The sequence below is a fragment of the Wyeomyia smithii genome, chromosome 2 (genome assembly GCF_029784165.1).
Source record: "Wyeomyia smithii strain HCP4-BCI-WySm-NY-G18 chromosome 2, ASM2978416v1, whole genome shotgun sequence".
In the NCBI taxonomy this organism is placed as follows: domain Eukaryota; kingdom Metazoa; phylum Arthropoda; class Insecta; order Diptera; family Culicidae; genus Wyeomyia; species Wyeomyia smithii.
In genome coordinates, this window is record NC_073695.1 from 98,710,288 (window position 1) to 98,854,466 (window position 144,179).

The window sequence follows — 144,179 nt, forward strand, 5'->3', positions numbered from 1 at the left end:
TTTAGTAGGTTATATGTAAAAACAGCGAACAACCATACGACTTATAGTTTCTTCACTTTGTTTATTTGAAATTCGAATATAGGCTAAAGAAAAAAAAACCAAAACGCTCAGCGACTAGTATTTAATATGGTCCTTTTTGACGGTTATTCCAGAATTTTTCGGAGTGCGGAAAGTTTTTTTACTAAGTCTTTTACTCGATAAACACTTCTAAGTATTTAGTGTAGCGTTTTTGGTTCCCAACCTGCTTTAATTAGAAAATCTGCGTAGAATATTTTGAATTAGCGCGGTGTCGCGTACAAAAACGCGCCAATTAAAAAATCCGCGTAAAAAAACTAACTGTAAACTCAAAAGCATGGCATAGCATACTAGATCACACGTGTGTGGTTTTGTTCAATGCATGATGCCTGAGACTAGCAAATCAATGACAGTGTCCAACTTCTGATGATCTCGCTTTGTAATTATAATGTAGCTGATCACACCTAACGCAAATTAATTGAGGAAGATGTTACAGGAATGTTAGTTTGACACATTAGATACAAAGGAATCCCCGGATCTTTCACAATCATCATAGGAAAAGGTTAATGTTAATTGGAAGGTACTGATAGATTTATTAAGGTTAGTAATGTAATCTTCATCAACGAATTCACGCATGTTATGGAAAATTTACGGTCTCTTGACATCCGACCCAGGTAGACAACAGATCCTTATCTAAATGCCAGATCCGGTACACAATAATTCAAAATAGGTAATCACTAAGCATGCGTGTCAAGCAGAATAACGAATTTCAACTCTGGCAATTTTTTATTTACATATTGATGATTTGATGATCAGAGCAATTTCGTTAAACGCAATTTCATCCTTGTACAGCCAATAATTTGCTGTTTGTTTAACACGAGAGGAACATGTGCGAATACCATCTTGTAATATAAAAATAAAATGATTTTACAAGTTAAAAGATAAGTTTATTGTTTAATCGAAACAATTGCGCATCCATTTACTTCCGAACAAAATTTTTGTACCCAAAACAATGGCCGAAATATTGTACCGATATAGCCATTAAATTGTTAGAAGCGTTCAAATAAAAGCTCTGCGTTGCGCTCACGAACCTGCAAACATTTTTGTCACAAAGAGCCAGTTCGTTTCGATTCAGACATCGTAGATTTTTCTCATGTCCGTGAAGTGATAGCATCCTGTCCATCCGTAATGTGTTTACAAAGTGTTATCGTTATGGTTATTGGTATCACGATTAAACGGCGTTCCCACAATTTGCATAGTCGCTCGGAATGCCGCCACCAAAGTGTGTGGGTAGATTCTTGTGAAATGTCACGCATGGATAGACAAAAGCGTTGAATAGTGCTTAGTAATCCTGACTGTCGCGGTATCTGTATTAAGTAGATATCTACTGAACGGATGCCTATTGGCTCACTACATTGAAACCAACAGAAACGTGATTATAGTACCAAGTGCCTGTTTGGGACCAGGTAGGTAAAATTTTTTGTTAGTGCCGAATCATAATCTGAAGAACTGGATACAGCTAGTATTATTAATCTGGTATAAAACTAGGGCCATCTAAACACATTTTGTTTGTTTAAGGGAATTTTAAACCCTAAAATTCGAACTCATAGTAATTTTTTTTCTGGCAATCGATAAACTGCCAAATCAAAATTAAAATGATTCAAACACCACTGCAGCTGAAAAACATACAATGATAAAACGAGCAAGTTTTCGCTAAGCTGTGTCATCTGAACAAATCAGGTGCAGGTGCAGCTCGAGGTAATCTAGATTTCTTTCCGGTATCGAACAGGTTTCGACACAACGAATATGATTTTCCCAAACATTTCCATAATTTGCTCAAATTATAGCAAGTTTAGAAGCTTACTGGAAGGTTTACTGTCGTAGGGTCTTCCTATGTAATTTGAATAACAACATGTGTCTGCCAGTTAGTAGAAAAGGCTACCAGGGGATACGCCCCGCAGGGTTTTGTAAGTAAGTAGTATCACAAATGTCAGCAGATTCGGTATTCAGATGTTTGTAATATAGCATGCGGTGGTTAATCTTGAATGCCATGTAAATGCAGCAGATGAATTGAGCCATTGGGGGGTGCGACAAGCATACTATTCATAAGAGTGAATCGTAACCAAAGTCAAACATGAATCTTCGTGCAGAAAGTCTAGTTTAAGTTTGCGACATGGGTTGCATAACGTGTTTTTTTTTTATTGTGATTTGTGTGCTATATTTTCACGGTATTGAAAAAAAAAACAGAAAGTTATAAATCAGTATTTGTTTACCATACTTTGCGTCATGCACTGCTTTAAACTTTTCATGAGCTTTCAAAAAGAATCTATGAAATACAATGTATTTCATCGATTCTTTTTGGCTGCGAGAATGACGTGCAGCTTTTGTTACGTGCTACATAGTACGTAATAAAAACAAATTTGAGTTCTACCCCGAATGATCTCATGACCATTGCATGCGGAATAGTTAACTTGTCAAATCGCAGTTTGGGGATAGGAGATTTTTGTCAATTGATAATTATTTTAACAATTAAACAAATTTCTTCATTGGCCAATTTTGTTGAGTGCCACTCAAGACCCCATTGTGACTTGTCACCTACACTAAAAACGTCCTCTGCCTCAACCTCCTTCTGTTGACCAACGGGGATACGAGGATTTTAAGTATAGATCATATTTCAAACTAGCTGGAAACAGAAAAAGGTTTCCATATTTCCATATTGCAAGATGGCGGCTCCGTTGTGAGACAAGGCCTGTACTTATCATTATCCCAAATAAAATCTGATTCTTTAAATAATTGATTAGGCACATTACGTCCTTTTTTTGCTATTTCGTTTACATTTGCTTCATGCTGTCAAAAAATACTTCGCAGTCGCGAATTGCTAAATCTTCCCACTGTAGTACAGTGGTTTAAATCGTGTAAAACGAGATCGTAACCGTTTTGAGTGTAGAAATGCTATTTAAATGCTATAGTATATTAGATAAAGTTTTTGCATACCTCCAACCTACTAAAAAAAATTTTGATTAATGCACTTAAAAGTGAGATAAAATTTTATTTTTAATAATTTGTCAAACCAATGTTAAGTCTTCAGCAAAGTTGTAAGTAATCTGATGCAGAAAAACTTCGTTGTTTTGATTTATTAATTTCTTTACGGCTTCACCTGTTGTTATCTTAAACATCTTAAAAGTGAACAATAAAAACGATGGGTCCATAGATGAGCCATAATCATCCATTGGGTTGTAAAGTTTTACCCGGTTTGTATTGAATGACAGTTGGTACATGGATGAACTGTTATTTAATACATTTCGGGCAGCTTTTCACTCTTCATTTAAAAAAGGACAACGATAAACTTTTTTTAAAAATCACGTTTTGCTCAGAAAATGTATCTTTTTGCCCACAAGAGATGATCACTGCGAAAAATACAACAGCTTTCTTACTCTAATAACAACTGGCTAGATTTGACTGAAACGTAACTAAACCGTCATATGAATTAATGAAGGGAAACATTAATTTCTTGAGGCACTCCATTTAATAAACATCCGAATTCATAGTCATCTCCGTCATAAAAACCCTGGTTTTCTTACCATATGAGTAAATTTCTTTCCATCTCATGAATTTTATGGCAAATTTGTCCGTGAAAATAATCTTGAATCTGTTAAGAAATTTTATCCCCGGAATTCGTTTGAAATCGGCTTTCACATAGGTTTCGTCGTGGACTTAAACACAACTTTTGCGTTTCATCAACACCTGATCGTACAGTCTACGTACTCGACAGAAATGCTTGGATTAGCTAGTTCACGACCTAATGTTCCACTACGATGCTTTATTTGCAGTTAGAGGATAGTCGTTTGAGTTTTCTGGCACTTTTAAATAACTCACGCCACGGTGCTTTCAAGAATACTTAGCAGTTTTGCCAGCTTCCGAGTTGACGCTGATGGATTCTGGAGGTGACTACATCAATTTGTTTTCTTCCCTCCACTTTCATGCTAATTTTCTCGGTTACATGTATGTTTTATACTGCGAAAAAGAATAGCTGGGTAGATTTGTTCGCAAACAACGAACCGAACAAATGCTGTTGAAAGTTTGCAAACCTCACCGCTGCACAGTGGTCGGAGGCCGGAGAAAAACCTCGATTTTTTATGTCAATATTTTTTTATGTTTTGCGTTTCTCCGAAGATTCTCAAACTGTAAATAACCATTTCCCAAAGTTTTATGACAATCTGTTGAGATATCGATTTTTAATTGCACTTCGAATGTTGCTATATCAGGGGCCATCCACATACCACTTGAACAGCTTTGGTGGGGTATGTGTAATGTCCTCAGTCCATACAAAATGTTTATAATTTATATGATCAGCTGTCCGCGGGGGAGGGGGGGGGTGTCAAAATCGTTTAAAATCTGTCCACGTGGTATGTGGATGGCCCCTCAGGTAATTTCGATGATTTTCATTTTTGAAATCGCAATTTTTACTTATTTTCAAACACCTGTAACTCAGTTTTGATCCGATTTTGATTCAACAAGTTTCATTTTGAAGGAAAATTTATGTTCTTTTTGTTTGATTTTCAAGACTTGCCAAAACTACAACCAATTTCTCAATCGAGGTAAAACATATTGCAGGGAATCCAAAAAAAAAAACATGTATTTCCAATTTCATTTCTACCGTACAGTCTTGTGTAACAGTTCGGAACGATCGGATAGTCAACAATCAATGGGAAATTTATTGTACTTTTCAGGTTTTTGGGTCCCGTTTTGCTAGGCTGACCAGATTTTCTCGGGATGAAAACGGGACAAATGGGTCAAAAAAACGGGACATATGGTAAGATTGATTATTAACAATTTTTATAACCAAAGCATTCAAATGTTGCTTTGATGAAACTACCCGATCCTGTACGATACTTAGCGTTTGATGAAATTTAGCATAGAAGAATGGGGTTTTTGGCAATAATTTCCTGAAATTTGTCATTTGGATGATCGAGATTTTGACTAACAATTATCATAATCTCAACATTCAATCGCGACTATCACGTCATTAATCGTCAGTTCACGATAGGAGATATCTTTTCCAGTGACGCGGTGCTGTCAGGAAGGCACAAAATGTACTCAGTAGTAAAAAAACCCTGGCTCCTTGAAAACTTATTTTCCATATAAAAAAATTTCAATGCAAAGCTTTATTTAAGAATTTTTCAAGGAGTATTCGAAAACGGTACAAAATGGCAAAAAGACGGGACGGTTAATAATAGTCGAAAAAACGGTACTGTCTCGTTCAAAACGGTACGTCTGGTCAGCCTACGTTTTGAACATCGTTGCTCATAGGGTGATATTTTGCGAAATAAAACTTATACAATATTCAGTTATAAAATATTCAGTTTCGTATATGGGTCATTCCATACGAAGTGTACATGCCACTTGGACACGACCATCACAGATTTTTTTCAAAGTTGGGGGAATTATTCATCTACTGTCACTTTGGAAAAATCCCAATTTTGGTGTCGATTGGAATACCCCCCGCTCTCCAGGACCCCCTCTTTATTGCAAAGTCTCGCAATCTTTGTCAAAAATCTCTTTTTTCTTTTTCTTACAATTCATAGACGTAAGACGGCCGAAAAATACTGATAGATGATTTTTGAAGAAAATAAAGTTTCACCAGATAAATTATTTTTGTATTTGAAAACTAAATTTACTTTTATTGGCAAATGCAGCCATTTTTATTTTAAATTTGATAATTTCATCGTGTTCCTTGGAAAATTTCACATGAGAAACAGTTATCATCCCTAGGTAATATGAGCCAATCTCGAGATATAACATTTTTACGAAAAAAGTTGTTAATTTCGTAATTATTTTATTTTATAATTTATAGACGTAAGACACCCGAAAAATAGCGATAGATGAATTTTGAGGAAAATAAACCAAAGAATCTAGAAAAAATATTGTTTTTGCCCGAAAGTGTTGCCAGATAGATTATTTTTGTATATTAAATTTGCATTTTTCGGCCAATGCAGCTAATTTTATTTTAAATTTGATAGTTTCATCGTGTTTCTAAGAAAATTTCACGTAAGAACCACTTACCACTCCGTGGTAATATGAGTCAATCTTGAGATATCAGATTTTTACGAAAAATTGATTACGAAATTCAGAACTATTTTCGTAAAAATGCTAGAGATAGAGACTGGAGAAATCTCGAGATTGGCTCATATTAGCACAGGGTGATAAGTGTTTCTTACGTAGAATTTTTCAAGAAATACGATGAAATCATTAAATTTGAAATAGAATCAGCTGCATTTGCCGAAAAATGCAAATTTAGTTTTAAAATACAAAAATAATCTATCTGGCAACACTTCCGGTCCAAACCTATATTTTTTCTGGATTCCTTGGTTTATTTTCTTCAAAAAACATCCATTAGTATTTTTCGGATATCTTACGTCTATGAATTGTAAGAAAAAGAAAAAAAAAGAGATTTTGAACAAAAAATGCGTGACTTTGCAATAAACAGGGGAGTCCCACAGAGCGGAGGGTATTTCAATCGACACCAAATTTGGGATTTTTTCAAAGTGACAGTAGATGAATAATTCTCCCAACTTTAAGCAAAATCTGTGATGGTCGTGTCCAAGTTTGTGCTTTTTCTTGACCAATGCGTGTGGAATGACCAATTTTTTCAACAAAATGATTGACTGGGTAGTATACATGAATTTTTTTCCACTGGTCTCAAGCATTTTTATATCAGCTTGTAAACCGTTTTCAGTACTACAAGATGTATAAAGAGAGGATATTTCCAATGATTTTGAAATAACTATCGTAAGATCTCATAATTTTCCTTGAAAGACCTGTTACTTGTCGTAGAAAGATCGTAGAATTGGTCAAACGGCTCAAAAGCTAAACAATTTTCAAAATAAAATAAATTGATTTATGACGATTTTTGCACCACCCTAATTCATAAAGGAGTACCCTAAGAACCAAACAAAAAAATACGACTCTAAAGTTTTTCGGTGAAGAACAATTAAGGGAACCACCCCAATATTTATCTTAGCACCTATATTCTTCTCGTCGCTTTTATTTCGCTCTTGACTTCTGACTACTCGGCTGAATCGAGAGGTAAAATAAAATTACTTTTACTTAAAAAAAAGGAAAATTGTACAGTCAATTGGACAAATGAGAGCAATAAGATGCATGAAGGTGTTGAGATGAATATACCAGCGGTTCCCCTATTAAAATTTTAAGCATGATTGGAGCAAAATAAATATCTGATCATGAGAAAGGCCTGACAGCACTTTAGATGCATAAATTGCTATATTCAACATTTTCTGAGATCAGAAATGAGTTCACCACACCAAATTTGTAATAATATGTGATGTTCAATTATTTAAAAAAGACTTTTAGGGTTTTCCCGACTTTTGTTCGCTGGGAGCGCCGCTAGCATCAAAACGAGCTGGCCCGGATCTTAATAATCAGAGCTGTATACATTTACTTTCGACCACGTACGACATCGTAAACTAACCAATCTGAGTTGTGAAACTTTTGGACCACCCAGAGGTTTTATATTTCAGTTTAGTATCTATCAATTGAGGTATGAATCATACTGCAACACAATGTTCCGTTCGTTAGTAATCAACCGATCAAGCATCATTATGTCAAATTAACCTTGCTCAGGACAAATCGTTTTCGAACACCAGATTTTATTGAGAATGTTTAACAGCTTGTTTGTCGTGCCACGCTTTTTGAAAACATAACAGCAAGTTTTCAGTGACATTACCATCAACAAGAATCGAAATCCATTTGCTGTGTATCGCCTAGACTATTGGTAACGTCCGTAAGGATCATTATTCGAAGTTCCTTTTACGGAAACGCTGACAGAAGATGGGCGTTCGAATCCTTTCACAAATTGAGCGATCAATTATTCGCTACTCGATGACCAAATCCGTGACAGAGGAAGAGGAAGTTGACACCAATTTCTGTTAGAAGATGCCGTCTACACAATGCGTCTTTGTATGCATTTGCAGAGTACGCTCTGATCAGGTGAGGATCCAATGGCGACCGATTGACGGGCACTAATTGAAATAACCTAGCTCTGACAGGCTGATCGGGGACAGACACTGAAGCACTGTTTTACACAGCCTCTAGGTCAATATCGAGCACGGCATTCTTCGATGATAATGACCCTCGTGGATGAGTTTGATACATTGAGCGTTTTTTAAAGTCAAGGCAAGTATCCACCAAGGGAAGTCATCAGGGGAGAAACTAATCGAACGTGTAAAGCCAATTCAAAACTAACTCATTGGTTCTCGGCTCGAACTTGGAGACTGATTTGGATAGGCAGGAAGATTAGGTCGTGATTCTAGTGTTTCACAGCTAGTTTTTCCATTTGACGCTAAGTTGATAATAAACGTGTTTTTTAAATTGTGAGTTTGGAATAGGCTTGTTGACAATGACGATAATATCTATATTTGCATAGGTTCACAGTTGATAGCTTTGCGGTATCTGATATGGTTTTCTAATTTATCTAATTTGTCTCCTAACTTGACTCAACACCGTCCTTATTCAATGAGCATGCTAATTAAAATTCATAAAATTGTTGCAGCAACACTAACTGTGTCAAATTCGCAAAATAATATGCATGTTAGAACAGGAACTGTTGGTGACTCCGGTCAAATTTCTACCAAAACACATTTTATCGCTCGGATCGGTCTAACGTGTTCTATAAACCAGTTTAGAAAAAAAAACACCTGTATAAGGTCATAGCACCATAGCTCTTCATTTCGGACAGAAGATCAAGTTGGTTGTTTATGTTAGACTCCTCTAATCGCTGGGTTAGAAAAATTTGTTATTCATTCTCAGCATGTTTACAATTTATTTTATTAATCCCTAAAATGTTTGATGATAGAAATGTTAGATTTTAAGCATTTCGTGATTTTTTATATCAAGTTCCTGCAAATATGCTGCGAGGAATTTTTGGAGTCTGAATGGTTAACTATCGTAGTTCGAGCTTAGACCATATTTATAAATAGCAAGTAGGTACATAATTTTAATTGATGAGGTTAATTTATCAAGTATTCTCAAAAAATTGTTTCCTTTCGTTTTGCCCACAAAGAGATGATGAAGAAAACTTGAATATAATGTTCAATCTCTATTTGCTATCTGCAATAAGATTTTTTTTTGGAATTTGCCTAACTGCCTACACAGTTTTCTTTACCTGTCATGAATTTACACGAAAAAAGCAACTAAAATGTCTATCTAAAAATCCAATTTAAAAAAATTAGATGATCAAAATCCAAAACCAAAAGTTCCAATATCTTCAAATAGAAATTCAGATAATTTTTTACAAGTTTCTTGATAACTTTACTCTATCTCTCGTCATTGTTAAGATATTTCGATTTATGAAAACAAGGTTCAAAAATATATTTCGTGACCGAAACAAAACTAGTATCAAATGAATGAGCTATTTTTCTTAACCGTATCCTAATGAAAAGCATAACAATTGAGTATGTGGTCAAAAGTTACGGGAAGAAACGTGATAAAACAGCCGGTAATTTAAAAAAACACGAATGAATTCACCTAACGGTGGGACCCAGCCTTTCTCATTCGCTCTTTATTATTTGTTAAAACAAATTTGCCAAAATTTTCGAGTTTTCGAAAAAAATACATCTTGATAATTTCATCCACTAGATTCATAGTTTATTGCAAATAATGAAATGGGGTAGCCAACAGCACAATACATATAGGATTGCCAAATACGATCCAATAAAGATATTTCCACTCTTTGCTTTCCAAGAATAGCGATGTTGTATTTCTTGTAAATGAATTTCATAATGATAAAGGCATAATGTATGAAATTTGACGTAATATTTTTGAAATGAGTTGTGCTATAGAGATAGTAAAATGGAAGAAATGATACCCAATTTCGAACAATTTAATTCCTAGCAACGCCGAGAACATTTAACTTAAAAAAAAATTATGTTGTGTGGTCTCAACATTTTATTCTAAGCAGTTGATTTTGAACGGTCTTTGGATTACGTTTCTTTCCCAATTTTTCGAACCACATAATAAATAAATTTGGAGTAAATTACTTGTTAGAAACGACCCGTTCGTATGACACTTGTTTTGTTCAAATAAGTTATGTGCTCTTTGAAATAAGAGACTTCCGTTATTTTTACAATTTGATATATAGTGGTTAAAGAAAAAGTCTGACTGTAATAAAATAATTCAAAATCTTTAGGACAGCTAGACCTTTTATTTGACTCTAAGAACGCTGAAATCGATCTAGCCATCTCCGAGGAAAGTGAGTGAATTTAAAAAGTCTTCGGAGTAAATTACTTTTCATAACTTTTGAACCACATGTCCAATCATTATAAAATTAATTGGTAAAGGGTTTTGAAGGTAGCCCGTTCATTTTGGTTCATAACGAACAAAGTGACAGTCTAATTACAGTGTAATTAAAAAGTGTATTATGAGGTAGCTGGACCTCTCATTTGACACTAATTTTGTGAAAATCGATCCAACAATCTCTGAGAAAAATTGGTGACTTTAAGCAGTCTTTGAAAAATGTTTCTTTTCAGAACGCGATTTCATATTTTCATACAGAACGGACAAAGTTACAGTCCGATTAAAATAAAATTCAATGATATTCTGTGTGGCCTCTATACCTTTCATTCATAACTGATTTCGCGAAAATCGGTTAACCCATCTCTGAGAAAAGTGAAGGAGTTTATGCAGTATTTGGAATATATTTCTTTTTATAACGTGATTTCACATGTTTATAAGTAACAGACAAAGTTATAGTTAGATTACAATGAAATTTAATAGCAACCTATAAGGCGTCTAGACCTTTCATTCCACACTAATTTTGTGGAAATCGGTTCAGCTATCTCTGAGAAAAATGAGTGAGTTTAAACAGCCTCTGGATAACATTTCTTTACATAACTTTTGAACGAAATATTCAATCATTACGAAATTCATTAGTTTAGTTGGAGACGGGCCCGTTAATTTGACACCGATTTTATTAAAATCGGTTGTGTGGTTTCTGAGATATTGATGCTTCGTGATTTTTACATTTTGATACATAACAACATTTTTGCTGAATTCCACGTCAGACTGCATCATATCTCTGGAAAAAAAGCGCAAGTTGACATAATCTATACGAACTTAAAGGCGGCGTTTGATAAAATCGACCATAAAATACTTCTGCACAAGCTGACTCGCCTTGGTGTTTCTTCGCAACTAACGTCTTGATTGGAATCCTATTTAACGGAGCGGGAACTCGCGTCAACATTGACGGTTTTGTTTCAAGACCATTTTCAAACAAATCGGGAGTGCCTCAAGGTAGCAACCTCGGCCCGCAGCCTTTGTTTTGAAAAAAGGTTTTAAGCTGCTATATGCTGACGACTTAAAAATTTATATTGGGGTGCAGACTGAAGAGGATTGTCGGTTTTTACAAGACTCGCTAACCACGTTTGCTGATTGGTGCCGCAGGAATAAACTAACAATTAGCATCAATAAATGTCAGGTCATATCGTTCCACCGGACATCACAGTCGATATTGTTTGATTATAGCATTGAAGGGAAAATCTAAGATTGCCAAGGACTTCTCGGACCCACATTGCTGGAAGTCATTGTATTGTGCTCTCGTCCGCCCAATTTTAAAGAATGCGTTAATCGTGTGGCAACCGCATCAACTTTCGTGGAGCCTTAGAATCGAACGTATCCAGGAGCGGTTCATTCGTCTTGCACTGCGAAATCTGCCTTGGAGGAATCCCGATAGTTTGCCACCCTATCCTGACAGATGCCGACTACTGGCTCTCGATACACTGGAAAAACGAAGGAAACTACAACAAACTTTGTTCGTGGCTAAAATTTTGTACGGTGAAATTGATGCCCCCAAACTACTTGAAAAGATGAACTTTCGCGTACCTTATAGGACTCTTCGGAATACATCGTTATTACAGCCAACCTTTCACCGGACTTTGTTTGGTCAAAACGAGCCGATTTTGGCATGCATTCGAGCGTTTACGGCTGTGGAAGAGCAGTTTGATTTCAATGAGACAATTGGAAGATTCGTAAATAGGATTAGATCTGTGATACATTAGACTAATTTTATTCATTAAGACTTTCTTTGTCAGATGAATTACACAAAATACAAATACAAATACAAATAACCTCTAAACTAAAAATCCGATTACAATGAAATTCAATAGCAACAACCTATGGGGCAGCTAGACCTTTCATTTGCAAATAATTACATGAAAATCGGTTCTGCCATCTCTGAGAAAAGTGAGTGAGAAAAAAAAGTTGCACATACACACACACATACACACATACATACAAACATATAGAAAATGCTCAACTCGTCGAACTGAATCGAGTGGTATATGACATTCAGCCATTAAGACCACTTTTAAATATTTGGTTATTCAGTGATTGCTATACCTTTCCAGGAGAAAGGTAAATAGTTGAAGCTTGCGGTCGTGTCCGCAAGGTTAACCTAGAACTACGACAGCCTGTCTTATATCAATATATTTTACTTGCAGTAGAGGCGGTAAATTTCAATTTTTGTAAGATTTGGACCACTGCGACCATTATTTTGATCTTTTGTGGGGATTTTTTCAGTAATAATTCTCTATCAACTCTCTTTTTCACTCATTGATTGGTACCCTGGAAAAGAAGCGTTGTTCGACTGACTTGAAGTCATTCGAAAATAATGTTGAAGGTTGCTAGAACACAGTTGTAGGTAGAGTCACCGTCAACACAAAACTGTGTAGGTGGAACTGAATCATGTTCGATGAAGATGTTATGTCAAATTTTAAAATTTATACTATTGGAAATATTGAAACATAACTGAGAATACGTGATCGTCCTTAAAATGACGGTTGTTTACACTTTTTATAAAGCTGGGAATTAAACGAATTATGTCATTTTTTCATTTTCTTCAGGAGCAGAATAGCTTAGGTATTCGGCAGAACGCATCCCTAGGCAACAGTGACACCGGATAAAAGCTTGTTCAATTTCTTGTAATTGTGAATTGCCAACTGCAGATGAGGATGATTTCCGTATTATCTCTAGCATTCTTCGCCAATTTCACCATTTCTGCAGCAAGGTACAGCCATCAGATACTCCAGCACCATTGCGCATAATTTGGATTACACAGCAGCCGATGAATTCGATCTACCGGGAATTGAATCCCAGCACGAGATGAATGGGACTTTGTCTTCCCCTTGGCTTTTCTTCCTTTGACCAGATATTATTACTTGCAAATTCGATTGAACGTGATAGCGACAGGACGATGAATAAAACTGTTAATGACTTGTGACAGTTTCTAAAAAAAGCGTTGCTTCAATATAAGGAGGCTGTCAGTGAAATGCAATATAGGGTTCATAGCGGCTAGAAATAAAGATACGGTCCCTTTCCTATCGAGACGCGAAGCGGTTCGGATCGTCAATAAACGCAATAAACAATAAAAACAAAAACCCCGATTCTGCTCTGTTCATCTGGTGCCGTGAACAGGATCGGTTTTCAGCTTTATAAATTGAGTGTCTTATCCCGTGTTATCTATTCGCTGCTGTGATACCGCATTTGCATTTGAAAAAAATCATGTGATTGTCTTAAATACATACACTAACGCGAAAACCAAACGGCACAGCGTAGGTGATGGAGTGAAGGGATGTGAAAAGAGGAACTGTGTTGCACATTGTGCGCGAAGTAAAGGGTGCTACGATCAAAAATTGATCAAACAAAAATGTGTGTGAATCGGTTATTTTTATTAAAAAATCAAATCATGTTCCTTCGCCAAGTTCAATTCGTACAGAATTGAAGGAAAAATATTGACTCAAGCTTCCTTTTAAGCGAATGCGAATTGCTAGTTCTCTCTTGACTCCTTTTAGTTATTTTATGGGAACGCTGAGATTAAGTTAAAAGAAATGCCGCCAAAAATAACAATAAAACGAGAATATTCGCAATTATCAGAAAATTAACAGACTTGCCGAGTGCCATTATTGTGACAACTCCAATGGCCCTTTTAGCGCTCTGAAATCATTCATTTGAAGCTGTAAAACATCGATAGTGTAACTGAATTTAACTTTGAAAAAGGCAATTGATTCAAAAATAACACTTTTGATCATTATTAGCAACGTTTTGGTGACCACTTAAATTGAATAATTTTGAGGCGCTAAAAAGTGCCTCTGGTGTTTTGCAATAATGACACCGGCAAGTTTATTTGATTCATCGTCATTGCGGATTGCCATTTCCTTGTGACACGGGATGATTCTAGTTCCCTAATTATTTCTTCACAGTGCAAGCAAGCAAATAACACATATTACAAGTGAACACATACTACCAGCCCACGCACAACTATCAGCTGTGCCAAAATGGCTGAAAACGAACGCGCGGGAGGTTATCTCATGGAAGGATACAATCGTGAGATCGAGCGTTGCAGCAAAAACCATACAAACATATTATATTTGAAATCACCGCCTGCTCCGCTGGTCTGCTTGCTGCTGGTCGATTCACTTTTCAGGGAATCAGCCTCTAGCACAATGATCGATAACAGAATGAAAACAACATTTGTACATGTGAACATGTGGTAGGGGTACTGGGGGTAAGCCCGTCACCTCTAGGATTTTACTAGAAAACGCTAATTAATTGTGTTTTAGAATATGTGAAGTGTTGGTATTTAATATTTTAGACATTTTAAGACACATCGAAGCCACCGTGAAACGTCAAACGTCAAAATAATAGACAAAACATACGCTACTGCAGCTAATGCGTAAACGGATGTAATTTTTTGTGAGTGGAACTTAAGCTTTATTTCATTTGAAAAGACTAAAATAATTTTTCGTTGCTCTACAATTTATTGCCTGTATTGTTAGCAATCACAGGAATTCGATATAAGGTAAATTGAAGCGATAAATTTGTAGGAATACTCTTTTAAAAAAAATGTGTGCTGTTGGGGTAACATCGTCACTCAGTGAGTGTGGTAAGCCCGACATGGTCTGAGGCTAGTTTGATGTTACTGACACATATTTCTCATCTATTACTGATGTCTCGCTGACAAATAAATTAATTAATCGACTTAGAACCATGCACTAAAGCTCATCTGTGATTTATGAATGATTCCAAGGGTTATTAGAGGTGCCAAATGTACTGATTCAAGTCACAAAACTGACGGCTTTCCCGGTGGTATTTGAAATATGCTCCGGTGTGGTCAGTTTGATCCTGGCTTCAATAAAACTAGTTAATAATATGATTTAAAGTGCCACATGATGCCGAGTATCAAATTCTTTCATTGTTTGATTGCTGATTGCTAAACGTCGTTTTTATCTTAGTTTCAAAACTTCACTATCTCTTGTAAGATAACAGTTTGAAAGTACTGAAAACCTTCATATCTAGTAGTAAACAATCTGGGCAATGACTCTGTGAAAAACCTAAATTAATCCACCTAGCGGTCAGACTCAGCCTTTCTCATTCAAACTTATTATTTGTAAAAATAGATTTACATGAATGCTTAAATCCAAAAAGGTATATTCACTCTTTGGGTTCTAAAATATTGATGTTGTAATTAAAGTATAAAATATGAAATTTGACGTAATGTTAGCGCTTCAGAAATAGCGAAATATAAGAAATGACTCTTAATTTCGAACAATTTAATCACGAGCGACAAACTAGTATATCAAATTTTTATGAAGTTTGTTATTTGTAAGTTTGAGAGATGACTCGTTTGTATGACACTAGTTATGTTCAAATAAGTCGTGTAATACTTGAGATAATAGACTTTCGTTGTTTTACAAATAAAAATATAACGGTTGCTTAAGTTTGATTACAATCAAATGAAAAGGGAACGTAGGGGGGAGCCAAACTTTGAAACCACGTGTTCAATCATAATTCATCAGTTAACCCTTAACTATCCCGTTCATTCGATGTCAATACTGTTCAAATCTGTTGTGTAGTTTCTAAGATAATGAAGTTTAGTGATTTTCACATTTCGATACATTACAGACGAAGTTACATTCCGATTACAGCAAAATTCAATAGGGTGTTATGGGGCAGCTAGACCTTTCATTTGACACTAATTTTGTGGAAATCGGTTCAACCATCTCTGAGAAAAGTGTGTGAGTCCAAGTAGTCTTCGGAATATGTTTCTTATCATAGCTGGATTCCACATTTTTAAACATAACAGGCAAAGTAATAATCCGTTTGCAAAACAAATCATTAGGGTCTTATGAGGCAACAAGACCTTCCATATGACACTGATTTTATGAAAATCGGTCCAGCCATCTCTGAGAAACATGAGTGAGATTAAATAGTCTCCAGAACACGTTTCTTTCCATAACTTCTGAACCACATGTTCAATCTTCATAAGTTCAAAAGTTAAGGGTTTTTTAGGTAGTCCGTTCATTTGAAACCAATTTTTTTCAAATCGGTTGTGTAGTTTCTGAGATATTTCGTGATTTTTACATTTTGATACATAACCTCTAGAATAGAAATCAGATTACAATAAAATTCAATAGGGTCTTATAGGGCAACTAGACCTTTCATTTGCAATTGATTACATTGAAATCGATTCAGCCATCTCTAAGAAAATCGAGTGAGATTGGGAGAGCGTTACACACACACACATGCAGAAAATGCTCAGCTCGTCGAACTGAGTCGAGTGGTATACGACATTCGGCCCTTTTGAGCACTTTTATACCTTTAGTTTTTGCAGTGATTGCTATACCTTTCTAGAAGAAAGGCAAAAAGTGAAATGATAGAAATGACTTTTAATTTCAACTGCAATCCCGAGCAAGGCCGCAAGCATTAAAATAGTACAATATTAAATTTAAATGATGTTGAGGCCACATATTTTGATCGAGGCTACACACTTAAAATTTTTTGCCGGGTCTCGGTAATTTATTGCCGAGAACGGCACCACTGAGTGCTCGGTTAAAAAAATAATGACAGCTGTCACATTTTTTCGTGAATCTCGGTTCACCTAACTGATATTTCGGCTCGTTAATATTTTGTGTCGAAATTTCAGTTAGGTTGAATCGAGATTTTCGAAAAAATGTGACAGCTGTCATTTTTTTTGAGTGAGTTTAAACAACCTCAGGATAACTTTTCTTTACATAACTTTTGAACCATATGCTCAATCATAACGAAATTCAAAAGTTAAGGGCTCTGGGGACAGCCCAATCATTTGAAACCAGTTTTATTGAAATTGGTTGTGTGGTTTCTGAGATATTGATGTTTCGTGATTTTTACATTTTGATACATAACCTCAAAACTAAAAATCCGATTACAATAAAATTCAATAGCATTCTATGGCGCAACTAGACCTTTCATTTGCAATTAATTTTATGAAAATCGGTCCAGCCATCTCTGAGAAAAGTGAGTGAGAAAAAAAAGTTGCACATACACACACACACACATACACACATACATACATACATACAGAAAATGCTCAGTTCGTCGAAAGAAGTCGAGTGGTATATGACATTCGGCCATTGGGACCACTTTTATACCTTCGGTTTTTCCAGTGATTGCTATACCTTTCTAGGAGAAAGGCAAAAAATATAACAATACTCGCCATCAAGTTCTACTAAAAAATCATTTTACTTAGGGGGCCGGGATTACCCCCAGTACCCCTACATTTTCTAATCGATTGCTGTAAGAATAAAAAATATCCGTTGAAAACTGAATGAGTTGTAGACGCGATGTTTTTGTTTTCAAGTTTGCACCATGCCAAACATTGCTCGTTTCTGTCGAAATGATTCAAGCTTATGTATATGAAAATAAATCACAAATCGTTGAAAAACAAAACATAAATTTTAATATTGAGGTTTGCACAAATGTATCATTATACGTGGGTGTCTGTATGTATGTTCGTATGTATGAATGAATGCGCGACGAATGTTCTTATATATGTGAATGTATGTAGAGATCATCAGGCTGTTATTATTTATATGTGCTATTATTTTCTATCAGATAATAAAATTTGTATTGGAAAGGCCAAATCACATGGCCAGGTGGATTAATTTGTATTTTTGGAAACAATCCTTGTTAACGTTCGGTAGAAAAACTTGAAGGGAACTTGAAGGGTAACCATTCTTATTTATTAATGTGTGTTTCTGTGAAAAGGATCCTAGTTAATTTTACATGTTAATTTATTTTGATTATTAATGATTAGTCAACCTCAATTTCAATCACCTATATTTATGACTTCGTCATGTTCATAATTTAAATTGCTCCATCTGTGTTTTGTATCACATTGCATTATTATTTCTTAATCCTCTAAAGTATTAGAATAATAAGCTTTTACCTCTGGGATGTCTGGTACAATGCATATTATTAAAAGTGCTAAGGTTCAGTTGGATTGGAAAGGATAGAACCATCTGATGCCGAACCAAACTAGTATCTCTACCAGTAACATACGTTGTTATTGGCTTGTTTGTTATGCTTCGTACCCTGCCGAGATCGAGTTAATTGCTCATGCGTTTGCATTCCGAAGAAGCATCATCGAACTCGCGGTACTGCTGAGGTGAACTTTAACAGAAAATTATTTCAATTATACAAGGTGAGCTTGTCCATCCGTTTGGGTCATTTCATAAGTGGGCAACTTTTTTGATGCTTCTTACTTTTATCCCAATTCCGAATGTCTAGCAGTGGAAACAAATTGTTGCGATTTTTTTATTGTGATAATTATCTGGTTATTCCAAGAGGTTTTGCAGTTTGTACATATGAAATACACGGACAGTGAGAGGACAGAAAATTGAACGTACGGAATAGTAAATTTATTTTATGGCTTGCAATATTGATTTATTTTATTGTTATGGACCTTTGGAAGTTTCAAATGAACCAAATTTATTTTAGATTTGTGCGAGTCCTTTCATCGCTACTAGTTTCCTATGCGTCTTCTAATTATCGTTATTATTTAAGTAGAAAATATTTCGCTAAGCATCACTAATTATTGACGCTGCAGTAGCTTACACCCACCTGAACAGTAATCAATATTCTACTTTACATATTACGTGACCAGACCAGCCAACCTGTTTGAACCAAACAATATTACGATGATAACTAACGAGGTGTAATCGTTGCAGCCATTTAACATTTGAACTCTCGCTTTTACGACAGTTTTGTCTCTTCTTGTCAATATTTCTCTACTGTACGGTGGATAAGCAACCAGATGACACTGTTGAACTTCAAAATTTGTTATTCCGGTAGCGGGCAGTAAAAGGGTGACGAGACTGGCGCGCGGATGCACCTACTAACCTTGGCGACCTTGGAACAGAAGTAGCATCTTAATTCCCATTCACCGTGACTGGTTATAGCGGGGCTCTATGTTAGTGAAAAGATTTACACATTTCCACGCGTACTTGCTTGTCGTACTGCTCACCAGTGCACCGACGCTCCTCGATCCCAGGTGATCAATGTCGCCCACATAATCAGCTTGACCTATGGTGCACCACTGGTTTCCGAAAGCCGCGATAGCATGCGTGGTTCGTAAAAATGCATTTAACCTTTACCTGTTTGCCTTTTGGCGATTCTCGTCTTTTGTTTTGCCGTCTTACATTTTACATTTCTTCATGTCTTTTTCATTAAAAAATTTAAATGCAATAATGATAATCACTTTGAATTATAAACAATCATTCATTCAATATGTTGAAACAAACTTATCAGTTATACCTAATGCCACGAATCTCGAAACAACACCAACTTCTCCCCACCAATTGGATTTGCATTTGAGTTATAACCATTACCACCGGTGGCGAGTAGAATCAATTCAAACAGAGTCCATCATTATCATCGTCGCCGCCGATTGTCAGCAAAGCGTGCCGCTTTTAAAGTCCCTCATTACCTGGCCGATCATGATCTTCACCCGCGGGCTAGCAGCGAACCACTCGCCAGAGCAACAATAACTACAAAAAAATCTGATCGCGACGCTCTTCTGGCTTCACTCGCCTAGAAACGGCGGGCGGGTGACAATTTCACACTTTTATTCTTTCGCTACCGCTCTGCTCGCTGCCCGAAGCCGCCGATGCCGAAGGAAACCTGATTCCCGCGTGCCGATTCACCCCGCAAGAGATGAGAACGATTTGATAATATCAGTACATCTGTCGGACGGCGCAGCAGCGATAATCGAAAAGGAAACGAGATTTCGCTCTCTCGTTTGAGGTTAAACCTTTAGTGTCGCGCAACATTTTGCGCCTGAAAAAAAAAACATTTTGCGCCTCGAGACAAACACGCGGCCGCTACAAGTAAAGCTCAAATCGGCGGAATGCTTTGTATTGCAAGGTACTTGAGTTTTCTATTTTTGTTTATGCTCGAGAGTTGTGAAGTGTTAATTGGTCAATATGTACTTTCTGTAGTGTGAGCAAATATTGATTATGTAATTTATAATACATTCCAGAATTGATTTTTTTCATTTTATTTGTTTTTATTATCAGTACGAAATGTTTTGGAATTCTAAATTGTCGTATGTTTGAGTCCCGGCTCGGGAAAGACTGTTAGCAATAGCATCGATAGAATCGTAGTGCTAGCCTCGCAATCGTCCTGTACATCAAAATAGTTGACTGCGAAGTCGATCTAAAAAAAAGAAGATTAAGTTCCGAATCGAAATATAGCACCAAGGATTTGCTTGTAAATATTTGCAGAGAGTTTGTCGAATAGTTTTTAGAATGTATAATGTATAATATACGTACTTAAAACTTATTCTCGGGTTCAGCAAAATTAAAAACGAAGCTTTACTTCCACAGAAACACAGAAAATGGTTCAAGAATTACAAATATAAGACTTTTGGCTCTAATTTGAAACTAGCTTTACTACACTGTTGTGGCAACGAACCGTCACCGGTCCAGTGGATCATTCCATCTTAATTGCACAAAAAAGTACAAAGTGTCAACGACCATCTCAGGTTTGACACATTTTTTGTAATTGTTCAAAAATTCCACTTTTTACATAGTGATCTGCATAAACAATTCTCCAAAATTTAAGTTAAATCTTATTTTAACGCACTTGAAAAGGAATGACCCAGTTGTGTTCAGAATTGTCAGTCTTACACAGCTCCAATCATCACGAAATAGCTTAAGTGACATACTGATCACATGTATAGCCAATGCACCACCAGGTATCGAACGCTCCAGGCCGAAGTGTCCCTTGCAGTTCGAAGAAATCGTCTCCATTCAATACGGTCTGCGGAGGCCCCGCAGCGGTCGTTTTCCACTTGACCGGGTTACCTGGCTCAATGCGCGTCTGGTCGCTTTGTTCCAGTCGGGTCGTTATCCGACAACCTTGCGGCATGCCCAGCTCACCGCAGCCACCTGATTTTCATCGTTTGGACGAAGAGTAGTTCTCACAGCTGATGCACTTGTGGTTCATCCGCCTCCGCCATGATCCATCTCCCATCTGCACTCTATCGCAGAATGAGCACCTTCCGTTCGGATACCCCAAATGCGCAATCCTCCACGTGCATGGTCCATGTTTCGTGGCCTTAGAGGACTCTCGTTTCATTTTGCGGTAGCTTTTTTCTGGGATTTGAAGGGACTCGAGAGCGACGTGGCAAAGCGAGCGAAAAGCAAAACCTTTTTCCTCCTTTCTGCTTGAGAACGAAATATATGCTACGCTTCTCAAGTCTTTTGCACACACGCTTTCGAGATACTCTTTATTCTTCATGCTTTCCCCTGAGCAGCAGTAAGCGCGCACCGACACGCAAAATCTCTTTTGTATTGCTACACAGTGACTGTGAAAGCGAAAAAGAACGAGAAATAGCTTGAATGGAGGATTCTCCAGTGTGTGATAGCGGTAGCAACGAGAACATCACATGAAGTGTTGCATGCTTCTTACGAGCGAGACTAACAACACTGCTCGAGAGTGTCCCCAAAACTCGAGCTCGCACATCACCCGATTCATCGTCGACTTGACCAAACGTATCAGTTTATCCAAGAAACCGTAATCGTGCGTAATCTGCTGCAACTGATTTTGATCGATTATGTTGTACACTGATTTTGAGCCGATCAATAGATGGTATGTAGGCATATCCCATTCACGGCATTTCTGCAGAACCTTTCGTACCACGAACATTAGGTCCGTGGTGGCATAGCATCCATAAATTCCTTGTATTGTCCCACGAACTCACTCACAAACGGCGATAGTTGACGGCATAGAATCTTTGTAGTCAGCGTTCAGCAGCATGATTGCACAGTAGTTGCAGCAATCCTGTTTTGACGTGGGACTACGTCTTTCTTCACTATACTAAGGTACATTCTGTGAAAACTGGATTGAACATGTAACGTTTTTGGTTGGAATGGAAGATTTTAGATGCTAATAGCGTTCAAAAAACTATTCCGATTTCAATATTTAATATACCGTTGGATAACTAAAATATACAAGATTTGTATAACATGATAATTTTAGTTACCATTTTCTTATTACTCCGTGAAAATTGCGGAAAAGTTTGAAGGTCGAATATCCACATACATTTTTATACGATTGGTATATTTCCCTAACGCAGACTTCAAAAAAACATAGACGGAATGATTTGACGCATTCAGTCATTGGCTAGCAATGCCAGCCAATTGGCATCGCATTCATCACCCAACGTAAGCGACGAAGAAAGAAAGCAGAGATGCTTCCACGTGATTGGTTCTCCCCCCAATCACCCAAGTTCCCCACACTGAGTGATTGTTTCAGGTTGCCCAAACGTGATTTATGAAAAAATGACTTTTTTAAGCTACAAACCCACTCTTTAGCACTTTTTTCAATTCTTTTTGATTCCTACATTTTTCCATATATTTTTTTTATTTTTGTGGAGTTGTTTCTGAATATTTTTCATGGTTCAGTTCAGCATTGTATTTAGTTTTTTGACTCCCGGAGCCCATTGAACATCACAGAAAAATTTATTTTTCTAACAATTTTTAGATAAAACCCTTCAAAACACAAATAAAAAAAAATTTTGATCAAGAACTGAAATTTTCATTGCAAAACGGGATTTACGACGAAAATTTACATGAAAAAAGATCCTTTATATCTTATCGGGGAGCTGAGATATTGGCATTTTTATATATGATGGAAAACTATGCATTTTAACAAATATATTTGATGATTGTTTTATTTTGGGAGATAAAAAATAACAATGTTTTAGAAAACAAATGTGATTTTGAATGGCATAACTTAGTAGACGGTTTGAAAATTCGGAAAAATCTGTGAAAAACGTTAGAACGAAAATTGTGATTTTTAGTGCCTTTTAATAGAAAACTCAATGTTGCACGTAATATGTTAGAGATAGAAATCTGATGTCTTCGGTAAAGTTTCTTGTTTTATGATAGCCTGAAACTTTGTCGAAGACACCTTGCGTCTATCTTATTCTGTTTAAAAAGGAAGTTTTTTATCTCACTCATTGGTGGATTGATCACCCATCTTTCTACATTAAAAGATGCATTTTTGAATATGCTGATACTTTTACGAACATCCCTTATGGCATACCTTCAAATCAACATTTGAATAACTATTTAGGAAATTATAAGCACAAACGCAAAATAAAACACTGTGCAATGGAGATATTGAGCTTCAGTGGCTTTTTTTAAGAAAATGCATAGTTTTCCATCACATGTAAAAACGCCAATATCTCAGCCCCCCGATAAGATATCAAGGATCTTTTTTCATGTAAATTTTCGTCCTGAGTCCCGATTTGCAGCAAAAATTTCAGTTCTTGATCAAAAAAATTTTTTTATATGTGTTTTGAATGGTTTTATCTAAAAATTTTAAGAAAAATTCACTTTTTTGTGATGTTCAATGGGCTCAGGAAGTCAAATAATTGAATGTGATGCTGAATCAAACCATGCAAAATATTCAAAAAAAATTCCACAAAAATAAAAAAAATATGTGGAAAAACTTAGGAATCGAACAAATTTGAAAATTTTTTTTTTCATAAATCACGTTTGGGCAACCTGAAAACGATTTTTTAGGCAGCCGAAATGTTCTATAAAAATGCTATAAATAACATTATCTTTCAACTTAGGGCTGAGCACCTTGACTTTTTCAACATCGATTTTTTTTGGGACAGCCTACTGTTGACTCTCCTTCTATCAAAAATAAGTTCCTTCTATAATAAAACTGGTGTGAGTAACGTATGAAAGTTCTCTGCAAGGAATTGTAATTAGATATTGTTAGGATGAACAGAGGCTCGGTATAATTGAGCAGTAAGCTTGAAACGGAAAGGTACAATTTACACACAAGCACGGATATGAAAGATAAGCGTATCACTTACTTCAATAGTGATACTGCCAATTATATGAAGTGCGGAGTACAAAAAACACCTGGGCAATATCACAATAGATCTAAGCTCTGGTCGCAGTGATGAGTCCACACAGAGAAAAAAGGAATCAAAAAATTCTTTTGGAGCATGCATAAATGATGAACTTTTTGTCTTTGTTGGGACTTTACAATTAGAACAAATCCAAACTATTTTCGAATACCAAAGCTTAACATGCATTACTCGTCTCGATGAAAATGTTTTAGGCAACACTACATAATCACAATACCTGGCTTTAAGGACCGATGATAGGTCTAAACTAAACAAGGAGAGGAAACACTGTGAACTTTTGTTCAGATGAATCAGAAAATGTAAAGGAGTTACAATCGGAACTCTAACCAGGGAATCCGTATACGGGAAGGTTACCGTAATTTTCAAGCCTGCAAGTTACCAAACAAAACGCTGCACAATAATGGTCGGAAAATTAAGATTTTCATGAGCATGAGCATGAGCATGATTGACCGCCCGCGGTTGCTACTCCGTTATTGCCAGATCAGCTGTAATTACACAGAGAACCAACGGATGATGCTTGGGACTGACATCCATCCTCAATGTGTAAAAACTGGTGACCTTAATCTTTTTTATTAGGCAATACCAGCGCTGGCCGCATCCGTATACAGGTCAATAAGGGAGTGTGTATAGGAAAATGTTGGCGTGATTCTCGCTTTATTGAAAGCCGAGAACACCTCTGCACTTCCACGAGAAATCACTGGGATGTTGGAAAAAAGGGGAAGGATTTGCAGCAGGATTCGTTTTGGTAAACGATGCGCTGAACTTGAGCACTGGGTTTATAATAACATAATAACAAATCGCACGTATGAGTACATATTATCTTCCACGGAAATTATAACGCGATTCGACCTAATTCTGGTTGATGATGAAACACTGCAAAAAAAAAGGAAGGCGAGGATATCGAACCTATGACTCAATTAATACATAATCAAATATTCGGACATCTTTTTATGATGTCATTTATGGCAAATCAGAAGTGTAGTATAGAGAAGATATACCTATTAATTGAAAGCCGGCAAAGCTTCATGCATCCAAAGCCACAAGAATCCAAAAAAATGCAAACGCATATAGGAGCCAAAACACAGTCCCAAATTTGTTATCAAAACACCGAAATTATCACATTCATGATTGCAGGTTCCCGGTCACGTTTTTTCTCACTCGGCACCAGTTTGCAGCTTTTATTTCGAACTGCATAACAATATTCATCACTAAATAGCACACTTTTTTTCTCTGCAGATGAAACTTTACGGTCCAAAAACAATGATAAACGGAAAAGATCCACGCACAACAGCAATGAAAATTATGATTAAAATTCTCTCCAAGTTCTTGAGCACTTCAGCACGATAAACCGGAGACTATTTGCGAATTTTCTAATCAGACACAAAAAATCGCAAGCGAAATCGTTTTTTACATCCACTCGCGGTCCTGGTCGGAAAATTAAGATTTTCGGCCAAAAATTATTTTTTGGTGTCAAATTGTTAGTTTTCTACTGTAGATGATTTTACCATTTAAGAAAACTTTTGTAGTGACAAAGGGTTGTCCATAAACCATGTGAATTGAAGCAAATCTTATTATTTTTCTGAATAATAAACAAATCGTCAGTATGAACAAACGAATAATTTTACGTTTTCTCGATGAGTCTTGTACCAAATTAGTACAATATACGATAAATTTCGTTGATTAATCACACTAAAATTGAAAACTTACATAAAAAAAAAACAAAAATTTTCAATCATCTTTTTCTAAAAAAACGCAAATTTTCCGCGAAGTTTTAACTTTGAGTCTTCAAGAGCACAAGCAGGGCCTTCAGGAACACTATCAGAACAGTGCTTACACGTGCTTACATTTAATGTTTTTGAAGGTCAAAATTAGGAAAATTTCCCATATTTCCTACGTGGCCTGCGGTAATAGGGTTCTGTAGGGTTAAAATCAATTATTCTTTCAGTGTTATGAAGCTTTTAATTGTATGCAAACATACCATAACAGCTTTAGTAGGATTTTATATATTCCAGCATATTCAGAAAAACTTTTTTTCCTTTATTTTCGAGAAAGGTAACTTTGAAGACGTTTTCCAACATGAATCGTGTTATGTATCAAGATTTCATTGTGAAATTATGAAATGATAGATCAAAAACCACAAAATGATGTACTCAGGACATCCCGAATAAGATATTCGTATTTTGGTAGTTTTGGGCGCTCCTTCATATGGGGACCGTCTTAAGTGCGCTAATGCGAAATCTGGTAGCGAAAGAACGCGCTCGAAAGTCGTACAAACTTTTGACCAAATACGAAGGATGCATGCTGACAGATGAAATGTTGTACCCCTCAATCCTCAATCTTTCCAGTCGCCAATACGCCTAATGACTAAAACTTAAGCTTTCGGCAAAATGGTACCACATGAAATCAAAATGAAGTTTTCGATGCTGCTGTAAATTTAATCTGCTGTCAAATTCGATCATAGATGGACATACCAAAGTCTGCCGTACCCAGAGTTGCCAATGTTCCAGTTTAAACTGGATTCTTCCAGTTTTTTTCAGGTGATCCAGTCAAACAGTTTATTCCCAAAATCTTCCAGTTTTTTTGTATATCTGCCAGTTTTATCCAGATTTTCTGGACACTCAAGCTCCGACTAGTTTGGAAATATTTTTAGAACGTAAATGTTGTGGATTGATGAGTCACTGTAGCAACTCTTAACAGTATTTTCAGTATTGTATCTTCTCGCACGAAATATGGCCAAAATAAAAATCGTATTGCATGGTTGAGATGAAAAAGGCAAGTAATCTTAGTTTTATTCAAAACTAACAAATTGGTTTGATAAAAGAAAAATGATGAAGAAAAAAAAATTAACTGCAATGATGGGTTAATGTTATATAAAAATAAAAACAATCCGTCTCAAAGATATTATATAAAGGCGACATTCTCCAAATTAATTTCAGTGACGTAGCAGTTTAAAAATTGTTCGAATAATTAGATACCTAGGGATAGCGATCTCAGAGATAATTGAAATTTAAACTTCACAGATGTAACGTAAGAAAACGTTGCATCAGTTCTTTTGTTCAAAGTTAAAGTAAATGAATAAAGCATCATTTTCTTGATTTTGCGATGAACTGGTTGCGCAATTTGTAATTTTGCTCCTGTAAATGAAGTTTTTCAGTCAATTCAGACAATTTCAAATCTTCCAGTTGGTCTCGAGGTACGATGCTGGCCTAACAAACCAGTCGTCGTAGATTCGAGTCTCGGCTCGGGAGAGACTTTAAGTGTAAATATTATCGTAGCACTAGCCCCGCAATTGTCCTGTACATCCAACAGTTGGCTGCGATGTCTGTGTATAATAAACAGAAGGTCAAGTTCCGATTCGGAATGTAGCACCAAGGCTTTGCTTTTTTAGGTATTTTGCAAATTTATTTGGAATCCAGTTTTTTTCCAGTTTTTTCTTCAGCATTCTTCCAGTTCAATTAAAAATTTTATTGGCAACTCAGGCCGTACCAATACACGAAGCGAATTCTAATCTTTCGCTTTGAGCGCGCTGATCAAATGATAGCGCGTGTGTATCTTCTTGTGTTGACCTTTGTATCGGCCGAGGATTCCAAAAACTAACCTGCTCCAACTATCAATAAATGTTGTCCGCGGATCAGCAACATTTCAGCTAGACCAAGTTTGGCTACCGTCTCTTGCCCGCTACCACCAACCAATCATCCAATCACATACCTGGCGTCTGATCAAATGATACGAGCCCCGGTCAACTGAGGGGATGATGAATCCAGTTTTCCACACACCGCGCAACAACCCCATTGAAAACTTGAACGATTCTCGTGCTCGGTTCTTTCAGCGACAGCAAAAATGTGTGTGAGCTGTCGCGACATCGTTTACAGCGCAGCGGCGTCGTCCGTTGTCGGCGGCGCGAAACTCTGTCCACTGGGGAAGCCTCTTAGTATACAGCACAGCTAGCAGATGAGCACGCGTGCAGTGTCGGGTTGGTGACAAGTAAGGGTATAAATAGGCCTTCCAAATCAGCGTCGCATTTCAGTTCGCTACTATTTTTTTCGTGAATCGGTTCATGCAGTTTCGGTGATTTTTTGTTTTGTTTTCGGGGGAAGCGTGTTCTATTATCCTGTTTTAAACTAGAACAGGATGCACATAAACCAAAAATGAGTGTTTGAAACCAAAAAGTTGCGGTGAAAAAAAACTTATCAGTTTCTAAAAATCCACATCCCAGAAAGGATCCACAGTGGCAAGGTCAAACTATTCTGCATACATTCAATTGTGTGATCTTTGATACCAGTGCCCGAAATGGTGAGTGTGATTATCAGTTTTGGTGACATGCTTTATTCTAGACAAAAATGCTAGTCACGTTGACGGTAACCAAGCAAAAGCACAATAATCCTGAACCTGGCCAACGGATACTGTTCTGGAATACTAATTCCAAAAATGCCAAAATTTGTGATGTTATCTTTTCGCTAAGCCGGTACTGTTGAGAAGAATAGGGATTAGGTAATTTATTTGAAGATTTTGTGCTTACCAATGGAGATTACGGTGACGATTTAAAACTGAGTAGTTCTAAAAAAACAGTTGACGAATCATCTGGACTTGAGTGATCTACAGGAACAGAGAGTGGCGAATGCTGAAACTTTAAAACAGGATGTAGACCTAAGAAGAGAAACGGAAAAATTGTCGCCATAAATAAGTGTGATTTATAAAGATGGACTCTTTATGCTAATGGAGTAGATGATTACGTACATCTCGTGGAGAAAAACAGTTCTAAAGTGATGCGGTTGAGCATTTCATCGTAAGCGGTGTGATTCTGCGCTCTCAGAAGGATTCCCACAGCGTTGATTTGAAACAACTGAGAAATTTCGCTTGTATGGTTTACAGGTTATTGGACGTATTCGTATTTGTAGTGAAAGTAGAACTTTCTTTGGTTAAACGTATTGCTTTCAAGTATTTGGTTGAAGACTCTTTAAAGCGTTTTGACACTCAACAATCGAAAGTTATTATTTCTCATGCATAATATTTATGTAATTTTGGACTTGAAATACTTTTCTCACAAATGTTATTTTATGTATTTGTACTATGTATTCACAAAAGGGTAAAACATGTCATTCGAAATACATAAAAAACATTGTTTTAAGTCTTGGTTGGAACGATAACTTGTTAACTTATAAAATGTTTCTGTTTTTCTTCTGTCCTCTTCTGGATATTCAAAGTTCATTTATTATTAATTTCCATTCAGAGCAAAAAATAAAATTAAAGGGGTCTCCACATGAGCCATGTTTTTTTTCGAGGTGGAAAAAGCGACAGAGAAAAAAAATGTTATGCTTTGATTGAAAGGTAAGCTTGGATGTTAGTAGGAAGAATCTAAAAAAATAAACAAAATAGCGAAGTTATTAAAAATATCGCGCGCTGGATTGGGGGCTTGGTAACAAAAAACTACTTAAGATATTTATACAAAATAACATTCGTTATGAAGATAATTAAAATACGCAACTATTCCATCACAGTTTTCAAAAAAGTTAAATAAATGTTTTTTTCGACGCTTCGTTGGACAAAGTGCATGATTATTTGCGGAAGATCTGTAAATTAAGGCAAAAAAATATTTCTCTGTGTCATCTTTTTCACCTCAAAAACATCAAAAATCACCCTCTTTTGAAGCCACTGATGAGGAAAAGCTTAAATTTAAACCCTCAAACTGACAATGAGTTTATAAGATTTTTTTTTTCTAACAACACGGCAAAATGAATTTGCATATGTCATTTAAAACCCCGCAATAATAATGTATTTTTTAATTAACATCATAACCGGAAATTATGTTATTCAGAGTACTATATTCTCGATGGAAGTTATTACCTAAACATGATGCACGAAGGCTTCAGCAGACTGCATTCAGTAGTTTAAACTGATGGAACACAAATTTCGTTCGTAAACTCGGCAATAATTTATGTCCATCTTTATCGACACCAATTTTTGTTCTGAGATTACAAATTTTCTTTCAGACAAAACCGTTTGTTCGATCAGTATAATGTCTCCGGAAAAAATCGGATAGTATTTTTTTTTCTTCTAGATTTTAACTTTTTTTATTTCTCCAATTTCAACTTTATAACTGTCATAGAAAAACATGAGGTTTTCTTGAGATATTTAGTTTATAAAAATAATTGTTTAATTTTATTTTGTTTTGTCCCGCAGTATATATTTTTTCAGGAAGGACGAAATTACTGTCTTTAACTTTGCCGAAAAAAAATATAAATTTAAAAAAAATTAAATTTTTATTTAAAATTTGTTTCTCTTGACGTACCTGACTACGTCTCTCAGGAAGTTCGGCTACATTGAGATGAAATATATAAATCCGAAAACGGAAAAGGGGACGAGATTTGTCCCTTTTGAAATGTTTTTAAGTCGCTAAATTTTAAACGGAGCTCGTTCGTTCTTGCAGTAATTCGTGGCACATCCACATCCGCCCGAATGCAGAAAATTGTAATTTGTCTATTCCAACTGTTGTACTATTAAAAATTGTCCAGCCTTGTTAAAACGCAGTTTTCGATCTCTCATTGGTTGCTTATTGTTTGCTTTCCATTGCTCGGTCGATAGAATTATATACCTATTAAACTAGGCATGCACTCTTTGGACTTTATAAGGGTTTAAACTAATTTTAGAAACAAATGACCGTTTTTGGGATCAAGCCCCTTTAAAAGTTTAATCAGTTTACGATTGGATGGCCACTAGGACAGTCCAAACTAAGTAGCAGCGGGAATTAGAAGCGGTAGTGGTGGGCATCAGCGGTAGGTGCAGCGGCACAACTTCTTCTAGTAAAAAGCATCAAGTGCAATTTGCCGGCACTTCCTCCAGTGTAAGTGCATTGGCCAGCACTTCCATCAACATCATATTTGACATACAATGAAATAACACATTATTATTTTGAGAACAAATTAAATACCTAATTTGAAATGGTTATACTCTCTCGTTCATTCACTACACTTCATTCAAAATGTCAGAACGCCTTGAAAATGACGGTTGTAAACTCGGCATCATCTCCTTGTCTCAGCACGAACTAAATTTGATTTCATTTTCCTCCAGCAATGTACAACATCCAACAGCAGCGTAATAAAATGTTGCTTAACTGAATGCGGCATCTTCTGTTATCTGCTTCCGTACGACACTAAAACGCATAATCGAACCTTGTGAATTATCAAGCCCTATTTATGCAAACACTGTACCATTGAGAAACCCTTGTTGAAACACAGATTTCGATTGGTCTGATTGGTCGTTTAATGCTCACTTTCACCAACACGATTGACAGAATATTATACCTAGTTAACCGGGAATGAACTGTTTGGGATATATACGATCCTACTTCTGATCAAACCAAACAGTTTACTAGTTGACAATCACTAGGACGATCCTCACTAAACACCGGGTAGCAGCAGTAGAGGCAGCGGCAGTGGGTACCAGTAGCAGCAGCGAGTATAAGCAGCAATAGCGGGCATGCTTGTCTTTTCTCTTCAAAAAACCTCTAGAGTGCAGGAGAACATCTTGCACTGCGGAAACAACTGCCGTCACACTAAAGAGCAAATCAACGTTCATGCTAGAAGAGAGCGACAAACGATTTTTATCTGCTGAGCTACCTGAACGCACTGCGGTGAAATCTGAAATCTCTCTCTTGCGAGACAATGAACTATGGTGTATTTTCTCACATGTGTGAACATCATGCACAATAACTACACTGCAGAGCTATCTGCGGTGCGTTTCACAGTTTGTTTCTTGAGCATAGCAGAAGAGGAAAAGAGATTGGGAGAAAAAAAATAGACTGCGTTGCTCGTGCCGGTCGAATTTACTCTGGTGTAATTCGTTTTCGCAGTGTAGCTACACGAGGACTACATTTTTGCCCGGTAGATTTTTTTTCACCTTCCGGGCTACTCGCCAGTAGACACTGTTGTGTACTTCTGCGTTTTCTCTGTAGAGTGATTCACCCCTCTTGTTTCTATCAGATGTGGGGTGAGCTGGAAGTGTGTTTGTCTCTCTGTAAGCTGATTGAGACACTTTGGAGTGGAGAAAAAAGCAATGTGGTGAAAGCATTTGCTACACGCAGGCACATACTGGAAGGGAAGTGCGCGGTGAATTTTTTCTCCTCTCCTTTCACATACTGAGGACAATGACAAGCATGGTAGCGGGTACCAGTATCGAAAACGGTTACCAGCAGCAGCGTCAGCGGAAGATGCAGCGGCACTACTTCTTCCTCTAGTAAAAGTGGCTAGCCGGCCGCCGAACTTTCAATGTGGAAACTTTTTTCAAGCAGTCTATATTTAAAAAAAAAATTACTATCTACAGAGCCACAAAAAAAACTGTAAGTAGATTACAAATATTTCAATACTCTTTTTACTTTACCAAATGGCTGGGCACGTGTCACTTGAGGCCTATTGTGGTCATCCACCTCTGTCCAGCAACTCCTATTCCAATCTCCACGAGGTGTCGACCGGGATACGAGTAACCTTAGCGGAGATCGGGTAACCAACCCCGGTGGAAACTATGGTCGTATGCTAACTGGGAAGGATCGTACACGGCTGTATCCCCATGTTAGGGGCGGCGTACAACAGCATCTGACTCGAAGCGGGCGGCTGAATCACGAAACGCGGTGCCTCGCCAGCTATATCTAAGACGGCAGCCCCGTCGCGAAATACGGAAACGGAATAATCGGCATGGACCTAGGCGAACGAAACAGGACAACGATTATTGGAAACTCAGTACTTGGAATGTAAGGACGCTACTCGAACCGGCACATGCAGATATCCTGGCTAGAGAGTTGCAGAAGGTGAATGTGGAGGTTGCTGCCATAGGTGAGGTGACCGAAAACGGGAGAACGCGAATTCCGGGCAGTAGATCCTATTGCGGGCACTTGATTTAAGTACCACATCTACTACAGTGGCGGTGTGAAAGCGGAAAGAGGAGTCGGTTTCATGTTCATAGGGAAACAGATGAAGCGTGTCCATTAGATGGAGGTCGATCAGTGACCGTATATGCATGTTGAGAATTAAGAGCAAATTTTTCATCTATAGCCTAATAAATGTGTACGCACCGACCAACGATAAACCCGATGAAGAGAAGGAGGAGCTCTATGAGCTCCTGTAAATGGCGTATAATGAGTTCCCTCAACGAGACATCAAGATCGCCATCTGGGATGCAAAAGCGCAGGTCGGGCAGGAGAACTTGCCTGAGGCTTGTCAATTTCAGATGCTTCAGATGTCTCAGATCGACCATGTTTTAATTGATGGTTGGCAATTTTCAGACGTTACAGACGTGAGGTCGTTTAGAGGACCAAACGTTGACTCGGATCATTATCTCGTGGTATCCAAGATTCGCGCCCGATTGTCCAACGTGTTGAAATCCAGGACGACAAGGAGAATCCAGCGGCTGTCACCTGGAGAAGTGGCTTTTGTAGCCACCTGCAGAAGGTTGATGAGAGCGGATCGAGGATCAAGTTGGAGGTAGCCTGGTTGAACAGAGAAGACACATCCGCAGTAGAATCAGCACCACAGCGAGAGAAGTGTTGTTGATGCCCGCGAAATAAGTTTTAGGGGAGATTGGAGGATAGTAGCCCATGACCGGGTGACATGGTGACGTATTCTGGATTCGGCATTGGATCGAAAATCGGTCTGTCACCGTAAAAGTAAAGTAAGTAAGTTTTAGTTAAAACCTTAAAAATTATTTGTTATTAAAAAAAACTGACAGCACAAAATGGCATTCCTAGCTTACAAGAATATCTGTGCAAAATTTCAGTCAAATTTAAAATGACACATAGGGGTATTTTATAGAATTGATCTTTATATCAGCACAATGTTTTTTTGTTCTAACGGGAAACCTAACTTTGGCTGTATATACTGAGCAGACGGCCCAAGAGAGAGATTAAGCAGAAGCATTTTTAGTATCTCTTCTTTATCAATTGACCTATCTTCTAATTTGAATGAAACACGGCACTCGTATTTGACGAAGCAAACTAAATATTTTGTGCGAGTTATATTTTTTTTAGACTCAACAGTAATTTTCTAGAAGAGTGAATGTGCTTGACCATACACTTTATTTAAAGTATTTTAGCTCAAACATCTAGAAATACTTTCTGGGAACAAGTTTTCTGATATCATGATGCTTTGTCTTAAAAACGCACACTGCTAAAAAGAAAATAATTTTTAGTAGAAAACCACAAAACATTGCTCTTTAATGCAAAATAAGGGCGATATTCGGGTTCAAGAGATCTTTTTTATATGTGTGTGCCTTTGTTTCATTACTAATACTATATTGGAAGAGCTCTTGTCTATCTAAAAGAGCATATTTTGAAAAAATCTTAGATGACTTATTTATTTTTAAATCATAAAAAGATTTTTTTCCGTGTAGTATCCCATATTCATCTTTTCCGATATATTTAAATGAAACTTTTAGAAGTCGTTCTTCACAACTATTCTCAAACTTTTGTTATAATTCAATTATAACGATTTATAAAAAACTTTGACCCTTTTCAAGAGTGAGTCTAGTGAGTTTTTTCATGTTGCAAAGTTATTTAATTCAATAAGGCTTACACACCCACAAAGTTTCATTGAATTCTGAAAGGCTGGTGTCAACATATGATCGAGTTGGTGCGAAATGCGTGAGTGTTTCGATTACAAAGATTAGTTTAGTACTTTTAAAAACGTATAAGGCGCTTTGAAACGCGAGAACCAATTTGCAAGTCATGAAAGAGTTTTGTGTACATATCCAGCCTACAAAATTAGTACTGGATGATTATTTCCTGACATCATTCTTGTCAACACGCGATCAATTTGTATACGCTCAATATTATATAGAGTAGTAAATCAATGAGTTTAACATAATGTTCTCTTCGTATTTGTGTTATCACTTTCATCTTATAAAGATATTCAACAGAATACAAAGTGATTCATTAAGAACAGTATCATTAACCCCCGGTCAACATATTGACATGAGTCCAGTATTTTCAAGACAAATTTAAATAATCAAATTTGCATCCCATAAAACTCAAATTAATTTAATTTCTTCCGATGATAGCAAATCAAAAGATTTCATTTCAATACAAGCGAGGAACCTGCCCCGCAGCGGTAAAATAAAATAAAAAAAAAGCAGGCGATCCATTCTTTCGTCCGCTAGACGCGAAAACTTCGGGTCAAAACACCATTCATTCCGGATGGACAAAAAATGATCGATAGCAATCATAAGTGCGAAACACCGCCTTTTTGCTAGCTGTGTGAAAATTTATAATTCGTCGCACCATCCCGTTCAGATGTTTTAAATTTCTTCTGATGGATGAATGTAGAAAGAATAAATTGTCAAGCACTGGGCCACAGCAAGCCGCAAGCTGACGGTCACGAATTTAGACGGGATTTAGCTACTGATCTGAGCGGAATCTGCGATACAGAAATGGTGAACAATAAATCAAAAAAAAAAAAAAAAAAGATGGCACATTCCAATGTTGTGTCGCGCGATCCAACGACAGCTTCTCTGCGGACCTGTTTGTGTGATAAGTCCGTCTGGTAGCTATAAAAAAATGACAAGTTTTTTACGACTACCTAGGTTAATTGTTTTATAGCACCCTCATACAGCTTGTTTGTGGATCTGGTCATCGTTCGCTGACCCGCGAAAGAAACATTTCGTAAAAAACTTGTTAATATTCCTTTGTTTTTAACAGTGCTCGTGATTTTTCACTAGAGCTTTCATCGGTATCGAGTTCTTAAGAGATCAATCAAAATGACGAAAACAATACACCAGTTGAAATCTGTTTTCTAATTGATAGCGGCAGACACTTACTTAAATTGTCCATCGTTTCAATTTAACAAAAGCTTATCAGTTTGTTATGCCCAAAATCTTCTCACAACAAGTATTGACGCCGCTGCAGCCCACGGGTCAAAAACGCGATACTGCATTTGGAAAATTTAAATGTCTGAGGTTTGCATGGCCAATCAACAACCCAAAGCAAAATTATTAACTTCAAGGCTCGTTAGCTACCGCCAAACTTGTAGTCCATTAGTGAACATAGAGTCAAACCTCCGTCCCCTACAGACCTGCAACCGGCTGCAACAAAAATAGACCACCGAATCCTTTGTAATCCAGTCACCCTCGTCATCGCTTGCTTCTCTACGGCCGCTATCCGAGAGCTCCAATTGCAGCATGCTGTTTTCAAAGAAATCTTCTCATAAATATTTACATGATGCTAGTGATGAATGTTACTGTTTGCTTTGCCAAACAACACTCCACTGGCTGCGCTGGCTTCAGACAATAGGCTGTCAGACGCTCGAGGTGCAGCTCTTTGCACCCACTTCTAGAGTGTGTGACGCTGCCGCCCGATTGCTTTAGGTGAGATGAATCTGAGACAGGTTGTTCGCGACGTCACACGGGTCTACCGCATCGTGGTCCGTCCTTATCGAGTCACGGTGCACCGTGCAGATGATATGGTAAGATGAGGTCACGCGGTTTGTTACATAATAAGTTGCATACTATCAACAGTGCTCTTGACCAGAAACAGCATAAAACATTATCACCGCTTCATCAAAAAGGGGCTCAACTGGTTTTTGGAGTACCTACTGCATTCGGAAATTTTTGGTTTTCTTTTGTTGACGGAGTTGATCAAGGCTCTGTTGCGCCTCGAGTAGGATTGGGCCCATTTTTGATCATCACAGATCGAACCTGAGTCTTTGTACCGATAAATGATAAACGAGGTCATGATGAGGATTCTTTGCAGTTTACTTTTTCAACTGAGAAAATGTTGTAATTGCGCTCCAACATTGTCTTTTCCCGGCTGTGTATATGCGCGAATGTTTTCGAACCTGTGAATGATTTATTCGTGGTTTTACCTGAACACAACAAGTGTGCCCGTTTTGTATAACTTTTAGTAGTTTCCTTATATTGCAGAGGTCTATTTGACCAATTTTCTATACGAATTTTCACTAATAATAGACGACATTGACACGTGACCCAGATAATTTTTTACCTCAGGAATGGTGTCAGCTATGATTCAATTATTTTTCTAAAACCTCTAGAACCCTCGAAAAGCAAGGTAACACGGGTACGAAACCGCTAAGACCAGATTATGCTGCAATTTCACACTCTGTAGACGTTTTTTCACGGGAAAGTTCAACTTTCGAATTGCATCAGGTGAAATGTTGTGCCATTCTTCCATCAAAAGGTTTTATTTCAGTTGATTTGGATTCTGAATCGTATTTTTTCGAGTTTTTCGCCTTTCTCCTAGAAAGGTATAGCAATCACTTGCAAAACCGAAGGTTTAAAAGTGCTCCAAAGGGCCGAATGGCATATGTCACTCAACTAAGCTTGACGAGCTGAGCATTTTCTGTATGTGTATATATCTATATATATATATATATATATATATATATATATATATATATATATATATATATATATATATATATATATATATATATATATATATATATATATATATATATATATATATATATATGTCCGCCGAAAAGTCTGCCGAAGTGGCAGCTACGGGAAACCCTTGGGTTACCGTGGGAGGAAGGAAGCGCCAAAAAGACAGCAAGCGCAACGACGAGAAGGCGACAAATCGTCCAAAAATGGGAAAGAAGGCGCGAAGCAGGGGCGACGCCCTCATACTCAAGACGGATGGGTCCAAGTACTCCGAAGTCTTGAAGAAAATGAGAGGCGAAACCCAGCTCAAGGATCTGGGAGCGGATGTGCGGACCATCCGTCGTTCTCGCACCGGCGAGATGATCCTTGAGCTCCGTAAGGATGCTAAAAACAAGGGCGCTGCCTACAAGACGGTAGCCGAGCAGGTCCTCGGGAAAGATGTGCAAATTCGGGCACTCACCTCAGAGGTGACTCTCCAGCTCAAAAACCTGGATGAAATCACCGAGAGGTGCGACATTGCACAGGCCCTCAAGGAGAAGTGCGGAGTGGAAGTAGCCACTGAGGTAATTTGCCTCCGAAAGGGTCCAGCGGGGACCCAGGTGGCCACTTTCCGGCTTGCATCGGCCGATGCAACTCTGGCCCTGAAGACAGCCAAACTTAAGGTTGGCTGGTCAGTATGTCCCCTGAGCATACTCCAGCAGCCGGACGTTTGCTTCAGGTGTTTCGAGGGAGGACACAAGTCCTGGACCTGCAAGGGGCCCGATAGGAGCCAGTTATGTAGGCGTTGTGGTGGTGCTGGCCATAAAGCTAAAGACTGCGGGGAGCCTCCCAAGTGCTTGGTATGTACTGGAAAACGGGACGCCAAGCACTTTATGGGAGGCCCACGGTGCCCAGCCGGTAAGGCGGCCACGAAACCACGGGCGTGAGGGTGACACAATTGAACCTGAACCATTGCTATGCGGCACAGCAGCTGCTATACCAAGCAGCGTCTGGGTCGCGGTCGGACATCGCAATCGTATCGGACCCCTACTGCATTCCTCCCGGAAACGGTAATTGGGTTGCAGATAAGTCCAGTACGGCGGCCATATGCACGACCAGCAAGTTCCCGGTTCAGGAGGTTGTGTCAACCTCAAATGAAGGATACGCGGTTGCCAAGGTGGACGGAGTGTTCTACTGCAGTTGTTATGCTCCGCCGCGTTGGTCTATCGAAAGGTTCACCCAGATGGTCGATTTGTTATCTATGGAGCTGACGGGACTAACACCCTTAGTAGTGGCGGGCGACTTCAACGCTTGGGCTGTTGAGTGGGGAAGCCGCCGCACGAACCGGAGGGGTCAGATCTTGTTGGAAGCTTTGGCAAAGCTCAACCTAGATCTGGCCAACGTTGGAACCAAGTGTACATTCAGCAGAAATGGTGCGGAGTCGATCATCGACGTGACGTTCTCCAGCCCAGGACTGATCGTGAACTGGAGGGTAGACGATGGCTACACCTATAGTGACCACCAGTCGGTCTGCTATAGCGTAGTCCAGAACGTGAGGCGGCAGGCGACGGGTAGAGCCAATACTCCGACCGTCCGCGGGTGGAAGACATCGCATTTCGATGCCGAGGTATTTGCAGAAGCAATGAGAAGAGAGCGCGAGGGGGGCAGTTGGCTCCGCCCGAGTGCTGACCAATTAGTTGCCACATTATCGCGGGCGTGCGACGCCACCATGCCTAGGACCCGCCAACCTAGGAATGGTAAGTCACCGGTATACTGGTGGACCGACGCGATAGCGGACCTCCGTAGCGCGTGCCTCCGTGCAAGACGGATGTTGCAACGTGCACGTACCGATGCACAGAGGGTAGAGCGCCGTGTAGTATTCGGATCTGCAAGATCGGCGCTTAAAAGTGCGATAAAGGCGAGCAAAAGAGCCTGCTTCGATAGGCTATGCGCGAGTGCCAATACGAATCCGTGGGGCAACGCCTACAGAGTCGTAATGGCGAAGACCAAAGGCGTGTTGGCGCCTGCAGAGCGATCACCAGCGATGCTGGAGCGTATCATCGAGGGACTCTTTCCACGACACGAGCCAAATCCTTGGCCTCCGGTTGCTGAGTCTCACGTCCGACGTTCCAGTATCTCAGACACAGACCAGGGATGGTCGGCCAACCTGCCGGGCATCCAATCCGTGAGAGACGGCAGCCGTGCCGAGGTTGTGGAGGAGGTAAGGGTTACGAATGAGGAACTCATCGTGATCGCCAACTCCCTAAAGGTGAGCAAGGCACCGGGACCGGATGGAATCCCGAACTTGGCCATCAGGACGGCCATGAAAGTGGCCCCCGATCTATTTCGAGCAGTCATGCAGAAGTGCCTGGATGACTGCCTCTTTCCGGACAGGTGGAAGCGACAGAGATTGGTGCTGTTGCCGAAGGCTGGGAAACCGCCAGGGGACCCATCGGCATACAGACCTATCTGTCTGCTGGACACTACGGGCAAGGTGCTTGAGAGGATTATCCTCAACAGACTGGTGAAGTACACAGAGGGTGTAAACGGTCTGGCAAGTAACCAGTTCGGCTTCCGGAAAGGTAGATCCACGCTGGATGCTATTCTCTCTGTCACCAAGACGGCAGAGGTAGCACGCCAGCGTAAGAGTTGGGGCATTCGCTATTGCGCAATCGTCACGCTTGACGTGAAGAATGCATTCAATAGCGCCAGTTGGGACTCCATAGCGCTCGCGCTTAGGAGCATCCACGTACCGGTGTCGTTGTACAAGATTTTGGAAAATTATTTCCAGAATCGGGTACTAGTTTACAACACGGAGGAGGGTCAGAAGTGCGTCCCAATCACCGCAGGGGTACCGCAAGGTTCCATCCTGGGCCCGGTGTTGTGGAATGTCATGTATGACGGGGTGTTGAAACTAAAGTTCCCTGTAGGGGTTGTGATCGTCGGTTTCGCAGACGACATCACGCTAGAGGTCTACGGCGAGTCGATCGAAGAGGTCGAGTTGACGGCCGCGCACTGCATACGCAAGGTCGAAGACTGGATGCACTCTAGGAAACTGGAGTTAGCGCACCATAAAACGGAGGTTACGGTTGTGAACAACCGCAAATTAGAGCAACAGGCAGTGGTCAGAGTCGGTGACTGCACCATTACCTCAAGGCGTTCCTTGAAGCTCTTGGGGGTTATGGTTGACGATAAGCTCACATTTAAGAGTCACGTCGACTATGCCTGTAAGAGGGCTTCAACGGCCGCTGCAGGACTATCTCGAATGATGTCCAATAGCTCAGCGGTATATGGCAGCAAGCGTAAACTTCTTGCCAGCGTGGTTTCGTCCATACTTAGGTATGGTGGGCCAGCGTGGTCCAAAGCGTTAGGTACCAACAGTCATCGTCGTAAACTGGAAAGTACCTACAGGCTCATGTGCCTGAGGGTTGTGAGCGCGTACCGTACAGTGTCATACGACGCAATCTGCGTCCTGTCCGGCATGATGCCTATCAGCATAGCCATTAAGGAGGACGTAGAATGCTTCGATCAACGTGACACAAGGGGTATACGAGGCACCAGAAGGTCATTCTCGATGATCAGATGGCAGCAGGAATGGTCCAATTCCGCAAAGGGTAGATGGACGCATCGACTTATTCCGGACGTATCCGGATGGGTCGGGAGGCGCCATGGAGAAGTTAACTTCCACTTGACACAGATTCTGTCAGGTCATGGTTGCTTCAGGCAGTATCTACACAGATTCGGGCATGCGGGGTCCCCCATGTGTCCCGAGTGCGCGGATGCGGAAGAAACTGCTGAGCATGTCTTCTTCGTGTGCCCTCGTTTTGTGCATGCGCGGAGCGACATGATGGTAGTGAGCGGGCCAGACACCACTCCGGACAACCTAGTTCGGAGGATGTGTAAAGACCCAAACATTTGGAGGGCGGTTTGTACAGCCGCCTCTCAAATAGTTTTAGAATTGCAAAACAGGCGACAGGTTGACCACCGACACGCCAGTGTTAGCTAACGGCCAGTCTCCAGGTTAGTTAGCTAAGTTAGCAAAGAGATCTATAGAACCAAGAGGGTGCACAGAGCACAAAAGCCGCTCCCCGAAGCAATACCTAGCGGTGGTCCCGGGGAGTATTATGGGCTGGAGACTGGAGGGGTTTTAGTGGGTCCGGTTGGTCACCTCAGGGGTTTGGATGCAAATTTCCCCTCCACCTGAAACAAAAAAAAAAAATATATATATATACATATATATATATATATATATATGTGTGTATGTGCAGATTTTTATTCTCACTCACTTTTCTCAGAGATGGCTAGTTGCCTCATAAGACCTTATCAAATTTCATTGTAATCGGATTCTTAGTTTAGAGGTTATGTATCAAATCGTGAAAATCACGAAACATCATTATCTCAGAAACTACAAAACCTATTCGAACAGAATTGATTTTAAATGAACGGGCTACGTGAAAAATCCTTAACTTTTGAATATTATAAAGCTTAAACATGTGGTTCAAAAGTTATGGAAAGAAACGTGTACTGGAGACTGTTTAATCTCACTCATGTTTCTCATAGGTGGCTGGACCGATTTTTATAAAATCAGTATCAAATGGAAGGTCTAGTAACCCATAAAATCCTATTGATTTTTTTGCAATCGGACTTTTACTTTGCCTGTTATGTTTTAAAATGTGGAATTCAGCTATGAAAAGAAACACATTCCGAAGAGCATGAGCATGAGCATTGACGACCGTACATATCGTAGTTGCACCTCCGTGATTGACCTGAGCTAGTGAAGTTGCAGTTATTTGATGCAGAAATGTAAATGTCCCCATTCCGGGTTCCTCCGGGGCATCTGAATCGTTCCGAGAGTGGCCAACGTAATATGTATTTAAAAAATATGTCTTTTGGATGATTCCTGATGAAAAATCCTGAAGATAGAGGTGTCGCATGCTATATTTTGATGCAGAAATGTAAATTCTCCCACTATGGGTTCCTTCGGGGCATCCAGGTTGTTCCGGAAGTGGCCAATGCAGCCTATATTCAGATATCTGTCTTTTAAAAGATTCCTGATAAAAAATCCTGAAGATAGAGGTGTAACACGCTATATTTGGTGCAAAAACGTAAATGTCCCCTACTAAAGATTCCTCTGAGGACTTCCGGATGATAAATAGCCATTTCTCGATGAGTTCTTGGCCGATTCCGGATCTTGATGAACCATTCGCTTCAGAAATGATTTTGTCATCTATGCCAATGATGCAAATGAGCATTTTTATCAGGTAACCCATTACCAAATCCATCCAAAAATTAGCTGGTTTGACATGCCTACCGGAACTCAGGAATATTTCCTATATCCGGTAACCTAGGCCAGATCTGGGGTCAGAAAATGAAACTTCAAAAGTTTTCCAGTTCAATGGTGTTCGATTTATTAAAATCGAATAACGTTGAACAAAGCTATAGCATTTCAAATTTCATCAAAATTTTGCCTATTCTACTTATTTTGACTATCCCCTGTAGATAGTTTTTGGGATGTTATGCCATCTTCGATGTACAACAATTCAGTAACTCTCACTTTAAAAAGATCAATAACGGCGCCGGCTACGTCCTTACAGTCGTTGGGGAAAAATAGGAAAAGGATTGTTAGTTCGACAAACGTTGTTATGAGACTGAGTTCACCTCTGCATCTCTACGGATGTCACAGGAAGGGTATTTGTGTTAGTATGATGGGATAGAAAAGATCAGGATTCGCCGTGGTAGGCAATACGATCAGATATTTTTAAATCCCGCGCGCGAAGAATAATTTTTTGGACCAAATAATGAATCGTCAGACACAAAAGCTAAGCTCGAATCAACGAGCTGATTCGCAGACACCGATTTTATGTCCTGTGAGAGTAAGCTACGCGATACGAATCTCCAGATCACCAATCACAGCAAACCGAACTTAAACGATTAATAACTATACTAAAAACAAAACCTATCTTTCTTTTTTTGTTATTTTAGAATCAATAAAGTTGATATATTTAATAATAAAAAACAATACTGTGAACATTTAATATATATCGCGATAACGTTGTTTGAAGCGGCCACTATACGGTAAAAAGTTGCTACCTTCATCATATTTGACATGTGACTTATATTCGAATGCGAGTTGTGAAAAGTAAATTATTTTCAAACGCGGGTATTGTCGCATCCAGCCTGCTCATGTGTAAGTAAAACTATATGAATATTCGCAATATCGTTAACGCAAGAAATACCTAATAAAAGATAAATTTAGAAAAAAAGGAGACACACACACCTAAACCAAAACGTCCAAAATTAATTGTGTTGCGTCTATGAATATATACACGCAAAAGTTGAAGTCTTGTACAATCATTGTGTCTTCCCGATTCACACAAATGTTACACAGAAATCGCACAATAAATGTGTGAAACGCATAACGCAACAGTTGTACTGCAAACACATTAACATAGAATGAAATCAGAATATGTATCATACACCGACACTTTATTTCTCACGTCGAGTATATTAGTGACTGCACGCGCTTTTTTCTCAAGCGACGAGAGAAATTTCTCTCTTGCTCGTATAATTTTCATGTATGTGCGACAAGTCTAGGACGTACGTCACATACAATTTGCAGGTTGCTCTTTCGCTTCTCTTTCGGTTCGGATTGCGACGCGCAAACTGATATCTCGTTGCTTCACGGAATGAGCGAGACACCCGTGCTATACATACTTGATACCAGTGTTGTTAGTCTCTCACTCATACTGTCGGTGCGTGCTTGCTGCTATTCAGAGGAATGCATGAAGAAGAAAAAGTATCTCGAAAGCGTGAGTGCAAAAGACTTGAAAAGCGTAGCATATGTCTCGTCCTCAAGCAGAAAGGAGGATAATGGTTTTGCTCTCCGCTCGCTTTGCAATACTGTTTGATACCAGCTGAAACTGTTTAGGTGTAGTAGTTTGAAGCTGCCAAATACATTGGAGAAACGCTAGAGCATTAATTGCGTTATGCCCAACACGCAATCATTGTACTGGTTCCGAATTACATCAACAATTGCGCTAAAAACGCACAATTTTGTACTGGTTTCGCACCATCCAACTTTTGCGTGTAGCAAAAATTTAGCTTGGAGCTAAAAATAACCATTCAAAAGCCAGAGAAGTCATTAACAGCAAAGAAAAAACAATGAATATCGAAACAAAGTAATTGGACAAATTTGAAGTTCAAAATTTCAAAACATTTTAACAATTCAAAAATATCGCGAAACAGGCAAACAAGTTGTGCGGTACGTGTCTTTTCTCAGTTAAGAAATATGAATATATCCACAATGAGAAAATATATAAAAACGCTGCACTTTGCGCCGTCTAGCCTCGGCACACAATCAGCCCAAGAATACGTGGGATAAAACACACGCGGATACTAAAAAATAAGTATTTGATTCATGTCGGTGGAAGCCACCAGCAGTTTAAATGAACATGTCTGTAAATGTATGCACTTATCTTAGACACCGAAGCAGCATTCAGTGAGTCAAGCACGCCGCCGCGCTCACACTCGAGCACAAATAAACCATTTCCATGATTACAATTGCCGCTCTCTCGGCTCCTGTCTCTCAGCAGAACTTGCCATCGGCGACAAGCATATGTACAGCGTAGCACTGGAGAAGAGGTTTCACTGCGTTGAACTTTAGACACAATATACTCTTTGCATGAACACGAACGCGTTTAAGAAATGTCACCAACACAACACTGCGCTATTAAGACAGCCATTTGCAGAGCGATAAACTGTACAAGAAAACTGTATTCAAATTCTAATTCCTGAGTTCCTCTCACTCGTAATTCACTTTGAACATACTGTAATCAACAAGGGGTACCCTCAACTACAACTATCACTCGAATTTCACAATTTTTCGCAATATGCACCACAATTAAACGCGATTATTGAAGACGCGATAAACAAAGCGTCCACACACTGCGGCCTTCTTTCACTCGCATCTCAACAGCTAGAGTATTTATTGGAGGAAGTGCCGATTGATGTATCTAGCTGTACGCTGCCCGCTACCGCACAGAGGCAGCTTTTTACTAGAGGTTTTTTCTCAGCACCCGAAGTGGCTTCTGAATGGCTGCAATTTAGGACGATTTGTTTTGAATGGTGATTTCTTTGTGATTAACGGTATTTCTTATATTCGTAAGACAGCTAGACACAAAAAGTTTTCATTTCCATCATTGAAATTTTCGATTTTGATCAAAATCTAGGAGTTTAAGGCCTGTTTTCTACGACTGATTAAAATAGGCGCCACTGCTTAAGCCGTTCCCTACCCTACATGGAAAATCTACGAGCAAGAGAGAAAGAGCAGTCACTAATACACTCGATGTGAGGAATAAAGTGTCGGTATATGATACATATTCTGATTTCAATCTATGTCAATGTGTTCGCAGTACAACTGTTGCGTTATGCGTTTCACACATTTATTGTGCGATTTCTGTGCAACATTTGTGCGAATCGGGAAGACACAATGATTGTACAAGACTTCAACTTTTGCGTGTATGGGGTCGTGTTGCTTATATAATGCATTGCGATGTGGCAGAGAGAGAAAGTTTCTTTGACTTAGTGGCCTTTCCGGAGCATACACATTTAGTTGCTGCAAAATTCTCGGGGCATCAGTTTCACCAGTTAAAATTTTGAAAATAAATACAATCTGTGCTTCGAACCGTCTTTGCTGCAGTGTTTCCATACCTAGAAGTTGGCAGCGATCAGCATACGCCGGTAACTGTTGCGGATCTCGCCATGGGAGGAAACGTAAGGCATAGCGTACAAATTTCCGCTGCACGGTTTCTATTCTTGCAATCCAGTTTGCGTTGTAAGGACACCACACTACACAATTAGTTTCCAGAACTGATCGTACCAGAGAGTAAAACAACGAACGAAGACATAGTGGGTCACAATATTCCGATACTTTGAACATACTGTAATCAACAAGGGGTACCCTCAACTACAACTATCACTCGAATTTCACAATTTTTCGCAATATGCACCACAATTAAACGCGATTATTGAAGACGCGATAAACAAAGCGTCCACACACTGCGGCCTTCTTTCACTCGCATCTCAACAGCTAGAGTATTTATTGGAGGAAGTGCCGATTGATGTATCTAGCTGTACGCTGCCCGCTACCGCACAGAGGCAGCTTTTTACTAGAGGAAGTGCCATTGAATCAGCTGATCACTGCTGGTACCCGCTGCCACTGCTGCTACTGCTAAGTGAGGACTGCTGTTGTCGCTGTTTATACATAATATGAGCAGTTTTGGCTGAAACACGTTCTTTATAGACCCGAGTTTACGTTCAGGGGTAAGAGTGGACAAACTTCACTGAACGAACTTTTACATCAATGTGTTTGCTGAACTTCAACAGGTTAGTCAAAAATTAAACTTTTCTGAAAAGAAACACATTCCGAAGACTACCTTAACTCACTCACTTTTCTCAGGGATGGCTGAACAGATTTTCACAAAATTAGTGTCAAATGAAAGGTCTAGCTGCTTCATAACATCCTATTGAATTTCATTGTAATCAGACTGTAACTTTGTCTGTAATGTATCATAATATCAAAATCACGAAACTTCATTATCTCACAAACTACACAACCGATTTAATCAATATTGGTATCAAATTACCGGGCTAGTTAAGGGTTAACTAAAGAATTTGATAATGATTAGGCATGTGGTTCAGAATAAACATGTTCCGATGACTTTTCAAATTCATTCGTCTTCCCCAAGAAGGCAATTTCATAACAATTTGATACGTGGTGCAAAAGTTATGGAAAGAAACGAAATTGATTGATCAAAATATATTGTACTATTTGAACGTTCCCGGTATTGCTCTTGATTAAAGTGTTTGATATTAGAAGGCATTTTTTTATTTCGATATTTCTTCAGCACAAATAGAACGTCACGTTTTGCTTTAATTATTACTTCAAATACAACATTAATATTGTAGGACCCAAAGAGTGAATATACCTTTATTGGATTGAATTCGGCAATTTAAGGTTGTTTTCCAGAAACTATAAGTCGCAGAATCGGATTTCAGAATAAAGTATGGAGTTGATTCCCGGCATCTATGCATTATTCCGGTTCCTGAAAAACTCACATTGGGTAATTAAACTGGAAGCTACTATCCAAAAATTTAAAATGGCGTCTGAAGTTGATGATACTGTTCCACCAATTCTCATATTGAATGATATTTGGTCTTTTTTGGCTGTTTTTTTCAGAAAATTGAAGTGTTCGTGTGAATCTATTTAAACAAATAATAGGGTTGAATGAGAAAGGCTGGGTCTGACCGTTAGGTTTTTTCTCTTAAAATGGATTCAAAAGTTTTCTACGGAATCGAGGTCCGGCGATTAGGGAGTGTTGCTTCGACGCTGTAGAGCAACCACTCCTTGATGAGCACCACGAATGTTTCAGATCGTTATCCTGAACGGCATGGAAATCCGATCCATGACCCAGTTTCATCGCGCTGTCCTTTAACTTGTGTATCAAAATATCAAGGTATTTGAATCGATCCATGATAGGTTTTATCGACATTAAATTTTCAGTGCCGTTCGCACCGAAGACATCCCAAACCATAACATAGCTGCCTTCGTGCCTTATTGTCAGTAACAAATTTGTTGATTCCAGTCTCACTGATATGATAGTCAGACCCAAAAATATTAAATTCACTCTATTCATCTCCATGACAGTTAACTTAGGGCATATTCTAGTCACTTTTTCTATTTTTTAGCTGATATGCAGGGCTTCTTCCGGGTGACACAACCGCGGTATTTGTGATCATGGAAAACATTACATACGGTGTTTGGAGGTTAACCTATTTGTTACCGAACTGTGACGCTAACTTGAAGCAATAATTTAACGATTCTCTCTAATTTGAATTTCTATGATAAGTTGGTGACGATGAGAAATTCTCGCTCTACCGGGAGTAGTCTCCAATGCTATGCATACTCTAGCTTTTCCGGAACAGAAATGATGCTCAGCAGCCGGAAATCAATTCTAGACGTCATTTTGTTCGTCGAATCGAACTTATCGCAAAATTATTTAAAAACGTATTTTCGAATATACAGTCCCTCTACAATTCTGGGTCAGTCAACGTGTTGTCTGAATGTTCAAAAATGGATATAAAATCGGAAAAATTATCAACTACGAATGTTTTACTATCTATCTCTGTGTTCTGATGTGAACTTTCGATCAACAATTCGTTTCACTGCAGTTGATGCGTGTGAATCGGTTGGGAAAAAAAATACCACTTACATAGCCAGAGACACAATTATGGGTCACTTTTGGCATTCTAAATCATTTAGACTATAATATCGTCAAATTACATAACGCAAGTTATTTTATTGTTATAAAAGCTTGATAATAAGTTACTTTATTCAGTCTTGTCGCATAATCATGTAAAAGTAATAAAAATAGCCAAAATATGGACTGACCCACAATTGTGTACCGCAAGATGTAACATTACTACAATTATGAGTCACTTCACTTACTGCACCGAGCAGAATTATAGTTTTTCGTGACATTCTCAACTTTAAATCATTTTAATCGTATAAATAAGGTTACACGTGAGTTACAAAAAATACCACTGCTAATGAAAATTGTTCAGTTTCGTGAGAATAGACGTATTTGCGAAAAAGTGACCCATAATTGTAGCTGACCCATAACTGTAAAGACACTGTATATCCCAGCCCACCCATTCAACAGATAAACGCTGCTAACGTGAATCTACCGCAATTAAATGTTTCAGTTGATGAGGTTCAAAGAATGCTACTGTATATAGATGGTTTGAAAGGTTCCTGATAATTCAACTAAGCAATTTAACTAAGTTTTTTTTTGTTATTTGTTATTTTTATTGGTATAATCATCTGACACATTGGTGGTCTTAATGATAAAATATCTTAAGGCTTAGGCACTTAGGATTGTCGTCGACGGAGGAGTCGCCTTAACGTTGTTATCGACATGTTGAAGTCAAATAGTGCTGCTACGTCGTTGAAGCTGGCAGACATAGACGTACACGCAAAAGTTGAATGGTGCGAAACCAGTACAAAATTGTGCGTTTTTAGCGCAATTGTTGATGTAATTCGGAACCAGTACAATGATTGCGTGTTGGGCATAACGCAATTAATGCTCTAGCGTTTCTCCAATGTATTTGGCAGCTCCAAACTACTACACTTAAACAGTTTCAACTGGTATCAAGCAGCATTGCAAAGCGAGCGAGAAGCAAAACCATTCTCCTCCTTTCTGCTTGAGGACGAGACATATGCTACGCTTTTCAAGTCTTTTGCACAAACGCTTTCGAGATACTTTTTCTTCTTCATGCATTCCTCTGAATATCAGCAAGCACGCATCGACAGTATGAGTGAGACTAACAACACTGGCATCTAGTATGTACAGCACGGGTGTCTCGCTCATTTCGTAAAGCGACGAGACATCGTCTTGCGCGTCGCAACCCGAACCGAAAAAGAAGCGAAAGAGCAACCTGCAAATTATAAATGACGTATCTAGTCTCGTCGTACGTAGAGTAGGGAACATATTCTAAGCAGCTTCAGGAACCGCCTGTGTATTGAGACGAAATACTCGAAATGTGTTGGGTGAAATCCAAACAGAAGTATATCAATCTGTTCTCTATCTTTTTTTCTGTCAGAACTTGTTTTCACATTGTAGAACTAAGTTAGAAAACTTCAACAATAATCAATTTAAGTTACCAATCGAGGGACACTATTCCAATCACCCCGAACCTATTTTAAGCAGTTTCCATTTGTTTTGCAGGCGTTTTTTCTCAGCACCCGAAGTGGCTTTTGAATGGCTGCAATTTAGGACGATTTATTTTGAATGGTGATTTCTGTGTGATTTCTTCGTGATTAACGGTATTTCTTATATTCGTAAGACAGCTCGACACAAAAAGTTTTCATTTCCATCATTGAAATTTTCGATTTTGATCAAAATCTAGGAGTTTAAGGCCTGTTTTCTACGACTGATTAAAATAGGCGCCACTGCTTAAGCCGTTCCCTACCCTACATGGAAAATCTACGAGCAAGAGAGAAAGAGCAGTCACTAATACACTCGATGTGAGGAATAAAGTGTCGGTATATGATACATATTCTGATTTCAATCTATGTCAATGTGTTCGCAGTACAACTGTTGCGTTATGCGTTTCACACATTTATTGTGCGATTTCTGTGCAACATTTGTGCGAATCGGGAAGACACAATGATTGTACAAGACTTAAACTTTTGCGTGTATGGGGTCGTGTTACTTATATAATGCATTGCGATGTGGCAGAGAGAGAAAGTTTCTTTGACTTAGTGGCCTTTCCGGAGCATACACATTTAGTTGCTGCAAAATTCTCGGGGCATCAGTTTCGCCAGTTAAAATTTTGAAAATAAATACAATCTGTGCTTCGAACCGTCTTTGCTGCAGTGTTTCCATACCTAGAAGTTGGCAGCGATCAGCATACGCCGGTAACTGTTGCGGATCTCGCCATGGGAGGAAACGTAAGGCATAGCGTACAAATTTCCGCTGCACGGTTTCTATTCTTGCAATCCAGTTTGCGTTGTAAGGACACCACACTACACAATTAGTTTCCAGAACTGATCGTACCAGAGAGTAAAACAACGAACGAAGACATAGTGGGTCACAATATTCCGATGCTATCTTGAAGATGAATCCAAGTTGCCGATTTGCCTTCAATATAATTTCATTATAGTGGGGTTTAAACGATAGCGCTGCATCCAGTGTAACACGCAAATCTCGAACTTGATTAACCCTAGTCAAAGTTTGACCAGACATGCTATATCTGTACAGTATCGGGTCATTTTGTCTATTGAATGAGATCACACAACATTTCTGGATACTCACTGTTAGTAAGTTGTTAGAACACCAGTCGTGAAAAATGTCGACTAGTCGCTGGAGCTCTTCACAGTCTGTGATATTATATTATAATCTTTAACAGTTTAACATCATCCGCGAAAAACATGCGGCAATTTTCTGGTAGTACTAGCGATGCGTCATTTATATATAACGAAAAAAGCAGTGGTCCCAAATTGCTGCTTTGCGGGACACCCGATAAATTCGAGAAACATGCAGATTGCTGTGATCCAATCCTAACGCATAACGTTCTATCTACTAAATAGGACCTTAACCATTGTACGATAGCTGAAGCTGCTTCTAATTTTTCCATCTTAGCAAGCCAAATTTTGTGGTCAACGCGATCAAATGCTGCTTTCAAGTCCGTATAAACCGCATCGATTTGTGCACCTTCGGACATATTTTGTAGGCATGTAGCGGTAAATTGAACAAGGTTGGTAGCAGTAGAGCGTTTTGGATAGAAACCGTGTTGATCTATCGAAATGTATTGTTTGCAGCTAGCGAAGAGAGTATCATAAATGATTATCTCAAACACTTTTGAACAAGCGCAAAGAGACGTTATACCTCTGTAGTTTTGTACAACGCGTTTGTCACCTTTTTTATGCACGTGGAACATCACTGACAACTTTCAACTGGTGGGGAAAACACATCGTCCTAGCGACAAGTTAAACAATAATCTTAGCGGGTGTATAAATTCAGCTTTACATTTTTTCAGAACGCAGCAAGGAATGCCATCGGGCCCAGGAGCAAGCGAAGAACACATTTTATCAATTGCAGCTTCCAGTTGCTGGTTGGTTATCAGAAATGAGCTGAAGTCAATGACATCACTGGGGATACTATTTAGAGCTAAGTCAATCTCTGCAGTAGTGGCAGTGGAGCTACGGAAAATCGGCCGAAAGTGTTGAGCAAATGATTCGCACTTCTCAACTGTGTAAACAAACGACCAAAAGAGTCAAGGGTTTCGTCTAAGAGAATTCTGCATCCGAAGAGTATACTGTTTGTACAAAAAGCGATTATAGATCCGATAGGAATTACTAGCATGATTGAATGTTTGTTTCGTCAAAGTGTTTCGCATTCTGGAATATTTGCGCAATGCCGAAGATCACTGTCGCTTCAAATGCCGCAAGCGAGTGGTAGACCAAGGGGGCTTTGATACCGGTCTGCGAGAAGGAACACAACTAACAAATGCATTTTTGATGGCGTTGGTAAAATAAACTATAGCATCATCAAGAGGAGGGTCGCTTTCCAAGAATTGCCAATCAATTTGAGAGATAGTAGTGCTCAGGTTTTCGAAGTCAGCTCTGCGAAATCTAAACTTGGTTCAGTTGGACAATCCTCGAATTGAACAGGTGCCATTTGATGTACCGTTATACCTAGCGCTGGGTGATTGGAGTCGAGAGGTACTAACGGCTCATCTGCTTCGGAAAGCTCACACAAGGTATCGGAATTAGTGAGAACCAAATCCAGTATTGAACTTAATAGGTATGATCTTTGGCAAAAATATGTGTTTTGTGTGCCCTAACAATTCCTCCGAACAACACTTTCGTGTAAAATGCAACTAACAAATGTTAAGTACAAAAAACTAAATTTTAATTATGTTCCGTATAATATTCTTAATAAATTTCTACCGAATGAAGATCAGATTTTCATTTGTTCAACAAAATTTCATATTTTTTAATTTCCCATAACTTTTTTGAATAAAACTTTCCTCTGTTTTTAAAAACAAAAAAGTTAGTTTTTTTATTTTTAGTATAGTATACTTTTCATAATTTTTGATAATTAACGATTATACGGGTCATTCATACAAACAATTGTTCCAAAGACACTTTTAAGCTAGGATGAAGGTGAAATGCGCTATGGAATTAAGTTCCACATTTTGCCTTATTGGACCACAACTGTGCGTCCGAGTACCGTCTGCCGGGGTGAGATTAGGCCACGGGGGTGAGATTGAGCCAAAACGGGAAATGTTTGAATGTTAAATTACTTGAGATTTCTAGAACCTACTACCTTAAATTCAACGCTTTATAAAACGTGACATATTTATTCACAACTTCAAATAAAATATAGATAATATCAGTGAACTGTTTCACTTAAATAATGTTTCAAAGTACAGGGTAAAAAACATGCGCAAATAACGTTATCCAAAAATGTCCATGGCAAACCAACCCGTTCAAAAAATCTCATCAACTTACTGCTCAGTTGGTACGTTAGGATGTCGTCTTGAATGTGTTGAGGAAATATTATGCATTAAATCTGTGTTGGCTCAGAAAATAATGTTTTTCCAAACTGTACACTTTTCGAGCCCTTTTGGGGTGAGGTTGTGCCAAGCTATGATGAACGGTACAATGTAGGGAATTCATATTTATGACAAAATTATATCAGTATACACCAAAACACTTGCATTGTTTACATAGGGTGTGTTGTCTAGCCAAGGTATTATTCGAAATAATGACTAAAAGCTTGAGGACAGTAAGCTAACAACTGTTAGATGGAAATTTACACTGACTGATATTACTTATGGAATGTAACAAAATTTTGTACACCGATTCTATATTAACTGATGACTTTTTCAGCGAGGAAGGAGGGTTGTGGGTACGTTTCCAGCGGTTTTGAGATCTCCAATGGAATATACAGTGGTCAATGACATATAATAATTGAAACGAAAAGTCTTCTCAGGCCTTATGTCCTAACGTTTTCTTTTTCTAAGCTACCTGGAGACGCCACTATGTGTATAGAGACTGTCTATAAGCCACGTTCTCATAACTGGTTACTCCAGATATCGATTTGATCCAGTCATACATTTTTCTACAATTCATATGAAACGTAGTTTCTGGTCAACCCCCTACAGGGTGACAACTTCACAGACGATATCTCGGAATTACACCACCTTTCTCTGATCGAACCAGCTTCAGACGTCTCGGAAAGTCGTCGCAAGCGGCGCGCACGTGTTCCATCGGCATCTCGTCCCAGATTTTCGTGATAATTCGCTTGAATTGCTCCAAATTTGTTATTTTATAGTCGTTCAGCTTCGACATGTATCCCCACACGAAATAATCCAGTGGATTCAGATCCGGAGACGACGGAGGCCATTCATTCTTCGAAATGAAATCGGTTAAGTTTTCCTCACACCACGCCTGAACAACCTTTGCGGTGTGGGATGGAGCGCCATCTTGCTGGAAGCAGTAGTAATCGTCTTCAAACAATAGTTCAGCTTGAGGCAGAACATTTTTATTCAAAACCGTGTCCAGGTAGTACGCTGCGTTGATTTGACCCCTTTATCGATGAAAATAAGAGGCAGTTTACCTCTCTTGCAACTGGCTCCCCAAACCATCACTGACGTCTTATTCTGGAACCGGGAAACGTTCAGCTTGTCCGCAGGAGCTTGCTGGAGGCTCACACTTTAAACTCGATCATTTTGGCGATTGACTGTTTGCTCCAAAACGAACAGCTTCTCGTCCGAAAAAAATAATCTCGTTGTCTGCGCGCCAACCGAGCAACTCCCGCGACCGTTGGTACCTCTTGTCCTTTGTAGCTTTAGTAACCCCATGAACCTGTTTTTTTTTTCTTCATCTATAGTTTATTTGACACGGCACAAATACAATCCAATGTTTAACGGCGCCAATTATATCTGGTAGCTTACTTTCTAAAGTATCTTAATAACTAAAAGCAAATTTTTTATCCTCGCTGCCGACTACGAGCTGAAACTAAATCTAACTTAAAGCTAGAATATTTTGCATTAAAAGCACAGGTTTGCTGTTTGATGGTTTTCATTGCCATAGGTAAGCAGCATATTAAATTTGTTCCGCTGCTGGGCCAAGATATTACGGACTGGCATATTGGGTTGTTTCCATCGGGCCTTGAGAGTATCGTGCGGGTCTGATTGCTGTTTCCGGATCGGGGTCTTAACGTGTTCTTGTCGTTTGGTTGGATGTAGGCGGAAGGGGATAGGACTAAACTGGGGCGTGGATGGATTTCAGGAAAACGTATATAAGGGACATGTAGGATAGGTCACGGCTCGCCAAGACATCACGAACAGGAACAGCCGGCTGCCTACTTTCGGCCTGCAGGGAAGCTATTAATTTAGACCTGGCGTCACGGTGTACAGGGCATGACCAAACCACATGCTCTATGTCGTGATAACCCTCACCACAGGCACAGATACCACTTTCCCCGAGCCCAACACGACGGAGATGCGCGTCAAATCTATAGTGATTGGACATAAGTCGGGACATCACGCAAATGAAATCCCGACCTACATCCAACCCCTTGAACCACGGGTTCGTCGACACCTTGGGGATTATGGAATGTAACCACCTTCTCAGTTCCCCCTTGGTCCAAGAATTTTGCCAACTGATGATCGTATTCTGACGTACAAATGCGAAAAATTCAATAAAGGCAATTGTTCTTTCATAAATATCACCGTTTGTTGCGCCCACCTTAGCCAAAGAGTCCGCCTTTTCATTACCCGGTATCGAGCAGTGAGAAGGGACCCACGCTAAGGTAATCTGAGTAGATTTTTCGAATAAGCACTCAGATGTTCCCGTATTTCCCCAGGAAATACGGAGAGTGCTTAACATCTTTCATCGATCGGAGAGCCTCAATGGAACTGAGACTGTCCGTAAAGATGAAATAATGGTCCGTGGGCATTTTTTCAATAATCCCTAGGGTGTACTGAATTGCAGCTAATTCTGCGACGTAAACAGAAGCAGGATTATCGAGCTTATGGGAGACGGTTAAATTGTTATTGAAGATACCGAAGCCAGTGAACCCATCAAGAAGTGATCCGTCAGTGTAGTACATATTGTCGCAGTTGATGTTTCGATATTTATTGGAAAAAATTTTAGGGATCTGCTGCACGCGTAAATGATCCGGGAATCCACGAGTTTCTTCTATCATGGATGTATCGAAAAACACAGTAGAATCAGAAGTATTTGATAAGTCGACACGATTTGGAATATTCGAAGAAGGGTTAATATTTTGGGACATGTGATTGAAATACAATGTCATAAAACGGGTTAGAGAATTAAGTTCGATTAACCTTTCAAAATTTTCAATCACGGGACGGTTCAAGACCTCACATTTGATTAGAATACGAGAAGACAGGCTCCAAAAGCGGTTTTTCAATGGTAGTACTCCAGCTAAGATCTCCAAACTCATCGTATGGGTCGATTGCATGCAACCCAAGGCGATACGCAAACAACGATATTGTATTCGCTCCAGTTTGATCAAATGTGTGTTTGCTGCGGAGCGGAAGCAGAAACACCCGTACTCAATAACAGACAGTATCGTTGTTTGGTAAAGCCTTATAAGGTCTCCTGGGTGGGCTCCCCACCATTGTCCGGTTATTGTACGAAGAAAATTCACTCTTTGTTGACATTTTTTCATCAGATACCTTACGTGACAACCCCAGGTGCCTTTAGAGTCAAACCAGACACCAAGATATTTGTGTACCAAAACCTGAGAAATCGTTTTACCCATTAATTGTTTGAAGCTGAGCAGGTTCATGCTTCCTAGAAAAAACTACTATCTCAGTCTTCTCCGGAGAGAATTCGATACCTAGCTGTAAAGCCCAAGCAGACAAATTGTCCAAGGTATCTTGCAATGGTCCTTGCAAATCGGCAGCTTTGGCTCCTGTAACAGAGATTACACTGTCGTCTGCAAGTTGTCTTATCGTGCATGAATTTGCCAGACATTCGTCGATGTCATTTACATAAAAGTTGTAAAGAAGGGGGCTTAAACATGAGCCCTGGGGAAGACCCATGTAGCTAATGCGAAAAGTTGCCAAATCGCCGTGCGTAAAATGCATGTGCTTTTCGGACAACAAATTGTGCAAAAAATTGTTCAAAATTGGGGAAAATCCTTGTCGGTGAAGTTTACCCGAAAGAATGTCAATAGAAACGGAATCAAAAGCCCCCTTAATGTCCAAGAACGCAGACGCCATTTGTTCTTCGCGAGCATACGCCAGCTGAATATCTGTTGAAAGCAACGCAAGACAATCATTCGTCGCTTTGGCACGGCGGAAGCCAAATTGAGTATCCGATAGTAGGCCATTTGATTCGACCCAATGGTCTAAACGACGGAGTATCATTTTTTCCATCAATTTCCGGATACAGGATAGCATTGCAATCGGCCTATAAGAGTTGTGATCAGAAGCTGGTTTCCCTGGTTTTTGGATGGCGATCACCTTCACTTGCCTCCAATCCTGCGGTACAATGTTTTGCTCCAGGAACTTATTGAACAAGTTCAACAAGCGCCTCTTGGCATTGCCGGGTAGATTCTTCAACAAGTTGAATTTGATTCTATCTAACCCAGGCGCGTTATTGTTACAGGACAGGAGGGCAACTGAAAATACTGCCATCGTAAAAGGTGATTCTATCGCGTCGTGGCCCGGAGACGCATCGCGAACAATGTTTTGCTCAGGAACAGAGTCCGGACATACTTTCCTGGCAAAATCAAATATCCACCGACTTGAAGACTCCTCGCTTTCGTTGACCGTTACGCGATTCCGCATTCTTCGGGCTGTGTTCCAAAGAGTGCTCATCGATGTCTCCCTCGACGTCTCGTTCACGAACCGACGCCAATATCCGCGTTTCTTTGCTTTAGCCAAGCTTTTAAGCTTGGTATTAAGCTCCGAATACCGTAAATAGTCGCCAGGTAAACCTCCCTTCTGGAAGGCCAAAAACGCGTCGGATCTTTGCGTGTAGACATCGGAGAACTCTTGGTCCCACCACGGAGTGGGAGGCCGTTCTTTGATCGTTACGCCGGGATATTTCTTCGTTTGGGCTTGCATCGCGGCGTCGAAAATCAAGCCCGCGAGGAGATTGTATTCTTCAAGTGGTGGATGATGTTGAATCGACTCGACCGCTTTTGAAATCATATCCTCGTATAACTTCCAATCGACATTCCGTGTGAGCTCATACGGAATGTCAATTGGTCGCATGCGAGTTGACCCGTTTGTAATTGAAATAAGAATAGGCAGATGGTCGCTACCGTGAGGATCGAGGATTACCTTCCATGTGCAATCCAACCGTAGCGACGTCGAACATAAGGATAGATCCAAAGCGCTTGGGCGCGCTGGAGGTTTCGGGATACGTGTCATTTCACCGTTGTTTAAAATAGTCATGTCGAAGTCATCGCAAAGGTTATAGATTAAAGAGGAGCGGTTATCATTGTAAGGGGAACCCCAAGCCACACCATGAGAGTTGAAGTCTCCCAAAATCAAACGTGGCGAGGGAAGAAGTTCTATTAAATCAAAGAGCAGCCGTTGCCCAACCTGTGCTCTGGGAGTAATATATATTGAGGCAATACAAAGCTTTTTACCTTGTATTGTCATTTGACATGCGACAACTTCGATGCCTGGAATCGAGGGGAGGTTAATACGATAGAAAGAATAGCACTTTTTAATCCCTTGAAGTACTCCTCCATATGGGGTGTCTCGATCAAGGCGAATAATATTAAAATCATGGAAGTTGAGATCAATATTTGAAGTAAGCCAAGTTTCACAAAGGGAAAATGCATCGCATTTGTTTTTATTTATCAAAACTTTAAACGAATCAATTTTTGGTAAAATACTTCTACAATTCCACTGTAAGACAGAGATAGAATCCTTCATATACGCAGTTGAATTAGGCATCGAAGGATACAATCGCTGCAAGGAGGGGCCATTGGGCAGTCAACTGCTTCAAAAATGATCTGACTGTTGGGAGGAATGCTGTAAGGAAAATTTTAATTGGATCGGGTACATTGAAATTTTCAAAAATCCAGTCCACAATGTCAGAAAATTTCACTAATCCAGAGTTTGTTTCATCAACTGGATGTGCAAAAGGAACAACTGGGGTTTTAGATGTTCCTGGCAGTGCTGGGAACTCCTTCTGGGACGTTAAATTTGCAAGCCCAGGAGGAGTTTGCTTCGGTTTTTCCGCAGCACTGTTTGGTCTTTGGGAAATCTTAGGACCTTTACGGGGAAGTTTAGGAGAAGAAACATTTTTCCTCTTCCTAGACTCCCCAGGATTGGCATAAGATGTTCCCGCTGATGAGTCGTCAGAATCGGTTTCATCAGAGGACAACAGATCAAAGGGGTTCGATGTTATGGTAGAAGTGGTCACGGTCTTCTCCGGCATCTCAGCATAAGAACGCTTTGAACGCTCCTTAAGTGACCGCTTGATTTTATCTCTGCGCTGCATGTACACCGGGCATGTGGAGAGCTCATGCTGGTTTTCCCCACAGTGAATACATTTTTCAGCATTAACACTGCAAGAATCTTCCGCATGAGTCTCCCCACACTTGCTACATCGTGCCTTATTGCAGCAGTAGGCGGCTGTGTGGCCTAACTGCTTGCAATTGATGCAATTCATAACACGGGGTACATACAATCGCATAGGCAGACGAACCCGGTCGATCGAGACGTGGCTAGGGAGTGCAGATTCGGCAAACGTAACGCGAAACGAGTCTGACGGAGTGTAAACTTTTTTACCGCCGACGAGAGACATGGACCGCAATTGCTTACAATCCAAAATCTTCGCCTGTGTTTCGGTATTTTTGAAGCAACCGGTTGCGCTTTTTAGGATACACTCGACAGACAGACTCGAATCGGTTATGACACCGTCGATCTCCACGTCTCGTGCGGGTATGTAAACGCGATACTCGCGTGTGAAGAGCTCAGAGCAAGCGATAGCATTGGCCTGTGCCAGATCACTGACCACGACACGGAGCTTGTTAGGTCGGACCTTGGAAATTTCGGTCACGGCCTTGTACCCCTTCGTCAGGTCTTTAGAAATTTGCAGTATGTTTAATCGCTTTGAATTCACTCCTGCCTTTGGACGAAAATAAACAGTATAGCTGCCCTGTTGAGATCCGTCCGGGTAAAGCCTGGGGCGAGGAGGGACTGGAGAATGAACAGGGGAGGGGGTAACAGAAGGGTCAGGGTCAGGGGGGTTCGGGGATGGTGGCACGGGAGGCGAGGGATCTATATCCATCGCGCTAAATGTAGCGCACTAGCGCACTAGCGCCGACAAGAACACGTACCTATTTACTTCTTCCTTCCAGCAGTGGTTGTCCGATCGTTCGAAGCTGCACCCAAAGCAGCCAGCAGCACCAGTACAGCAGCACCAATACAGTCAGCAGCAGTGAGCCGGGTGTGAGATCACTCAGCACAGCGCACGACTCGACTGTCAACTGATGGCCTTGAATTAGAAAGATCTATTCACTGTGCACAGATCAAAACTGCAGCTGGTATTTTGCACCAATACAGCCAAAGTTGCGAGCCGGGTACAGAACGTAGCGACACAACTCACAATCTAGTTGGCCTTTAGCGCGAATAATACACTCTTTTGTTTGGCTATTCGTACACACGGACCGGATTGTAATAGAACGACCACTTTGCACGTCCGTTTCTGTCGAGTGTTCGACGCGGAATGCACCTGTTTTTTGTACGGTGTAAGTTTTAAATCCTTGCGCAGAAGCAGGCGGATTGATTCTCGGTTCATTTTAAGGTTCCTGGCCAGCTTCCGTGCAGATTGGGCGGGATTCCGGCGAATCCGGTCTCGTATTATCTTTTTCAGCCTTGGAGTTCTCACAGACCTTGGTCGTCCAGATCGTGCCTTGTCCTCGGTGCCTCCGGTCTCTAGGTACCGATTTATGGTCCGGTACACGAATTTCCGGTTGATTCCGAGCGGTTTTAGATGTTTGAATATGTGTCCGGGTTTGTACCCTTTCACATATTCAGCGATAACAGCTGCTCTTAACTCTGCCATGGCTCAAAACTCAATGTAAACAAACTGCACAGAAACGAAACTCTGCCACTTTGGGCAGCAAAGTTAACCCTTTCATTTGACATTTAGATGGCACCAGAGAGATGCAACGTGTAGGCTTCAGGCGACCCCAAAAAAGTGTGACCGGGCTTTTTTGTCACCGTGTACAGACCCTTAATAGTCCACGTTGTTTATGGTCGACCCTATATTTACTGTTTTATCATGTTATTTATGTGAATTATTCGTAGATACACTACTGTTCATTTTTCAGGTGTTGAAGTCAACTTTGTGTTTTTGACACAATCTCACCCCATAGAAGGGGTGAGATTAGGCCAAAGTTCATTTAATTTTTGCAAAATTATAGTTTATTGTAACTAAACCATATTTGCGGCAGTCGTTAACCAAACATTTAAGTATGCATTGACGTGATTTGGATCAATCTCATTGCCTAAATGTGTACATTACAAGCTAAGGAACAAAAATGTATCCTTTTTTGGCACAATCTCTCCCCGGAAGACGGTAACTATCATACCAAGAAGCTAGGCAAGCTTGATGATGATAAATGTCGCCTCGCGGCGTCGAAAGCGAAGCATCGGAACACTGAAGAAACTTTTATACAACGGTAAATTGGAAAAACACAGAATCGAAAAATTTGTGTTTTACAGACAAATTTGCACATTCAGTATTCCTGCTGTTACTGAAAACTTCGTTAGAGTCATGCATGCGTTACAGCAAGAAGATAGTTATACGCTATACGCTATGTGCGTGTTCTTTATTTTGAGTGTAGTCTTCGTTTCCCCCTCCCAGGGTCTTACAAGATCATGAAAAAAATCTTCAGTTTGTTTTCTGTTGCGTAGCAGTTTAAAAATTATTTGTTTTCATGAGATTGCTAAAAATAATTGAAATTTAAACTTCACTGATGTTACGTAAGAAAATGTTGAAGCAGTACTTTTGTTGAAAGATAAAGTAAATGAAAAAATCTTTATTTTCCTGAACTTGAGATAGATTGATTGGGTAATTTTAAATTTGTTGTTGTTAAGGGAATTTTTTAGTCCATAATTTTTACAAATTGTAAGCTCGAAACAAAGCAGTTTAAATTAAAATGAGTATTTTTTTACGAAGTGATATCTCTTTAGTAGCTGTATTTAAAACTTATGCTGGATTCAGTAATCATCACAAGGAAACTCTCTCAAAATTAATTTGTTCGCTTTTTCTTAAATTTATTTCGAATCCAATTTTTCCAGTTTTTTTTCAGAATTCTTCCAGTTTAATCAAAAATTTTATAGCTCTGGTGATAACCCTAATCGTACGCACTTAGAGTAAGTTGGTGCATACCAAAGCAAAGCCTTGGTGCTACATTCCGATACGGAACTCGACCTACACATAGTTTGCAGTCGACCATTCAGTGTACAGGACAATTGCGGGGCTAGCGCTACGATCCTACAGTCACTGACAGTCTCTCCCGAACCGAGACGCGAACCTACGACGACTGGTGTTTTAGGCCAGCACCGTACCTCGAGATCATCTGGGAGTTGGTGCATACCACAATACATCAAATAATGGTCGCAGTGGTTCAGTCTTCTGCATGGAACAAATCGGTTGCAGCACTCTGTTAAGCTCTGTAGGTATAACCGTTCCTCGAAGGCAGCTACGAAATTGAACACCGCTGTGTCATCCACCTAGACTAAATAATTATCTGTACAATGATGATTGGACCAACAAAATTAATAAAATTAAACTAATAACTTCCGGTTTCTGGAAAACAACCTAAAATGGCTTATATTAATATTTTCAGAACTGAGATAATGTCCAGAGACCGAAAATCGACCTGTAAATGATATATCAGAAATGATTCTTAATCTTGATTCAAATGATCCTAAACAAACAAAAAATGAATTTTTATTCTAAAATATTTTCAAACCCATTTCAGAAATTTGCTATTATTTCATACAGTTTATTTTATTTTCAGCGATAGTAAGCAAAAAAAACTAATCTTATTATATAGTATTTTATCCATCCAGAAACGTAACAGTCAAATTTCTAGTGTTCAAGAAATTATTAAAAACTTATTGCCAAGTTCAAGTAAAATCAACACACTTTTCACATCGTTCTTGCAGAGAATTTTATGTACTTTCTGAATCTGTAAAAACATTAAAGGGAAAAGAAATTATTAAGTGAGAGCAAAAATTATGCCAAAAGAACGTTAAAAAATGATTTTTAAAAAATGAGCTTTTTTAGATAATTGATTTTTCAATAGCTTCTCAAAAATGACTCGTGTTTTAAAAAGTTAATAAAATGGCATCATTGCCTAATCAAAAATGACAATTTAAAAAATATTAAAACTAGGACATTTTTTGTGGAACTGCTCTGTGATCAAATATTGCAGTCCAAATGGTATAAAGAAATTAAATATAGACAAATGCTGGCTTTCGTTATCTATAATTGGTCGTATGTTGCAGATCAATGTTCAGTAATGCATACAACTTTTTAATTACCATGATCATCACCGACCTAAGTTCACAGATCGACTGCTCACTTTTCATGAAGACTGTTATTTCCACAATGTAAGTGCCGTCCAGTGGTTGTACCAAAATGGACTGAAAGAGCAACTCTGTTGGCATCAAATCAATCTCTGTAAACGCGTCTAATAAATTTGCGATAATCACTGAAGGCCGTTGCTAGTTGCAGTCAGCAGCATTGAGTTGCCACTCTAGGCGACACGATTCGATCCGGATAGTGTCTGTGAGTGAAGTTTCAACTGGTGAACAAGTGTCGATCTGTGCTGAGCAGCCTGCAGATATCCCTATGCAATACTCGACACCCGATCAAGCACTACTGCAGCAGCAAGATCGGAGTGATCCATCGGAACACGTTTTCTCAATTAATCAGTAGTTGGTTGTTTCTTTTTCGCTACCTGCTGTTTTGGTTTCCCACAAAAGAACGATGCGCCTTAAATGCGTTAATACAACTGTTTGGTGCATCGTTTGACGTCGTTAGATGTCATGTACGTAAGTACCATAAAAGTAATGAACCGTCTTGAATATCAGAGCAAATTCCTGAATAGGGAACATTCTGTTGTTGTTTGATTGAAAATAATATCATTTCATATCAACGATTGGCATTGTCGCTTAAACCAGAAATAAAATGGGTAGTACAATAAAAGCAACGTAGCATAATAAATCCTATATAATAGCTATGACCAAGCATTGCCATTCGCACTCAGCCAACTCCGAAAGTCATTCAATTAGCATACTTTTTTGAGTTGAGGAAATATTTGGAGTGAATGGGAAGGTCGTCGTCAGCTTAGCGCCAGTGACCAAGTTTAATTAAATTATCATACCGTTGACCGAGATCAAACAACATATGCAAAAAAGCGTTTCGCGTGGGAAAAAGATCTGTCAACCATCTAACATGAATAACTAATTATCGTATGCGTATGCGTAAAGTAGTAAGTATGCGTATGCGTAAAGTAGTAAGACAAATATGCAATTTACAATGCACTAAGTTTTATATGGTTCTCTCGGTTGGTTTGTTGATAATTTAATTGCTGTGAAGTGAGCTTCCAGTTGTGAATGCGACACGTACGTTTATTGATCACAGACGAAAACTTTCTGCTGTTCATTTTGTCGTAAAAATGAATAATTGACCATTGATTCACGCGTCTTACATTAAAAATGTTCGTACTGTGCGATGTTTGCACGCGCTCCACCGAGCACCGAGCCCTGTTTCACTGGTGCATCTCTCCAATCATTTCAGTGAGATATACGAGGATCATCCGGCAAGGTCGTCTACATCACCACACCGCGAACGGCATTATCAATTGTATTCACGGCTTGTTATGTAACCTGATGATGCGTAACCGCGAGGATTGCAAACCAAGTAAATTATCACATTTTCTGCTTTCGATCCTTCGCCTTCTGGGTTAGTTACTCAGCCGGCGGGTCACTGTGGGTTTTTCCAGCTCAAATTTCTGCGATCAATATTCTTAAAAGCACTTTAATTTGAATGATGTCTTATTCTCTTATCAATCACGTTCACGTTCTTCACTAAAGTCTAATCATTTCCTACACAACATCACCATTGCAAATTTAGGCACACATTTATCACGCTACGTTTGTCTACTGTTAAAATTGCATGATGTTTCCTTGTGTGTTGTTTCGATGAGGCATTAGCTGGTCACATAATCAATCAGGCATCAGGCGTCTGTTTTAATTCCGGATTAAGCTGTCTACACGTCTTCATACTATTTCTTTGCTGCCTCGTTAGTCAAATTATTATTTCGAGTTTTGTGTCAGATTCGAAAATTGAAGGCTTCTTTTTTATTGATGAATGGTATCTAATTCTTGAATGACATAAGATGTTCCTACTGGAGTGGTATTCGAGAACGGTGTTATTTATTCACTTGAATGATCCCACATATATATATATATATATATATATATATATATATATATATATATATATATATATATATATATATATATATATATATATAATTTTAATTTAAGGAGTAAATGTAGTAATGAATATATATATATATATATATATATATATATATATATATATATATATATATATATATATATATATATATATATATATATATATATATATATATATATATATATATATATATATATATATATATATATATATATATATATATATATATATATATATATATTTAATTCAAATAAGCATTCAACTGCCAATTCATATATAGTATATGGGAACTTAGCGGCGAGCACTTATACTAGAATGACAACTTTGAAAACTGCAAATTTAACGCAGACAAAGCAACCCCCGTATGGCAAGACGCACTGATAACTGCCAAAGGTTGAAAACCGGTGCGACAAAATTTAGGACCAGTTCCTCGTTTCGACTATTTCTCGGTGATATTTTGTGTTTTTCGGGTTCTGGTAAGTGTTTATCATATAAACAAGAAGTGTCTGAGGTTAAAATTCTCAAATTCTGTTGCAGTCAACAAAAAATGGGTCGCGCGCAGAATTGCACAGAAACACAGCGGATAGTCATTCGCAAAATGTCCAAGGCAGGCAGCAGCCAACGCGAAATCACAGAGTACTTGGGACGATTCAAAACCTTCGTGTTTAATGCCCTCCACGACCGCAAAAAAATCCGAAACAAGTGGACGCCCAAGGAAAACGACCGCGAAGGATGACTGCCATAAAACGAGCCTCCAAGAAAGATCCCTTCAAGGCCTCGAAAAAGATCCGGGACGAACTGGCTGGCGGGGCAGGGGTTAGGCGGTAAAACCCCCCGGAACGTCCCTATTGACACCAAAGTATCTGAGGGCGCAGTTGAAGTTTGCGAAAGATCACTTCGATTGGATCGGTCCGGAGAAGGAAAAGAAGTGGCGAAATATTCTGTGGTCGAATGAGACGAAGGTAATCGTAACCTCATCGGTTCGGAAAAACCTGGGTCGATCACCCAATAGGCTGCGCTTACATGGCATTGACTTTTAAGCATGGAGGAGGGAACATTATGGTGGGGGAGGGGGGTGCTTCTCCTGGTACGGAGTTGGCCTCCTGTACTGTGTGGATAAGATCATGGATCAGTACCTCTACGCCCAAATCCTAAGGGAAGTTATACTGCCACATGCCGCATGGGAGATGCCCCTGAAATGACAGTTCATGCAGATAACGATCCGAAGCACACCGCCAAGACCGTCAAAAACTGGATCCAGGAGAACAAAATCGACGTTATAGAGTGGCCAGCGCAGTCACCGGATCTGAACCCTATAGAGAACCTATGGGAGATCGTGAAAAGGTCGGTCTACATGGAGAAGTCACAAAATAAGCAGCAACTGTGGGATAGGATCCAAGCCTGTTGGTACGCCTTTCCGGTCACCACGTGCCAGAAGCTGGTGGAATCAATGCCGAACCGGGTGCATGAAGTGATGCATAACAAAGGTTACACGACCAAAGACTAACCCTAGAAGCTTTTCACGGTATAAATTTCCTTGTTTTATTTTTTTTTTACCATAAATTTTCAAACCGGTCTTAATCATTGTCGCGTCTTTTTAGTTAACCCGTAAAGACCCGGGGCGGAACTTGTTTTTTGAAAACGCTCGTTCTCAGTACTGGAACGGCCGATTTTGGAAAACTTGAACTTTTATTCAAGGGGAATAGTTGCTCTAAGTTTTGGTAAAGGTGCCACCCCTCTGGACCTCTCCCCGTTTTTGTGAGACGCAAATATGTCTGTGTTTTTTTCTAATTTTTCAAAGAGATTGAGCAAATACTGGGAATTTTCATACGTATCAATTGCTCCATGTATCAAATCATGTCAGGTGGATGAAATATGGTATGTAAGAGTGAATTTTGGAGTTTTCAAATTATTTCAGTACAAAATCACAAAACTAATCACAAATCGAGTTTAAATTCACTAAAGTACGTATTTTCATGGAGACCTGATTTTCTCAGTCTCCCACAGTTGTTTTCAACTTGGCTCTTCAATTTTCAAGCTCTATGTTTCTAGAGTAACGTCTGCTGAATTCAAAGATGCTGAAAGATTTATTCTAGCATGCACAGATTTAGAGAAAAACGAGTTTGAATTCACTAAAGTACGAGTTTTTATGAAAACTTGATTTTCTCTAAATCTGTGCATGCTAGAATAAATCTTTCAGCACCTTTGGATTCAGAAGACTTTACTCTAAAAATATAGAGCTTGAAAATTGAAGAGCTAAGTTGAAACCTACCGTGGGAGACTGAGTAAATTACGTTTCCAAAAAATACGTACTTTGGTGAATTTAAACTGGTTTTTCTCAAAATATTTGCATGCTAAAATAAATATTTCATCGCGTATGGATTCAGGAGACCTTACCGCAAAAATGTAGAGCTTAAAATTTGAAGAACGGTTTTGTTGTTTGAATTTTTATAAAAATCATAGTTTTGTGATTTTGTACTGAAATAATTTGGAAACTTCAAAATTCACTCTTACATACCATATTTCATCCACCTGACACGATTTGATACATGGAGCAATTGATACGTATGAAAACTCCCAGTGTTTGCTCAATCTCTTTGAAAAATTAGAAAAAAACACAGACATATTTGCGTCTCACAAAAACGGGGAGGGGTGGCACCTTTATCAAAACTTAGAGCAACTATTCCCCTTGAATAAAAGTTCAAGTTTTCCCAAATCGGCCGTTCCAGTACTGAGAACGAGCATTTTCAAAAAACAAGTTCCGTCCCGGGTCTTTACGGGTTAATGAGTATGCTTGGAACGCATTTTTCAATGAACGACTATTGTTTCAACTACATATGTTAGAAATTTCTTCGAACAATGCAAATAAATTATTAAAAATTGGTTGAAGCACTGGATTGGATTTTTTTCCTCGAAGTTTTGTCACTTTCTTTTTTCGCTTGAGCACTGATCTAAATATTTTGTCCGACACTGTAAATGCTGCCGTTCTCAATAATTGATGACTGTAAATTAGATTTTATGTTCTGTACCCTGTAGCCTTGCAGAGAAAAGGCAAAATTTTGAGAAAAAGAAAAATATCTCAACATAAAGAAACACAAAGAAATCACAAATACATATTCAAATTGCGATATTTATTATGTACTGCCAAAGTTGTCCTGGCAGGTCTAGAGTACACAAAATACTCACCTTAAACTATCTTACTAGAAAGTGCGTTGCAATTAAAGTTATTGAAGTTAAATAATTAAATAAGTATGAAAAAAAAATAAAAAAAGTGCTGTACTGTAACTAAAAGAGTTCAGATTTATAAACTCCAAGTCATCTTACTTTTTGATGATTTTTAACGTAGCTGTACACGCCCAATGCCAATTCGTTGTAAAAAGGAATTTCGGGAATGCTAGTTTGATAGTTGCTACGATTAGAGATTAAGGAATCCATCCACAAGTATCATAGAAAGGAGCTAGTTTTAAAATCCGTCAAGATTGGTGGTGTGATTTCTAGTAGTACAAAGTCAACATGAAACACATTAGAACATCGCACTATTACATCGTGTGGTATTCATACTCTAGTGGTATAGTCATACTGGGTACAAACATAATAGCGCGAGCGAAATCATTGGTGAATTGCCCTCTATGAGAGTAATGAGAGTATTTCTAGCGCTTGAAAGGTTACTGTTGTCTAAAGGCGGACAACCAATTCGTAGCACAGCTTTTTACATTTATAGATCGCATCGCAAACAGAGTGATCGGGAGCATTGTCTTGGTGAAAAAGCACATTTTGTACGAATGTACGATAGAATTGTCATTTGATTGTTTTACCAGGTTCAACGTAAGCAAAGCAAAGCCTTGGGGCTACATTCCGTATCGGAACTCGACCTTCTGTTTATTATACACAGACTTCACAGCCAACTGTTTAGTGTACAGGACAATTGCGGGGCTAGCGCTACGATCCTACTGACACGAGCAGTCTCTCCCGAGCCGAGACTCGAACCTACGACGACTGGCTTGTTATGCCAGCATCGTACCTCGAGACCAGCTGGGAGAGTCAAGATCAACGTAGACGATGAAAATTATGCGAATTCTGAAAAAATACTTGCCAACACTTTACCGGCTGTAGTTGCATATTATATTTACATAAATTCGGTACGTATTCTCCCATTGTCCGGACATCAGCCTTACTCATTATTAAGGCATACCTGCCACCGCTTAACGATTGTCTTTTCTTAAGAAGCGTCATACCTACCCGTCATATCATACCTATTAATCGTCCCGGCGACTTCACTTGTACCGCCGAACAACTTTATTGAGTGCGTCATTTATGATGCCATTTGGCTGCGCAATCTTCATAAATAGAACCTGGATCTTCCACTTTCTGGCGCTCAATTAAAATAAATAGTTTTACATGTGTTCGAAAATGGTGACCTTGGCAACCGAATCGATTATCACGGCACATTGATGCTGTACCGCCTTCATTACACTGATTGATATTGGCATTTCAACACTCACGATGAAGAATATGTTGCTCGTGATGCCATCATTCCTTGATTGGTGAAATCATCCCTCCAATAAGCCCTAATTACACTACCGAATGTGAAAAGCCTTTAGCTTAAGTGCAATTTATAGACGTTCTACACTTCGTGGGATTTATCTTCTCACTGCAATACTGCGGCTCAAGAAACAATCGCTAATTGCTTTCGATTATCAACCATTTATGAATAATTGATATGTTTGTTGTTTCGTTCACAGAAGTCGACAATTGCAGCGTTTAGTATCTTAATTAATAAGCAATCTGCCTTGTACAAACATACATGAATGGGGTTACTAAATGTCATTATGTTAGGTCGTTCGCTGGCACGATTGCTGGTACCGGATTACGCTTCCTCTCCTTATAAAAGTCCATGCATGAATGAAATACCCATCAAAATGACAGATTGATTAGCTTCTATCATTCTTCCTCGGTAACCTATGCGACATTGAATTCGTCACTCGAGCAGGAGACAATTAGTATCCATATGTAGAGAGGACACACGATGTCGTCAGCAGTCGCAGACGTTGTACGTGCAACATTCCTCATTGTGACCTTGAATCGCGACTCGCCGCCGCCACCGTCATCATAGACGGAACAGAGCGGGGAGTAGATCCAGTTTATTATGCTCACCACTTTGTAACACATATGATCGAAGAAGACCCGTGTTAGCGGTCTGCATACGATAATGCTACTACTAGTGGTGGCATCTCTGTTGCGATCGTGGCAGAAAACGAAAGTAAAGATTCGCTCTTCTTCTAATTTACACAGCGGCGGCGTCACAGTCACCTTGATAACCAGGAAAGCTCGAATACAGATAACAATCTATATGCTAACGAACTTAAGTGATCGGGTCGGTTGCAGCTGACACGTGCCATTAGTAGCATATAAAGCTATTGTGTTATCATAGCTATGCAAATCTAAATCGAAATGTAAACGAAGTTTGCCTACCTTATCAATTAGTGAAATTGGTTAGGAATGAATAAGTTTGCCAATTCAACACTCATGATAACATATCAAATATCATTATGAAATGTCAGAAACGAATTCACTAATAATAATTCAATTTATTACTATGATTCATACGTTAAAAAAACTAAATAAGCTTGAGAGCCAGTTCGCCGCTAGCTGTTGTATCAAGCTCGAATGTTCAGGGTTATAAACATAGATAAACAATGTAACAGACAATGTTTTGCATAATCTCAGATTTCTTGAAAAGGGTTAAAAAGCTTTTAAACATTTCAAATTCTAAAATTTTCAAAACATAACAAATAACTATAAGTAAACTGTCTGTGTTCTGTTTGAAAATTGTTGTTTTTGCTGTCCATTAATTTAGACAAGTCGATATTTTTATCAAAAAAACTATACCTTTTTCATATTTGGCTATCAGTTTTATTAGTTTTGAATTAAAGATTGTTATTTCTGCAAAAATATTGGAGGCGGTTAGGTTTTGCTGTCAGCCATGTTGTAAGGTTATGTTTGTGTTCTTTTCCTCTAGGTTCCAAAACGGTACAAACCTACCGAAAGGCCACCGGTGCCAGGTGACGTTGCGCATTTTGTTTCGAGTAACTCGAACAAAACTAAATGATCACTGGTGGGCGTTATGTATCGCTTTTCGTTTTTTTTTGCTTTGCGGGTTAGATGAGCCGCAAGACAAATAACAGTGACAGTTCCTTTCGAGCTTAGAGCAAAACTGGCAGTATGTGACGTGCTCGAAAATAGCGAAAATCGTTCGAATCAAGCTGCACAATGCCACCCTTGGCTCCAGATTTTCTGTTATGTTATGTTATAGGGAAACTACTAACTTTATTATTTGTGGTAGGCTGAGATTCGAATCAGGCCATTTCAGGTCAAAAATAACTTGAGTATGGGTTAACATACAGGTTCTCCTACCCGCTGAATTCTAGAATACCTTGGTGAAACTTACCCTCAACAAAATAAGCCCCTCTTATAAATAAAACTGGTCATAAGAATGCACAACAAATCTTCTCCAGGGACTTTGTTATTGACGATATTTGGCAGAAGGATTGAGGTTCAGTATAATAGAGCAGTAAGCGTGTAAAAGGAAGGGCAAATTATACAACACTATAGCGGTTTTGTTGATAATAGAAGTGAGGGATGAAGTAGACACATGGGCATATCTCACAACAGATCAACGATTCTGGTCACAGTGAGTAAGTTCATATGGAAGAAAAACCCGATTGTTATCCATCAAACTATCTATTTCTATAGACCTCACCTTGAACCCTCTTTCAGTCTAGAAGTTGTGGAGAAGCCTGAGCATTAACGAATGCCCAAAGTCGTTTAAAATAAGCATGCCAAGTATCTGTACAATTCAAAATAATAGTAAATTTTAAGTTTGTGAACACTAGACTTTGAATGAGTTTTTCACTTCACTAAATTTTTATCTAAAATCTTCAGATCGCGCAAATTATTACGTTATTATATAGATGAGAAAACTAACAATGAAAATTTTAACCGAATTGAGGAACATCGATATAGGAAAAGAAAAACGTTACTCGCACAACAAGCCGAATCCAGAATACGCCTCCACAAAACTCGGTCTTGGGCTGCTCCTCTCCAGTCTCCACTTACACAAAGATCCAGCGCGTGCGAAGTCTGCCTCGAAGTCGTCGGCGTCTATCCGGTTCTCTGCTGAATATTATCTTTGCCGGTCGCTCATCCGCTATCCGTGCTACGTGGCCAGCCCACTGTAACCTGCCGTGTTCTATACTTCGTACAGCTCGTGATTTATGCACTGGGCCAAACCCCATTTTCTTGTTTGCCTCCAAGTATTGATCGCAGGATTCTACGCTCGAAGACCCCAAGCGCCCGTCGATCGGCCTCCTTTCACGTACGCGATTCATGTCCGTAGAGCGCCACCAGGAGGATCAGAGTCCTAAAGATCGCAAATTTCGTACGAATCTGTAGGCTACGGGACCAGGGCAATCGATAATCGATCACTTCGTATGTATCCCCATCCATCTCCACCACAGCACCAACACTCGCAGAACTACCACGCTCTCTACCAGCTACCATATACTTCGTTTTGGCAGTGTTTATGGTGAGTCCAATTCTCGCAGCTTCTCTTCTGAGAGCCGTAAAGGTCTCCTCAACAGCTCTACGGTTTACATCAATTATATCAATGTCGTCCGCGAAGCCCAGAAGCATGTGAGACTTTGTGATGATTTTTTTTCCTGTATGGACTTCCTCACTGTGACCAGAATCGTAAATCTATTGTGAGATATGCCCGGGTGTCTGCTGTATCCCGCACTTCAGTTAATAGCAATACCGCTATTGAGGAGTGGCATGCTTATTATTATTGTTCATCAGTGCTTTTGTGTAATGTGATACTCTTCCTTACACGCTTACTGTTCTACTATACCGATACTCGTTCCTCTACCCAAATATCACGAATTATAATTCCCTGGAGAAGTTTCGCTGTGCATCCTTCTGGCCAGTTTTATTGATAAGAGCGACTTATTTTTATTAAGAAGGAAGTCACGCAAAGGTATTGTAAATTTCAGCGTGAAGGAAGGGTAACTGGTGGGGAGCCTGAGAATAAACCCATGCTCAAAACCTTTTGACACCGGATGGCCTGGTTCTACTAAGATTCGAACCCACGACCATCCGCTTAACAAAGCGGACTCTGTAACCTTGCGGCTACGCAGCTCCCACTTTGTGATGATGGTGCCACTCCTTTGCTCACCTGCCCCTCGTATTGCACCGTCTAAATTCATGTCGAAGAGCATGTTCGAGAGCCCGTCTCCTGGCTTCAGATCATCTAACGTCTCAAACGCGTCCGAAAATTCACCCGCTGTCCTGACGCTCGATGTGAATCCGTCAAGCGTCGCACGTAACAGTTTAATTAGTTTTGTCGGAAAACCGTGTTCGAGCATTATTTGCCAAAGCTCGTTGTGTTTCATTGTATCGTAGGCCACCATAACGTCTGTAAATGTCTGCAAGTTGTGTTTTCGAAGCTTGTCGAAAATCTGTCTCATGGTGATAGGTGGTCTGGTCCGTTGTAGATTGGTATTCTCCTTCACCATTTCAGAAACTATCAGTAGTCGATTCCGTTCAGAGAGGTAGTTACATAAAGATGAGGAGATAGTGTGAGAAGGTGTAATAGCTGCAAGTGTGTTGTTATAGTGCAGTGGTTCACAACCAATACCTCTGCGCGAGCGGATTTTCAACCCTTCTCCAAGACCAAGACATGGAACAAAGCAGACGTGCAGGACGATATGATACTGACAAACGCAGCCTGGAATGCAAAACTTGTATCTGAAGATCTTTTCAGGAACCGCGAAGCTCTTTGTAGTCAATAAAAGGGGTCGCGAAGGCAAAAAGGTCGGAAACCACTGTTATAGTACTTGTGAAGATTATAGCCATCCAAACAGAATCAAACGTGATCTCACACATTACGTGACTCTGAGTGGACTTGCCCCTGCGACCAGAGACATTTGATCTATTGTGATATTGCCCAGATGTTTTCTGTACTCCGCACTAGTGATGGGAAATATCGCCCAAAACGTACATCGATAACAATCGATAATTCCGGGGGTTTTATCGATATTATCGATAAGTATCGATAATTTGACAGCTAAGGTTTGCGGTAAAAAAAAAAATTTTCAGATGATGAAGAAAAACTATTTCAGATGGTGATGAAAAAAAAACTATGACAGATAAATAAGTTGGATGAATTTCCCATGCAAGGTTATCATGTTAGCTTCCTCGCAAAAATATATTACGTCCTTGCGTGCGGCCTTCCGGCAGTTAACCGTAACATTTGCCATGGCGGACGAAAACATGCGTGTAGCCATGTTTTTAAGCTCTTTCTTCGTTTTTTTTTATTAATTCCTCCTCCGTTTTCGCGACAAAATTGTTGGAATAGATCTTGCGCTTCAAGTCCCAGAAATTCTCGATGAGAAGCAGGTGGGGGACATTGGGCGGACTCGCCGACTTCGGTACCACATCAATATTCAGCCGCTCCATCTCCTCCTACGATCGCTTCGAGTAGTTGGCCGACGTCAAATCTGGCCAGAACACCGTGTCTTCGCGCTTATGGTATTTCGTGATGAACGACGCAACGTCTGTCAGGCACTTCGTACTATAAATTTCCCCGTTCACGGCCAGCCCGGAGCGAAAGAAGAGTAACTTTGACATCCCTTTCTCGCTGATTGTCAGCCACAGCCGCACCTTCTTGGGGAACTTGGTCTGTGAAATAAACTTTACCTCGGTGCTCACTTCCTTCGTGGGGGAGGTAAAATACGAAGAACCCTGCTAGTCGTTGCCATCCAGGGTGAGACAGGTCTAGTCGTCCATCACTACTGCCACGTCGCGATTCGCCGGGAAAATCGACTTGACCATCTTATTCAACCGCTGTCACTGCGTCATTGCCTGCAGCTCCGAGACCAGTGGTCGGGACTGCAGCTTCTTGTATGCATGTCCATGTTCTCCAGATACTTTTTCACTGTTTTAGAGCATGCATCAACCTCTCGGCCAAGTGCACGCAGCGATTTAGCCACTTTTCCCTCGGTCTTCCTCTTCAGCATCCTTTTGGTTATCAGCAAGCTTCTTGTCACTCAGGGTCGTTGGCCGACCAGAACCGGGTTTTCTTTCGATGCTCTGATCATTGTCCAATAGTGTCAAAATGTTGTAGATGCCAGAACCGGCATACCCGGTGTCCACAAAGTGCGGATGTCTGTTTTTGATGCCATTTTGAAACCCATGAAATCGGCAATTTTTGTCCATTTTTTTACCGCAAACGTTATTGCGGTTATAGTTACGGCCCAAACAGATTGGATCCGTTTGCGTTGCGTTGGCGTCAATTTGACAGTAAATGTATGGGCTAACTGTCGAATTGCCGCAAACGCAGCCGCAGTGGCGTAGCGTAACCGGGTGACACCCGGGGCGGAAAATTTGGCACCCCCCATTTCCCATGGGTGTCACCCCCGCCAGGTTGCAGTGAAATCATTTTGTTACCCTAAACTATGAGAGATATCACGTTCGTTTTCGATTTAACTAAATCTACCGATTTTTGAAAAAATGGTTGCGATTATTTTCTTAAAAGTAAATTTATATAATTTTCGGGATTTCACAGTGACCTCCACCTAATTGATAGTTAATCTCACGGATATCACCCTTTTGAAGGTGATACGTATGAAAATTTTCCTCATGGGTGTCACCCCCTGAAGGGTGACACCCGGGGCGGACCGCCCCCGCCGCCCCCACCACGCTACGCCAGTGCGCAGCCGCAACGTATCCATTGTGTTAAGGCCTTGAATGACAAATCTTACGATACTGCGAATGATAATTCAAACTACCGGACGAGTTAAACAGTTTGTTTTGGAAAGTCTTTGAGTTTTACGCCGGGAGTGCTTTCTACGGAGTAGTTTCAAGCCGAAGTTCATTTTTAAGGTTGTGTAATAAGGGAAATAATTGAAGCAGGCAAAATTCTGTCAATTTTTAAATGGCCAAAACTTCACGAAAAATGAATCAATTCAGACAAAACAGGTTTCATTTTACTGGAAAACTGTCCTAGATTCCTAGTATAACTTGAGAACTGGACGTGACCAAGGGTCACTGGAAATGTTTCAGATTTCCGGAGTGTGTGCCAAAGTGTACATTTTTGCAACGCGTAGAACTTTTTCTGACATTCTGTTTCACATAGGTTTATATGTTGTCAATACATCAAAATTAATTTCAGGTTCATTGGTAGCCAAAGATTGAAAATTCGCCAAGGAATCATCGAGGTATGAATTTATTAAGTATGGGTGTTGATTTTGGCGGTTTTTTCCCTGTTGGGTACTAATTTTCTTTGAGCTTGCAGCACTCTAGCAGAATTCAATCGAACATTGTGGGTGTGTAGGTCTTATTAAACCAAGCAACTTTGCAAACTTGCGTTTGAAAATTTATCTGGATTAACATTTAAAAAGGTCAGATTGAAAGTTGAGACCATGATAATTGTTAGTCAAAATTCGATCATCATGTGACAAATTTCAGGAACTCATTGCTGAAAATTGCACTCTTCAGGATGGGGTAAGTTCATCGAAGCAGTCCCAATTGTTTGCATGCTTTGGTTGGAAAAAAAATTCAAAAATAAATGTTAACATGTGTACCGTTTTTTTAACCCGTTTGTCCCGTTTTTATCCCGAGAAAATCTGGTCAGCCTACTTCAAAAATATAAAAAAATGAGTTTAAGATCCTGCTCTGAAAAACTATAATTTTAAAAACTAAAAATGATTTTAGAAAATATCGGTGATCTCAGATTTTTTTAAATGAAGTATTTTAGATAGACAATTGAGTTGCCTAAAACGTTCTATGCGTTGCAAAAATGTACACTTTGACACACACTCTTGAAATCCGAAACATTTTCGGTGTAGGATGGTCACACCAAGTTCCCAAGTAATACTAATATAATACTGTTTGCCAGTGGAATGAAACTGGTTATCAAAATTGATTCATTTTTCGTAAAGTAAAGAGAATTTTTTTTATCTCAATTATTTTTTCCACCCCCTGTATAAATCAGGATACTTTTTTTGGCGCAACAATTTCGTTGATTTGGATTTTTAGTGGAACTAAAAATTGTTTGTTGGGTAACAGATACTTTAAACTTAAACAGTTCCAAGTTAAACTAAATAATTACCAGAGAATTACCAATAGACTGCCGCTATGCATGTCCATCATATTATAAGAATTTCGTGTCATTGCTTTTTATGAGATGGTGCGAAAAGTTTGGATATTTTTTCAAAGTTCTCCAGTACTGAGTTGTCGAATTCATTCGTTCATAGGAAACTAAAAACTATAAATACCTTTTTAGTTACCATCATTTCTCAGAAACTCAGTGACATCCGGGGCGAACCTTTACACTACCCCCAACAATGCTAAATCTTGTCGAATAGCAACAAATACCCAGCGGCAAAAACAACTCCTGGGGAAGGGTAGGTGAGGTATCCTTCTTTTGGGTCTCCTCCAGTAACCAGCCGCACTGACTTGTGCTCACCCTTATAATATCGATAATTATCGTTAACGTCAAAAAATTAACGATAATATCGATGTCAAGCACTTATCGATATTATCGAAAAGTATCGATAAGTGTCCCATCACTACTCCGCACCTCATATTATTGGCAGCATCACTATTACTCTTCCGTTACAAGCTTACTGCTCTACTATATCGAGTCTCATTCCCATCCTACCAATACCGCTTAATTATACTTTCATGGAGCGATATCGCCAAAATATTCAGCCGCTCCATCTCTCCAACGAGCACTTCGAGTAGTGTACTGATGCCAGATCCGGCTAGAACACCGCGTCTTAGCCCTTATGATACTCCTTGATGAACGACGCAACTTTCCGCAGTGCTTTGACATCTTCTTTTCATTGATTGTCTGTCACAGCAGCACCTTCTTAGAGAACTTGGTGTGTGAAATCAACTTCACCTCGAAAGTAACTTTCTTTGTGGGGGAACTAAAATACAATGTCAGTCGCTGCCGTCCGAAGTAAAGCCCTATTTAGAGTTCTAAGCGAAGTGAAAATCTCATGCAAAATGTTCATTTTTTCACGCTCGTGAAAAATGCAACCTGCAAAAATTTCACTTCGCTTGGAACTGTAAACAAATTCGATCCTGCGAAATCGAAGGTTGTGGATCTCATCTTTTTCACTGGGGTTTACTTTTTTTACGCATGCAAACCCTAGTGAAAAAAGCAGCAGCAAGCGAAATCTTGCGTGAGTTTATATTCTGTCAGTTGCAGCCAATTTTCACTTCGCTCGGAGTGTAAACTCGTGAATTTCGCTTCACTTAAACTGTAAACTGCAGGCTGGTGAAATACCTGCGTGTTCCACAAACGAATTTTCACGACAGTTTTCGCAAGCGAAAATTTACGCTTTTTCACTTGTCAAATTTTTCACTTCGCTTGGAACTGTAAACTATGCTTAAGAAAGATCTCGCCATGCATCACCATTGCCACGAGGCTATTATATTTAGGCGCTGCCACTGCGTCACTGCCTGCAGCTCCGAGACCATCGGACGGGACCGCCGCTTCCTATCATGTATATCCATGTTCGCCATGTACTTTTTCACTGTTTGGCCGGCTGCACTGACCTCCCGGCCAAGCGCACGCAGCGATGTAGCCACTTCTCTCTCGGCCTTCCTCTTCAACATCCTGGTCGATTTATCTAGGTAGGATTATTATATATAGTCATAGATATTAACCAGTTGTCAAACAAATAACAGAGTGGTTATCAATACAGTAACCCTCCAAAAGAATACCACAATTAATAAAAACTTTTTTCCAATAGCATCATTAATCCAAGTTTTATTTTAAAAGGTTTTCAATTTGAAAATTATCGGTATTTGGTTGGGAAGGGTATGTTAAAGTCATTTGACAACCAAATGGTCTGATTCTACTAAGATCCGAACCCGTCAAAGTGAACTCAATAACCTTACGGCTACGGAGCTCAATCTTACAACATTAAAGACAGAATAAAATTTACCTTCACGTATACCGGTTTACCGGTAGGTGTGTTGAGGTGTGGGTGATATCTGTATTTATTATTCGTTCTTCTGAATTGCTGATGAAGTGCGACCCTCAAGCATTTAACTGTGATACTTTTTTAACATTTTTTATCACTTAAGCTCCTATCGCTTTTCGCTTGCGTCGATGTTTTTGGAGGATCTTATCCACAAATCCTTTCTCGCTCTTTCAAAGAGCAGCTTGTTCCTGACCTCCAAAATGGTTCTTCTGAATTGCTGATGTAGTGCGACCCTTAAGTATTTGTGATACCTTAAGCAACTGTGATACCTTGTGATCCCAAAAAAAAAATTTTTTCTGAATTTCATTCCAACAACTAACGATTTATCAACCTTGTTCCATTCCAGAGGAGTACTGTTGTATTACTCACATTGGTGGCCTCATGTTACGCAGACATTTCCACACTGCTTCGTGGGGGATACTCACGAAATGATATCTCCTTCGATGGTTACCATTACGACAAACCAAAGGTACCATTCGAAACACCAACTCGCCCGCCGCCGCCGCCACCTCCTACGACGGAGAAAAAATGTGCCATAGGCGCTCAGAATCCCGATGGTAGCTGTGACTACCCAAAGCCAGCGCAAAGCTTCACTATTCCTCAACGGCAAACAACTACAACCACCAGACCAACCACAACGACTACTCGTCGTACTACTACGGTAAGTTACGCTTCAGAGATCCAAATTCAGATGATATAATGGCTTTGTTTATGCAATCCCAGACTACACGAAGAACAACTCCTGCTGTGGAATACCTACTACCGACGACAACTACTAAGCGGACAACACCGACCACAACTACAACGGTATTGGAAACAGGAAACCTTAGAGAGCCAGTATTACTAGAAAAAGCGTGACTAATAAGATTTGGATTGATTTCAGACTACGCGAAGGACAACCACTACTGCGCGACCCACAACTAGGAAGCCGGATTGCCCGCCATCATCTAGGAACCCAGATGGAAGTTGTGGATATTCCTATCCAAAACCCGAGCAGTCATTTACGATTCCACAGCGTGAAACGACGACAACGAGAAGGACGACGCCTACTACAACCACAAGGGTGTGTATATAAACTTCAGAGTTCAAGGGTCATTTTGACATTCTGTATTTTCAGCTTACCACAACCACAACTCCCAGACCCACGACTAGAACCACGCGTCCAACAACGACAACTCGTCGAATAACTACGACTCAAAGGATAATTCAAACAACGAACTGTGCACCATCTCAGCAAAATCCGGATGGATCTTGTGGATACTTCTACCAGAAACCCGAACAAAGTTTCACACTTCCTCAAAAAGTATCAACACGTTATACTACTACAACCACTCGCCGAACTACTCCACCTGTGGAGTATCTACCACCAAAATCAACAACTACAACACCAAGACCGACCACAACTACTAGAAGAACAACCACGACTACTCGCCCCTCAACGACAACGCAGCGATTGATCCAGACCACCAAGTGTGCTCCATCACAACAGAACCCTGATGGATCTTGTGGATACTTCTACCAGAAACCGGAACAAAGTTTCACACTGCCACAAAAAGTAAGCACCACAACAACTACGAGAAGAACAACAACAACCGTAAGAACTACTACTCGGGTTAGTTACTTGCGATTCTAAGTATTCAACACACAGTTCAGTTACATTTCGCATTCCAGCCAACAACTACCACCACCCGTCGAACGACGCCTGCACAGGAGTATTTGCCACCATCGACAACGGCTAGAACTACAACGCGTCCCACCACGACCACTACGAGACGTACAACTACAACCACGCGTCCACCGACAACGACAACAAGGAGAATAATTCAGACTACGAAATGCCCTCAATCCCAACAAAACCCTGATGGTTCTTGTGGATATTTCTATGAAAAACCGGAGCAAAGCTTTACGCTCCCTCAAAAAGTAAGCACAACAACAACCACCCGTACGACAACTCGTCGAACAACTCCAGTGCAGGAATACCTACCACCACCAACAACTACTAGAACAACCACCAGGCCTACAACAACTACGACAAGAGTGAGTGAAAGAATAAATTTACCGTTTGTAACTAATCAACCAATATATTACTGAGAAGTACTACGACAATAACGGATTAACTATATTACTTTTTTGCACTTCAGCCAACGACCACTACAACGCGACGTACCACTCCCTCTCAGGAGTATCTGCCACCGTCGACCACTACAAGAACTACGACACGTCCTACCACAACAACCACACGCCCACCGACGACGACTCAACGTATAATTCAGACCACCAAATGTGCTCCTTCGCAACAAAACCCCGATGGTTCATGTGGATATTTCTACGAGAAACCAGAGCAAACCTTTACGATTCCTCAAAAAGTAAGCACTACTACAACTACCCGAACGACAGCGCGTCGTACAACTCCAGCGCAGGAGTATCTTCCGCCATCAACAACCACCAGGACAACCACAAGGCCAACAACGACCACGACAAGGGTAAGTTAAAGAAAAAATTGGTAGTTTCAAACTTACCAATCCATATTTTTACAGAGAACTACTACGACCACAAGGCCAACAACAACAACTGTTAGAACAACTACCAGGGTTCGTTACATTTTTATCCTCTAGTAAGGATCAATTATATTATTTTTTCCTACTCAGCCAACAACCACTGCAACGCGACGTACCACTCCAGCTCAGGAATATCTGCCCCCTTCGACCACTACGAGGACAACGACGCGTCCTACCACAACCACTACGAGACGTACGACAACAACCACACGCCCACCGACAACGACTCAACGTATAATTCAGACCACCAAATGTGCTCCTTCGCAACAAAACCCCGATGGTTCATGTGGATATTTCTACGAGAAACCAGAGCAAACCTTTACGATTCCTCAAAAAGTAAGCACTACTACAACTACCCGAACGACAACGCGTCGTACAACTCCAGCGCAGGAGTATCTTCCGCCATCAACAACCACCAGGACAACCACAAGGCCAACAACGACCACGACAAGGGTAAGTGAGAGAAAAAATTGGTCGTTTCAAACTTACCAATCCATATTTTTACAGAGAACTACTACGACCACAAGGCCAACAACAACAACTGTTAGAACAACTACCAGGGTTCGTTACATTTTTATCCTCTAGTAAGGATCAATTATATTAATTTTTCCTACTCAGCCAACAACCACTGCAACGCGACGTACCACTCCAGCTCAGGAATATCTGCCCCCTTCGACCACTACGAGGACAACGACGCGTCCTACCACAACCACTACAAGACGTACGACAACAACCACACGCCCACCGACAACGACTCAGCGTATAATTCAGACCACCAAATGTGCTCCTTCGCAACAAAACCCCGATGGTTCTTGTGGATATTTCTATGAGAAACCGGAGCAAAGTTTTACGCTTCCTCAAAAAGTAAGCACAACTACAACTACCCGAACGACAGCCCGTCGAACGACTCCAGCGCAAGAATATCTTCCCCCATCAACAACCACCAGGACAACCACAAGGCCTACAACAACTACGACAAGGGTAAGTGTGAGAAAAAATTGACCGTTTTGAACTAATCGATCGATATTTCACAGAGAACTACAACGACTACAAGGCCAACAACAACAACAACTACCAGGGTTTGTATATATTTGTTCTCGTTTAAATATTAACTATAATATTTTTTTCTCCTGCCGCAGACAACAACCACTACAACGCGACGTACCACTCCCGCTCAGGAATATCTACCCCCTTCGACCACTACGAGAACAACGACGCGTCCTACCACAACCACTACGAGACGTACGACAACAACCACACGTCCACCGACGACGACTCAACGTATAATCCAGACCACCAAATGTGCTCCTTCAAATCAAAACCCTGATGGTTCATGTGGATATATTTATCAGAAACCAGAGCAAAGCTTCACGCTTCCTCAAAAAGTAAGCACTACTACAACTACCCGAACGACAACACGTCGAACGACTCCAGCGCTGGAATACCTACCACCATCGACGACCGCCAGGATAACCACAAGGCCTACAACCACTACCACAAGGGTAAGTTCACAGAACTACTGAGTATCATCACAATCAATACTGTGCGCTGATGTAAATGTTTTAATTTCGAACTCTCAAAAATATTTTACCCAAAATCTTGCAGCTTCAGTAACCCATATATTAATTTCTTTGTTCTACAGCAAACTACTACAACTACAAGACCTACAACAACAACTGTCAGAACTACGAGGGTGAGTTGAGCTCATATTTATAAAGTTAGGTAATTCAAATAGAAAAATATAAACTTTTATTTGGCAGCCAACAACTACAGTTCCTCGTCGAACTACTCCTGCTCAGGAATATCTACCGCCATCAACAACAAGGAGAACAACCATAACAACGACTCGCCCAACCACAACAACACGTAGAACAACCACGACCACTCAAAGAATCATACCGACCACAAAGTGTCCACCAGACCAACAAAACCCTGATGGATCCTGTGGTTACGTATACGAAAAACCTGAACAAAGCTTCACGCTTCCTCAAAAAGTAAGCACAACCCGGACTACCCCCACAACTACCAGAACCACAACCCGTCAAACCACGCCGGCCCAAGAATATCTTCCACCTTCCACGACCCGGCAAACCACCACTCGGCCAACGACTACTACAACCCGGCCACGGCCTACCACAGCTGCTCCAGAATATTTGCCTCCAGAGCAAAGCACCGGTTATTCTTATCCGAAACCTGCCATACCATTCAACTTTTAACAACTACCAAAAGCCAACTAATAACTGATCAAGTTTAGGAACAATACGCTCCAACAGCCATTATCTTGTACATAAGTAGGACTATTTAGTATTAGATATTGTTTTCGCCTTACTTTTTCTAAAAAAAAACTATCTTTCTAGTGCTTTTCTTTGAACTTTTGCTACAAAGCGGTTTATATTTAGTGTCACGAGACAGTCACATCGTCTTTTTTCATAAAAAGTTCTAAGCAAGGGCAGATGCGTTTCTAGTACAAACAAATTTTCTTGTGCGTTAGATGTTATAAAGAGAGATCCATAGAATGAACCTCAACACTGCCCTACATACTGCACAAAACTGTACTGTTGACTTGACTACATTACATGCAAGCTATAGTTTGTAAGTTTTCGTTCACGGCTGATGACTACGGCAAAGGCGGGGCAGCTAAGACGACGATGGGAACGAACGACAAACGTCAGAAGATGATAAGATTCATATGACGTTCGTAATGATGATGCTTGGTAAAAGGACGTCCGCATAGTTGTTGTTTTTAGGCACAGTAACTCGTTACCAAGCAGCAATGCTACAAAATAATACTCAATAGCAATAGTTATAAAAAAATTATTTCGACCTTGTAGTGTTGAACACCGGTGTGGACGAAAAAGCGGCAACGACGAAGATACATTTTAGTAAATAAAAAATTTTAGTAAATAAAATAAAGAATTATTAATGCCATGACTCTGTGCTTTTTCTTTTTTGTGGGTGACGCTTCTAAAGAGAAATTTGAAAACTGCAAAACGACAGCTAATTCAATATTATGTCATGCCAATGTCATGAATTGCATTATACAATTCATCAAAATACTAGGAATTATAAACCTTAATTATATTTTTTTCCTATTCTAGAGACCATTCCAGTAGTTAATACTAAACTTTAATTTTTGGAAGATTTCTTCAACAGTGTTACGTAGTAGAGCTCGTAGTTTTAAGGTTACAGAATTCGCTTTGACAAGCGAATGGCTATTAGTTCGAATCTTAGTAGAATCCGACTGTTTGATGTCGGAGGGACTTTTAAACATGAGTATATTCTTAGGCTCCCTCCCTTCACCCAACTTGAATCTTTCCTCACGTCAAATTCCAGAAAAAAGGCCACTAGCGAGGCTCGGTAAAAAAGAGCAGTTAAAAATATTTAAATTCGCTAGAGCGCCAATAGCCAGAATTAGTCAATGTTAATTTAAAATCATCAGCAAGTAGTGACACTGTCAATTGTCGCTTTTTATTGACATTTTTTTTTTCTTTTGCGAGCACTTTGTAAATTATATGAAAACTGCTCGAATGCTCTTACTTTGATTTTGACAGCTGAAGTGGGGCGCTGACGGAGACATGACTTTCTAGCTTGGCAAATTTTTTGAAATTAAAACAAAAATAATAAAAATAAAACTGTCTGTCTGTCTGTCTGTCTGTCTGTCTGTCTATCTGTCTGTCTGTCTGTCTGTGTTCCAGAATCGAGGTGGTGTACAGAAGCCAAAAGGGTAGGAAATTCTCATTCCGATAAAACCAATCTGTCTTTTGAGTTTGAACGTATCCAATATCTGACTCGTCATGCATTTTCAGACTGTAAACGGATCGCGATGTCAATCTTTTGATGAAAGGGAATCAATTTAAAATGTTTCAAGTCATTCAGATAAAGAAAATTATAATCGGGACGAAGTTTGCCTGGTCAGCTAGTAATAACAAATAAAATCATTTCAATATTTGTCTGCTACTTTGAATTATATTTCCAATAAGATTTTTTAAAACCTTCATCAACACAGTGGTGTACGATTTTTTAAAGTGAATTTGCAATGCGATGACAATAAAAAACGTAAATTATTGGTAATTTTTGAACAAAATGGTAACAATTTGAATGGGTTGAGCATTCAATATTATTTGTAACTCATCAGAGATTGCGAACCTATAGACAAAAATAAAATTAAAAAATATGCCTGATATTTTTTTGTTAAATGGCTCATGCTACACAAAAGCTAAAAATTATGAAATCTCGTATTGACAATCTTGTACATCAACGCGATATGGAAAGTATTTTTGAAAATGCAGTCAGATTTGTCAGGTCATAAATATATTAGATGAATTAGATGCAAATGCAAGGTTTAGGAAGCAAAAACTATAAAAAATACAAGATCAGGGTTACGTATCATTTTTCCACACTACATATATACGAAAATCCTACGCACGCCCAAGTTTTCATTCGATCTAAAATAATTTTTAAAAAACTATGTAACATCATTTATTGCGACTCTGTTTAATTTCTTAAACATCACATTAAATACTTGAAACCGACTTACTTAAATTTAGTGATACGATCAATAAATACTGATTGCGTAACAACTTTGCAGTCGATGTTCTAAACTGCGTCATTTGCGTTAAAACTAATCACACTTAAATTGGTTGCCTTGAAACCATGATTCAACAGAGGATCCACCGTAGCACTGGTTACGGTCAATAGCTGTTGTGGCGACTGATTAGTCTGCAGGAGCGAACCATACTTCCCTTCGATCGCAAAAGTTGCCGTGGAGGGAATTTCAACCGATTTCACAGTTTCCACGATAACCTTCGGCTGTGCTGGGGGAGTTGAAGTCTTCGGTGGAGCAACCGTTGTGGTGGTGGTGGTGGTGGTGGTGGTGGTGGTGGTTGTTGTACTACTACTATCACTCTCCGGGAAAACCTCCAAATAATTGCGCACAGGTTCTACGGTGGGTTTAACTTTGTAAGCCTCAGGATCAGGCAAAACGGCTCCTCCTTGCAAACTCAACCGGTTGATGTCATAGTCACTCTGTTCCAGTTCAAATTTACGAGTAGCTTCTAGCGGTTCTCTATCAGTTTTCTTGGGGTATAAGTTCAGATGCACCATAAGTTTACCGTGTGTCGTTGCCGGCAGTTGAGTCTTGACTGTTGGCGATCGAAAACGGAGGGTTGTTGAACTGCGGTAATAACCTTCATCCTGTGAGGGTGATTGATTGGACATGGTGTGCTTAACTTGGGCGAAGTGTTGGTTGTTAAAGAAGGGCGGAAAAGTCATGGTCGAGTAATTTGGAATGGGTCTTCTTTTTACTGTTGGACGACGAAAACTGATGCCACCGTCTGTCATTGGTTCAATATCCAGCATGACTGTAAACGGCATTCCTTTTGGGATTCTTTCCGATGTGCCGTAACTTTTCACTGGTGCAAATCGAAACTGATTGGTAGCGAGAAGATTGACATCGCTGGGACTTGCTGGCCGAAAATTATAAAATAGGTCGGGCATATAAACGTTGGAAACACCCAGCTGGGAATTGATAGTTTGTGGCTTCGCAACGTGAAGTTCGTGCTGTTTTGACGAGTCACCGAATATCGTTGTTATGTCCCCATTTTTTCTAGGATGACGGTAAATCCCGGAAAACTTTACACGGTGGTTTTGATACATTGGGTTACTGAATTCGGAAGGATGCTGTTGATACAAGGGCAAGTATTTGTGATTTTGATGCTTTGATGAGGTTAGTTGGCTTAGAACATCTTGAATATTGTTTACGGCACGGCTCTCGTGACTTTGCTTGTTGAATGTTTCTTCTGATTCATAAGTTTTATTTGGTTTAGGAAACCCTAACGGGTTGGGTACTCCAGGAACTACCAATGGTACTTCAAATGGACGCGGTTGAACTGTCAGTGAAGGTGGAGGATTATCTGCTAGTGAGAATTCTTCCGAAAACCTTCGTATACTACCTAACCTTGGTGGCTTCAGGTAAGCACTTGGGAATAACACAAGATTGTCTGTGGATTCATATACAGGGCTTTCTGGACCTACTCGACGAAATCGACGTTGTCGGCGTGCTTCAGCCATTTGTTGTAACTGTAAGCCGGTTGAAGGTTGCGAATCGCTCCCAAGAATTACGAAACCACTGCTCGAGGAAAAGGGTGTCGTCAGCACAGTATGACCCATACTGGATTCGATGCTGGTTTCGTTGGAGAAGCTTTCCGCAATCAGGTCGCGTCGAGATGATTCCACTTTGTTCACTATGACGAAGAGGATTAAAAATACAACAAATGCCAACGCAAGTATCCCGTAGAGAGACACTTTGCGGTGCTGGAGAGATTGCTTTCGTGGTGATTCCTTTGGTGCCTCATATCTGTAAAAGTAGAAAAATCTATGTCAAACATTGGGCTTGTTTATCAAATAATTTCATTCAAGTCGTGTGTGCAAATAAAAATTTTAAACGGGTTTTGTTCGGTTTACTTTAGTGACCTGTACATCAGAGCCTGTGCGTTCTCAAGGGACTCATTTTCCCAGTCTGCAAGAAGATCAACTGACTTGATTGTAGCAATTTTAGATATTCTATCACGCATTTCTACATAAAAATATCTCTCCCGCATTTTGTGTCACAAATTGTTTTCGCTGCAGAAAGCTTTGATTGGAGAATACTAAAGCGGTTTTCGTGAAGAGCGATCTATTTACGCCTACGCTGTAAGCGTTATCCCACGGATTGGTATTGGCACTCGCGCATAGCCTATCGAAGCAGGCCCTCTTGCTTGCCTCTATCGCACTCTTTAGCATCGTTCTTGCAGAACCGAATGTTGCCCGGCGCGCTGTCCTCTGTTTCGCGCACACTGCATCCTCCGTCTTGTAAGGAGGCAGGCACTGTAAGGTCGGCTATCGCATCAGTCCACCAGCAAACCGGTGCCTTCTCATTCCTAGGTTGGCCAGTTCTAGGCATGGTGGCGTCGCACGCTCGCGATAGTATGGCAACTAGTTGGTCAGCAGTCGGGCGGAGCCAACTGCCCCCCTTCGCGCTCTCGTCTCATTGCCTCTTCGAATACCTCGGCATCGAATTGCGATGTATTCCACCCGCGGACGGTCGGAGTGTTGCGGACGTGTCGCTTGCCGCTTCTCGTTGTTGTCTACACTATAGCAAACCGACTTATGGTCGCTATTAGTGTAGCCATCGTCTACCCTGCCGTTCTTGATCAGTCCTGGGTTGGAGAACGTTATGTCGTTGATCGACTCCGCACCATTTCTGCTGTGTGTACAATTGCTCCCAACGTTATCCAGTTTTAGGATGAGCTTTGCCAAAGCCTCCAACAAGATCTGACCTCTCTGGTTCGTGAAGCGACTTCCTCCCTCAACAGCCCAAGCGTTGAAGTCGCCCACCACTATCTACGGCGTTAGGCCTGATAGCTCCGTGGATAACAGGTCGACCATCTGAGTGAACCTTTCAGTAGACCAACGTGGCGGAGCAGGTTGAAACAACCTTCTGAACCGGGAACTTGCTCGTTCCACATGGCCGCCACACTAGACCTATCCGCAACCCAGTTACTATTTCCGGGAGAGATGCGGTAGGGGACCGATACAATGGCGATGTCCGACAACGACTCAGTGGCTGCTTGGTGTATCAGCTGCTGGGCCGCGAAGCAATAGTTCAGGTTCAGTTACGTCACCCTTACGTCCGTGATTTCGCAGCCGGCCTACCGGCTGAGCACCTGGGGCCTATAAAAAAGTAGTTGGCGTCCCGTTTTCCGGAACATATCATACACTTGGGAGACTCCCCGCAGTCCTTCGCTATCGGGACCCTCACAGGTCCAGAACTTATGTGCTTCCTCGAAGTACCAGAAGCAAATGACTGGTTGCTGTAGTATGCTCGGGACATACATAGGGATACCATTCGTCCTGATTTAGCAGGACATGTCCTGATTTTGAAGTCCTATTTGGGCGTCCTGATTAATTTTTTATATTTTAGCATTTGTCCTGATTTTCTTGAGATATTTAACTTTCTGGTGTGGCAAGGAGCAGAATTTTTCAAAATTGCTCAATAAGTGTTTTCGATTCCAGGTCACAACGCTCACTGCGATCGAAATTTTTCATTGGTTGAATCTCACTAGAGTAATAAGACGAATCTCTCACGCGTTGACCGTTACAATTAAGCATCTGGCATTTGTTAAGTTTAAGTTGAAACATTTTAGGTGTGTTGAATTTTTAAAGTATCTACTAATGCGTAATAATTCAAAGTGGTTTGATGAAAGTGAATCGTCAGAGATACAGTCAGATTTTTTACTAGGTATTTTTTTACACGGATTTTCGGATTAACGGTTTTTTTCACGCGGATTTTTTATTCGAAGGATATTCAAGTGCAGTTTATCAACAACAAAAAAATATGTTTGATTTTGGGATATACCAATTATTACTGGAGTAATGGCCGTTTCCCCGAAACGCTATTTTTTTGCAGAGGCTTGCTGTGATCCTGATAGAGACTCAGCGGGTCAACCGAAATCAAAAAACTCATATTATTTCATTAGTTTAGAAGTGTGCCGGGTCCTGGAACGATCGCTTTTATGAGTATTTTGTTTTCAGTGCAAACGGGAACGTTTTTCCCAAAAAATGCACGTTTTGAGCGCCAAAAATTGCATTAATTTTTTTTTACGGCAAAATGTAGCTGTGTGTTTCAAAAAGCGATCGTTCAAGGACCTGCGAATTTATTAACGAAAATTAAAAAAAAAAAGATGAAGGAAATCGGTTCAGTAGTTTTCCCGCAATCAGGATCACGGCAAAGTCATTTTTCGGAAAATACTATTCCGAGATAATCGCGTGTAAAGTTTCAAGTTTAGCTTAGGCGGCCGTGGCGAGGCGCGCTGCAAATCGCTCAAACTTTCTTCCTATTGCTCAGATCTTTATGAAAATTTGTGAAAATGTTCTCAAAATGTTGTATTTGAAGATACTGCAATAAAATGTTTCTCGGTTTTTTGAAAACTAAAAAGGTATATAACCCCTTAAGCTGGAGAGTCACCTTTGAGGTGAGTGCCCGAACTAGCACATCTTTCCCCAGGACCGTCTCGGCTATCGTCTTGTAGGTAATCCCTTATTTTTGGCGTCCTTCCGGAGCTCAAGTATCGTCTCACCACACAGTGGGACCAAACTGAAAAAGGCGGACAAAAGACTTTTTCGACGTTTTAGCATATAGGTGTCTTCAGAGAAGTTTTCTAATATGCAATTGTAAATATTTTAAGATATTCATTGAAAATGTTATTGAGGGGGTATTCAGTCAAAATAAAAGTAACAACATCTAGTTGCGCAGCGGGGGCCTAGTGTGGTTGGTAACGTCTCCGCCAACCACGCTCGACGCCTGGGTTCGAATCCCACCGCCGACATAGGTGTCGATGGTTGTGAGGTGGCGTGATCCACTCACAACCAACCCAACTGGTCTAGATTCAATCCTAGCCGACACCGGGAGATTTTCTGAGGCGAAAAATCTCTGGGATCACGCCTTCCATCGCATGAGGAAGTAGAGCCGTTGGCGCCGGTCCGTTAATAAACGGGCCGTGAGTTAGGGTCCTGGGTGTGGAGTCGCCTCCCTGGGCGTCGGTGATTGGCCACAACAGTGGCGGAACCAGACCGACGGAAAATAAGCGAGAATAAAAAAAAAAACATCTAGTTGCAAGATATCAAATTTAGGTCTTCGGCAAAATTGTAGAACTATAAAATTCATGGATTTTTTTCGAAGACACTAAGTGTCGATATCGTGAAACCATTGAACTACAGTTAAATTTCTGTCAACACCCCCTTAAAATCAATTTATTGAGTTTCTTGAGTTTGAATCGCATTTAATCGAGTTGACATATTTTACAAAGTTGTTGATATCATCAAGATACACAACTTTTCTTAAGATTTCAATATTGTATATAGAATGGTTTGCTCAGAACATTAGTTTTGGTCCTAAATTTTACTCATTTTTCAATTAATATATCTCAATGAGTGACACTTTGTGGCAGCCAAAATCAGCATCATTTAATCAGTCATTGTATACACTGGAAGTTACACATCCACAAAGTTTCATGGAATTCTGGGTGATTGCTGCCAACATCTGGTGGAATTAGTGTGAAATCCGTATACGAGGTCATCAGAAATTTGATTGGTATGATCGAAAAGATTGCTGGAAAAACGTCGCACCTTCTTGACGCTTCCCACCCTCTACGGTACTCCGGGGACTACCTCATTCGCTTAGCGACCTGCCCCGTAGAGCAGACCGCCGCAAACGAGAGGGAGTCTGTATGTAGAGGTACAGATGTAGTTGCCCTCCTGGTCCTGGGACTTTCTCGGCCGCCTCCACTCGAGTTACGAGTTCCTTGTGTTCTTTCCTGGTTTCATCAATGCTAATCCGCAGTAGGAGGAGGGTCTGCTTCAAGTCACTAGCGATTTTCCGCCTATTCGCCAAGAAATCGATTGGGGTATCGAGTTGTTCGGACAGCGCCGCCACTCTCGATCACATGCCATACACTTTTCGATGGCCTTGACTAGCAAGGGACCGTTTTTCCACCTCCGGACTACGCCGCATCCGTCTCCACTTTCTTCCGCGGAGACCGCTGGATGCCACCTCGCGCGAAGAGCTTTGGTAGTCCTTCTGCACCCGTCACTGGTTTTTTACTTATTTTTTTTTATTACCTAATTTTTTTTATTAATAGGTTCCCTTTCCAACCGCTGTCCTTGTCCATGATGGAGTAGTCGCCTATATGGTCCCATGGTGGTCTATACCGCAGCAGTGAGGTCATAGCTAAGGTAGGCAGCCATAGCGCCTTATGAGCAACTATGATTCCCCCGACCGGTGCAAGTCAGGAACAACCATCTGATCCTACTCCTGCCTGGTTTCCACCAGGCAATGGACTCGGAACGTACTGATAGGCCTGCTAGGTTTTATGGGACGGAGACTCCTGCACCGGGTACTACTCCGCCGTTTCAAGCCGTTGTCACACGATTTCACTAAGGGCGCTCGATGCAGGTGCCAGCCCAATGACGTGGTACCTTTACGAAATTCAACTCATATTTATTCATTATGCTACCAGTTGCCATAATCGGCCTTAATGGCATCAGTCCCAGTTAGTGCATTTGGGTGATGAGAGCGGCCCTATTCGCTCCGTCAGAGTTGCTTCCGAGTACATGTGGCTTTTGCGAAAAGTCGAATGTCCCATGTTCGACTTCACCACCCCTAGGCAACCTTCCGCTGCTGGTCCGGTACTGTTAGGTACTGTCAGTGGTCACGCCACACTTCGGCCCGCGGTGGCATGCAGCTCTGCCAGATATTTCTTTGTCTGGAATTTTGAAAAGGGTTAGTCAACTAGGAAATTTTTCTACGGCGTTTCTGTTCCGTGATGCAATATGAAGACTTAAATATTGACCAGTACGTTATAATTGGCCTCCCCTCGATTAAAGCCACTTAAATCGGCCGAAACTTCGAGCAATTTGAACATATTGCCGTAAAATAATTTTATTATAAGACTGAGAAAGTCAAAGTAAACCCATTTGGTGAACGTTGTGCACTTTTGATGCAACCCTGAAAATACTTATTTTCTATGTCCTTCAAAGCTGAAGATCTCCTAGTGTGACCAGCTTCCGCCAGTCCCGGAAAAAGTTCCAAAATCGTGAAGGTCGTAAAATATCCCAAAAGAGATAGAAGCCTAAAAGTACAGGAGGTTATCCAAAACAAACTTCTGGACTGGGTAATTTAAAGTCTTGTCAGAAGTAGCAAGACACTCTGGAACATCAATCTTTTTTTCTCCTGTATGGACTTCCTCACTGCGACCAGAATCGTTGATCTATTGTGAGAAATGCCCGGGTGTCTGCTGTATCCCACACTTCTATTATTAGCTATACCGCTATTGAGAAGTGGCATGCTTATTATTATTTTTTATCAGTGCTTGTGTGTAATGTACTACCCTTCCTTTTACACGCTTACTTTTCTACTATACCAAGCCTTCTTCCATCTGCCAAATATCGCCAATTATAATTCCCTGGAGAAGTCTCGTTGTGCGTCCTTCTGGCCAGTTTTATTGATAAGAGGGACTTATTTTTGTTAAGAGGAAGTCACGCAAATGTATTGTAGATTTCAGCGTAAAGGAAGGGTAACTGGTGGGGAGCCTGAGAATAAACCCATGCTTGAAAGTCCTTTTTGATATCGAATGACCTGATTCTACTAAGATTCGAACCCACGACCACCCGCTTGACAAAGCGGACTCTGTAACCTTGCGGTTACGCAGCTCTCCAAGCACTCCTGTCTTTTTTTCTTTGCCGAAATCAAACAAATTATGGATTTATATTTTTTTAATTGACATCCAACTATAGTCGACCGAAAAACACTTCCGGAAAAAATGATTCTACTCTATAAGCATTCGACCCTAAATATCGATAAACAAAACTTTTCCAACAAAATTGTTTTCACTCAAACCACTTCTTTTCGTTCACTGTTCTATGAAATCAAATCTCACTCACTTGTACAATCCGAACTGTGACAGCCAGTTGTTGCTGTAAGCCTTCACAAATCCACCCCCGCTATTCATATTCATCTTAATCCCAAAACATCTGTTCATATGCCCAAAAATGATAACATTTTACACAACAATCTATTGGTTGGTTTCTTCTCAAACAGCCAGCCAAAGTTTCGCACAAAATATCCTGCTTCCGAACTGTATCATCGCGTTCTCCACAATCAACTGAAACAATTCCAACCATTGAGGACACTTCACGCCTTCTGAAGTCTGCCATCAACCAACGACTGTGAAGACAAATGCTCCACAGAAAGGTAAAAATCGATGACGATTTCCATTTCCATGGTGGCTTCCATCGTTAGTTGAGCCGCTGCTCCACCCTGTGCGATACTGGCATTATCTTTGGCAAATTTTTATGACACTTGTTTCAAGTGTTGATCTATTCAGCAGCATGCAAAGCAAGTTAGTCATTTAAAAATTTCACTAGCGTAGATAATCTCTCATTCTGCTCCGAATGGATGACTGAATCTGAAGTTTTTGGTATCACTATTAAAATCCCTAGTAGTGCTATCAAAAAAAAATTATCAATAGATTGTTGAAGAAGTAATTTTTTTAAGTTTTAGAAGGTTTTCCGTTTGTTATCATTTGAACAAAAAACACTGATGTTCTGATTTAAAACATACAAATTTTGATCGGAATTTTAACACTCAATCCTTTCAATTGTCCCCGCAAACAGTGGCGATAAAAGATGCACTAGAAGCAGCACATGTTTACTTGAAGTTTTATGCTGAAGGTGCTACCAAGCGCGTAATTAACCACCGCCAAAGCAGCAAACCTGAACGATGGCACGGATGTTTGCACATGTGCGTTCAACACAGTTAACCGCGGTCTTAATTTGTTGTCAACCAAGCGAAAAAGCTAAATTTTAACGACCCCTCAAAAGCGAGGCCGGTTTAGTTTTTCGGATGTCTCCCTGCTGTTTCGATTTCATTCGGAAGTTAACTCAAAAGCAAGTGTTTATAAGTCTATTTGAGGTTCGATTCGAGGAAACGAACGATTTGCAACTAGAGCGTGCGCGATACTTGCTATGAATGTCAATTGAGCCGTTCGATTGATCGGAGACGTATTGAATGTTCGCAGAATATCTTAACGGTTTTATAGGATTGTATTGTGTAATCTTCAACTTGTTTGTCTTCAGAGAGATGCATTATGACAGAATTGAACTTGTGTAAATAATATTTTACGCGGCAGCCAGGCTCTTCTGGGCGTGATAATTTGAATTCAAAATGATTTGTGTACATAGCTGAGCAATATATCTTTCTTTTATCGGAAATTGAACATAGCGCCGCATTTATTATCCTCAGTTGCAATGCTATATGCATGCAAATTATTACTAATCGAAACATTGGCTGCTCAGTACAGATTGGCATGTTTTCTTGTACAACAGTTAACCGGCAAACATTAAAGAGAGAACAGTGGCACACGTGAAGGCAGTTGGTTAACTCGTAAAGACCCGAGACGAAGCTTATTTTTTGAAAATGATCGTACTCGGCACTGGCGCGGTCGATTTGGGAAAACTTGGAATATTATTCAAGGGTAATAGTTGCTTTATGTTTTGGTATAGGTACCACCCCTCCGGACCCCTCCCCATTCCCGTGAGATGCAAATATGTCTGTGTTTTTCGCTACTTTTTTCAAACAGATTGAGCAAATGAAGAGAATTTTCATAGGTATTAATTGTTTCATTTATCAAATCATGTCAGGTAGATGAAATATGACAAATAAGAATGAATTTGGAAGTTTTCAGAATATTTCAGTACAAAATCACAAAACTACGTATTTTTAAAAAATTTCAAAAAACATTGTCCTCCTTCAAGTTTTTAGTTCTACATTTTTAGAATATGGTTTCTTGAATTCCTACACGATGAAATATTTATTCTAGCATGCACATATTTCGAGAAAAATGGGTTTGAATTTAATAAAGTACGAGTTTTTATGAAAAGTTGATTTTCTCAAAATCTTTGCATACTAGAATAAATATTTCATCACGTATGGATTCAGGAAACCATATTATAAAAATGTAGAAAAAAAAACTGGAAGGACGACAATGTTTTTTGAATTTTTTTAAAAATACGTAGTTTTGTGATTTTGAACTGAAATATTCTGGAAACTTCTCAATTCACTCTTTTTTGTCATATTTCATCTACCTGACATGATTTGATACATGGAACAATTAATACCTATGTAAATTCTCATCATTTGCTCAATCTGTTTGAAAAAGTAGCAAAAAACACAGACATATTTGCATCTCACGGAAATGGGGAGGGGTCCAATGGGTTGGTACCTATACCAAAACTTAATGCAACTATTCCCCTTGAATAATATTCCAAGCTTTCTCAAATCGACCGCGCCAGTGCTGAGAACGATCATTTTCAAAAAATAAGTTCCGTCTCGGGTCTTTACGGGTTAAAAATGGTCTGGGTGTAGCCTAACTAAAGGCGTAATTTCAAAACATGTCTTGTGCTTTTTCCGTTTATAGTTCGGCCTATTAACTGGAAAGCTTGTGTTGTATGACAATTTCCTGCTTTAATCTGTTACATTGATATTAACTGCATATACACTGAAGCCGTATTTTACGCGTCTTTTCTACACAGATTTCGAATACTTTTTTTTAATTTTATGCGTTCGTCTTATGAGCGGCTCACGGATCTCCGCGGAAAAAAGCGACTTTAGTGTTAATTTTGTTTCCTCATTAACATTCAAATAAATTCTTCTAAAACGTAAAATTTGAACCTGAAACTAATGGTTGTTTTTTCTTTGAATTTTACTATTTGAAGAAGGTAGTTTAAACAGAAAAAATCATCTTTTTTATCAAGATATATTGTTTCGTGTTTTACATATTTATTTATTCATAGGAATACAACTTTTTTTTTTGAATTCTAAAAGCGCAAAAGACAAAATTTAATAAAGCTTTCTGTCAGGTTAGTCATTTGCGTAGGAGCTTTATGGACAACTCAACCTAACACCAAACGGTGTTGAAGCCAAAAATGACCGACTTTGAGTCAGCACTCCGAATTTTCAAGGGCACAACACTCGGCAACAGTTAATGCATCACCTGTGTAAACGCTATTTCAGGTTTGCTGCGCTGCCGGTACCCGGATAACTGTCCCATAATGAAAAACAACATGTTGAGAAAACGGCGATTTAATATTATCCGTAAATTTTCTGATTTCCAGCTATTACATCCAAAACCAATGACCAGAACAGTTTCATGACACCACAAGTTTAACGTTGAGAAAAAAAACCTAAATTAATCCACCTAGCGGTCAGACTCAGCCTTTCTCATTCAAACTTATTATTTGTAAAAATAGATTTACATGAATGCTTAAATCCAAAAAGGTATATTCACTCTTTGGGTTCTAAAATATTGATGTTGTAATTGAAGTATAAAATATGAAATTTGACGTAATGTTAGTGTTTCAGAAATAGCGAAATATAAGAAATGACTCTTAATTTCGAACAATTTAATCACGAGCGATACCGGGAATGTTCAAATAGTACGATACCACATTTAAATCATGTTGAGGCCATATATATTGATCAAAGCAGCTATTGTGTTGAATAGTGTTTGAATTTCTTTTCTTTACAAAACTTTTGAACAGTATATCAAATTTTTATGAAGTTTGTTATTTGTAAGTTTGAGAGATGACTCGTTTGTATGACACTAGTTATGTTCAAATAAGTCGTGTAATACTTGAGATAATAGACTTTGGTTGTTTTACAAATTAAAACATAACGGTTGCTTAAGTTTGATAACAATCAAATGAAAAGGGAACGTATGGGGGAGCCAAACTTTGGAACCACGTGTTCAATCATAATTCATCAGTTAACCCTTAACTATCCCGTTCATTCGATATCAATATTGTTCAAATCTGTTGTGTAGTTTCTAAGATAATGAAGTTTAGTGATTCTCACATTTCGATACATTACAGACGACGTTACATTCCGATTACAGCAAAATTCAATAGGGTGTTATGAGGCAGCTAGACCTTTCATTTGATACTGATTCTGTGGAAATCGTGTCAACCATCTCTGAGAAAAGTTAGTGAGCCCAAGTAGTCATCAGAATATGTTTCTTTTCATAGCTGGATTTCACATTTTTAAACATAACAGGAAAAGTAATAATCCGTTCGCAAAAAAAAAATCATTAGAGTCCTATGGGGCAACAAGACTTTACATATGACACTGATTTTATGAAAATCGGTCCAGCCATCTCTGAGAAACATGAGTGAGATTAAACAGTCTCCAGAACACGTTTCTTTCTGTAACTTCTGAACCATATGTTCAATCTTCATAAAATTCAAAAGTTGAGGGTTTTTTGGTAGACCGTTCATTTGAAACCAATTTTGTTCTAATCGGTGAGGCCACATATTTTGATCGTAGCTATAGTTTTAAACAGTCTGCGGGTTTAGTTTCTTTCTATAACTTTCAAACCACACTTTTAAACATTATGAAATTCATTGTTTAAGGGTTTGAAAGCCCATTTATTTGAATTCAACTATGTTCATAGCTTCTGAGATATAAGAGCGTTTTTCACATTCTGACGCAGCGCCAAAACTAAAAGTTTGATTACAATGAAATTCAATAGCAATCTAAGCGGGAAACAGACCCTTCATTTGACACCAAGATAGAAAGAATCGGTCAGACCATCTCTGATAAAAGTGAGTGCGAAAAAAAGGTGCACATACACACGTACACACCCATACACAAACATATACACTTATACGTGCATATATGCAGAAAATGCTCGATTCGTCGAACTGAGTTGAGTAGTATATGACATTCAGCCATTTCAATCATTTTTCTACCTTTTAATTAGCCAGTGATCGTTAGGAGAAAGTCAATATGTTTACTTTCATTATGTGATTTCACATTTTTATGAACAACGGGCACAGTTACAATCTGATTGCAATGAAATTCAATAGCAACTTATGGGGCAACTAGACCTTTCATTTGACACTAATTTTGTGAAAATCGGTTCAGCCATCACTGAGAAAAATGAGTGAGTTTCAACAACCTCAGGATAACTTTTCTTTACATAACTTTTGAACCATATGTTTAATCATAATGAAATTCAAAGGTTAAGGGTTCTGGAGACAGACCAATCATTTGAAACCAATTTTATTGAAATCGGTTGTGTGGTTTCTGAGATATTGATGTTTCGTGATTTTTACATTTCGATACATAACCTCTAAACTAAAAATCCGATTTCAATGAAATTCAATAGTAACCTATGGCGCAACGAGACCTTTCATTTGCAATTATTTTTATGAAAATCGGTCCAGCCATCTCTGAGAAAAGTGAGTGAGAAAAAAAAGTTGCACATACACACACACACACACATACACACACACACACACACACACACACACACACACACACACACATACACACATACATACATACATACAGAAAATGCTCAGTTCGTCGAAAGGGGTCGAGTGGTATATGACATTCGGCCATTGGGACCACTTTTATACCTTCGGTTTTTCCAGTGATTGCTATACCTTTCTAGGAGAAAGGCAAAACCATGGGTGGAACTGGCTTTACGTTATATAACCTGAAAAAAAAACAATATGGGACAAAGTATGCGGGTATATTTCAAAAGTACTCGCATATTTTGTCCCATCCCATATAAATTCAACCAGCAAGTTGCTGGCAGCAACCGGCAGTATCACTGGCAACGTAAATTGCACTACAGAAAAACAACATAAGTCTAGTTAATTGAACGACACACTTCTATATGCCTGAAGTTATCCGATATACACTAATCTGGAACAAAATTATATGTTCTCAGTATGTACCACTATGCAGTGGGACTGTAATGCGGGTACTTTCAATATGGGACAAGCACAACTTGGTATTTTTCCATGTTTTTCCATACAAAAGTATCAATTTTATATTTTTTCGGAAAATATGATAACAATGAAAATTAAAATCACATATCCGCATCCGCATCCGCATCATACCATGCGGATATTGAAAAAAAATATCGCTTCATAAAATATTGCAGAAAAATTTTCATTGGTGTATTTACTGCTCGCCCAAATAACTTTTGCACTGGGGAGGGGCATGGTTATGTGAAAAAAGCAAAATGTAAAAAAGGTATGCTACGGATATCCGCAGCCGCATCCGCATCTGCGAATGCGGAACATCCGCATGAAAATTGACATCCGCATCAACATCTGCATCAGTAATCACATATCCGCATCCGCATCCGCATCTGCAGATGTCTGAAAAGTCACATCCGTAACATCCCTGGTCGTATGCTGACTGGGAAGGGGGATCGTACGCGGGAGTATCCCCATGTTAGGGGCAGCGTACAACAGCGTCTGACCCGGAGCGAACGATTATTGGTAACTCGGTACTTGGAATGTAAGGACTCTACTCGAACCGGCACGTGCAGGTATCCTGGCTAGAGAGCTGCAAAAGATGAATGTTTGCTGTTGACGAGGATGCCCGCGAAATAGGTGTTAGGGGAGATTGGAGGATAGCAGACATGGCCGAGTGACATGGCCGAGTGACATGGCGACGTATTCTGGATTCGGCATTGGATCGATAATCGGTCTGTCGCAGTAAAAGTAAAAGTAAAGTAAGTAAGCAGTGAAGCAAACACAAAATAGCGTGCTCACAGGGAACACATTATCTATTTCCGAGTCTCATGCTTCTGAAAATTCGAAGTGGTGGCTCGAAGTCGACCGTTCGTGGCTTCAATATCGTTTCACTTTAAGGCTTAAGCGTACTTTGACTTTTCAGTTAGAAAATTGGTGTCTCGTTGCTTTGTTCTAGTCGGATCGTTATCGAGAACCATTTTCACCGGGCTGTTGTTCGACACTCGTGCGAATTGCCCAATCCACCGTAGCCTCTCGATTTTCGCAGTTTGGACTCCTGCCATAGGGTGTCTACAAATTTCTCTGAAGTCGCCGACCTCTGTTGAGCTCTCTGCTGAATATTATCTTCGCTCGTCGCTGTTCCGACTGCTATCCATTATCCAGTTTTTTGCTAAGTATTGAACGCAGGATCCTACGCTCGAAGAGTCCAATTCCTCGCCGATTGGCCTCCTTCATCGACCAACACTAATGGCCGTAAAGTACCACCGGGAGAATCGGCGTTCTGTAAAGCGCAAATTTCGTGCGAATATGCATGCTACGGGATCTCAGCTGACCACATAAACCGTAAAAGGTCCTGTTTGCAGCTGCGCTCCATTGCTTCATTTCGCGACTAGCGTCATAGTTGTTACGAGAGTACGAAGGTACACAAATTCGTCGCCTACCTTATAGATTCCCCCATTTATCACAATCTCAGTACTGAGACTCGACGAACTTCCATGCTCTCCACCAGCTGCCATGCACTTTTTTTTGGTAGAATATGAATAGTAAGCCCAATTCCCGTTGCTCCCTTCTTGAAAGGTACGAATATCTCTTCCACTGCTCTGTGAAGTAAACATTTCGTCCGTTGTAGATTCCCTTCCCGGAAACCACACTGAGGCACAAAGGCTTCCTGCAACGGCCTCAGTCTATTTAACAGGATGTGGAAGAGAATCTTGCATGCAGAATTGAGGAGTGTTATGCTTCGAAAATTACTGCAAACGAGTCGGTGGCCCTTTTTACAGACTGGGCGACTGAGTCCGTCCATCCAGTCCACTGGTAGTTTGTCTTCGGCCTAAACTTTCATGATGAGCCGATGGATTGCACGCAACAGCTGTTCATTCCCGGCTTTGAAAAGTTCGGCTGAGAGGTCATCCCTTCCAGCTGCTTTATGGTTTTTAAACTCTTTACAAGCTAACGCTAACCTCATTCAAGCTTGGCGAATCCACAGCTTGTCCATCCTCCTCAATTTTTGCTCCTGTTTCTGTCGACGGCTCTGTCTTCTTCGCCGTTGTACTACCCCTCGGAATGCTGTTTTCATCGCATGGCCATCACTATCTCATCGGTTATTAGACTCGCTTCCTTTTCGTTACACATGACAGGGATTGTCACCTTCGGCCGCTCTAGCCTGTCGATCTCGCAAGTCACATAATTTGCTGCCACCATCGTGCGAGCACGGCACAGAGTGGTTTGCAACGCGAAAAACGTGGTCGTCAGCCTCTTGAGTATAAAGATGCCTTTTACATGCTATAGTGCGGGGGAAGGCAACATGCTAACTCTTTCTACAGGGTGACAAAAAAGTCCGGTCACACAGGAAAATCTCAATATTTCAAAGAATAAGAAGAAAATCTGAATCTGGCTTTCATAGCTTTATTCAGTAACTCATAAAGATACTTCACAGACGATATCTCGGAATTACACCACCTTTCTCTGATCGAACCAGCTTAAGACGTCTCGGAAAGTCGTCGCAAGCGGCGCGCACGTGCTCCATCGGCATCTCGTCCCAGATTTTCGTGATAACTCGCTTGAATTGCTCCAAATTTGTTATTTTATAGTCGTTCCGCTTCGACATCATGTATCCCCACACGAAATAATCCAGTGGATTCAGATCCGGAGACGACGGAGGCTATTCATTCTTCGAAATGAAATCGGTCAAGTTTTCCTCACACCACGCCTGAACAACCTTTGCGGTGTGGGATGGGGCGCCATCTTGCTGGAAGCAGTAGTAGTCGTCTTCAAACAATAGTTCAGCTTGAGGCAGAACATTTTCATTCAAAACCGTGTCCAGGTAATACGCTGCGTTGATTTTGACCCCTTTATCGATAAAAATAAGAGACAGTTTACCTCTCTTGCAAATGGCTTCCCAAATCATCACTGACATCTTATTCTGGAACCTGTAAACATTTAGCTTGTCCGCAGGAGCTTGCTGGAGGCTCACACTCTAAACTCGATCATTTTGGCGATTGACTGTTTGCTCCAAAACGAACAGCTTCTCGTCCGAAAAAATAACCTCGTCATCTGCGCGCCAACCGAGCAACTCCCGCGACCGTTGGTACCTCTTGTCTTTTGTAGCTTTGGTAACCCCATGAACCACCTGTTTTTTGTACAGTGTAAGTTTTAAATCCTTGCGCAGAAGCAGGTGGATCGATTCTCGGTTCATTCTAAGGTTCCTGGCCAGCTTCCGTGCAGATTGGGCGGGATTCCGGCGAATCCGGTGTCGTATAATCTTTTTCAGCCTTGGAGTTCTCACAGACCTTGGTCGTCCAGATCGTGCCTTGTCCTCGGTGCCTCCGGTCTCTAGGTACCGATTTATGGTCCGGTACACGAATTTCCGGTTGATTCCGAGCGGTTTTAGGTGTTTGAATATGTGTCCGGGTTTGTACCCTTTCACATATTCAGCGATAACAGCTGCTTTTAACTCTGCCATGGCTCACAACTCAATGTAAACGAACTGCACAGAAACGAAACTCTGCCACTTTGGGCAGCAAAGTTAACCCTTTCATTTGACATATAGATGGCACCAGAGAGATGCAACGTGTAGGCTACAGGCGACCCCAAAAAAGTGTGACCGGACTTTTTTGTCACCGTGTATGTTGAATGAGTGAGGAGTCTTCCCGACTAAAGTGAAAAGTATATGGAACTTTTGCTGAGTGCCTGCCTCGGGGCTCAATTTTTAAATAAAGCCCCGATATGTTGCCTACTGTCGAATGTGTAGAGTTTAGATAGGGCTGCCATCCCCTTGCTATAGTGTATTCGACAAAGTTTTAGTAGGTTTTAAGGGGCATCTTTGGATGCAAATAAATTTTTTGATTAATTCTCCAAAAAGTGAATTTTTTTTTATTTTTTTATTTACTTATCAAATCAAAACGGAGTCTTCAACAATGTTGTAGACAATCTTATTTAGAAAAACTTTGCTGAAGACACTTTGGTTTTATTTCTTGAAAATCGACCAAATACAGGTAGTTTTATACACAGACATTCTTAAAGTATCTAAACATCGAAAAATACCAAATAACTTTTGCTGATGTGCTTTTAGAGGCCTACTATGTTTTAGACATTTTTTCATGTTTAAAAAATACATCATTCTGCCAAACATACCTTGGGCAAATTTTTAATTTTTTCGCAGGAACATTTTAAATAGAAAAATGCACTTTTTAAACTACAATTCCTCGAAAAGCTGCAAAAAGCTACAAAAAAAAAGTGTTCACTCGAAAGATGGGGATTAGTACTAGCTTCCCCAGGTGGTTTCACTTGTGTCTTGCAGTCTCTTAACGACTTGGGCATAGGTAAAAAAATAATTTTTTTTGGGGTTTCGGCGTTTTTTCATGTTTTTTTCTGCAAAGATGTACAGAATCGAAACGATTTCAAATTTTCATTGAAAAATACGAAAAAAATGTATATTTACGGCGCCGTACATTATTTGAAAAATATAAAGATAAAAAAAAATTGATTTTTTCCGAAAATAATTGTTATGTCACTGGTGTATGCAAATGCCAAAGAATATTTTCAATAGAAAAGCAACATTTTTTGAGATTTTTCCAATGCTTGAATGCTTGAAAAAAAAAATGTCAGCTCAGAAATAGATATCTTAATTTTTTTCATTAATTTTGTCCATACGGAGGTACCAAATCCATACCAAGATACCTTAGTTTTTCTACATAAGATTGCCTACAATTTTGCTGAAGACTTCGTTTTGATTTGATAAGTGAAAAAAATTTGTATTTCACTTTTAGGGGAATTAATCAAAAATTATTTCGCATCAGATGATGCCCCTTAAAATCCACAAAAACTTTGTCGAATACACTGTAGCATTTAAATGACATTTTTATACTGGAAAGGCTGACGATCACGTTTTTTCGCGTTTTAAACCACTGTGCGGGCCCGGTTTTTTCGTCGTCACCACTTGACACTCCGCATCGAACCACGTATTGCGTGTGGTTCCTGCGGTCGTGCCCAACACCTCTCGCGCTGTATTGGTGACCGTATCGTGAATGTGCCTTCACTGTTCGTTCTGATCTCCAACCGGTTCACAAATCCGCTCATCAACTTTCCGAGTATACTCAGCTGCAACTCCGTCAGCTGACAACCTCTGGATGTCCAACCATGTCTTCCTCGAAGTGCTCATCTTGTATACGTTGGCCAGCCGGATGCGAATCGTTCCTACCACGCAATGGTGGTTTGAGTCGACGTTTGGGCCGCGCTTCGATGATATGAGAAATGATGACTTTCAACCAGAATATGGTCGATTTAAGAACAGGCCTTTTTTTCTAAAAATGAATCTTTATTTAACTTCTCTATAAATGTACATACATATTATGGGTACAGTTCTTTGTTGTATCTTCGCAACTTTTTACAATTGATTTGTTGTACATATTAAGTCATTCTAAATTCTTATTTACATTTACTCCAAATGTGGAAAGGGAAACTTAACCTACCTAAACTTATTATCTACAATCTGCTGTAATCAGATCTAGAAAAATTCAGATGGTTTTGAAAATTCTTTCTAAATATACTTTTACTGTTGAACCGTTTTGTTCTTATGTTTTGCTTCAGATCGTTTATATCTCCTTTTCCCTTAGTTTCAAAATTGAATGATATTGTTTCCGTTACTAGCCATAACGCAGCTTTAAGTTTATAATTTTTTTCGCCAATGTGATATGATAGCACTTCGTGTTATTTTCATTCCATTTACCAGAACTTGTTTTAGCCAATTCCATATCATACTAGAGGTATCACATTTTTTTATCAAGTGGCTTAGGGTCTCTTCTGTAGAACACTTTTCACACAAACTAGATTCTATACCTCTTATCCGATAGTTATACAATTTTTTCTTATGTATGGCAATATCTTTAAATATGCTAAATAAAGTGCATTTACCCTTTGATGACAAAGAATTTTTGTTAAGATTCTCTAGTATGTTCTCCCATAGAAGATTTGGCATGTCGTCTTGTACTTTACATGAAATATTCAATTCAGCAATGAAAAAAATATAAATAGCTTGACTAGTATTACGACGGTTGTTTTGTTTAACTTCGTGTGCTACTGTGATCCATTCTCTCATATTCCTAGTTAAACTTTTGTTGTTTGCTTGCTGTAGCATAAATGTGCCTTGAAAAGTGTTATTATTTTTTTGAGCAATCAGAATATTTTTAATAAATGAAGCTTTGGCTTTAGATTCAATATCGATTAGAGCAAGACCTCCTTTAAAAACAGGAAGGTAAAGTTCATTTCTAGGTACTTTAAAAATGTATCCTTCCCAGAGAAATCTACCTGAAATTGATTTCAGAGCAGCTATGTGCTTGTTGTTGGGTGGAAACACTTGGCAAATGTACCAGAGCTTGGAAAAGATATAGGTATTCAGCATCCACGTTTTTTGAAATATGTCAAGATTCCTCCGGTTGTGTAATGCAATTTGTAATTTAATATCGTTAATGTATTTTTCATAATTAATGTCTATCAATCTGTCTAGCTTCTGGTTTATTTTCACTCCCAGAATGTTTAGTTCAGTTACTTCTTTAATCATATGTGGACCGGATATACAACAATTGATTCTCATATACTGAGATTTGGCAAAGTTTATTTTGATTTTGGAATATATACTGAAATAGCTCATTATTTCAAGCAAAGTATCCAATTAATGATTGTTTCCTACCAAGATGTTTATGTCATCTGCGTAGACAATAACATTGACAAAACTATTGTCGATAAGGCAACCGGGAATATAACCTGAATATAACTTTAGAATTTGCGTTCTTGTATAACCTTTGCAAACTTCCAATAAATTGTGATGGAAAGTTGAATTTCGCCAGAACTGCACGTAAAAAATCGTGATCCACTCGATCAAATGCCTTTTCGAGGTCTAAGCTTAAAATCGTACCTTTGAAATGTTTAGTACTATTTCCTCTGATCAAAATATTGCGCAAAAGTCTTAAATTTTCATCACATGACTGATTTGATATACACGCTGTTTGGCCCTGTCCGATTATTTTACTCATCATAGGCTGTAAACGATTCCATAAGATCTTGGTAAACAACTTATAATCAGAGTTCAGCATGCTTATCGGTCTACGGTTGTTCAAATCGTATGAGTCGCGTTTTTTAGGAATGAGAGTAATTACAGTCCCCCCACGATTATGGATCACTTAAGAAGATGTATGAATTCAAAAAAATCATTTCTGACCAATTTGACTGTTTATAAGTAATCTATAAATGTTTTCAGTCAAATAAATATGTAATCTTTCACTTCATTGAGTATTTCTTTCCATGTTTTATGAATATTTCTCAGAAAATATGTTTATTTCATGAGTCACCAAATACACAATTATGGATCACTTTTGAAAGCGGTTCTAATTATGAAACATTTCGCATCATATTATGGATCAGCATAATGAAAACAGCTTTTGGCAACGAATTCATTCAATAAACCTTATTCAAATTGTGTAATTTGAAGAAATAACATATTTCAAATCGTATTAAAGATCCCGCATGGCCTGGCCACATTTTATGTGGTTTTTGAGGTTGCAGTTAAATCGAGAGTCCACGTCTGTCGCTCCCGAAGATAACAATGAACCATTGTATACGGTACATCATAACAGTTTCCCGCTTTACGTAGCTTTCCTGTCCCTCATGCCTTGGAAATAATATTTGCTTCCGTTAAGAGCTCAAAAGAAGTTGAGAGGGTGTTTTAATTGGTAAAAATCACATTCGAATCGGAGTGATCCATATTTATAGAGAACTATCTTGTCTCGGTCCCTATTATGGAACACTTAGAAAATAACTAGTTTTTACAGAAAAATCGTTATCAACCATAAAAATTTTGATGAATCGTGAAGAACTTCCCTTGATCTTTGTGTATGAGTTATTTTTTGCACGAGAAATAGCGATTATATGACATATGAACCTTATGGATGATGAGCGTTCTACTTGCGCTGATTGAGAAAAACGACAAATAACTTGATAGATTCTGGAAGACAATATTTCACGCCTATAAAAACACATCAATCTAGGGGTAAGAACGATGTTTTTCTGTGTTCAAAGCTAGCAAATATGGCATATTTTACTGCAAAAATGTTACATGCCTTCGAACCGTTAGTTTAACTGAGTTTAATAACATGAGACACAAAAGTGATCCGTAATTGTGGGAGATCCATAATTGTGGGGGGAGTGTATATTTATTTCATAACTCACCAAATACACAATTATGGATTACTTTTGAGAGCGGTTTGAATTATGAGACAATTCGCATCATATTATGGATCAGCATAATAAAAACAGCTCTTGGCAATGAATTTATTCAATAAACCTTATTCAAATTATGTAATTTGAAGAAATAACATATTTCAAATCGTATTTAAGATCCCGCATGGCCTGGCCACATTATTTGTGGCTTTTGAGGGTGCAGTTAGATCGAGAGTCCAGGTCTATCGCTTCCGAAGATAGCAATAACCATTGTATACGGTACATCATAACAATATCCCGCTTTACGTAGCTTTCCTGTCCCCGTGCCTTAGAAATAATATTTTTCAAAGGCTCAGCACTGTTTAGCTTCCGTTTAGAGCTCAATAGAAGTTGAGAGTGTGTTGTAATTGGTGAAAATCACATTTGAATCGGAGTGTTCCATATTTATAGAGAACTATCTTGTCTCGGTCCTTATTATGGAACACTTAGAAAATAACTAGTTTTTACAGAAAAATCGTTATCAACCATCAACATTTTGATGAATTGTGAAGAACTTACCTTGATCTTTGTGTATGAGTTATTTTTTGCACGAGATTTAGCGATAATATCACATATGAACCTTATGAATGATGAGCGTGCTACTTACGCTGATTGAGAAAAACGACAAATATTTTGATAGATTCTGGAAGACAATATTTCACGCTTATGAAAAACACGTCAATCTAGCAATAAAAACGATGTTTTCTGTGTTCAAAGCTAGCAAATATGGCATATTTTACTGCAAAAATGTTACATGCCTTCGAACCGTTAGTTTAACTGAGTTAAATAACATGAGACACAGAAGTGATCCGTAATTGTGGGAGTTCCATAATTGTGGGGGGAGTGTACACCAGCTGAAAAAGTAGCAGGAGGATAGTCTCCGCCTAGTAAATATGAATTATAAAGATTGGTCAGATCATCTTTTATAATACCAAAATAAACAGAATAAAATTCATAGCATATGCCGTCCAATCCAGGAGAGCTTTTCTTTGAAACACATTTTGAAGCTTTTTCCAGTTCGTCAGAGGAGATGGGATCTACAAGCTGTTGTTGGTCGTTCATTGTCAGAATATTTTTCAAGTATTTCAAAACATTTTCGTAATGAGTGTTGGCGTCTGGAGTTTTGTTTCAAATTTATAAACTAAGCTTTTCTTCTGACAAGAGTGTGTTTGGTTTGAATTCATAGGTAGTAAAGTTGATCCTATTATTTTCTAATTCCATTAATTTGGATTTAACTATAGACATGTCTGACGAAGTGTTTTCTCCATTATGTCGTTTTTCGAAAAGTTCAATTAAACAACGATAGTAAAAATTTTTCTCACGTTTCATTTGTTGGCTGTTATGATAATTTTCAGTCTATGATATTGTTTTTTACGTCATTATTCCACCAATAATTAAGATTGGAAGCGGAGTTCCGAAGCTTCAAATTCTTATACATTGTTGCAAATTTCCCTTTGATTTCCTCATTGATTAGCAATGAAGAATTCATTTTCCAATAACCGCGACTGAGGAAGCTAAAGAAAGACCGGTTCAATATTTTGTATATTAAACAGACACTGTGTGATCGGAAATGGCTAGAGGAACAGTCTCTATGCTCGACTCCATATCTAAAAAAATAGATGATGAGTAAATCCTGTCCATTTAGCACATTGCATTCGTTGTCTTGCTTTCGTTTCGAACAGACGCAAATTGTTTTACTCCGGTTGATTCGAAATATAACAATACGGCACACGAGTTGTCGTTCGACGGGTATTGTTTTATCGGTTCGCTCTTGTGCAGTGCCCTGTGCGACAACAATAGCCTGCAGTTTATCAGCAGAAGCATCTTTTGCGCACTGGCAGGCCGGTCCGGTCACGCAGCTGGAATCATAGCAGCAAAAACATTCCCTCGCACCGCTGGTACCCCGCTAGCAGCACGGATCTCCATACGGTCGAGTGAGTGGATTCAACTGCAAGTCTCATCTACAAGGCCGTGCGCTAATAAGACCACCGTGATACAACACAAAACGGGATCATTCGATGTCGGCATTGTTTGTTTTGCTGAGACACTCTTCCTGATTGATCCAACTAGCAGCCATCAGGTCGTGTAGGCAAAAGACCTAGACGTTCGGTGAAGTATTCGCTTTATAATTATAATTTTTATTTTTATTATCATTATTATTATAATTGTTATCACTCTGATCTCTCTTCAGTTGTCGAATTATAATTGTTATTATTACTATTATTATTATTATTATTATTATTATTATTATTATTATTTTTCGTCCCCAATACGATTGTCTTTTTTTTTCATTTGATCCATCTTAACTTGAAAAATTGTTTTTTTTTTTATTTAATACCAATTATTTGATCCCCCGTATATTCGGATAATTATCGTTTGTGTGCGGTAGAGCGTAACGCTCCCGCAAAAATGGACAACAACCAGATGGAACTATTCCTGGATGTGGAAACAAATGGGGAAGAGATTGAAATCTCCCCCTGCAGTTCCCCCCTGCCTTCCCCTGTACCATCCCCGCTACCTAGCCCTGTACCAAGGGTACCTGAAATACGGGTGAAAGCTTACCCAGATGCTTTGAAAGGTCCGTTCATAGTTTTTTTCAGGCCCATTAAGAAGCCTTTTAATATAATACAAATCGGCAAGGAGCTGACAAAACAGTTTTCGGACGTAACCGAAATTATTAAGATTAGACCGAACAAACTGCGGGTTGTCGTGAGTAGCTTGAAGCAACCAAGTGCAATTGCTAGCTACGAGCTCTTCACGAGAGAGTACCGCATGTACACCCCTGCCAAGGACGTTGAGATCGACGGTGTGGTTACCGAAGGAAACCTCACGGTCGATGACATTTTGCGTTACGGGGTTGGCTGTTTCAAGAACCCCCTGATTCAAAATGTAAAGATACTGGATGTCAAGCAATTGCATTCAGTATCCATCGAAGAAGGGAAGAAGAAATTCCTTTCTTCGAATTCCTTCCGTGTAACATTCGCCGGATCTGCACTGCCGAACTACATCTCTTTGGACAGGGTTCGTCTGCCTGTACGCCTGTTCGTACCGCGGGTCATGCATTGCCAAAACTGCAAGCAGTTAGGTCATACAGCCCCCTACTGCTGCAACAAGGCACGCTGCAGCAAGTGCGGAGGCAATCATGCTGAGACCGCTTGCAGTGAGGATACTGAAAAGTGTCTTTACTGTGAAGGAACTCGGCATGACCTTTCGGCGTGTCCCGCGTACAAACAGCGCGAGGAAAAAATTAAGCGTTCCCTCAAGGAACGATCAAAGTGCTCTTTTGCAGAAATGCTTAAGAGGGCTGAGCCACCCTCGACAGGAAACACCTTTTCCTTTTTGCCAACCGATGAGGGTACATCTGACGATCCCGTTGAAGGGTGTTCTCATGCCATGCCAGAAGGATCTAGGAAGAGGAGAATGCTTAACTCTCCTAATCTTTCTCGCAAAGGTCGTAAGATAACCCCTAGCGGAATGACCAATAAGCCAACACTAGAAGGAACTAGTGAAAAAAAAAACCGAAGCGAGTACCTCCTGGTTTTAATTTCAATTCAAACCAGGAGTACCCACCGCTTCCTGGGGCACCAAAAACCCCTCGTGCACCCTTTGCTCAATCAGAAAATAGAAAAGAAACAGTGTTTATAAATTTCTCTGATATTGTGGATTGGATATTTAAAACGTTCAACATACCAGATCCCCTTCAAAATATTCTTCATGCCCTCCTCCCCACAGTGAAAACCTTTTTGAAGCAACTAGCAGCAACTTGGCCACTCATTTCAGCTATCATATCTTTCGATGACTAATACGTCGAAAGAGGTTAGGAATTTTATCACTGTATTACAGTGGAATTGCAGAAGTATCATCCCCAAATTCGATCTATTTTCTCATTTGATAAACACACACAATTGTGACGCGTTTGCGCTCTGTGAAACTTTTCTCAATTCAAACGATCAACTTAATTTCCTCGATTTTAACATTATTCGTCGAGATCGAGACTCACACGGAGGAGGGGTACTTTTAGGGATCAAAAAGTGCTATTCTTTTTTTAGAATCGACCTCCCCTCGATCTCAAATATTGAAGTCATTGCCATTCAAACGAATATGAATGGAAAAGACCTATGCCTTGCTTCGATATATATCCCTCCGTCCGCGCGGATTGAACAGAGGCAACTTACTGATATAGCAGAGTTGCTTCCTGCACCTTTTTTGATATTGGGAGATTTTGACTCTCACTGTTCGCTATGGGGGTCGCTGTACGACGACAACCGATCTTCTTTAATCTGTAACTTAATCGACGACTTCAATATGACACTTTTGAATACTGGGGAAGCGACACGTGTACCTTATCCTCCAGCACGTGAAAGCGTGCTTGACCTATCTCTCTGCTCGACATCACTAGCGTTAGATTGCCAATGGAAAGTAATCAATGATTCCCACGGTAGTGATCATCTTCCAATCGTTATTTCAATTGCTAATGGTTCAACTCCCCCGGATCCAATCAATATCTCATACGACCTTACACGTAATATTGATTGGAAGTCTTATGAGACGAATATTGCGGAATCCATCGAGTCTTACGAGGAACTTCCTCCGGAGGAAGAATACGCGCTCCTTTCTGGCTTGATCATCGACGCCGCGACTCAAGCTCAGACGAAACCGATACCCGGGGTAACGATTAGACGGCGCCCTCCTACCAAATGGTGGGACAAAGAGTGCTCTGAACTGTACGCGCGAAGGTCCTCGGCGTATAAGGACTACCGAAAGTACGGCTCTGTTAAGCTGCTTCGAAGGTACGAGGTACTCGACAGGCAGATGAAGAGCTTGATGAAAGCGAAAAAACGCGGATACTGGCGGCGGTTTGTAAACGCGTTGTCGAGGGAAACAGCGATGAGCACCCTTTGGGATACCGCCAGGCGCATGCGGAACCGTGACGTTTCGAATGACAGTGAGGAGTATTCAGATCGCTGGATACTCGATTTTGCCAAAAAGGTCTGTCCGGACTCTGTACCGGAACAGAAAACCTTTCGCGACGCGTTATTAGTAACTACGGAAGAGCCTCCATTTTCGATGTTGGAATTTTCAATGGCTCTCCTGTCGTGCAACAATAAGGCTCCAGGGTTAGATAGAATAAATTCAACCTGTTGAAGAATCTACCCGACTCTGCAAAAAGATGCTTGTTGAATTTGTTCAACAAGTTTCTTGAGCTAAATATTGTTCCGCACGACTGGAGGGAGGTTAAAGTCATTGCTATTCGGAAACCCGGGAAACCTGCCTCTGATCACAATTCATATAGGCCGATTGCGATGCTCTCTTGCCTCCGGAAATTAGTGGAGAAAATGATCCTCTTACGGTTAGACAAATGGGTCGAAACAAACGGTTTACTTTCAGATACTCAATTTGGCTTTCGCCGGGGCAAAGGGACGAACGATTGCCTAGCGTTGCTTTCTACTGAAATTCAACTCGCATTTGCTCGAAAAGAGCAAATGGGTTCTGCATTCTTGGATATTAAGGGGGCTTTTGACTATGTCTCTGTAGAAGTTTTAAGCGCGAAACTGTAGTTGAGTACGGGTGTTTCTGCTTCCGCTCCGCAGCAAACACACATTTGATCAAACTGGAGCGAATACAATATCGTTGTTTGCGTATTGCATTAGGCTGCATGCAGTCGACCCATACGATGAGTCTTGTAGTGCTAGCGGGTATTCTTCCGTTGAAACATCGCTTTTGGAATCTCTCTTACCGGTTGATAATCCGATGCACAGTTATGAACCCATTTGCAATTGAAAATTTCGAGAGGTTGGTCGACCTTCAATCTCAATCCAGATTTATGACTTTATATTTTGACTATATGGCTCAAGATATTAACCCTTCTTCATACGTTTCCTCCAATGTCGCACTTTTAGGTACTTTTGGCAATGCTATATTCTTCGACACCACCAAGAAAACAGACATTATTGGTATCCCGGATCAATTGCGACCACAAGAGATCCCTAAGACTTTTTCCAATAAGTTTAAACATGTTAGTTATAATAAAAGGTTTTACACTGACGGATCTAATCTAGATGAGTCCACTGGCTTCGGTGTTTATCATGAAAATTCTACCGCCTCTTACAAACTCGATGCTCCTGCTTCCGTGTACGTCGCAGAACTTGCTGCTATTCAGTACTCTCTTGGGATCATCGAAGCCCTGCCCATAGACCACTACTTCATCTTCACAGACAGTCTCAGTGCCATTGAGGCTCTGCGATCGATGAAGACTGTGAAGCACACCCCGTATTTCCTGGGGAAAATACGGCGGTTTTCAAGTGCTATAACAGATAAAAACTACCGGGTTACCTTAGCGTGGGTCCCTTCTCATTGTTCCATTCCGGGCAATGAAAAGGCTTTATGTAAGACCAATTGCTTATGATGAATTTTATAGCATTTTGCGTCAGAGAATACTCAACAGTTGGCAATTATCATGGAACTCAGATGAACTGGGACGGTGGCTACATTCCATTTTTCCTAAGGTATCGACGAAAGCATGGTTCAAGGGGTTGGATGTAGGTCGGGACTTCATTCGCGTGATGTCCAGACTAATGTCCAATCACTACACGTTAAACACGCATCTCTTTCGTCTAGGGCTTGTAGACAGTAATCACTGCGTTTGTGGCGATGGCTACCATGACATCGAGCATGTTGTTTGGTCGTGTACCGAATACTGTGGTGTTAGGTCCGAACTTATAGATTCCCTTCGGGCCCGAGGAAAACAACCGAACGTACCCGTTAGAGACATTCTGGGAAGCGGTGATCTCCAGTACATGACACAGCTATACGGGTTTATAAAAAATGCTGGAATTAAAATTTGATTTTTCTTATCTATTTGTTAGATTACATTCCCGTTATAAACTGAATGAAAATGATACACCATGCTGGAGATACTAAATCGAAGACTCGGCATCTTCATGTTCACGCAGCCACCTCAGACCAAAACTGCTCAACTGGAACATCACTGCTTAGCCATGTAAAAAAAATAAATCCTGTATCTCAATATAGTTAAAATCAAAATTGTAACTCCCCTCCTCTCACCTTAAATCCCCACTAGCTCGTAGTCGGCAGCGAGATATAAAAAATGTGCCTCCCTCTTTTCCCTGCTAATTTAGAATTAAAAAAAATGTACTTGGCTCAGTTAAACATAAATTGTATCGTGCCGTGTCAAATAAACTATTTTGAACTAAAATCCTGTCCAAACGTGACTTGGATTCATTACGATAGAACGTAAATCTGGTGTTGTTTCCGTTGATCTTTTTTCAACATCGAAAAGGTTTAAAGATGAAACTAATGTTTTTAGGCCTGTACTGATATTTTTAACTTTCCCGTTAGAGTCATCTGGCAGAATTGTGCAGTTGAAATCTCCTATATTAACGTTTTCTCTCCCGCTCCTTTTTGAATTTGCTCCCCGAATGAGCATGAATATTTAGAAAATTTATGTTATCAATACATACTGAAGTTATCCTACCATGACTGTTTAAGATGCAATTAGAGTATTCTAATGTTTCACGTATGAGAACTGCCGTCCCTTTTCCGTCCTCGCTAATATTTACTATCGTATTATGCGATCCGATAAAAGAAAAATTTTCGAAGGCAACTTCCTGTAAAAATATAATGTCCGCATCGCTATTCCAGACATAGTCTCTTAGTAAGAATTTCTTCACGTTGCAACTTATGGCATTCAGGTTAACCGTTGTGATACGCCGTTTCATCGACATTAAGCATCAACAATAAGCTCACAACTGTCACAAATTACTCAAATCGTTCTTACTGTAACAAACACGTGACACAGTATAAGTTCGAAATTATTTCGACCGATGACGATTTTTGCTTCGGGATCTGTTTCTCGATCCCACTCTAGCGCTGATCGTATCAATCAAACTTGCCCTTTCAGTTGGATCCACGTTTTGCTTCTTTTTCGGTTTACCTCTCTCTTTTTTGAGTCCGAATTCATCGGGTCCCGAAGACTCAGCGTCAGATGACAATGTCGTAGGACGTTTCAAGGAGTGCCTGAGATCCTCGCCAGCACCATCACCGACACCTCCCATCGCCGCCTCGTTGCTTTCTGCGCTTCCACCTTGATCTTTCTCCGTCGTCTCGTCAGTCTTGCTTGCTGGTTTATGTGTTGGCTTGGTTGGAACAGGTATCGAAGTCAGATTCAACGAAACGGGTGCCATGCGGGAGCTCGGCCCTATTCCATTGCTACTGAGAACGTCGCTGTAACGGACGCCATTTTGTGTAGTCGGTCGGGTGTTGGTCAACTTTGGGCAGTTAGCCTTTTTATGATCCTCACTTTTTCAGTGGAAACAACGATGTTTCAGACCCTCATAATATATTCGAGCCTTGTAATGACCGATAAACATATTGGCTGTAACCTCCTTAGAGGTCTCCATGTGGACGCCTCTGATCCCACTATATACACTGTATTCATAGCTTTCCGGATACTTCTCACGCACATGTTGCCTAATAGATCCGAACTGGCCTAGAACCGCTGAAATGTCCTTATCGTCTATTTCGGGAGGCAAGTTAAAAATCCTCACGTAGCGGAGTAGAGTGCACGCAATTTCAATCTGCACAAAGGTCATTGACCCATCTTCATATTCGAATTCGTATTGTTCATCTAGACCTGTTGCAAAACAATTGAAATCGCTTTCATCCTTGAACTTGATGTAATACGCGTGGTCGTTTTCGTCTTTGTAAAGGGAATGAACACTATTCGCAGGAATAGCCAGCTTGCGAGCAACGAAGCTCAGGACATCTAAATGCTTGGGAGCCTTCGCCGATGATCCGGAAGCGATTTTCAAAGTGTTCTTCCTGGTGGTTTCCATTGTGATTGTTCAGTAGTAAAATCCGTTTATTGTTTGCAGCTCGCACCGAAAAGCTGAAACAACACAAGGACTTACAAGAGAGCAGTTTTCGCGCGTGTGATCGTTACGATGTCCGAGCGTTAACTGATTTTTAGTATCACGCTACGGATGTTGCCATGCGTGTTCTTTTTGGGTAAAGTATGTGCAACAGATTACCATTCCTCTGGCTGCGACGAAGTTAACCAGCCATTCTCATTACTAGTAACATGGAGCATGGAGTTACTTAGTTCGCGATTTGGTCACAGAGCAGAGATGGTCGGGTATGGACTATATGTTACCCGTACCCGACTCATGGAGAGTTTTCAAACCTGTACCCGACCTGAATCTTGAGGCCGAAATTGACGGTTAACGACTCGTCTTGGATTTTGTTTCCAAAATATCCGGACCCACCTCGCACATTCCATGCACTGATTGTTATATTTACCCGTACTCGTAATAGTGTAATATAGACACGAATCTATGTTATAATTGAAAACTTCAATGTGGTTTATCGAGATAATGGCCGGAGTTAGGCTAGATCCGAGTGGTCATGCTAATAAACCCAGAGCTTCAGCTTCACCTTTCGGGATTTCAAGCACTAATAACTGATGACTAATAACTGTTGCTCGCTGCCTGGACAACGAAAAACCATCGGATGTTGTCAGATTAGTTCCAAAAGGAAAGGATATCGGAACAATGACATTTGTATCTTACAAAATCGGTCTCCCCCCTGCCCTGAAACAGCAAGCTTTATTGCCTTCCTCATGACCAGAAGGCATACTATTTCGTGATTTTATTGAAAAAAACTCGAATCGCGGACTGAAAGTGACCGGCAACATACACGCACTCAGCCCTGCACTTCATTCATGAGTAACCGCCCAACGACTCGTACAATGGAAACCTTTGCGTTTCTAACCTGCTGACATCCTCTTCAAATGCTACTATCAACTTGTTGGACCCGGGACACCCTTTAACAGGCATTATGGAAGCCCCTTATCTGACCGACACAGTCGCGCTGCCTACTGATTTTCATCCTCGACATTGTCCCGGTCCTGTGTTCGGTGACGGAGACGGGGTCTTCCAGCCTGCATCGCCAGGCAAGTATAACTGTACATCTGAGCTTCCGGTTCCTCATGCTTTTTCACGTTCCAGTGCGTTGGTCCATGAATCTGTTCCTCGTGTAGCTGGTATGCGGATCTATTACCACAATGTGCGAGGGCTGTGCACTCAAATCGACTCATTTTTCCCAGCAGTTTCTGAAGTAGATTATGATTTAATTGTGCTTACCGAAACATGGCTCGATAACCGTATCTTCTCAGCGCAACTTTTTGGGAACCACTACACAGTTTTCCGGAACGACCGATCTCATCTGAACAGCCAAAAGACGCGAGGCGGAGGTGTTTTAATAGCTGTTCCAGGGGAGTTGAGTTGTCGCATCGATCCTGCACCTGTTTTCAACACTGTCGAGCAGTTGTGGGTGAAAGTGGAAACGGCAAATAGTGACGTTAGTATTGGTGTCATATACATACCCCCTGATCAAAAGTCCGATTCTCAGGTGATTCAACAGCACATTGACTCGATAGGCATGGTACTATCCCGCTTGAAACTTAAAACTCCTGCTTTACTTTTTGGAGACTACAACCAATCTGGCTTGCGTTGGTTTCTCTCGGACAATGGTCACCCTTCAGTGGACACGCTGCATTCTAATATGCCCGCTTATTGCTGTTCTCTTCTCGATGGACTCTGCTGGCATGGTCTGACACAAGTTAACAATATTTTGATTGATAACGAACGTTTGCTGGATCTTGTATGGGTAAATGATGAAACTTTGCCAATTTGTTCTGTATCTGCTGCACACGAGCCGCTGGTCGAGCTTGAAGCTGTTCATCCTGCTATCGTTCTTTTGTTAAACCTCTACTCGACAATAGTGTACGACGAGCCATCGGAACTTAGAGCTTTGAATTTTCGACGTGCTGACTACGCCACTTTTACTGCAGCTCTTGCGGAGATAAACTGGAATGCTGTATTGGAACCATCCATTAGTATCGACAATGCAGTTAATTCTTTCAGTAGTACGCTGGAAAGTGTGTTCGCCCAAACAGTGCCATTCTTTGAACCGTAACGAAAGCCACCATGGTCGAATCCACGACTACGCACGCTTAAGCGATTGCGATCAGCTGCGCTGCGGAAATATTGTTGTTACCGCTCTGCTTATAACAGAAATCAGTTCACCACTGCCAGCTGTCAATATCGAAACTACAACCGCTATTTGTATAATAGGTATGTAAGGCGCATACAAAGCAATCTTCGCGTACACCCGAACGATTCTGGTCATTTGTGAATACAAAACGCAAGGAAAGGGATTTGCCTACTTCTATGTTCCTGGACAACAATGTAGCTAACAATGAAAATGAAAAATGCAACCTGTTTGCCGAGCAATTTAAGCAAATTTTTAACGAATCGGTGGCGTCCCCCGAACAAGTTCGTGAAGCCAGTAATGTAGTACCACGCGATGTATAATCATTCAGATTACCTCACATCAGTCCAGATGATGTAGTCGCTGCCTTGAATAAGCTACAAATTTCATACGCTGTTGGTCCGGATTGTATTCCTTCGGCGGTTTTGAAGCGATGTGGAGATGTCCTTAGTACTCCGATCGCGATGCTCTTCAATTTGTCCGTGCAGCAGTGTACATTCCCTGACCGATGGAAATTTTCTTATCTTTTTCCCGTCTACAAAAAAGGAAACAAACGTGACATTTCCAATTACCGAGGGATCACATCTCTGTGTGCTTGCTCTAAGTTGTTTGAGATTATTATAAATGACGCTTTGTTTGCCAGCTCTAAACACTATATTGACGCCGACCAGCACGGGTTTTTCCCTCGACGATCTGTAGCCACTAATCTTATGCAGTTTGTTTCTCGCTGTTTGCAAAGCATGGATTCTAGCTTACAAACCGATGCAATTTACCTGGATCTGAAAGCAGCGTTTGATCGGGTAGACCACGAGATACTGCTTAGTAAACTTGAACGACTCGGTGTACAATCAGAATTCGTACGCTGGTTCAAATCTTACTTGACAAGTCGAAGTGTATGCGTAAAAATAGGTTCAGTTGTTTCGAGGTGTTTTTCAAACGTTTCAGGAGTTCCTCAAGGTAGTAACTTGGGCCCGCTACTCTTCGCTATCTTTATAAACGACGCTTCTCTCTTGTTACCACCCGGATGTCGACTGTTTTATGTGGATGGTACAAAAATGTTCAAAATTATACATAGCCTACGAGATTGTGTTGCGCTACAGGAGCATCTAAATACGTTTGTGAACTGGTGTGCAACAAACTGCTTAACATTGAGTGTTGAAAAATGCAACATAATTTCATTCAATAGAAAGCGTATCCCTATCGAATACGATTATACCATATCGTCACAACATCTTCTCCGTGTACAGTGCGTGAAAGATCTTGGAGTGTACTTAGATAGCGAGCTGACATTCAAGAACCATTGTAACAACATTATCGCCAAAGCAAACCGTCGATTGGGGTTCATTTTTAAGGATTGCCGATAAATTCCGTGACCCGTTATGTTTCAAAGCACTTTACTGTGCCCTAGTGCGATCGATTCTCGAGTCTGATTCTGTTATCTGGAGCCCATATCATGCAAACTGGTCCTACAGAATGGAAATGGTTCAGAAAAAAATCGTACGCTATGCTCTTCGTTATCACCCACTTGAGGTTCGCCGTCAAATAGCCCAAGCTGTGTTCGCTGCTAAACTACTGACTGGCTATATCGACTGTCCAGCTATATTGGCTCAACTAAACATATACACCCCTGAAAGACCGCTGCACCAAAGGAGTTTCTTATATCTGGAACCACGGAATCGGCTATATGGTTGCCACCGTTTTAATAATGTTTTCGAGTTTTTTGACTTTGACTTACCAATGAATACGTTCCGTCAACGACTACTTGATGCTCATAGGAGATTGTGAAGTTTTTGCTGTTTTTTTTTTATTATTCATTAAGACTTATCTTTGTCAGATGAATGTAATTGTACAAATGAATAAATAAATAAATAGATAAATTGGTTCTCCTAGAATCCAGCGTAGCACTTCTCACTAAAAACTCGTCATTTCTATCGCGCTGTTAAATCTTTCGTGTTAGTCACCTTATATTAAATTGATCAGAGATAATGAACGGTAATAAAAATTTCCAAATTCTGCGATACGTAATATACGAATGTTCCCTTTGCTGTTATTTTTATTTTTCTTTTGTGAAGTTTCATTACTTTTTTTTGGTAATCTCCACCATTGCAACTTTGTTGTCAATTTCTAAACTGAGGCCCATGAAACTTTGTAGAAAACCGCAAAATGATTGGATGAATTCCGAAAATAATATTGCTAGAGTAGAGTAGATCGACTTTTCTTTAGTAGTTTTTAAAGAAATCAGCATATTTTTCCAACATTCTCTCCTAGAATGGTGATTTTTAAAGTGTTTTTTTTTTCTCAAAAAACTAGGTCGAAAATTGTATTTCATTTCATTTTATATGTTCAAAAAATGCACCGGAGTATGACCGAGACCGTAATGACCGAGACTTGTTTCTAACATGTTCTTGGTCATCATTTTGAGCCCAATGTGCGAGAAACGAAATTCATTTTTGAATTGATATTCTCGAGTTTGGCTAAAAATTGTCCTGGTTCGTTTATTCATGCAATAATGCGAAAATTTGCACAGTTTGTAGTTTTCGGAACAGAGGTTAAAGGTGTAAAGCGATCTTCCAAAATTCAGTATCCTAAAACTGCTAAAATCATAATATCACTAAAACTATTATTATATTACAAGAAGAGTATATCGATTTTTCTGAAATTCAGCATACTCATATCATATAAATGATTTGAAATACTGGCTAAATACAATAAAAGAAAAAGACGATTTTGAGAGCTTTTACTGTCTTGACAACTTTTTATATTTTATATAGTTTACACTTTGGTATTCCTAGAATCGATTCGATGAACGAATTATACTCGGTGTCAGTCTATTACCAGACGGTGTAATGCCAGTAGTTTTCCATCTATTAGCTAAAAGATTCGTAGGCTGTATGTCTAGCAACTGAACCGGTGTTGAACGACTTGCTTCTATTGCTCGAGGAGTGCGACTCGGAGTCGGATTACTATCAACGGTAGTCGCGGTAACGCCGCACAGTGCGTTGAATGTATGGGAACGCGGAACAAAAATCGAAACAGCCATTCTGTTTTTTTTTTTTTTCAATTGGTGTTTAGTACTGATTAGAGCTACTATTTGCATAATTGGCGAATGTCAAATACGTAATCGTAAAAATGTCTCAAACGCCATTTTTTTTGTACATAGGCATAAAATGATAATTTTCCAAGAATATTATCCGTTACGAGATAAAATGCTTGAAAAGCATATTCAAATAATTTAAAGGCGATGAAAAAGTGACCTAAACGCCATCACAATTAGTTTTTATTATTATTTTTATTTAAAACCCTTTTGATTATGTTTATATACGGTTTACTGATGCAAAACATTTGAACATCATTAATCCAGGAATCTTTTATGTGTTTTACACATAAATTACGTGTTATACATAATAATAAGGGACATATGTACGATAAACTGCTCACTCTTGGTACCAGAGGTATCATTCGAAAACGCGAATTCCGGCTGAAAGAGCAAACTTGAGCAATGGGAATCACTCCCAAACTTTGAAGGATATTCCAAATAAGGAGGAAAAGTGAAATTCAGAGAGGTACTTTGGGGTACTTTTTTTGACGATCGATTTCAAATCGAAAGTGTCTTTTTTCTTCAAGCATAAAGTTGCATGACCAAGAAGCCTTTAACTTCCAACTGCGCTACGTTGTGTCTCAATAGTAACATGTAAAATGTAGTAGTTACATGCTTCTACCGTTGCCATATTGGTTTTAACTTGAAAAGATATAGAGTATATTAAAAAATTAATTTGAAAACTATTAGAATTTTTCAAAAATAACGTATCTTTTAAATAGTTGAAACCACTTCACAGTAGATGCGTTTCATAATCGTATGGGTGAACTTACGAGGTTAATAATATCATTACAGTACAACTCAAACATGTATTAAACATATCAGCATATAGAATTAGTTCAATGAGAAATCAACTTTTTTGATTTTTGTCTATGGAACGTTGCACTGTGCGCCGTATGTCATTGTACTAAACACTCGTCTAGTATCCGTTACCGTTACCGTAGAGCTGATCAAAACGGAATAGGTGACAGTTGGTGTCAATGTACGCTCTACTGTGCTTGCACTGGCGTAGTGGAAATTGGTGTAAAATGGAGTAATTGTATGATTTTCTGTTAGAGTACTGGCGTATACCGTGTACACGTTCGTTGGGGTGTGCGTTATATTTCTTGTGATAGGATCCTCATAGAAAATGTCAGTAAACACCGGTGTCATTCTGTGCCGAACACGCATCAGTATCGGACGTGTATTCGGTGATCGCTCCGATAGAATATAAAACAAAAGACGTGTGAACAAGTGTTGGCATTGTTTGCCTGGTCGAGTGAAATTAATCCGGGTTCAAGGTCGCGCCTTTGTGCAACTGTTTCGCATCGTGACTACCAGCTGGTGCGTAAGTCGATTTGGCTGCTGGCTGAATTTTGCTACAGCAGTGGACGAGACACAAAAGAGGAAAAAGAAGAAGCCATCAGTTGACAGTGAGTTGTATCGCTGTGTGGAGTGATCTCACACCTGGCTCGCTGCTGGTGGCTGTTTGGTGCTGCGGTATTGGTGCTGCTGGCTGTAACGGCTGCAACTTCGAACGATCGGACAACCAACCTTACTGGAAGGGAGAAGTAAAAAAGTACGTGCTCTTGTCGGCGCTAGTGCGCTAGACTTAGCGGGATGGATGTAGATCCCTCGCCTCCCGCGCCACCATCCCCGAACCCCTCTGACCCTGACCCTTCTGTTACCCCCTCCCCTGTTCATTATTCAGTCCCCCCTCGCCCCAGGCTTTACCCAGACGGAGCCCAGGGCAGCTATACTGTCTATTTTCGGCCAAAGGCGGGACCGAAATCGAAACAGTTGAACCTCTTGCAGATTTCTAAAGACCTGACGAAGGAGTACAAGGGCGTGACCGAAATTTCCAAGGTCCGGCCTAACAAGCTCCGTGTCGTGGTCAGTAACCTGAAAGAGGCCAACGATATAGCTTGCTCTGAGCTCTTCACACGCGAGTATCGCGTTTACATACCCGCACGAGACGTGGAGATCGACGGTGTCATAACCGATTCGAGTCTGTCCGTCGAGTGTATACTGGAAAGTGCCAAAGGGTGCTTTAAAAACAAAACCTGTCCCGATGTAAAGGTGCTCGACTGCAAGCAATTGCGGTCAGCATCTATCATCGGTGGCAAAACAGTATACACCCCGTCAGACTTGTTCCGAGTTACGTTCGCCGGGTCAGCGCTACCAAGCCACGTCTCGATCGACCGGGTTCATCTCCCTGTGCGATTATATGTGCCTCGCGTCATGAACTGCCTGAATTGTAAGCAGTTAGGCCACACCGCCGCCTACTGCTGCAATAAGGCACGTTGTGGCAAGTGTGGGGAGAATCATGCGGATGATTCCAGCAGTAAAAATGCTGAAAAATGCATTCACTGTGGGGAAAACCAGCATGAGCTCTCGACATGTGCGGTGTACATGCACCGCAGGGATAAAATAAAGAGGTCTCTCAAAGAGCGTTCGAAGCGTTCTTACGCTGAGATGCTTAAGAAGACCGTTACCACTTCTCCCATTACATCAAACCCTTATGATCTGTTGTCCTCTGATGAAACCGATTCTGACGATTCACCAGCGGGAACATCTTACGCCAATCCTGGGGAGTCTAGAAAGAGGAAAAATATTTCCTCTCCTAAACTTCCCAGAAAAGGTCCTAAGATTCCTCAAAGTGAAACGAAAGTTACAAGCAAACCAAACAGTGCTGCGGAAAAACCGAAGCAAACTCCTCCTGGGCTTGCAAATTTAAAGTCCCAGAAGGAGTTCCCAGCACTGCCAGGAACATCTAAAACCCCAGTTGTTCCTTTTGCACATCCAGTTGATGAAACAAACTCTGGATTAGTGAAATTTTCTGACATTGTGGACTGGATTTTTGAAACTTTCAATGTACCCGATCCAATTAAAATTTTTCTTACAGCATTTCTCCCAACAGTTAGATCATTTTTGAAGCAGTTGACTTCCCAATGGCCCCTCCTTGCAGCGATTGTATCCTTCGATGCCTAATTCAACTGCGTATATGAAGGATTCTATCTCTGTCTTACAGTGGAATTGTAGAAGTATTTTACCAAAAATTGATTCGCTTAAAGTTTTGATAAATAAAAACAAATGCGATGCATTTTCCCTTTGTGAAACTTGGCTTGCTCCAAATATTGATCTCAACTTCCATGGTTTTAATATTATTCGCCTTGATCGAGACACCCCATATGGAGGAGTACTTTTAGGGATTAAAAAGTGCTATTCTTTCTATCGTATTTACCTCCCCTCGATTCCAGGCATCGAAGTTGTCGCATGTCAAATGACAATACAAGGTAAAGAGCTTTGTATTGCCTCAATATATATTCCTCCCAGAGCACAGGTTGGGCAACGGCTGCTCTTTGATTTAATAGAACTTCTTCCCTCGCCACGTTTGATTTTGGGAGACTTCAACTCTCATGGCGTGGCTTGGGGTTCCCCTTACAATGATAACCGCTCCTCTTTAATCTATAACCTTTGCGATGACTTCGACATGACTATTTTGAACAACGGCGAAATGACACGTATCCCAAAACCTCCAGCGCGCCCAAGCCTATCCTTATGTTCGACGTCGCTACGGTTGGATTGCACATGAAGGTAATCCTCGATCCTCACGGTAGCGACCATTTGCCTATTCTTATTTCAATTAATAACGGGTCAACTCGCATGCGACCAGTTGACATTCCGTATGACCTCACACGGAATGTCGATTGGAAGTTATACGAGGAAATGATTTCAAAAGCGGTCGATTCGATTCAACATCATTCACCACTTGAAGAATACAACCTCCTCGCGGGCTTGATTCTCGACGCCGCGTTGCAAGCCCAAACGAAGAAATATCCCGGCGTAACGATTAAAGAACGGCCTCTCACTCCGTGGTGGGACCAAGAGTGCTTCGATGTCTACACGCAAAGATCCGACGCGTTTTTGGCCTACCAGAAGGGAGGTATACCTGGCGACTATTTACGGTATTCGGAGCTTGATACCAAGCTTAAAAGCTTGGCTAAAGCAAAGAAACGCGGATATTGGCGTCGGTTCGTGAACGAGACGTCGAGGGAGACATCGATGAGCACTCTTTGGAACACAGCCCGAAGAATGCGGAATCGCGTAACGGTCAACGAAAGCGAGGAGTCTTCAAGTAGGTGGATATTTGATTTTGCCAGGAAAGTATGTCCGGACTTTGTTCCTGAGCAAAATATTGTTCGTGATGCGTCTTCGGGCCACGACGCGATAGAATCACCTTTTACGATGGCAGAATTTTCAGTTGCCCTCCTGTCCTGTAACAATAACGCGCCTGGGTTAGATAGAATCAAATTCAACTTGTTGAAGAATCTACCCGGCAATGCCAAGAGGCGCTTGTTGAACTTGTTCAATAAGTTCCTGGAGCAATACATTGTACCGCAGGATTGGAGGCAAGTGAAGGTGATCGCCATCCAAAAACCAGGGAAACCAGCTTCTGATCACAACTCTTATAGGACGATTGCAATGCTATCCTGTATCCGGAAATTGATGGAAAAAATGATACTCCGTCGTTTAGACCATTGGGTCGAATCAAATGGCCTACTATCGGATACTCAATTTGGCTTCCGCCGTGCCAAAGGGACGAATGATTGTCTTGCGCTGCTTTCAACAGATATTCAGCTGGCGTATGCTCGCAAAGAACAAATGGCGTCTGCGTTCTTGGACATTAAGGGGGCTTTTGATTCCGTTTCTATTGACATTATTTCGGGTAAACTTCACCGACAAGGATTTTCTCCAATTTTGAACAATTTTTTGCACAATTTGTTGTCCGAAAAGCACATGCATTTTACGCACGGCGATTTGGCAACTTTTCGCATTAGCTACATGGGTCTTCCCCAGGGCTCATGTTTAAGCCCCCTTCTTTACATCGACGAATGTCTGGCAAATTCATGCACGATAAGACAACTTGCAGACGATAGTGTAATCTCTGTTACAGGAGCCAAAGCTGCCGATTTGCAAGGACCATTGCAAGATACCTTGGACAATTTGTCTGCTTGGGCTTTACAGCTAGGTATCGAATTCTCTCCGGAGAAGACTGAGATAGTAGTTTTTTCTAGGAAGCATGAACCTGCTCAGCTTCAAACACAATTAATGGGTAAAACGATTTCTCAGGTTTTGGTACACAAATATCTTGGTATCTGGTTCGACTCTAAAGTCACATGGGGTTGTCACGTGAGGTATCTGATGAAAAAATGTCAACAAAGAGTGAATTTTCTTCGTACAATAACCGGACAATGGTGGGAGCCCATCCAGGAGACCTTATTAGGCTTTACCAAACAACGATATTGTCTGTTATTGAATACGGGTTTTTTTTTTTTTTTTTTTTTTTAAGGGGGGATTTGTTAGTAGCTTAAGTATTTATGATAAATATTAGTAAATAATGAGTATGTGTGTCCAATCACAAATGGTGACTTCTCAACACTGTTAGAAATTTGTAATTTTAATTGTTAGGATTTGTTTGTTTTCGCAATTAGGACTTATCATTCGTAGGGATTTAAACCTACTTGTCAGAAAAGGGGAAGTAAACTTACAACTAACTTAATTGCTAACTTATTGGCTATAAAGAGAGCTTATCGTAGCAATTGAGGATTGCAACGATTTTTGTCGAAAATTGTTAATAATTTTATTTGACATAGCTTCTAATGGTTCAACACCAGTAAGTCTATGTAATTCGAGTGTACCAAACCAAGGAGGACGCTTCAAAATCATTTTCAAAATTTTATTCTGAATCCTTTGGAGCGTTTTCTTCCTTGTTGAACAGCAACTTGACCAGATCGGTACAGCATAAAGCATTGCTGGTCTAAAAATTTGTTTGTAAATCAAAAGTTTGTTCTTTAAACAAAGTTTAGAATTCCTGTTAATAGAAGGATATAAACATCTCGTATATTTGATGCACTTGGCTTGTATAGGAAGTTTTAGGAAGAAAAAATATCTAAACTTTTCTGCAATCGACTGCATATGACACGAAGGCTTTTTCCTTTTACGGAAATGCTTGTGTCATCGCAGAACAATGACTTTGTGCATCCTGGAGGCAAATCAGGAAGATCTGAAGTGAATATGTTGTACAGGACTGGACCCAAGACTGAACCTTGAGGTACACCTGCTCTGACAGGAAATCTATCAGATTTTGAATTCTGATAGACAACCTGCAGAGTTCGATCAGTAAGATAATTTTTTAAAATTTTGATTAGGAAAATTGGGAAATTAAAAGTTTGCAATTTCGCAATCAAACCTTTATGCCAAACACTGTCGAATGCTTTTTCTATGTCTAAAAGAGCAGCTCCAGTGGAATAACCTTCAGATTTGTTAGCTCGTATCATATTAGTAACTCTGAGCAATTGATGAGTTGTGGAATGCCCATGGCGAAATCCAAACTGTTCATTTGCAAAAATTGAATTTTCGTTGATGTGTGACATCATTCTGTTAAGAATAACTCTCTCAAACAGTTTACTTATTGAAAAAAGCAAACTGATTGGTCGATAACTTGAAACTTCAGCTGGGTTCTTATCCGGTTTTAAAATGGGAGTAATTTTTGCATTTTTCCATAATTTGGGAAAATATGCAATTTTGAAGCAGCAATTGAAAATTTTCACTAAAAATTCCATTGTGCTCTCAGGGAGATGTTTGATTAGTATATTAAAGATTCCATCGTCACCAGGTGCTTTCATATTTTTGAAATTTTTAATAATTGATTTAATCTCATTCAAGTTAGTTTCAATTATTTCTGCAGGTGAAAAATTCTGGGAAGAAATTAAATCAAATTGACGTGTGACTTCATTTTCAATTGGACTCACAAAATTCAAATTTGAGTTATGAACACTCTCAAACTGCTGAGCAAGTCATTGGATACAAGAAAACGTTCACCATCTTTTAAAACTGGAATGGGCTTTGAAGGTTTCTTAAGAATCTTCGACAGCTTCCAAAATGGTTTTGAATATGGTTTCAATTTTTCAACTTTAGTCTCAAAATTTTGATTTCTCAGAAGTGTAAATCTATGTTTAATCTCTTTCTGTAAATCTTTATAAATAGTTTTAAAAACAGGGTCACGAGAACGTTGATATTGACGTCTGCGGACATTTTTCAAACGAATTAGAAGTTGAAGATTTTCATCAATTATTGATGAATCAAATTTCACTTGAGCCTTTGGAACAGAATAATTCCTGGCATCAACAATTGCACATTTTAATGCTTCCAAAGCGGAATCAATATTCACTTCGTTTTGCAAATCAAGCTCATTATTGAAATTTCTCTCAATATGAGTTTTGTATCTTTCCCAATTAGCCTTGTTATAATTAAAAACAGAGCTCATAGGGTTTAAAACTGATTCATGTGATAAAGAAAAAGTTATTGGAAGATGGTCAGAATCAAAGTCAGCATGTGTGATCAAATCACTACATACATGACTTTGATCTGTTAGCACCAAATCAATTGTTGAAGGGTTTCTTACAGAAGAAAAGCATGTAGGACTATTCGGAGACAAAATAGAATAGTATCCTGAAGAACAATCATTGAATAAAATTTTGCCATTGGAATTACTTTGAGAATTATTCCATGAACGATGTTTAGCGTTAAAATCGCCGATTATGAAAAATTTCGAACGATTTCTGGTGAGTTTCTGTAAATCACCTTTAAAATAATTTTTGAGCTCGCGTGTGCATTGAAATGGTAAATATGCTGCGGCAATAAATAAAATCCCAAGTTCAGTTTGAACTTCAATTCCCAAAGTTTCAATAACTTTCGTCTCAAGATGGGGAAGAGCACGATGTTTGATTCGGCGATGAATAACAATTGCAACTCCACCGCCGGAACCCTGAATCCTATCATATCTATGAACCACGTAATTGGGATCATATTTTAATTTTATGTTAGGTTTCAAAAATGTTTCAGTAATAATTGCAATATGCACATTATTTACTGTTAAAAAATTAAAAAGCTCATTCTCATTGGCCTTCAATGAGCGAGCATTCCAATTTAATATTTTAATTGTTTTATTTAAAATCATTGCTAAATTTTAAATTAGAAACAATTTTAATAGTAAAATTTGTGCCTATTTGAATGGCTTCAAACATTGATTTTGCCTGCAACATGGCGTTCATAAGATCGAACATTGCCTGTTGCAAAAAAGAAAGTTTACCTGCCGTAATAGGCCCCAGGCAGTTGACATTAGAAAAAATATTTTCGGCAGCAATATTAGCTGGAGTAATAGGTGTACAATTATTTTCTAGCGTGTTTTGCTTACCCATATTAACGGTCATTTTCGAACTACCAACACTAGGCGGTATAATGTCCGAACTACCTGTAACCTGTGCATAAGTTAAACGGGTATGCAAAGGAGTAGGTAAACTATGCGTCACTGGTACGCTTGGAGAATTTTGTTTTGAAGTTGGTTTTAATTGAGAAATTGAATTTTGTTTACCTTGCCTTGCCTTAACAATTGCTAAACGGACTGGGCATTGATAAAAATTTGACATATGGTTGCCGTTACAATTCGCACAGCGAAAATTTTTACTCTCTTTCACAGGACATGTGTCCTTTTTGTGAGAAGAGTCTCCACAATTAAGACATTTTTGGTCCATGTTACAGAATTTGGAACCATGGCCATAACGTTGGCAAGTACGGCATTGGGTGATATGCTTTTCACCTCCGCCATACTTCCTATAAATTTCCCACTTTACACGCACATTATACAATGCATGTGCTTTTTCAAAAAAATTTAAGTTGTTAACCTCATTGCGGTTAAAATGAATTAAATAATTAACAAGGGAAATTCCAGTTCTCTGACTGTTTTCGCCTCGTGATTTTTGTTTCATTAGAATTACTTGGGTAGGGGCTATGCCAAGTAATTCTGTTAAAGTAAGTTTGATCTCATCAACGGTTTGATCGTTGGTGAGACCTTTCAAGACAACCTTGAACGGCTTGGCGTTCTTGGTGTCATATGTAAAAAATTTGTACATCTTGTCAGTTAAATACTGAACAAGACGATCACGTCCCTTTACTGAGTCGGCTAATAAGCGGCATTCACCTCTACGGCCAATTTGATAGGTAACTTTAACGTCAGAAACAAACGTTAAAAGTTCCTTTTTGAATATATTAAATTCAGAAGAAATAGTTACCACAATAGGTGGAACTTTCTCCTTTTTTAAAGATTTTATATTTTGTATAGTTTCATTATTGGTAACTTCCATTTCACCAGCTTCTTGCTCAGGCAAAATATCAAAAGGATTGTCACTACAGACACTCGATGTGTCAGAAAGAGATGCCTCTCTTTTCCTCCCCGCAGCGATGCGAGGTTTCTTTTTCCGTCCAGCCATTTCAGGTGATACGAAAAAGTTAAAACAAATGTTAAATTTAAAAGTAGGTAGTCTTGAGAAAGACTGATGGGAAATAACTTTCAGGTAGTGTTTAAAAGACACACTGACAAAACACAAACTTTGAAGCTATAGGCAGTCAAAGACCAGTCCACAAGCAACCGAAAAAACGTCTGATCTGTAGGACAGTTCAAGACGCACTGTTATTGAATACGGGTGTTTCTGCTTCCGCTCCGCAGCAAACACACATCTGATCAAACTGGAGCGAATACAATATCGTTGTTTGCGTATCGCCTTAGGTTGCATGCAGTCGACCCATACGATGAGTTTGGAGGTCTTAGCTGGAGTACTACCATTGAAGAACCGCTTCTGGAGCCTGTCTTCTCGTATTCTTATCAAATGTGAGGTCTTGAACCGTCCCGTGATTGAAAATTTTGAAAGGTTAATCGAACTTAATTCTCAAACCCGTTTTATGACATTGTATTTCCATCACATGTCCCAAAATAGTAACCCTTCTTCGAATATTTCAAATCGTGTCGACTTATCAAATACTTCTGATTCTAGTGTGTTTTTCGATACATCCATGATAGAAGAAACTCGTGGAATCCCGGATCATTTACGCGTGCAGCAGATCCCTAAATTTTTTTCCAATAAATATCGAAACATCAACTGCGACAATATGTACTACACTGACGGATCACTTCTTGATGGGTCCACTGGCTTCGGTATCTTCAATAACAATTTAACCGTCTCCCATAAGCTCGATAATCCTGCTTCTGTTTACGTCGCAGAATTAGCTGCAATTCAGTACACCCTAGGGATTATCGAAAAAATGCCCACGGACCATTATTTCATCTTTACGGACAGTCTCAGTTCCATTGAGGCTCTCCGATCAATGAAAGATGTTAAGCACTCTCCGTATTTCCTGGGGAAAATACGGGAACATCTGAGTGCTTTATCCGAAAAATCTACTCAGATTACCTTAGCGTGGGTCCCTTCTCACTGCTCGATACCGGGTAATGAGAAAGCGGACTCTTTGGCTAAGGTGGGCGCAACAAACGGTGATATTTATGAAAGACCAATTGCCTTTAATGAATTTTTCGCATTTGTACGTCAGAATACGATCATCAGTTGGCAAAATTCTTGGACCAAGGGGGAACTGGGAAGGTGGTTACATTCCATAATCCCCAAGGTATCGACGAACCCGTGGTTCAAGGGGTTGGATGTAGGTCGGGATTTCATTTGCGTGATGTCCCGGCTTATGTCCAATCACTATAGATTTGACGCGCATCTCCGTCGTGTTGGGCTCGGGGAGAGTGGTATCTGTGCCTGTGGTGAGGGTTATCACGACATAGAGCATGTGGTTTGGTCATGCCCTGTACACCGTGACGCCAGGTCTAAATTAATAGCTTCCCTGCAGGCCGAAAGTAGGCAGCCGGCTGTTCCTGTTCGTGATGTCTTGGCGAGCCGTGACCTATCCTACATGTCCCTTAAATACGTTTTCCTGAAATCCATCCACGCCCCAGTTTAATCCTATTCCCTTCCGCCTACATCCAACCAAACGACAAGAACACGTTAAGACCCCGGATCCGGAAACAGCAACTAGAGCCGCACGATACTCTCAGGTCCCGAGGGAGACAACCCAATATGCCAGTCCGTAATATCTTGGCCCAGCAGCGGAACATATTCAATATGCTGCTTACCTATGGCGATGGAAAACCATCAAACAACAAACCAGTGCTTTTAATGCAAAACATTCTAGCTTTAGGTTAGATTTAGTTTCAGCTCGTAGTCGGCAGCGAGGATAAAAAATTTGCTTTTAGTTATTAAGATACTTTAGAAAGTAAGCTACCAGATATAAAAAAAACACCGGTGTCGATGTTATCATAACTGTCTTCTCTTGCAGTGTTGAATATATGAAAGACGTTCGAGTGACGTTTCGAGTGATTATCTTACCGGGAATTCCAATGTTAGTGTCAATGTTGGAGTGGTTCCTTCAGAAACCGTTACCGGCGATGCAGTAAACGTTACGGTGCTTGTCAGTATTTCACGAATTGTTCTAAAGAATGGAACTGTTGTTGTTATCTCACTAGTACGGGTAACCGATTTGGTTATTATAACGGGATCCGCTGCAGTGGTTATTGTGGATGTGGAAGCATTCAAGGTGCTTGTTTCCGTTAACACTTTCGGTGTTTCCGTAACGGTCGTTTTACTGAACTCAGCGGTTTCCGTGAATGTTGTAGTCAAGCCTGGGATGGTAGTAGTTACACGGACATCCGTCAAATGAATCGTTGAAGTAACGGTACCAACTTCGTAGGAATACACGGTAACGGCTTCTTGATCACGAAATATAGGAAGGTAGGTGTTGGTAAGTCCGCAGAATGCATTGACCGTACTAGTGATAGTTACTTTCTCAGGTAACATCAATGGGCAATCTGGCACTGGATATTGATAAACACAATTTTAACACTGTTCACCCATTGGTTCGATGTTGTCTTGGCTCGGCAGTATCTCGATCGATCGTCGAGCTTCCGATGCAGCAATCAGATAGAAAAATATACATATCTGTAACATAGTATACGTCAATTAAAATCCTGATGACTTCTCTAATACATCGAATCTAGTATCTACCCTCTCGAACATTTCGCACAAACTGACAGTATGATTGCAACGTTTTTATTTATTTATAGGCACATTCTCTAGGCTTTACAAAAGAATAGAAGAATCTTTCAACAACCAAGGTTCCATGTTTATTTTTAGATTGTCCCAACAATGTATGATCGTAATCGCATATGGACGGTGTCCACACGCGTTACCGATTTGGATGTCAGTGACTCTAAAAATAGGTTTAATGCCCAATTCTCGCAGATAATTTTAAGACATAGTTTGAAGCATTTTATGCTTGGCATTAGCATTTAAATAGGCACTTTAAATAGCAGTAAATTCCGAACTGTGTTTTAAAACAACAAAAATATTCAAACAAATTATCAATTTCGTGGGAACAAAATACACCATTGTCTTGATTATTTTTGAATGCCTTAAACAACCTGTCGTTAAGAACTAGAATCAAGAAAAAAGTCACAAATTTCGACGCATCGTTTTTATAATTTTAATCATAGCGTTATAAACGCTTGGCAATATCACTTAGATCACTTGATAAATCTTCCGTTACCCTCTCCAAGATCACGTGGGAACTATGAACGAATCCGGAATGCAATCCAACAATGCACTATCACAACTAAATTGAGGCCACTCTAACTTTTAAACAGCGAACTGCACCGAAATTTTATATTCATATTGAGCACTTCGCCTTATCGAATAACCGTGGGTAACAATTTTGCTCAATGCAACGGCATGGCAACAGAAAGGAAAGCATCCAGCACGGGCTTAACTATTTTCACACCTCGACAACCCTGGGTTGACCAAAATTGCGCTTGAAACAATACCCTATTTGCATCATGACTTTGCTTCCTCTAGCTAGAAAATTCGTCGACCAAACTTAATCGAATAAAACCTGCTTGATCCCGAAATCGGTCGCTTTGCGAACACAACCATAATCGACAATGAATCCCGGATTTTTTTTTGTTTCCAACCGATGTTCACACATTCATCATAGCGGTTTATTCTTATGAATGGCTGATATTTCTGATGCACGTGGCATATAGAAGCTGCCGAGTCTATTAATTTGTTTTTACGATCACAAAGATTTGTTACCTTTGTACCATTTTGTTGCCGCGGATTACCAGCTCATCATAATCTTGACATTGAATGATTTATACAATTATGTTTCAGAAGTTTCCAACGCGCGTGCTTCCAATGAAAACTGCTAAGATGTTAAATTTAAACAAATTATAATAGTTTTTTATCTCTCTCTCTCTCTCATTTCGACTAGCTCCTGTGTGTTAAATCAAAATCATCTTTTCAATTACTCCCATCCGGATACATCCGCGATCCACTATCATTTTCACCGTACCCTGGATTATCGCCGTGTAAAACATCATGCATATTTGATACGATACGCGATAGATCAGCACTCGAACTTCACCGACCCATGAACGTAAACAATGAGCCCATCTGTTACTGGGCGCGCTTTCAAAAGCGGCGACCCCTTCGCTGGACCCAAACAAAGCCACTTCTTCCGAAATACATCGCAAAAGATCGTCACCAAAGCTGAAGACCCCACTTTGCCAGTTTTGGCATTCTCTTTGCTGCTTCAGTTTAGCATCGTGTAAATTACTTTTGTTTTTAATGTTATTCTCCCGCAGAGCTTCTAAAGCAAGTAGCGTTTCGACCATTCTTCGAGCCACCAGAGGGGCAATCCATCACGGATCTAATTAGCGCCGATTGAAAATGCCCTGTTTTGGATATGGCCAGTTTAGTTGCCGGCTAGCTTTGAGACGGGACGGTTTAGTTAGTAGTGTCGTATAATCTAGTGATATCAAGAATCCAAGAAACGTTCTGAGTAACTTCTTCAATTAGGACAGTGCACATATTAACTTCGTAATGGTAAATTAGTGCTCGAAAAAAATATTTGGTGTTGGGTAAACAGTTAAAACAGTGAATGCGTAAAATTGTCAGTTTTGATAAGAGACCGAGAATGGCTACTAAACCAAAAAACAATGGCACAAGTTTGTGGGACAGATCTGTTACCTTCTTTGTGGGAGATTTTGCATGGAAAACTGAATCAAATGACTTACACAAGACGTACAAACCATTGTGGCTGTTTATAATGTAGTAAACGGCTGTTTCTTGCGAATTGTGCTGAACACTATAGTGAAAAATACCATGATGAGTGTTACAAATTTGGTTATATCGGCAAGAGCATCTAGAGATAGGTATCGGCCAAGCGTGTAGTGACCTGGATTCTCGGACACCAACGCCGACATACATTTCGATGGTTGTGAGGTGGCGTGATTTCCTTACAACCTATCCAAGCGATCTCGGTTCAACCCTCGCCATCGCAGAAGGTTTTTCGAAAATAAACAAAAATGAAAAAGTGTTCAAATTACTTTCGGTGGCTACTTTGGAACATGTACTACAATTCTAGTGACCAGTTATGATTAGTACTGCGAATATCTCTTAATAACATCGGAAATATTCGCTCTTGTTCCTCTCAGTCGATATTATGGATTCTGTATTCTGATCAGGGCAAAGTCTTGTTATCGCAACAGACCGTATCGAAGAGATCTAGAACTAACTGTGATTGGTTTTCGAAGCATTACTCGAAAACAAAAAAAAATGTTACAAAAAGATTATAACTGAAACATTATAGTTCTCTTTATCTAAAGGTTAAGATTTCTGTTTACATTTGTACCTACCTACCTTATCTCTGGACCGATTTCCAACAAACTTGGCATACGTGCTTTTTATACAAAGGAGATATTCGTTAAATAAATAGAAATTCTTATTTGTATTTTTCCCTTAAAACCTTAAAGAAGCAGGGGTCTTAATATGTAAGAAATTCAATACTTTTCGTGCATTATGAGTATTTTTGAATGAATTCAATGATTTTCTCGGTCATGTCTAGAGACCAGAACATGAGGTTCGACCTCATTCATTAATTCAAGAATATGACTTCTAGTTTCTGAGATGCTGTGTAAGACTATGGAAAACGTTTACAAGCTTTCCGTAATGATAATTCCGAAATCAGGATGACACTTGAAAACCGGAAATCTGTATCCGACGACATTTTGAAATGTATGTTTGTAACTTCCAGATTCTGGGATCTGCGGAATTTGTGTATTTTTTTTTGGAAATTTTATTTTTTTTTCTCATTTCTCCATGATTAAATAACCATCCACTTTTTGAAGTAAATAATTTTGTTTAAAAATAAACTTTTTTTGCAAATTTTCACAACTTTTTTCATGAAAAAAAATATTTTTCGCGGCTTTTTAACGACAAAACTTTTGCGTTAAAATAGATTCTCCACATCCCAGTTACAAAAAAATGGATTCAAAAGACAGCTAGAGCTAAAAACTGAACATTAAATAAAATTTGCGCGCAACTAATGTTTATTCATTATCTTTCCAGATTCACTTTTTGCTGATGGGACAGTTTCTACTGTTTTTATGTAAAGCTCAACGAGATCGAGAGCCGATAGAACAGAAACCACTTGCTGAGTTTTCGGGATACGATTATCCTAAACCATCGATCACCTTTGAAGATGGCTACGTCTACAATAAGCCGAGTTGTCCATTAGTTCTTCCGAGCACTCAATATGTTACATTACCTCCGGTTGTCAGCGTCCAACTGCATACCACTACACACACTGAAACAGTGGTTCAAACCTTGATTGCCACGTCCACCGATTACCTAACTGTAACCAGTACAAAGTTTAACTGTGCGCCAAGTACTTATCTCTCTCCTCCACCAACCTCCCCAAACACCTATCTCCCGGTGGGCAAGCCCACCAACACTTACTTGCCGAAACTACGCGTGGATATCGAACAAACTACTCCAAACTCATTTCTTCAAAGCTACGACTATTCGCAAGCAGCACCCATCAAACGAATGATCGATGATTTTACTGCAAACACGCTGGATGATCACCTAAGTGTTGCACTACACTCACCAATTGGTCAGGATAATTCTACGACTACAACCCAACTACCAACAGCTGTCAACATCATTTATCTCGATCGCCGAACCGCAGAGGACACTTCGAGTGGCCCACCGGCAGATCTTTTGAGCTGGTTACTGTGCCGTTTCAATCTAGTCAATAAGACCTGCGAGAATCAATGAGCCGATAATGCCCCTTCCTGTTGTACAGTTGAAGTAAAAACTTTTTGAACGCAAAAATTTGGAAAAGCCATAGAGCTTTCTGGCAGCTCAATCAAGGTTGTTCGTTTTATTATTTACTCCTAATTTTATTTACACAAACCCGAATATAAAACCCTTTCTGAGTAGAATAATTTCATAAATCGAGTATTCAAGTTCAAGCAAATCCGTTAAATAAGATAACTTTTAAGTTAACTTTGTTTTCGTCAGAAGTTCGTTTGGCTCGTTTTTAATCCGATTAACACCGTGCAAAATGTGTCAATACAAGCATCATTTAATATTTTCCATAGACAAAAACATTGGAAAACAAAAGGTTATTTAAGTTCTCAGGTATTACTAAAGATTTTATTTTAATCTTTGTTGCGTTTGGAAAGCTTGCAGGATACGTGTAAGCCGATTTGCTGCCGTAAAAAAAATAATTATTGCTGGTAAACTGCCAGAATTTTTTCATGCGTCAAAGATAAAATTCAAAAAGTAAATATAAACATGAAAATTATTTTTAAAAGCAATAATTTTGAAAATAACCGTAACTTTGGTAACTCTGTTTTTTTTTCGCAGGGGATACTTACCTTGTAAAAAAAACCTAAATTAATCCACCTAGCGGTCAGACCAAGCCTTTCTCAATCAAACTTATTATTTGTAAAAATAGATTTACATGGACGCTTCAATCCAATAAAAATATATTCACTCTTTGGGTTCTAAAAAATTGATGTTGTAATTGAAGTATAAAATATGAAATTTAACGTAATGTTAGTGCTTAAGAAATAGCGAAATAAAAGAAATGACTTTTAGTTTCGAACAATTTCATCACGAGCGATACCGGAAACGTTCAAATAGTACGAAACCACATTTAAATTATGTCGAGGCCACATATATTGATCGAAGCAGGTATAGTTTTAAATAGTCTTTGAATTTCTCTTCGTTCCATAACTTTTGAACCACATATCAAGTTGTTATGAAGTTAGTTATATGAAAGTTTAGGAGATAACTCGTTCGTATGACACTAGTTATGTTGAAATAAGTCGTGTAATCTTTGACATAATAGACTTTTGTTGTTTTAACAATTGAATACATAACGGTTGCTTAAGCTCGATTATAATCAAATGAAATGGGAACGTATAGAGCAGCCGAAATATGAAACCACTTGTTCGATCATAATTCATCAGTCAACCCTTAACTAGCCCGTTCATTTCATAATAATATTGTTCAAATCGGTTGTGTGGTTTCTGAGATAATGAAGTTTCGTGATTTTCACATTTCGATACATTACAGACGAAGTTACAGTCCGATTACAGTTGAATTGAATAGGGTGTTATGAGGTAGCTGGACCTCTCATTTGACACTAATTTAGTGAAAATCAGTTCAGCCATCTCTGAGGAAAGTGAGTAAGTTTAGGTAGTCTTGTGAATATTTTTCTTTCATAGCTGGATTTCACATTTTTAAACATAACAGGCAAAGTAATAATCCGATTGCAAAACAAATCAATAAGGTCTTATGGGGCAACAAGACCTTCCATATGATTTTTCCATATGATTTTATGAAAATCGGTCCAGCCATCTCTGAAAAACATGAGTGAGATTAAATAGTCTCCAGAACACGTTTCTTTCCATAACTTCTGAACCACAAGTTCAATCTTTATGAAATTCAAAAGTTAAGGGTTTTTAGGTAGCCCGCTCATTTGAAAGTAATTTTGTTCAAATCGGTAGTGTATTTTCTGAGATATTGATGTTTCGTGATTTTTACATTTTGATACATAACCTCTAAACTAGAAATCCGATTACAATAAAATTCAATAGGGTCTTCGAGTGAGATTGGGAGAGCGTTACACACACACACACACACACACATACACACACACACATACACACACACACACACACACACACACACACACACACACACACATAGAAAATGCTCAGCTCATCGAACTGAGTCGAGTGATATACGACATTCGGCCCTTTTGAGCACTTTTATACCTTTAGTTTTTGCAGTGATTGCTATTCCTTTCTAGGAGAAAGGCAAAAATAGATTTTTTTTAAAATGAGTTTTTTTTTTGGATAATTAGTTTTCAATTTTTATTTCTATATAGCTTCTCAAAGATGAATCGTGTTCCAAAAAATTTAACCAATAGTACAAAAAAGCTTCTTTTGCTTATAGAAACGTCTATGCAAAGTTTCAGCCGAATCAAAAATGACAATTTAAAAATAAATTCAAACTGGGACATTTTTTTGTGGAACTGCTCAATCGTTATCTAAAAGACGGGAACGGGGAGAAGCTAAATAGCAATATCTTCGAGAGACTTTTAGGCGATAGAAAGCAGTTTTTTGTAACATTTTCAGCTACCGACAATCAAGAAGATTTCGGTTGAAATTATAGCTGACTTGGGTATACAGCAATACAAAAATCCCGTGCCTTGTGATGTGATAATAAATACTTTAACTTTACATATTAACACTTAATCAGCAAATTGGACATCAAGCCCAATTCTATTACGAATTAAATACCTTCAAAAGATGGCAAATTTATTTGGAAAGGGTTATTCGTTATTTACTGCGGAATAGAAAATTGCATTGTCATATTTTCCTACATTTCAATGTTAATTCACCGTATCAGATAGTATTATGAATTATACTACTTAAATAATTTTTATAGTTTTATATTTTGTTTATAAAATTCCTTTTCTAGAGTTACCGCTGAAAAAAAAGTTTGCTCGCAACACTGTTTTCTATACGGCCCCCAGAATTCCAGAATAGATGCAATTCTGAGACGCCCTAATGATACAATGGAATATAGAAAGGTACGGAGATGGTTTGAGTCTCGGTTTTAAGGGGCTTCTTTTTTGTTAACAGTGATAAAGTAGAAGTCAAACAACAATGTCCAAAAATCAATGTCCGGTACATTTTTTTCAAGAATTGTTCACAAGCTATGGCAGTTTACGGTATGAAAATGCCTACCTGCGTCGTTAAGCAATGCGAAATACCGTTTGAAATGGCATTTGCTCGTTGACCGAGATCTACGTCACAACCCCAACACGTGCTTCTGTTTACCCTTTTTTCGTTACTAATACAGACAAATGTCTTCTTCTTCCTCACCTTTGGATACCTCCCATACTCCACGATACAGTGAAATGCAGTGGTGGGCACCGCCAACCGAAAATTTAGCGACGCTTATCGCTAAGTCGCTAACCGGAAAATTTAGCTCGGTAATCGCTAAACGCTAAACCCACATTAGCGGAACTTTCGCTAATCGCTAATCGCTAACTTTTTAATATGTAAATAGTCATATCGCTATATTTATTGCTCGTGTTTTGTAAGATTTGGACCACTTTGATCTGTTTTGGTTAAACAAACGAAAACAATTACTTACAAGAATAACAAAAGTTATTTAGCTTGCATTGAAAATAAATTCTCTTAGGAATGTTTTCATAAAATTAATTATTATCTGAATCGAAAAAGTAGAACCAAAGTTGTCATAATTCCAAGCGCATTGCAATTTACCAAAGTTCTTGGTGTGGCGAAAATTCAATCTAGACCTTGTCCTTGTTCTTCAAAATGCTCCTGTGGCTTGTACGATAACTGGAACTCCATTCTAGGGCAAAAAAAACTGACAAAAGTAACTTTCGCAGTAAAGAATGTTCATCTTTCGAAGCAATTTACGTACGCCATCAGCAGTGGTGGGCACCGCTAACCGAAAATTTAGCGACGCTAATCGCTAAGCCGCTAATCGGAAAATTTAGCTAGATAACCGCTAAACGCTAAACGCTAAACCCACATTAGCGGAACTTTCGCTTATCTCTAATCGCTAACTTATTAATATGTAAATAGTCACATCGCTATATTTATTGCTCGTGTTTTGTAAGTTTTGGGCCACTTTGATCTTTTGTGGTAAAACAAACGTAAAAAATTACTTTTAAGAGCTATTTACAATGAAAGGTTCACAAAATGGTGTTCATACTTGGGTCTGTAAAAACAATGATTAACAAAAGTTATTCAGCTTGCATTAAAAATAAATACTTGTAGGAATGTTTCCATAAAAATTCAAGTATTATCTGGATCGAAAAAGTAGAACCAAAGTTGTCATAATTTCATGCGCATTGCAACTTACAAATGTTCTTGGTGGGCCGAAAATTCAATCTAGACCTCGAGCTTGTTCTCCAAAATGCTTCTGTAGATTGTACGATAACTGGAACTCCATTCTGGGGTTAAAAGACTGACTTGCACTTGTGTCGTAAAGAAAGGAACTCTAGACAATTGGGACAATTGAACGTTCGAAGCAATTTACGTTTCGTTTCGAAGCAATTTACGTTGGGGTACTGGGGGTAAGCCCGGCCCCCTAAGGAAAATGATTCTTTAGTAAGACTTGATGGCAAATATTGTTATATTTCTTTCACAGAATCATTGCCCAGATTGTTTTCTACAAGATATGAAGGTTTTTAGTAGTTTTAAACTGTTATTTTACGAGGAATAGAGAAGTTTTGAAACTAAGATAAAAACGACGTTTAGTAACCAGTGCGGGGGAAACCGGCACCACTTGGGGGTAACACCGGCACCTAAGTTTGTTCATGAATTTACTCGAAATAACTGAACCAATTTCAATTCGGAAACCGCCAAATGAGAGATCTTACATTTCTGTATGTTACTGTTAAATTTAGTTGTTGTCGGTTAGCTGGTTCTGGGGAGATTGCCGGAACAAGTTCCGGTCAACATTATGTATAAACAATGAAAAAATTTAATACTAGGCAAGTGGCATATGGCATCATATTAATAACTAGTTTTATCGAAGCCAGGATCACATTGACCACACCGGAGCATATTCCAAATACCACCGGGAAAGCGGTCAGTTTTGTGACATGATTCAGTACATTTGACACCTCTAATAACCCTTGGAATCATTCATAAATCACAAAAGAGCTTGAGTGCATGGTTCTAAGTAGATTCATTGATTTATTTAGCAGCGAGGCATCGGTAATAGCT

The 144,179-nt window shown here is 39.7% G+C and overlaps 3 protein-coding genes across 3 annotated transcripts; 2 read left to right on the forward strand and 1 right to left on the reverse strand.

Moving 5' to 3' along the window:
* The first annotated feature begins 28,295 nt into the window (after positions 1-28,295).
* On the forward strand, positions 28,296-85,261 carry LOC129724564 (mucin-2-like). The gene is made up of 15 exons (XM_055679552.1): positions 28,296-28,585; positions 80,127-80,441; positions 80,504-80,587; positions 80,664-80,843; positions 80,898-81,392; positions 81,452-81,817; positions 81,922-82,263; positions 82,318-82,371; positions 82,429-82,791; positions 82,846-82,899; positions 82,957-83,319; positions 83,373-83,417; positions 83,478-83,840; positions 83,981-84,031; positions 84,099-85,261. Exons 1-15 carry the CDS (start codon positions 28,583-28,585, stop codon positions 84,552-84,554), a joined length of 3,534 nt encoding a protein of 1,177 aa, XP_055535527.1. The 5' UTR covers positions 28,296-28,582; the 3' UTR covers positions 84,555-85,261.
* A 1,611-nt stretch (positions 85,262-86,872) lies between these two features.
* LOC129724565 (uncharacterized) lies at positions 86,873-95,213 on the reverse strand. Its single transcript, XM_055679553.1, has 2 exons — positions 94,816-95,213; positions 86,873-88,693 (listed from the first exon to the last, which is right to left on the reverse strand). The coding sequence occupies exons 1-2, from the start codon at positions 94,911-94,913 to the stop codon at positions 86,935-86,937; spliced, it is 1,857 nt and encodes a 618-aa protein (XP_055535528.1). The 5' UTR covers positions 94,914-95,213; the 3' UTR covers positions 86,873-86,934.
* Positions 95,214-136,765: 41,552 nt separating this feature from the next.
* Positions 136,766-139,418, forward strand: LOC129723060 (uncharacterized). Its single transcript, XM_055677010.1, has 2 exons — positions 136,766-136,935; positions 138,460-139,418. The coding sequence occupies exons 1-2, from the start codon at positions 136,933-136,935 to the stop codon at positions 139,168-139,170; spliced, it is 714 nt and encodes a 237-aa protein (XP_055532985.1). The 5' UTR covers positions 136,766-136,932; the 3' UTR covers positions 139,171-139,418.
* The last annotated feature ends 4,761 nt before the right edge of the window (positions 139,419-144,179 follow it).

Coding starts and splice junctions, on each gene's coding strand:
- LOC129724564 (XM_055679552.1), top strand. Junction 80,442..80,503: donor CTACTCGTCGTACTACTACG/GTAAGTTACGCT, acceptor ATGCAATCCCAG/ACTACACGAAGAACAACTCC. Junction 83,841..83,980: donor CTACAACCACTACCACAAGG/GTAAGTTCACAG, acceptor TTTGTTCTACAG/CAAACTACTACAACTACAAG.
- LOC129724565 (XM_055679553.1), bottom strand. CDS start 94,913: ATGAACAGATGTTTTGGGATTAAGATGAATATGAATAGCGGGGGTGGA. Junction 88,694..94,815: donor TCACAGTTCGGATTGTACAA/GTGAGTGAGATT, acceptor CTACTTTTACAG/ATATGAGGCACCAAAGGAAT.